This window comes from Schistocerca gregaria, chromosome 6 (genome assembly GCF_023897955.1).
Source record: "Schistocerca gregaria isolate iqSchGreg1 chromosome 6, iqSchGreg1.2, whole genome shotgun sequence".
NCBI lineage: Eukaryota > Metazoa > Arthropoda > Insecta > Orthoptera > Acrididae > Schistocerca > Schistocerca gregaria.
In genome coordinates this window covers 331,663,782-331,807,960 of record NC_064925.1, presented here as the reverse complement: position 1 = coordinate 331,807,960, position 144,179 = coordinate 331,663,782, and positions in this window count along the sequence as shown.

Genomic DNA, 144,179 nt, shown 5'->3' with positions numbered 1-144,179 from the left:
CTGCCTATCCAATTCTGTTACTGATTTTAAGTTTACATAGTAGTATTTGCTCTTTTTGTTTGATCACTCATGCGATGTTTCTTTGTCTTAATGTGATTCACAATGTCGCCTTCCATCATGACCAATAGCAAATTTTGATCTGCACAACGTACATTCTACATGTTCTCCCCTACCAATGCTAAAAGGAAACTCGCTTTTTATATTGCAGATAAAATTTCACTTTCGATTTGGCATAATGAAACAGTGATTGCACAGTGCAAAACATTAACAGTGTGGTGACGAACGCCAGAGAGCAAGTATCACTAGTGTAGAGTATCTCTGGACTGAAAGGACGGATTCAGTGGATTGGTCTAGAAGAGAAGTATCTTCGTTCTTATTCGTAACCTATAGTGCGTTTAAAATTACTTGCGATTTTTGACAGTTCGGTACATGTTTGGGGTATGCTGAAAGTCATCACACGCTTCCTAGCGTAATAATTGCGCAGTTAATAGCAAATCAAACAACCAGTAGCGTAAAATACTCTAGCCAAACGGAATCATAAAAAACGGGACATTTAAGCGTCCCCAAAAAAACTTTCGGGACATTTTGGTAAAAAAACGAGACTGTCCCGGGAAAAGCGGGACGAATGCACACCCTATCCTATATTGACCTCTGATGCAAGTGTGCTGCTGTGCAAGCAGGGGAGGAGTGATCTTGAGGAGCGCCTCTCGTGCATCGTTGCAGATTGCAGCGAGATCTCGCTAACGTCTGTGGTATCGATATGTCGACTTCAGTGCGGCACTGTGATCTCTGGACGACACCACAGTATTCTTCTTACTATAGTGTGTACACTCAATAAATAACATTTAATGATGTTTATGGAATAGTACTTGAAGGAACATAGACATATTAAACACCTGAATACACATGAATGATGTTCCACAACAATATTAATTTAATAGTTGGTTATGAACCAGCTTTGTCTTCCTAGGCCATTGTCAGGTCACTTAATACAACGCAAATGGTCCACACAACCTCAGCGCGAGTTCATAGCTGTACAAAAATATTTTTTCAGGGATATGTGACATTTTACGACTATATATCGATACAAAAATACAAGCGTAATGTAATATCCAAAAAAGCTCTGAAAAATAAATTTTATATCACAACATTCTCAAAAATTATAAGTATACTAATTTATAAGGCAAAAACGTTGTACAAGTAAATGATGGCACTGATTGCTGACATGTGGATAAACGGGTGAAGGTGGTGAAAAGACCGAAGAAAGAGAGGGCAGAGGGGAGACAGAGGGGAGAGAGGAGTCTATGAAATATGCATATGGAACAATTACAACAAGTATACTATCTAATACTTAGAAAAATTTATCGTAGAGCATTCTGGAAAATAAGATTTATTTGTTTGGAGGTTCTTTGGATTGTTCCATTACGCTTGTGTTTTTGTGCTGATATATAGTTGTGAAATCTCACACATCTCTGAAAAACGATTTTTGTACAGCTACGAACTCTCGGTGAAGTTTTGTGGATTATGTGCTTGATATTAAGTTATGTCTTAGGAAGCTGAAAGCCAGTTCATAACGAATTATTAAATAAATCTTTGAACATAGCTGCTAAGGTTCAGTGACCGTGTCTGAATTATATTGGAACAAATAAGCCCTCGGTCACAAATATTAAGTCAAAATTGACCTGGTTTCGACGCTACTATGAGCGTCGTCTTCAGAATTAGACTAACTGTTCTAAAACATATTAGGTATATAGTACATTAATTTTTGCTACGCTTGTTCACAGTACAATCAGCCCTTAGCGGCTCGCCATCTCACAACTCTTCATGACGTCGCCTTTCCGGCTTAGATCTTTTTTAATATGTGACTTGTAAGTACTGCATCTTTTCCAGTCAGTACAAACTTTAATTTTATTAATGTACTATAAACCTAATATGTTTTAGAACAGTTAGTCTAATTCTGAAGACGACGCTCATAGTAGCGACGAAACCAGGTCAATTTTGACTTAATATTTGTGATCGAGGGTTTATTTGTTCCAATATTAAATAAATGTTATTGTGGAACATCAAGTTATTTTCTTTCTCATATTGCAATTTTAATGGCCTACAGCGTAAAATAGTCACTTTGTTGGCAGCTCTGTCACATTTACACGCACGGTTTGGAACAACAACACGCTTCATAGAACCACAGACAATGCAACTAAAGAATCTTATTTGGTCACAGAGTTAAGTTAGAGACTGCAGAGAAGCAGATTCCACACAGAAGACGCAACGCATCCCGTCCGCTTTCAACTTCTCGTCATTGCTGCAGTGGAGGAGGAACTGAAATTAAGTTGCACGTAATTGGACGGATTGGAAAGCTGCAGATCCTGTGAGCGTTACCGTATTCCTCGAATAAGGCGGAAAGATTAAGCTATCCCAGAATAACGTGGGAAGATTATCCCTTGCGGTAAGACGCTCCCTACGGCGATATAAAAATTAATTCCGGCTTAAGATAAAATGAGAAGCAGCCACTGTGTTATACTTGGAAATTAAAAGACGGGCAGTACAAGAAGGCCCCCGCTTTCTTTAAATGTTTCTTCTTCCAGAGTAATATTACGTTTGCCGTGGTATATGATTAAAAGAATACGGGTGTTGGAATCCAGGCTGAACATTGAGTGGAATTCGAAGTCTCTCTCTCTCTCTCTCTCTCTCTCTCTCTCTCTCTCTGTCGCGAGAGTTCGTGAAGTAATCTGCTTAAAGATATTCACCGCTTAGAAGATTGGTTGACTAAGCAGTGGGTAGGTACAGGGTGACAATTATTGAACTACATAAAATAAAATCGTCACAACTTCTGAACGGTTTGGGTTAACACGTTCAAATTTAACGACTACCTTTGTAGAATCTTATCGAAAGACCTCTAAAAAAAACCCTAAGAAATTCTGCTTGTACGTAAAGGTCATCAGTGATACCAAAGTTAAGTCTCCCAACACTCAAGGATTAAACACTAACTAAAACTGAGGGTAGTAAAGGAGAAGCGTGAATAGTGGTTCTGCTTTCAAATGTTTCTTTAGAAATCAAAATGCGGGTTACTGCCCCAGTCTAATTCTCGTACCAATGAAAAGTTAAGTGAAATGGAAATTAATGTCAGTGGCTCTGAGAAACAGCTGAAATTGGTAAAATTCAAGAAAGGTCAAGGGCTCGCTGAAACACTTAATACATTCCGTTCAGAATATGTGGACTATGTTAGCCCTTCTTTTAACCACAATATACCATGGGACTCACCTCGCAACAGGAGGTTCAAATGGTTCAAATGGCTCTGAGCACTATGGGACTAAACTTCTAAGGTCATCAGTCCCCTAGAACTTAGAACTGCTTAAACCTAACTAACCTAAGGACATCACACTCCAATGCCCGAGGCAGGATTCGAACCTGTGACTGTAGCGGTAGCACGGTTCCAAACTGTAGCGCCTAGAACTACTCGCGCACCCCGGCCGACTCGCAACAGGAGGAGCTCATACAGATGGCCCTCTTTGAAAAGACGCTAGTCCAGGACCAAATTTCAGGAGGGTCTATCTAGATCGTGGTGGCCTCATTTTTGTCTGCTAAGGGGTGCATACAGTGGAATGACTCAAGAACAATGTGCCCATAATATCCCCGTGGAAGAATGCAAAGCTGCTGGTCAAGACGGCAGCTGAGCTTCTTAAGACCGCAAAGCTGTCAATATGGGTACCAAAGATCCTTAAGGATGTCTCTCCAAAGACTCTGTTCGAGAAAATGGTGGTCATGAACCCATAAGTCTCGACAGAGGATTGGAGAGTAATCAACCAGGAGGCTGTACCAGAAGGATGAACCCTGGTAGTGGAGGTCAGAGAGAAGTCCCTGAAGGTGATGCATGAGCAAGACGCAGGTTACCGTCAGGGTAATCAAAGACCTCAAAGGCAATGATGGCAGCAAGACGGAGACTGGAGGTACTATAGATTAATCTGCGCAGCGCGGGATTGGCTGAGCGGTCTGAGGCGCTGCAGTCATGGACTGTGCAGCTGGTCCAGGCGGAGGTTCGAGTTCTCCCTCAAGCATGGGTGTGTGTGTTTGTGTGTAAGCTTAGGGACTGATGACCTTTGCAGTTAAGTCCCATAAGATTTCAAACACATTTGAACACTTTTTTGATTAATCTGCAGCACAGTGAAGGGGCCACTGCTGCCCTGAACCACTGCCTGGGGAGACAGGAAGTGGGCGTCACCATGATACAAGAACCCTACTTATATAAAGGGGGCGTATCAGGCATTGATGGCGCTGCTGGTAAGATGATTTATGCTAGAAATCTAAGAAACTTCAGAACATGCATCTATGTGGGATGGAATTCCTTTCATGCCAATGTTCTGGTGAACATCAGAATGCAGCAACGTGAGGAAGGTATCATGAGGGAAATTGTTTTGGCCTCAACATGCCTTCCTTACAAAGACAGCTCTCCTCCTCCTTTGGAGGTGAGGAGACTGGCAGAAGCTTGCCATCGACAAGGTGACCAACTGTTGGTTGGATGTGATGCCAATGCTCACAACCTAGTGAGGGGCAGCAAGCACAGCAATAGTAGAGGTGAGTAACTTCTTGAATATCTCTTGTCTTACAAATTGGAGGTCCTGAATAGGGGTAATGAAACTACATTCAGGAATAGCAGAAGGGAAGAATGACATAGCCTTTGGTTCCATGATGATGGGCAGCTACGTCAAACAACGGCATGTGGCGTTAGAGCCATCCTCATTGGACCACAGGTATATTAAATTCAAGGCTGAAATGGGAATCAGACAGCCTACAGCCTATAGGAATCCCTGGAAAACAGACTGGGAAACATATAGGAGGGACCTTGACTTAAGCTTATGGGAAATTAAAACCTCGATAAGGAATCCCAGTAGAATTTGAGGAAGTAGCAGAGGCTGTCACCTCTGCCATAGTGACCTCATACCAGGAAAACTGCGCAATCACCAAGAAGTGCACAAACAGGAGTGTGCCTTGGTGGAACATTAACTTGGAAACGCAAAGAAAACAGGTACGGTGACTGTTTAACTTGCGAGACGTAAAGGACAATGGGCAAACTATCGTCAGGCCCTTGTCAACTACAATCTTGCAATTAGACAAGCGAAGCAGTCATCCTGGAAGGCATTCTGTGAGGAAGTGGAGTACATGGCTGCTCATGCCAAACTGCACAAAATCCTCACTAGAGTATCAATTAATCCAGGAGGTACGTTGAGGAAGGAGGAGAAAGACAGCACATGCGACACTGGAACTGCTCCTCAAAACTCACTTTCATCAATATTCTTTGGCGGATAACATAGACCAGAATGCGATACCTGAGAGATAATGGTTCTCAGGCACTCGAAGAGAGGACTGGGAATCGGCCAAGGAGTGTGTCGACTTCAATAAAATGCAACGGGTGGTGGGAACATTCCAACCATTCAAGTCACCTAGTCCAAAGGAATCTTTCCAGCTGTCCTACAACAGACAGGAGAGAATCTTATAAGAGTTGTATCCAGGTTCTCCAGGGTTAGCCCAGCAGCAGGAATTATTCTCAATGCCTGGAGGGCAGTGAAGGTTGTTTTTAGTTCAAAGCCAGGGAGAATCAATCATACCAATGCCAAGGATATGAGACCAATCAGTGTGTCCTCTTTCATTCTGAAAACACGGGAAAAACTGGTTAATGTACATGTTGGAGAGAGGAGGCTAACCAGGGCTCCTCTACATTCAAATATCAACCAGGTAAATAATGTGCGACAGTTCTCCATCAACTCATTGGGAGGGCGAAGAAAACACTTCACTTTCAAGAAATAGCACTCTGCATCTTCCTGGACATCAAGGGGTCCTTCAGTAACACCTTCGTTTCTATGGTTAGGGCAACAGACGTGGATGATCTAGGGGCCACTATATGTAGGTGGACTAGGGCCATGCTTAATGGAAGGAAGTAGAGGCCATCTGCAGGTGGTCGCTCATGTCGACACCAATGATGCGGGTCGCTATGGATCGGAGGAAATCCTCTCTGGCTTCCGGCGGCTATCTGATTTGGTGAAGACTGCCAGTCTCGCTAGCGGGATGAAAGCAGAGCTCACCATCTGCAGCATCGTCGACAGGACTGACTGCGGACCTTTGGTACAGAGCCGAGTGGAGGGTCTGAATCAGAGGCTGAGACGGTTCTGCGACTGTGTGGGTTGCAGATTCCTCGACTTGCGCCATAGGGTGGTGGGGTTTCGGGTTCCACTGGATAGGTCAGGAGTCCACTACATGCAGCAAGCGGCTACACAGGTAGCAGGGGTTGTGTGGCGTGGGCTGGGCAGTTTTTTAGGTTAGATGGCCTCGGGCAAGTACAGAAAGGACAACAGCCTCAAAGGGTGCGGGGCAAAGTCAGGACATGCGGGGCCCAAGCAGCAATCGGTATTGTAATTGTAAACTGTCGAAGCTGCATTGGTAAAGTACCGGAACTTCAAGCGCTGATAGAAAGCACCGAAGCTGAAATCGTTATAGGTACAGAAAGCTGGCTGAAGCCAGAGATAAATTCTGCCGAAATTTTTACAAAGGCACAGACGGTGTTTAGAAAGGATAGATTGCATGCAACCGGTGGCGGCGTGTTTGTCGCTGTTAGTAGTAGTTTATCCTGTAGTGAAGTAGAAGTGGATAGTTTCTGTGAATTATTATTGGGTAGAGGTTACACTCAACAACCGAGCTAGGTTAATAATTGGCTTCTTTTACCGATCTCCCAACTCAGCAACATTAGTGGCAGAACAACTGAGAGAAAATTTGGAATACATTTCACATAAATTTTCTCAGCATGTTATAGTCTTAGGTGGAGATTTCAATTTACCAGGTATTGACTGGGATACTCAGATGTTTAGGACGGGTGGTAGGGACAGAGCATCGAGTGACATACTGAGTGCACTACCCGAAAATTACCTTGAGCAATTAAACAGAGAACCGACTCGTGGAGATAACATCTTGGACCTACTGATAACAAACAGACCCTAACTTTTCGACTCTGTAAGTGCAGAACAGGGAATCAGTGATCATAAGGCCGTTGCAGCATCCCTGAATATGGAAGTTAAGAGGAATATAAAAAAGGAGGAAGGTTTATCTGTTTAGCAAGAGTAATAAAAGACAGATTTCAGACTACCTAACAGATCAAAACGAAAATGTCTGTTCTGACACTGACCATGTTGAGTGTTTATGGAAAAAGTTCAAGGCAATTGTAAAAAGCGTTTTAGACTGGTACATGCCGAGTAAAACTGTGAGGAACGGGAAAAACCCACCGTGGTAGAACAACAAAGTTAGGAAACTACTGCGAAAGCAAAGAGAGCACTCCAAGTTTAAACGCAGCCAAAACCTCTCAGACAGAAGCTAAACGATGTCAAAGTTAGCGTAAGGAGGGCTATGCGCGAAGCATTCAGTGAATTCGAAAGTAAAATTCTATGTACCGACTTGACAGAAAATCCTAGGAAGTTCTGGTCTTACGTTAAATCAGTAAGTGGTTCGAAACAGCATATCCAGACACTCCAGGAGGATGATGGCATTGAAACAGAGGATGACACGCGTAAAGCTGAAATACTAAACACCTTTTTCCAAAGCTGTTTCACAGAGGAAGACCGCACTGCAGTTCCTTCTCTAAATCCTCCCACAAACGAATAAATGGATGACATCGAAATAAGTTTCCAAGGAATGGAAAAGCAACTGGAATCACTCTACAGAGGAAAGTCCACTGGACCTGACGGGATACCAATTCGATTCTACACAGAGTACGCGAAAGAACTTGCCCCCCTTCTAACAGCCGTGTACCGCAAGTCTCTAGCGGATCGGAAGGTTCCAAATGATTGGAAAAGAGCACAGGTAGTTCCAGTCTTCAAGAAGGGTCGTCGAGCAGATGCGCAAAACTATAGACCTATATCTCTGACGTCGATCTGTTGTAGAATTCTAGAACATGTTTTTTGCTCGAGTATCATGTCGTTTTAGGAAACCCAGAATCTACTCTGTAGGAATCAACATGGGTTCCGGAAACAGCGATCATGTGAGACCCAACTCGCTTTATTTGTTCATGAGACCCAGAAAATATTAGATACAGGCTCCCAGGTAGATGCTATTTTCCTTGACTTCCGGAAGGCGTTCGATACAGTTCCGCACTGTCACCTGATAAAGAAAGTAAGAGCCTACGGAATATCAGACCAACTGTGTGGCTGGATTGAAGAGTTTTTGGCAAACAGAACACAGCATGTTGTTATCAATTGAGAGACGTCTACAGACGTTAAAGTAACCTCTGGCGTGCCACAGGGGAGTGTTATGGGACCATTGCTTTTCACAATATATGTAAATGACCTCGGAAGTTCCATGCGGCTTTTCGCGGATGATTCTGTAGTATACAGAGAAATTGTAGCATTAGAAAATTGTAGCGAAATGCAGGAAGATCTGCAGCGGATAGGCACTTGGTGCAGGGAGTGGCAACTGACCCTTAACATAGACAAATGTAATGTATTGCGAATACATAGAAAGAAGGATCCTTTATTGTATGATTATATTATAGCGGAACAAACACTGGTAGCAGTTACTTCTGTAAAATATCTGGGTGTATGCGTGTGGAACTATTTGAAGTGGAATGATCATATAAAATTAATTGTTGGTAAGGCGGGTACCAGGTTGAGATTCATTGGGAGAGTCCTTAGAAAATGTAGTCCATCAACAAAGGAGGTGGCTTACAAAACACTCGTTCGACCTATATTTGAGTATTGCTCATCAGTGTGGGATCCGTACCAGGTCGGGTTGACGGAGGAGATGGAGAAGATCCAAAGAAGAGCGGCGCGTTTCGTCACAGGGCTATTTGGTAACCGTGATAGCGTTACGGAGATGTTTAGCAAACTCAAGTCCACTGTTCAAAGTGCCGTCAATGCGAAGAAGAGGTGACCGAGACGTGTAACCAATGGCACCCCATACCATCACTCTGGGTGATACGCCAGTATGGCGATGAGGAAACACGCTTCCAATGTGCGTTCTGCAAGAGAGGCGCTCTGCATCGCGGTGTAGCTTGCTCGCCAGGTTTCGAGAGGGTGCGTTTCTGGATGAGGTATCGAATATATTGCTTCCCCCTACTTATACTTCCCGAGGAGATCACGAATGTAAAATCAGAGAGATTAGAACTTGCACGGAGGCTTTCAGACAGTCATTCTTCCCGCGAACCATACGCGACTGGAACAGAAAAGGGAGGTAATGACAGTGCCATGTGAAGTCCCCTCCGCCACACACCGTTGGGTGGCTTGCGGAGTATAAATGTAAATGTAGATGTAGATGATGAATGAAAAGATGGTAATTAACACCACTAGAGATTGTCCACAAGGAGAAGGTTTGTCCCCTTCATTGTGGAATCTAGTGGTGAACGAACTCATCGAGGAACTAAATTTCAGACAGTGCTTCTGCCAAGGATAAGTGGATGACCTTGTCATAGTAATACTTGGCAAATTTACTGACACAGTTAGGAATATGGCACAAGGTACATTGGACATTGTGCGAGACTGGTGCATTAAAGAGGATCTAAGGGTTAATCCTAAGAAGACTGTTGTGGCACCATTCACGAAGAAACAAATGCACCACTCTAGTTGGAATCTAAAGCTCTTCGATGAAACTCTACCTGTGAAGGGAATAGTGAAATATCTAGGGGTAACCTTGGATGAGAAACTAAAATGGACCCCTGACATTAACAGAATCTGCTCCAGGGCGAAAGGTACCCTAGTGAGTACCAGAAGGGCTTATGGCAAAAACTGGGGTCTAAGCCTCAGAGGTATGCACTGGGTATACATCACAGTGGTTAGACCTAGGATCTCCTACGGGTCCGTAGTGTGGTGGAAGAAGGCACAACAGCAAGTTACAGCTAAGGAGCTTGCTAAGGTGCAGAGACTGGCCTGCTTAGCCACAACAGGGGGAATTAGCAGTACACCAACCGCTGGGGTGGAAGCCATGCTGGCCGGCCACTGTGGGTGAGCGGTTCTAGGAGCTTCATTCTGGAACTGCGCTGCTGCTACAGTCGAAGGTTCGAATTCTGCCTCGGGCATGGATGTGTGTGATGTCCTTAGGTTAGTTAGCTTTAAGTAGTTCTAAGTCGGACTGATGACCTCAGATGTTAAGTCCCATAGTTCTTGGAGATATTTGAACCATTTTGAAGCCATACTGGACATTCCTCCACTACACCTTTGGGTCAGGATGAAGGCAGCAGCTGGGACATACAGACTCAAAACTGTTTCAGTGCGCTGGTCGGGGTGGCCGAGCTGTTCTAGGCGCTACAGTCTGGAACCGCGAGACCGCTACGGTCGCAGGTTTGAATCCTGCCTCGGGCATGGATGTGTGTGATGTCCTTAGGTTAGTTAGCTTTAAGTAGTTCTAAGTCGGACTGATGACCTCAGATGTTAAGTCCCATAGTTCTTGGAGATATTTGAACCATTTTGAAGCCATACTGGACATTCCTCCACTACACCTTTGGGTCAGGATGAAGGCAGCAGCTGGGACATACAGACTCAAAACTGTTTCAGTGCGCTGGCCCTTGGTGGCCGAGCGGTTCTAGGCGCTACAGTCTGGAACCGCGAGACCGCTACGGTCGCAGGTTTGAATCCTGCCTCGGGCATGGATGTGTGTGATGTCTTTAGGTTAGTTAGGTTTAAGTAATTCTAAGTTCTAGGGGACTGATGCTCAGAAGTTAAGTCCCATAGTGCTCAGAGACATTTGAACCATTTTGAACTGTTTCGGTGCTAGTCATGCCCAGAAGGTTTTGCCCCTCCACCAAGACTCTTTCTGCATCTCAAGCAAGTGATGTCAGCCATTATATGGTATTGAACAGCGTACCAGTGGAAGGATGGGATGGAAAAGACTACGTCGATGTAGTGCAATAATGAGCAGCACAGTTGATAGTGCGATCAATTTTAGCAATTTTGTCGTAATTTAAAGACCCAACAATGATGCGGCAGCATGCTTACCTGTTTCTGTATCATCGCTAAACTGCCCCTTCACTACTTTGCGAGATGACTGTGCTGTACGTCCATTCATTGTTAATTCTCGAACATATACACGAAAGTATACCAGACAGTAATTCTCGAACATATTCACGAAAGTATACCAGACAGCGATCTAGATATATCTAGCACTTCGATAATAGCGCGTAGTTTACGGCCTTTCCCAATGAGGATGGAGGTCAAAGAGCATTTTCGCATTCTTAGGATAAAGTTAGAGACTGAAAGATCTTCTCACAATGTCTTTGACCAACCCTCCCTGCAGCACTATCAGCGATTTAATCTGCAATTTACCAGAAGTAGACCGCTACATTCCACGTCTCCTGAAGGAACAGAGTGAACCGAGTCCGTAACTGTTGCTCCATGCTAATTTTGTTCGCAGTACCAATACTAGTGTACAAGATTTCCCCAGATAGCGCATGTCGCGGAGGTTAGCACCCCTTATCGGTCTATAGTAGTAGACGTGAAAGGGTTGTGATGTAACAGCAGACGGCTAAGAAGAAGAAGAAACGAGTGGTTTTTATGCATGTCGGAGCTCCAAGCAGACGGAGTTTGAAGCATTTTACGTAAATCAACTGCGCTAACAATTCTAAATCATTGTTGTAGTGTCTGGGATCAGTACCAGGAAGGTACTGCTAAAAGAGAATACAAACACACGCATTCCTAAAGCTACACGGTTCTGCACTTAAAACACGCTATAATGTTAGAGCAGTGCGGTTTCCGACCTATTAGTCGTGTGGAATGCAACACTGTTAATAATCCAATGTAGGAAATATATTTCAAACGTATGACGTACATTGTCCTAGTAGGTTTCTCTGCGATAAAGTGTGGTGACAAACCGTAAAATCTAAAAACTACTTACATACAACATCGACGCTTTGTGATACATGCACAATTTAGCTTTGCAGAGGTGTATAGCGCCCACTGTTCACGTCCGATTACGGTTCAGAAATCATACTATGCTCGCATAATTCCTATGAAATGATCTTTAGTAACGGAGAATGCCTCTTAAAAAAAAAAAAAACAGACGAGCGCGTAGCAGTGATGTTTCATACGTGAAATTACACGTCATGCGGTCGCTAACTCCGTAAACAGGACATCTGTCAAGCAGATGTATACATGGGGATTGCAGTACATCACTCACAAACACCTGTCGCTAACTAAGACACACATTAGTTTTGAAACTGAAGACTCGATTTTATGCCCAATATACGGCTGGGAAATAGAGTACGTCGAGTAAATCTTCGTTCGACTAGAGGAAAGTGTCGAAAGTGATGTTTCATCATCATTCCATATGAGATGGAAGTCCTCTGATGACTGAGACGTTTGCTGTTAACGAGCGAGAGTAGATAGTGCTCTAAGTCACACACAGGACACGAAGTTGTATACGAGTCGAAGACAGGTTATGCCATATAACTGATGCAACCCAGCAGAACAACGGATAAATAGTTAAATGACATGCAGTAACATCTTCCTCTCTCTCAGTCTACCATTAAATCGTAACTCGTGACAACTCCGTCTCAACCTATCACCCGATCCACTTTCTGTCATCCTTAAAAGTAGTTTAGAGGCAGATGGTTCTGTTTTGTCCAGAAAGCATCGAAGACTGCTCACGTGTATCACTGTTGTTGTTGTTGTTGTGGTCTACAGTCCTGAGACTGGTTTGATGCAGCTCTCCATGCTACTCTATCCTGTGCAAGCTTCTTCATCCCCCAGTACCTTCTGCAGCCTACATCCTTCTGAATCTGCTTAGCGTACTCATCTCTTGGTCTCCCTCTACGATTTTTACCCTCCACGTTGCCCTCCAATACTAAATTGGTGATCCCTCGATGTCTCAGAACGTGTCCTAACAACCGATCCCTTCTTCTAGTCAAGTTGTGCCACAAACTCGTCTTCTCCCCTATTCTATTCAATACCTCCTCATTGGTTATGTGATCTACAATCTAATCTTCAGCATTCTTCTGTAGCACCACATTTCGAAAACTTCTATTCTCGTCTTGTCCAAACTATTTATCGTCCATGTTTCACTTCCATACATGGCTACACTCCATACAAATACTTTCAGAAACGACTTCCTGACACATAAATCTATACTCGATGTTAACAAATTTCTCTTCTTCAGGAACGCTTTCCTAGCCATTGCCAGTCTACATTTTATATCCTCTCTACTTCGACCATCATCAGTTATTTTGCTCCCCAAATAGCAAAACTCATTTACTACTTTAAGTGTCTCATTTCCTAATCTAATTCCCTCAGCATCCCCCGACTTAAATCGACTACATTCCATTATCCTCATTTTCCTTGTGTTGATGTTCATCTTATACCCTCCTTTCGAGACACTGTCCATTCCGTCCAGCTGCTCTACCAAGTCCTTTGCTGTCTCTGACAGAATTACGATGTCATCGGCGAACCTCAAAGTTTTTATTTCTTCTCCATGGATTTTAATACCTACTCCGAACTTTTCTTTTGTTTTCTTTATTGCTTGCTCAATATACAGATTTAATTACATCGGGGATAGGCTACAAGCCTGTCTCACTCCCTTCTCAACCGCTGCTTCCCTTTCATGCCCCTCGACCCTTGTAACTGTCATCTGGTTTCTGTACAAATCGTAAATAGCCTTTCGCACCTTGTATTTTACCGCTGCCTCCTTTAGAATTTGAAAGAGAGTATTCCAGTCAACATCGTCAAATCTTTCTCTAAGTCTACAAATGCTAGAAACGTAGGTTTGCCTTTCCTTAATCTTTCTTCTAAGATAAGTCGTAGGGTCAGTATTGCCTCACGTGTTCCACCATTTCTACGGAATCCAAACTCATCTTCCCCGAGGTCGGCTTCTACCAGTTTTCCCATTCGTCTATAAAGAATTCGCGTTTGTATCTTGCAGCTGTGACTTATTAAACTGATTTTTCGGTAATTTTCACATCTGTCAACACCTGCTTTCTTTGGGATTGGAATTATTATATTCTTCTTGAAGTCTGAGGGTATTTCGCCTGTCTCGTACATCTTGCTCACCAGATGGTAGAGTTTTGTCGGGACTGGCTCTCCCAAGGCTGTCAGTAGTTCTAATGGAATGCTGTCTACTCCGGGGGCCTTGTTTCGACTCAGGTCTTTCAGTGCTCTGTCGAACTCTTCACGCAGTATCTTATCTCCCATTTCGTCTTCATCTACATCCTCTTCCATTTCCATAATATTGTCCACAAGTACATCGCCCTTGTATAGACCCTCTATATACTCTTTAGACCTTTCTGCTTTCCGTTCTTTGCTTAGAACGGGGTTTCCATCGAAGCTCTTGATATTCATGCAAGTGGTTCTCTTTTCTCCAAAGGTCTCTTTAATTTTCCTGTAGGCAACATCTATCTCACCCCTAGTGAGATAAGCCTCTACGTCTACGCTATTACCTGAATAGAAATACAGAAGAATGCTGGCATACAACATCGCAACGTTGTGGCTGGCGGAGAGTACAGAGAACCACATTGTAAATACTGTTTGTTGGTTTTTAAAACACCTAATCTGTCCTGCACATTCTGAAGTTGTATGTTGCAGTTACACCAGCTCCTAATTCATCGCTCTTTAGCTAAGGACACATAGCATCCCGCCCGTTGCCGGCCTGCAACACGCGTCTTTCGCAGGGGCGAGCCTCACAGGTCAATCCGCACAATTGGCCGGGCGGTAATCCTAGGCACATTTCCTGTCTCTCGGGAAATACCTCAGCCTTCCTTCTTTGTTACCACCTGAAGCCGGCAGCAGACCTGAAGCCACTCTGCATTCCCCGTGAACCCTCCACGACACACAGACATACAGAGAACAGGGCAAATGCACTGCAACTGTGTTCGAGTACAGTGCTTTACCATACCGTCCGACGAGAAAAATAATGCATTTACGCTAGGTGCTAATGACTGTACTACCACATTTACAAGCAATTTTAGAATATGTGGCGAGAATTGATGTCATGATGAGATGGACAGAGATGACATAAAATTATGTATAAATTGAGAGAATAAATAACCTAAATGTGGAAGTATTTCCTTGTCTTTCGCTTGGATCAGACCAATTCTTGTATATGGCAGCAAGATGAAAGGTGGGTCTATTGCCGCCTTTCGATGTGATCTTCGCACAGTAAACAGCGAGTGTCAAATGATATTCAGATCAAAGCTACATACACTTCTGGCCATCAAAATTGCTACACCACGAAGATGACGTGCTACGTACGCGAAATTTAACCGACAGGAAGAAGATGCTGTGATATGCAAATAACTAGCTTTTCAGAGCATTCACACAAGATTGGCGCCGGTGGCGACATCTACAACGTGCTGACATGAGGAAAGTTTCCGACCGATTTCTCATACACAAACAGCAGTTGACCGACGTTGCCTGGTGAAACGTTGTTGTGGTGCCTCGTGTAAGGAGGAGAAATGCGTACCATCACGTTTCCCACTTTGATAAAGGTCGGATTGTAGCCTATCGCGATTGCGGTTTATCGTGTCGCGACATTGCTGCTCGCGTTGGTCGAGATCCAATGACTGTTAGCAGAATATGGAATCGGTGGGTTCAGGAGGGTAATATGGCACGCCGTGCTGGATCCCAACGGCTTCGTATCACTAGCAGTCGACATGACAGGCATCTTATCCTCATGGCTGTAACGGATCGTGCAGCCACGTCTCGATCCCTGAGTCAACAGATGGGGACGTTTGCATGACAACAACAATCTGCACGAACAGTTCGACGACGTTTGCAACAGCATGGACTATCGGCTCAGAGACCATGGCTGCGATTACACTTGACGCTGCATCACAGACAGGAGCGCCTGCGATGGTGTACTCAACGACGGACCTGGGTGCACGAATGGCAAAACATTATTTTTTGGGATGAATCCAGGTTCTGTTCACAGCATCATGATTGTTGCATCTGTGTTTGGCGACATCGTGGTGAACGCACATTGGAAGCGTGAGTTGGTCATCGCCATACTGGCGTATCACCAGGCGTGATGGTATGGGGTGCCACTGGTTACACGTCTCGGTCACCTCTTGTTCGCACTGACGGCACTTTGAACAGTGAACATCACATTTTAGATGTGTTACGACCCGTGGCTCTACCCTTCATTCGATCCCTGCGAAACCCTACATTTCGACAGGATAATGCACGACCGCATGTTGCATGTCCTATACGGGCCTTTATGGATACAGAAAATGTTCGACTGCTGCCCTGGCCAGCACATTCTCCAGATCTCTCATCAATTGGAAATTTCTGGTCAATGGCGGCCGAGCAACTGGCTCGTCACAATACGCCAGTCACTACTCTTGAAGAACTGTGGTATCGTGTTGAAGCTGCATGGGCAGCTGTACCTTTACACGCCATCCAAGCTCTGTTTGACTCAATGCTCAGGTATATCAAGGCCGTTATTACGGCGTTCTGGGCACTGATTTCTCAGTATCTATGCACCAAAATTGCGTGAAAATGTCATCACATGTCAAGTTCTAGTATAATATATTTGTTTAATGAATACCCGTTTATCATCTGCATTTCTTCTTGGTGTAGCAATTTTAATGGCCATTAGCGTAGACAAGATAGTTCTCTTTTAATGTGTTGGGTTAGATTCGTGCACAGCACATTAGCTACAGTGCTATACAATATTCAACTGTCAAAGCTGAGTATTTGATTCTGTATAAACTCATTTCATAAATGTTCGTTACTTGTTTTATATTGTGTTGCCCACATTACATGCGTTTTAGATATAACGTCCTGTGAGCGTATCTGTTGTTAGTGTGCAATATTGAGCAAGCTGGAATTTTATGTTGCCCATATTACATGTGTCTTAGATATAACACCGTGTGAGCGTATCTGTTAGTAGTGTGCAAGCCAGCTCCCTTGTACAGTAAGTGGTTTTTCGTTGTAGGTGTTCATTTTCTGCTGACTCGAATGTTGGATACCAGAGCTGTTTTGATGTACACAGCAAAAGAGATAGAAGAAGGTCCAACAAAGAATGGCATGCTTCGTCACCGGATCATTTAGCAAGCGCTAGAGCGTTACGTAGATGCTCATAAAATTCCATTAGCAGACATAACAACAGAAGCGTTGTGCATCACGGAGAGATTTACTGGTGAAATTCTAAGAGTGTACTTTCCGGAAAGAGTCAGGCAACATATTACTTCCTTCCACATACGTCTCGTGAAATTAGAGTTTATAGTGAGGTTTAACGACAGTCATCCTTCCAACATAGTATTCGCGAATGGAATGGAAAGTGGAGACGAGTTAGTGGTGACAGACATGGCTACCATCACACACTGTAGGGTGGCTTGCGGAGTACAGAGGTAAATGTAGATGTAGATTATGGAAGCAAATTGCTGTATAGGGCCCGTTCGCCCCATCAACCAGCAACCTCTCTTACACCTCTGGTATACAAGTTGCCTGTACAGAAAGGGGCCATACCGGTAGAAGACATGGCTGCGAGGATGCACGCTCACCAAGTATTTAGGCCAGAGTAGTGCCGCAACGGTTCAGTAACACACACACACACACACACATACACACACACACACACACACACACACACACACACACACACACACACACACACACACACACACAGAGAGAGAGAGAGAGAGAGAGAGAGAGAGAGAGAGAGAGAGAGAGAGAGATTACATCCTCACCCTCACCGCAATATGATATCCCAGAAATTCCTGTCCCTCTGATACGACCAAGGTTTTCGGGAGGTTTCCCTTCGTTTTAAGGCGTATGCAGTAACTTATAAGCCCCTCCCATTTTTCCCAATTGGGATCCTTCATTTGCCCCGCTATCAGCGGCTGGCTGAATAAAACCGCGGCTCTTAATGGGCCGGATCTCGAATAATGAAAAGAAAAATAAGAAGAAGAAGAAAGAAAGAGCACGCTACTGCCATTCTCTTCAGGAACTTACTTCGGCTCCCGGCCGGTGGCAAAGAACTTCAGCTTCCACGTGGCACTCATTCAACGTGAAATAAAGTGTTATCACTCTATCTTCTTATCAATACTGTTAGACCGGATCCATCGGCGTTGCTGTGCTCCCAACAGTACTTGAAAAAATATAAAAAAAGCTCAAAGCAGACTTATTCTTGAATCACCTGGGCCAGACACCGATAGCACCTGCAGTCCATCATTTGGGTCTCTCGCAGGAAACTATTGGAACCTTCAGCGTCGTGCCATTGACCAATCACTGCTAACCGTGGCAGTTGCCAGTGACTGCCTTAGGCATTGCCGGCATGTGGTCTGTAAACCAGAGACTGCAAGCGACTTTCGTTTTGGCTGTCGCCCTTATCTTAAGTTGTACTGTTATACTTTTAAAGTGAATCGAAGGCTTTGGACTCGTGTGAATTCAGTGTCTATCACGAACTACTAAAACAGTTCCCGTAATTAACTTTCTCATGGACCAGCTTTAGTTCATGTACTTTATAAAAGGTCTGTTGTAGAATGACTCTTCCCTCTGCAGCCGAGTGTGCACTGATATGAAACTTTCTGGAAAATTGAAACTACACTCCTGGAAATGGAAAAAAGAACACATTGACACCGGTGTGTCAGACCCACCATACTTGCTCCGGACACTGCGAGAGGGCTGTACAAGCAATGATCACACGCACGGCACAGCGGACACACCAGGAACCGCGGTGTTGGCCGTCGAATGGCGCTAGCTGCGCAGCATTTGTGCACCGCCGCCGTCAGTGTCAGCTAGTTTGCCGTGGCATACGGAGCTCCATCGCAGTCTTTAACACTGGTAGCATGCCGCGACAGCGTGGACGTGAACCGTATGTGCAGTTGACGGACTTTGAGCGAGGGCGTATAGTGGGCATGCGGGAGGCCGGGTGGACGTACCGCCGAATTGCTCAACACGTGGGGCGTGAGGTCTCCACAGTACATCGATGTTGTCGCCAGTGGTCGGCGGAAGGTGCACGTGCCCGTCGACCTGGGACCGGACCGCAGCGACGCACAGATGCACGCCAAGACCGTAGGATCCTATGCAGTGCCGTAGGGGACCGCACCGCCACTTCCCAGCAAATTAGGGACACTGTTGCTCCTGGGGTATCGGCGAGGACCATTCGCAACCGTCTCCATGAAGCTGGGCTACGGTCCCGCAAACCGTTAGGCCGTCTTCCGCTCACGGCCCAACATCGTGCAGCCCGCCTCCAGTGGTGTCGCGACAGGCGTGAATGGAGGGACGAATGGAGACGTGTCGTCTTCAGCGATGAGAGTCGCTTCTGCCTTGGTGCCAATGATGGTCGTATGCGTGTTTGGCGCCGTGCAGGTGAGCGCCACAATCAGGACTGCATACGACCGAGGCACACAGGGCCAACACCCGGCATCATGGTGTGGGGAGCGATCTCCTACACTGGCCGTACACCTCTGGTGATCGTCGAGGGGACACTGAACAGTGCACGGTACATCCAAACCGTCATCGCACCCATCGTTCTACCATTCCTAGACCGGCAAGGGAACTTGCTGTTCCAACAGGACAATGCACGTCCGCATGTATCCCGTGCCACCCAACGTGCTCTAGAAGGTGTAAGTCAACTACCCTGGCCAGCAAGATCTCCGGATCTGTCCCCCATTGAGCATGTTTGGGACTGGATGAGGCGTCGTCCCACGCGGTCTGCACGTCCAGCACGAACGCTGGTCCAACTGAGGCGCCAGGTGGAAATGGCATGGCAAGCCGTTCCACAGGACTACATCCAGCATCTGTACGATCGTCTCCATGGGAGAATAGCAGCCTGCATTGCTGCGAAAGGTGGATATACACTGTACTAGTGCCGACATTGTGCATGCAATGTTGCCTGTGTCTATGTGCCTGTGGTTCTGTCAGTGTGATCATGTGATGTATCTGACCCCAGGAATGTGTCAATAAAGTTTCTCCTTCCTGGGACAATGAATTCACGGTGATCTTATTTCAATTTCCAGGAGTGTTTTGTCTTCATAGACAGAGAGGTTCATGTGAGCAGAGATGAAACTCAGAGGGAGACAATTACGGGCTGTATTGTGGGTAATCAAACATTTCCAACTGAAAACGATGCTGGACCATTATCATTGCCTCTGCAGAATGCGGCTGAGATTTGTCTTGAAAATCCCAGAGGAGGTTCGAGTCCTCCCTCGGGCATGGGTGTGGGTGTTTGTCCTTAGTATAATTTAGGTTAAGTAGTGTGTAAGCTTAGGGACTGATGACCTTGGCAGTTGAGTCCCATAAGATTTCACACACATCTGAACATTTTTTTCTTGAAGAAGAAAACGCACTACAGTTATGTAATGTTGGCTGCATAGCTTCAGGCGAAATTTCTCACCAGGACCTCGTACTTGGCGGGAGACACTACTGTTCTAGGTATCTTTATGTGCTCCCTGTGTGCTCAGAACTAAAAAGGATGATGTAACGCGATCGACGGGCGTACTAGAGACACTGCACAACACACCTGTGCAAAACTTCATCGGAGTAGTTTCCATTTTGCGACCGATCGTTCCTTACTTTCCGAATAATCCTCGTAACATAAATAGAAGGGAAATCTGTCACCATCAACCCATAAGTTAGTTTGAAGACCACAGTGCTATAACAGGAATGATTCTATTGGAGATGGTATGCCCTTCCTTTCCCCCAGCATTTACTCACTCACCCACCAGCTGTAGGAGGACATTGTTTAATGTGGACTCAGACCATGGTAAAATTTGGCATTTTTCATAGTAACAAACACTGATAGAGGTGAAAGAAGTGATAAGTGACACATAAAAGTTTTAGGTTTGACCAGACCGTAGTTTGGAGGTGAACCACTGAGAACCACATAAGTTTAAGGCAGGGAGCTTTAGGAGTAGGAATTCTTAGGGCATAAGCCCCTGACACTGCAAGTGCTGGCTGTGCAGCTAAACGGCGTCTCAATTTCAAATGAAGGTTCTTTAATACAACCAGTTAACATGCTACTGCCACCTTTGGCTGGTTTATTGATTTGGGGGGAGGGGACCAAACAGTGAGGTCATCGGTCCCATCGGATTAAGGAAGGATTGGGAAGGAATCGGCTGTGCCCTTTCAAAGGAACCGTCCTAGCGTTTTCCTGAAGCGATGTAGGGAAAATGTGGAAAACCTAAATCTGGATGGCCCCATGCAGGTTCGAACGTTCGTCCTCCCGAATGCGAGTCCTGTGTGCTAACCGCTAAGCCACCTCGCTCGTTACACATACCTTTAAGTATCTTATTATCAGAAATATAAAGAATCGTGATTGCACCATACGTGTACACGTATTTATCAACTTGTGCGTTGGTAGAGGGTATCTCATTCTTATCACAGATAAGGCGGCCTTGAGCCGCCTGGGAATTGAGTCAAACAGAGCGTGGATGGTGTGAACAGGTACAGCTGCCCATGCAGCTTCAACACGATACCACAGTTCTTCAAGAGTAGTGACTGGCGTATTGTGACGAGCCAGTTGCTCGGCCACCATTCACCAGAAATTTCCAATTGATGAGAGATCTGGAGAATATGCTGGCCAGGGCAGCAGTCGAACATTTTCTGTACCCAGAAAGGCCCGTACAGGACCGGCAACATGCGGTCGTGCCTTATCCTGCTCAAATGTAGGGTTTCGCAGGGATCGAATGAAGGGTAGAGCCACGGGTCGTAACACATCTGAAATGTAACGTCCACTGTTCAAAGTGCCGTCAATGCGAACAAGAGGTGTCCGAGACGTGTAACCAGTGGTACCCTATACCATCACTCCGGGTGATACGCCAGTATGACGATGACGAATACACACTTTGGGTTCACCACGATGTCGCCAAACACGTATGCTACCATCACAGAACCTGGATTCATCCGAAAGAATGACGTTTTGCCATTCGTGCACCCAGGTTCGTCGTTGAGTACACCATCGCAGGCGATCCTGTCTGTGATGCAGCTTCAAGGGTAACCGAAACCATGGTCTCCGAGCTGATAGTCTATGCTGCAGCAAACGTCGTCGAATTATTCGTGCAGATGGTTGTTGTGTTGCAAACGACCCCATCTATTGACTCAGGGATCGAGACGTGGCTGCACGATCCGTTACAGCCATGAGGATAAGATGCCTGTCATGTCGACTGCTGGTGATACGAAGCCGTTGGGATCCAGCACGGCGTTCCGTATTACCCTCCTGAACCCACCGATTCCATATTCTGCTACGAGTCATTGGATCTCTATCAATGCGAGCAGCAATGTTGCGATACGATAAACCGCAATCGCGATAGGCTACAATCCGACCTTTATCAAAGTGAAAACGTGATGGCACACATTTCTCCTCCTTACACGAGACATCACAACAATGTTTCACCAGGCAACGCCGGTCAACTGCTGTTTGTGTATGAGAAATCGGTTGGAAACTTTCCTCATGTCAGCACGTTGTAGATGTCGCCACCGGCGCCAAGCTTGTGTGAATGCTCTGAAAAGCTAATTATTTGCATATCACAGCATCTTCTTCCTGTCGGTTAAATTTCGCGTCTGTAGCACGTCATCTTCGTGGTGTAGCAATTTTAATGGCCAGTAGTGTATTAGGATTTGAAGAGATAATTTCATAACAATGCAAACGTACAAGTATCAGAGTTGATACAAGACGTTAATGTTCTGAGAAATCCGATCCGGTTAGCTTTATAATGCCCCTTTTTGGTACTATTAAATAATGTAATATTCTCTTGTAATTGACTAAAAACCATGAAGTGATGGATACCACCAATTTTTAAAAGCGTGTTGTTCCACTTCTGGAATGCAGCTCAGCAGTGATTCTGTGCCCCCTGGATTCGACAAGTACTTGATAGGTTCACAGAGGTTTGTGGCACCAGTGCCTACGCGCAGGTCACACACTTTTCGTACTTTGTGAGCGGTTGGTTTGTGGGCGTGCAGCTGGCGCCCGATAGCGTTCCAACTGGGTTTCATCGGATTCAGATAAGCCGAATTTGATGGCCAAGACGTCAAAGTGAGTCCACTATCATGCTCCTCAAACTATTGCATCCCGATTCTGACTTTTTGACACGGACAGTTATCCTGCTCCAAGATGCCATCGCTGTTGAGGAAGACATCAAGCTTTAGGTGGTCCACAGCTGTCTTGGTGCCTTCGATTAGTACCGCAGGTCCCTCGGAGGCCCAGGTGGATGTCCTCGTAAAACAGTACTCCCAACGGCCAGCGTCCGTGGCGCGTTGCATGTTTCGAAGAGCTGTTCACCTGGACGACGGCGTACCTGGACACGACCATTGACCTTGTTTAACAACAAACAGGATTCATCCAACCAGGCGACATGTCTCCACTGATCCACGGTCCAATGTCGATGATCCCATGCCCATTGTGATCATTACTGACGATGTTGTTGGGGACGCCTAGGAGTCCTCAGCTGCAGCACACAATGTTCAACACTGTGCTCTGAACTGTGTGCTCCATAAAATTTGTGCCTGTGCCAGCACTGTACTCTGTCGTCAGATCTGCCACGGTTCACCGCCTATCCTGCTTTAGAGAGCGGGCAAGCCTCCGATCCCTATGTTCGGTGTTAGGTATGGGCGTCCAACTTCTTTTCATCCAGTCGCCGTTTCAGCATTCTTCAACCACTTTCAATAGATGCTCACGACAGTAGCACGCGAACAACAGACCACCTTCACTCTTTCCGAGATGCGCGCTCCCAGGCACTGGGCCACAACAATCTGGCTTAAGTCGGCGATTTCCGCATCTGCGCCACTTATCGTCATTAGAGTGATTGCCTATTCGTCTCTGCTTCAGACATATACTTCTTTTACCGCGTCACGTGCCCTCGGCGCCACCAGCCTCTATACAACCTCACCGGAGGCGGTGGTTATGATGTTTTGGCTCGTGTATACACTCAGGTGACAAAAGTCATGTGATAGCGATATACACAAAAAAAACGAAGATTCAAATGGCTTTGAGCACTATGGGACTTAACTGCTGTGGTCATCAGTCCCCTAGAAGTTAGAACTACTTAAACCTAACTAACCTAAGGACATCACAGACATTCATGCCCGAGGCAGGATTCGAACCTGCGACCGTAACGATATACACATATACAGATGGCGGTAACATCGCGTACATACGGCATAAATGGAGAGTGCATAGGCAAAGCTGTCATTTGTGCTCAGATGAGTCATGTGAAAAGCTTTCCGACGTGTTTCTGGCCGCACGACAGGAATTAATAGACTTTGAACGCGATATGGTCCTTGGAGCTAGCGGCATTGGACATTCCATTTCGGAAACCGTTGCGGAATTCAATATTGCTAGATCCACAGTGTCAAGAGTGTGCGGAGAACACAAAATTTCAGACATTAGCTCTCACAACGGTCAACGCAGTGGCCGACGGCATTCACTTAATAACAGAGAGTAGTAGCGTTTGCACCGAGTTGTCAGTGCTAACAGACAAGCAAAATAATTGCAGAAATCAATGTAAGATGTAAGCTAACGTATGTGGACAGTGAGGCGAAATTTGCCGTTAATGGGCTGCGGTGGCAGACAACCGACGTGACCCTCTCTCCTGGGCTCGGCACCACGTCGGTTGGACCCTAGACGATTGGAAAACCGTGGCCTCGTCAGATGAGTGCCGATATAAGTTGGTAAGAACTGATGGTACGGTTCCAGTATGACAGAGACCCCACGAGGCCATGGACACAAGTTGTCAACAAGGCACTGTGAAAGCCGGTGTTGGCGCCATAAATGGTGTGAGCTGTGTTTACGTGGGGTGGACTGGCTTCCCTGATCCAACTGAAGCGATCATTGAGTGGGAATGGTTATGTTCAGGTACCTGGAGACCATTTTCAGCCATTCATGCACTTTAAGTTCCCAAATAATGATGGAATTTTTATAGATGGCAATGCATCATGTCACTGGGTCACATTTGTTCTCGATTGGTTTGAAGAACGTTCTGGACAGTTCTACCGAATGATTTGGCCATCCAGATGTCCGACATGGATTCAATCAAACATTTATGGGACATGATAAAATTTTCTCGGGCTTCCAGTCGCATCCAGATTACATTAGATTAGATTAGATTAGATTAATACTTGTTCCATAGATCATGAATACGACACTTCGTAATGATGTGGAACGTGTCAGGTTAATAAAAGATGTCTGTACAAGAAATTACATTACACAAAATATTGCATGACACTAATGATTAAGTTTTTTTTTTACTTAGTTTATATCTAAAAATTCAGCCAATGAGTAGAAGGAGTTGTCATCTAGAAATTCTTTTAATTTATTTTTAAATGTTAGTTGGCTATCTGTCAGGCTTTTGATGCTGTTCGGTAGGTGCCCAAAGACTTTTGTGGCAGCATAATTTACCCCTTTCTGTGCCAAAGTCAGATTTAACCCTGCATAGTGAAGATCATCCTTTCTCCTGGTGTTATTAGGTATGCACACTGCTATTACTTTTGAATTGGGTTGGATTATTATCAACAAATTTCATAAGGGAATATATATACTGTGGTTTAAAATCCACGGGCTTTGGGCAAAGTTCTCCTCGGCCAGTGACTAGTGGTGACTGTCGAATGATTGCTGTTGCCGTCCTTATATAGCCGCACTGTCTTGTCACTGGTGCTCGCTCCGACGGAACAATGGTAACGTTTTCATTGCGCGCTTGCCGCGCCCGCTTCGACTTTCCGACGGCCGGGTTCCAAGCTGTTCTTAGCTGCAGGCCGCCCGCCGTCTTTATTGGGGGCGTTGTCAGAAATTTTTAACTCGAACGCTTCTCTTATAATACTGTCCCAAAAAGTAGTAGTCCGAGTAATAACAGATATTACGGCAAATGCAATACGGTGTCCGTTTTCAAAAGCATATTTCGCCACCGCTGACGTCTCAGTATACCGTAGGGGAAAACATCGCTTGTGTTCCACACGGCGCTCTTCAGATAGTACGTACAGTCTGTCCAATGTAGAACTGTCCACATCCATGTCATATCAGCTCGCCGACATGCTGTTCAGAAAGATATGAGCCTCTTCTTTCTCAGGTGGAAACTGGTATGCCCAGGTTTCGTCACCCGTGACAATTGAATCTAGAAATGAACCGTGATTTATTTTCAAAGAATATTCTTAAGAATTTATTTTATTTACTAGCGATTCATCAAGAACATTAACACATTTAATCACACTATGTAAGCATGGAAGTAGTTGCCATGGAGTAACTGATGAAATCATAACCAAATTCCTTTTAACAAATGGGAATTTTATTCACTTTAATAGTGCCTAAAAACATTTTTTTAAGGAAACAGATTTAAAATTATAATCAGAAAGCACCCTCTAAATATCAAAGTTACAATTTATTGAGAGTCAGGAAGAAACAAGTTTTGACTGTATGAGCTTTCGGGCAGAGAACCTTGCCTCTCCCTTTTGACACGGCCGTAGTTACGACCGCTCACAACAGCCTCTGAAAGACTACACTGGTGCAAATCTGACACACACCAGATAACTTTAAACACTAAGAGTTTTAACAATTTTCACAACCTCACAAACTATGCACCCACCGTAGGAGGAATGGAAATGGTACAAAACACTAACAGTTAAAATATTAACCTTACCACCGAATGTGCAAATTGATTCTAACTTCTAAGAAAAGTCTTACGTTGAAAGGGTGGCAACTTTATATACTAAAATGATCATTTAAATAAAAGCCCATGAAATGAAATCTTATATAAAATTCTACAAGGTTGGCCAAACAATAGTTAAGATGCTCTGCAGTACACAGACACCGCCTCTCAAGACCATAGGCAATAATATCAAAGTTTCCAAAGATCAAAACATATTTCAGGTATTAGGCCGTTACACTCCAAACAATAAATTCGTTAACACACCAAATCCGACAAACATGACAGAAGCAGTTACTAACGTGCGGTAAATTGATAGGGAGATTGCCGAACAACCCGAACCGCCCTGACTGCTCAAGGGAAAAACGGACCACGCAATTTATAAACAACCACTTTCCCGCGGGTGGGCAAACGGAGAAGAATGGTGGGACGACCCCAAAGCAAAATGGCTGCTGACCTCACCAAGAAAACAAGTAGAATTTAACAAGAGTAAATCAAATAAGATATCACCAATCACATTTCTAATAAACTGCGATTTCTCGAGTAGACCTGGCGCAGCACCCCCAAATCGCTCTCCCGAACCGTCCTCTGCCAGCCGCTTCAACGTACGCAGGAAGGCGCGCCGATCTCCCGTCTCACGGCGTCGCAGCTCGCACCGGCCAGACTGATGTCGTGGGTTGACTCCTGTTGCTCTCGTGTCGACCGCGAAGTCACTACCACTCGCTATACGCCGGGCCCCACTGGACTCACGGGGCGACCTCACATGCGCCGACGCTCAAGACGGACAAGTCATCTTGTGTCTCAGTGCGCGACCGATCAACCGATCGATCCAACCGCCAATGACCATTGCCTGAGCAAACTCGACCAGACTGGCGGCCTAATGCGCAGACTCAGATGCAGGAACTAAGCCCCGACCGGGCGACCACTCGCTGAGTTCTCTTACTGGCGGAGCGGAAAGACTCTCATTTTGCCGGCTTTAAAGGTTGATCCGAACTATCACTCCGAACGACAGACAGATACTAACTGCCTAACAAATGCGGACGAGAGACAGACTAGCGAGCTGGGGACTAGAGACTGATCCAGACTGACCCACTGGCGAGCTGATAGCGCCACTTAAATGCACGTGAACAGGCAACCTTTCCCCTTTCCCACCAGAGGGAGACACCAAAACTGCGATTGCCATAGCGGCGCCACCGCCAGAAACGGAGGGCGACTGCTTCACACTACGCGCTGCGGCGCGCTCTTCAAAACAGCAATTTTTACCATGGCTCAAGAAAGTTGTCCTGTTCGGCTGCAAGGCGGTGAAGAAATGCGCGGGAAGCATCAACTCGTTGCCGCATGTGGTCCTCAGTCTGCATTCGTGGCACCCATCTTGCTCACACCTTCCGGTAGTTCAATGTTTCCGTTAAAATTCTGTGAGCGGTGCTTCGGGAAACCTCAGGAACCAACGTACAGAGATCATCCGGGGTGATCCACCGATCTTTACGCATGCTTTGCTCAACCTTCAACACTGTCTCCTCAGAAATTGACGGTCTCCCGCTCCTTTGTTCGTCGTGAATTTCGGTCCGACCAGCTGCAAACTCTCTACACCACTTACGAACATTTCTGACATCCATGCCCGACTCACCATACACATCCGTCAATTGGCGATGAATTTCGTTTGCGTTCAAAAACCGAATAACTGCGCGCAACCCGCACTTGACGGTAACATCCAACGGGAGCTCCATTCTCAACGGCTGCCAAGCCAAGACTGCGCGCCTCAGCGCGGTGTGCGCATGTTTACACACAGTGCGTGAAGCACTCTTCATAACAGTGTGACCAACTGCCATACAAACAGAGTTCTGAACTTATAAAAAAATAGCAAACTGTCCTTTTGGGATTACCCTCGTAACTTCGTATGCACAGTCATTCTGCTAGCTGAACTGATAGTAGCACTCGGAACTCACGTGTGACTGCTTTCGCTGACTGTATGCGATTTTTTTACAACACCTTCCGCAATGCTCCACGGTCCTTGTCCCTCAATATATGAAGTCTGCCTACTCTTTCTTTACCTGTGGTTGTTCGTTTTGCGTGCCCGCCTCACAAACAGATCACCAGTAGTTGTATGGGCAGCTTTAGAAGGGTTGAAATGTCCCTGACGCATCTGTTCTTTGAGTGACGTCCAATGACTAGTCCACGTTCTAAGTCACTGAACTCTCCCGGCCAAACCATTCTGGTGTTGGTACTTCTGTACAGACAACACAACACTCCCCGTATCTTTTTATCTGCAGGGCCGTCTCTCATGGCATCGAGTGATCAATTCCGGGTTACAGAGAGGTGTCCGGATACTTTTAATCAGATCATATCTATGTCTGAGGTGAATCTGAAGATGTGGATAGAGGCCTATAAATCGATAATCATCTTCTTCTTCTTCATTTTCTTTTCCTTCTCCCGTTTTTACAGCCTCTTTGGACCACTTCGGTCTTTCACTTTCTGGTCACATTCTTCAACAAGTTTTCTTTCCGAATTGCTTGCTATCCTTTTTGTCGTTCCTCGTCGGTAAATACCTTTTCTGTTTTATGGATATAGACTGAAATGTCGAGTGAAAATTTGTGCCAAGGCCAGGAATCAAAGCCCGGTCTCCTGCTTACTAGGTAAGTTGTTAACATCTAAGCCACTTTGCGCTGAGGTTCACACCACTGCACGGATTACCCTGGCACGCCTTCCTCACTGCCGCCACAGTCTACTGCACATTCCATCTTAGACATGAGCAGGATTGCCGATGCGCTCCATGTTCTGGAACAGCATCTCAGCATCGAACGTAGATAGGGGATCCAGCCCCAAACCTATGTGCAGGTACTTATATAAATAAAAGGACACAACTTCAGAGACTTTACTGGTCTCATACAGAGATACATACAGGTGTGTGAACGAATGTGCCAACTTGGCTTAGTGGCTAACGTATCCACCTAGTAATCAGGAGACCTGGGTTCGATTCTCGGCCTTGGTAAAAGCTTAAAAGCTGCTTCAGCCGATACACTTAAAATCAGATCTTCATGAGACCAGTTAAGTCTCTGTAGTTGTGTCTTTTGTTTTTATTTTATGTAGTTCGTCTATTTGTTTAATCTCATTTTCACATTTCTTCAAACTTTCTGTTTTGCGAATCGTACAGGGTTAATCCAAGTTCTTTCATGTTCTCCCTAATTTCCCTTATTCATCTTATTTGTCGCTTCATGTTCCAAAGTATCTCTTTAACTATTCATGATGATCTGGTTGCTGGTGTCCTCAGATGTAAACAAACAAAAAACAGATCTTTTTCTTTCGTACAGTATCTGCAATGGACTTCAGTTCGCTGCACATATAGTCTAATAATAAATCTGTGAAACTGTCGTATCTAACACCCGAAGTTAATTCACCCCATGACTGTCAATTGTTTTTTTATTCTTTAAAACAGACATGTAACGTCAAACTGGTAAAACTCTTTTAAAAAATATTTACAAAATACAAGGAGGCACACGTTGTATGCTGAATTGATTTGATTTAAATGTTTTCATCTTTTGTACTATTTTTCTCTTTATTTAATCATGGTATGTTAGTTTAGATACAGGTGCATTGTTAATCAGAGCGCTTCAGTATATTAGTTTTGTGTTTTGTTGTATATATAATTAAAATCTGTTTGAAGTGGCACATAGATTAGTATTCTCTACATCCGTAACGGAAAGGCATATCTCACCATGTACCATCTTGCTGACACTTGGCGCCATCTATGAACTATTCAGTAAATAAAAGGAACCACATAACTCATTGCGATGATTAAATAAAGAGAAAAATAGCACAAAAGATAAAAACATTTAAATCAAATCAGTTCTAATAGTCGCGGCATACAGTAAGTGCCTCATTGTTTTTTGTAAATATTTTTTAAAAGAGTTTTACCAGTCTTACGTTACATGTGTGTTTTAAAGAATAACAAAACGATTGACGCACAGAGAGTGAATCTGCAATGTTAAATGTTAAATGTGGCAATAAGTCAGATAGCAACGTGAATAGTTTTACTTGTATTTTATTTTGTGTTATTCCTACGCAAATTTGAAGCTTTCTACTAGGAACCATAGCTGCTTTTCTTTGAGCGTTATATGTTGCGTAGTTTGTATAGAGGGCGCCATACAGCCAACTGATGTGTTCTCTGCAAATCCTACCTTCGTTGTACAGTAGTCTTGAACGAACTGTGACAGAAGCCCTGGGAACTGACGTACTAGGACATGCATTCATACTATGATATAGTGGTATGTACTCTAATGTATAAGCCATATAGGATATGCCACAAGTTGTAGCTTTCTCGACTATCGCCTGACTATGTACATCTTGTATTTTTTAGCATTGATAATGACTGGGCACTGGCTGAAATCTAGATTTCTTGAATAAAACCTGAAAGAAAAGGACAGATGATTGCTGTGCTCTGTTATTTGAAAGTTATATCACAGTCGTTCACTGCATCCACATTACTAATGGAAGGTAACTTGATGAAAAGTTTTATTTATATTTTTTCAAGAAACCTAGGATATTCATGTTTTTTCGGAACAGCACTTGCTTATTTTCCGTATTTTCTTCTTGATTATTAATGTTTTGCTGTGGTTTCGCTTTTACATATTTGAAAACACTTGTTGTAACTAGCTGACATCAAATAATCAACTAATAAACTTAGATAATATTATATAATTCAGTAGTAAACTTCTGGAGTCTGACAGACACCATGATACCACTTACGTTAGAGTCTCGTGTGATAGCAGTTCAGTGTTAATGGCCAGAAAAGTACTTTCATTAGCCGGCCGGTGTGGCCGAGCTGTTCTAGCAGCTTGAGTTTGGAACTGCGCGACCGCTACGGTCGCAAGTTCGAATCCTGCCTCGGGTATGGATGTGTGTGATGTCGTTAGGTTTAAGTAGTTCTAACTTCTAGGGGACTGATGACCCTAGATGTTAAGTCCCATAGTGCTCAGACCCGTTTGAACCATTTTTTAAGTACTTTCATTAAAACTGTACCTGGCCGTTGTCGATAACGTTTGAGTCACATGGATATAGGATAGGGTGGTGGGTGGGGGGGGGGGGGGGGGGGGAGAGAAAATGGCTTCCTCGTGCGCCGGCAGATGCCGCGGGCCCCGCAGCCGTTGCCGGGTCGACCTTAACCCTGCCGTGTCACCGGCAGATCACGGGATAATCCCCGCTCCTAATCGCGCGCTGGTCGGCTCAGCGCTAATCCGCCGCTGTATGGCCGCCCCGGAGTTTCTCGCCCGTCGACCGCGCACAAAGCGGGCGGCCCCGACCTGGATTACGGACGATTGAAACTTCACAGACATCTGCCGGGCCCGCTCACACAGCGGCAAACAGCGGCCCTCCAGCCGCGATATCGGAACCCACCCAGGGGGCGGCGCGCTTTCCTCGCCGCTGCCGCCATGACAGTTCGCTAATTGTCTCTGCTTCTCCAAAGATGGCGACACACGTTTACATCAACACCTTAGACCACAGTCTAGTACAGACCACACCCGCCACTATTGCTGTAGTGTTACAGTTTGAAACTAGAGTTGCGCTCTACCAGATTTACGGTTTAGTAGTTTCGTTGTAGTGTATAAATGACGTAATACGTGGTAGGAATGCCGTCAGTATTGGTGACACCGCTAGGGAAAGAAACATAAATGAACGTGTGAGAGAGAGACAGGGAACTGATCATATTGTTGTTGTGGTCTTCAGTCCTGAGACTGGTTTGATGCAGTTCTCCATGCTACTCTATCCTGTGCAAGCTTCTTCATCTCCCAGTACCTACTGCAGCCTACATCCTTCTGAATCTATGTCCTACCAACCGATCCCTTCTTCCAGTCAAGTTGTGCCACAAGCTTCTCTTCTCCCCAATTCTATCCAATACCTCCTCATTAGTTATGTGATCTACCCATCTAATCTTCAGCATTCTTCTGTAGCACCACATTTTTCTAAAGCTTCCATTCTCTTCTTGTCTAAACTATTTATCGTTCACGTTTCACTTCCATACATGGCTACACTCCATACAAATAATTTCAGAAGCGACTTCCTGACATTTAAATATATACTCGATGTTAACAAATTTTTCTTCTTCAGAAACGATTTCCTTGCCATTGCCATTCTACATTTTATATCCTCTCTACTTCGACCATCATCAGTTATTTTGCTCCCCAAATAGCAAAACTCTTTTGCTACTTTAAGTATCTCATTTCCTAATCTAATTCCCTCAGCATCACCCGACTTAATTCGACTACATTCCATTATCCTCGTTATGCTTTTGTTGATGTTCATCTTATACCCTCCTTTCAAGACACTGTCCATTCCGTTCAGCTGCTCTTCCAAGTCCTTTGCTGTCTGACAGAATTACAATGTCAGAGGTGATCATAGATTATAGATAATATAGACTGCGCATGACGTCATTACACAGAAACAAACATCTATATCACCTGACTCGGGGCAGGAAGCCAAGTTTGTGTTACTACACACTTTGTGAAGCGGAGAGTTACAATTTTTCTCATTTATAGCTGAAATCAAGCACTGATTTTAACAAGAAAACAATTTGCCTTATTGCTGTTACACATGTAGTACTTCAGTTAACCTGATGTCTCCCAAATTCCTAATATTAATCACGTGGTTATCGTCCTTAAATGTTTATTTTATTTAATCGTGTGGCTAGGGCCCCCGTCGGGCAGGCCGTTCGCTTCTTTCTATTTGACGCCACTTCGGCGACCTGTAGTCGATGAGGATGATAGGATGATGACGAGGACAGCACGACACCCAGTCCCTGGGAGGAGAAAATTCCACGACCCAGCCAGGAATCGAACCCCGGGCCAGACTATTGACAGTCCATCACGCTGACCATTCAGCTACCGGGGGCGGATGTTTTTGTATGTGGTCAGGTGAAACGTACTGTTTATAGGCAACAAAATTACAGTTCTTCATTCAATACTTGTTTTTGTCGCACTGTTAATCTTTTCGTCCATGGCTGTTCAAAATGTTCAAATGTGTGTGAAATCTTACGGGACTCAACTGCTAAGGTCATCAGTCGCTAAGCTTACACACTACTTAACCTAAATTATCCTAAGGACAGACACACACACCCATGCCCGAGGGAGGATTCGAAACTCCGCCGGGATCAGCCACACAGTTCATGACTGCAGTGCCCTAGACCGCTCGGCTAATCCCGTGCGGCAGTGCATGGCTGCTTCAGGAGTGGAAGGTAAAATATCAGTTGGCCAGGCAGTATTACTTTTGTGGCGATTTCTCAACAAAAGGTGTGAAATGTTTTGTTGTGCTTTTGTAAGAAGTGAAATAACCATAATGTTCGGTTTTTACGCAAAATAAGCGTTTATATTTTACGACTAATTATCTTCAGATCCGGATAAAACGACTAAAAATAACTGTCACTTACAAGGCAGGTAAGAGGGTTCTTTGTAAAGGTATATGTCAAATACACTACTAGCCATTAAAATTGCTACACCAAGAATAAATGCAGATGATAAACCGGTATTCTTTGGACAAATATATTATACTAGAACTGACATGTGCTTACATTTTCACGCAATTTGTTTGCATAGATCCTGAGAAATCAGTACCCAGAACAACCACGTCTGGCCGTAATAACGGCTTTGATACGCCTGGGCATTGAGTCAAACAGATCTTGGATGGCTTGTACAGGTACAGCTGCCCATGCAGCTTCAACGCGATACCACAGTTCATCAAGAGTAGTGACTGGCGTATTGTGACGAGCCAGTTGCTCGGCCACCATCGACCAGGCGTTTTCAATTGGTGAGGGATGTGGAGAATGTGCTGGCCAGGGCAGCAGTCGAAAATTTTCTGTATCCAGAAAAGCCGTACAGGACCTGCAACATGTGGTCGTGCGTTATCATGCTGAAATGTAGGGTTTCGCAGGGATCGAATGATGGGTAGAGCCACAGGTCGTAACACATCTGAAATGTAACGTCCACTGTTCAAAGTGCCGTCAATGCGAACAAGAGGTCACCGAGACGTGTAACCAATGGCACCCCATACCATCACGCCGGGTCATACACCAGTATGGCGACGACGGATACACGATTCCAATGTGCGTTCACCGTAATGTCACGGAACACGGATGCGACCATCATGATGCTAAAAACAGAACCTGCATTCATCTGAAGAAATAACGTTTTGGCATTCGTGCACCCAGGTTCGTCGTTGAGTACATCGTCGAAGGCGCTCCTGTCTGTGATGCAGCGTCAAGGGTAACCGCAGCCATGGTCCCCGATCTGACAGTCTATGCTGCTGCAAACATTGTCGAACTGTTGGTGCAGATGGTTGTTGTCTTGCAAACGTCCCCATCTGTTGACTCAGGGATAGAGACGTGGCTGCCCGATCCGTTACAGACATGCGGATAAGATGCCTGTCATCTCGACTGCTTAATGATACGAGGCCGTTGGGATCCAGCACGGCGTTCCGTATTACCCTCCAGAACCCACCGATTCCATATTCTGCTAACAGTCATTGGATCCTGACCAACGCGAGCAGCAATGTCGCGATACGACAAATCGCAATGGCGATAGGCTACAATCCGACTTTTATCAAAGTCGGAAACGGAATGGTGCGCATTTCTCCTCTTTACACGAGGCATCACAACAACGTTTCACCAGGCAACGGTGATCAACTGCTGTTTGTGTATGAGAAATCGGTTGGAAACGTTCCTCATATCAGCACGTTGTAGGTGTTACCACCGGCGCCAACCTTGTGTGAATGCTCTGAAATCTATTCATTTGTATATCACAGCATCTTCTTCCTGTCGGTCAAATTTCACGTCTGTAGCACGTCATCTGCGTGGTGTAGCAATTTTAATGGTCAGTAGTGTTGTAAGTTACAGATGCATAATCCTTGCAAGGATATTCCCGTGAGTTGAAAGTTAGTTTGTTATGTTGGTCCTTAGAGGTGAAAACTCGATGTAAGACTAATTATTTTAAGATGACGGATCGTTAATATCCAATTAACTACAGAATTTTTCTGTGTAATAAAAGTTTTCTAGTACATTATGATCTATAGTGTTTCGGTATCTACCTGGATTACGCAAAAGTCACAAAATATAGATGCTTACTTTGCGTAAAAAAGAGATGTTATGGATGTTAAAGGAATTATTTCATTTCTTAAAAAAGCGTAACAAAGTATTTTACGTATATTGTTGAGGATTAGCTCTTTTGTCTTTTACTACTGTGAAAGCAGTGAACTAAAAAACTCACAGTGCAACAAAAATAGGTATTCACTGAAGAATTATAATTCTGTTGCTTGCAAACAGAACTGTCACTATGTTTCACATGACCACATGTAAATTAGATTACCGTCGCATTAATATTAGGAATTTCGGAGAATTCAGGTTAACTGTACTACTGCATTTGTAATAACAATAAGACAGTTCTTTTATGGTTAAAACCAATGATTGACTTCAATCATAAATGAGAAAAACTGTAACTATCAACTCCAATTCACATAGCTCGTAATGATGGGAACTGGGCTACCTGCCCCGAACCTTAATCCGGAAGAGATAGGGGCGTGAGTAGTATATCTAGTTTATGGTCTATGGATTTACCTTTTTTTTGTTTTGCACATAATTAGAACCGCATATAGCTCGGTATTAGTCCACTGTGTATTTTATATCCTTACAAAACATAAATTCCATTTTGTACGTAATAAAAATTACTTGACCACGCAATGTTTGCGCTTTTATGTAACCAAAGCAATTACTTTTAATGCAAGTACAGTTTACATGCACAAACATAAAAATATCTATACTGCATAATTACTGTTGTTATTTTGCGCTCAGTTGAAAGTTCTTCATCGTGATCAAAAGCAAGAGTTTCCTATTGCTATCGATAGGCTAAGTGTGAAAGTTGTTAATGAATAACGGAAACAAGTTTTGTATAAAATCGATGAAGTGCTGATGTGTTTGATATATTTCTGTTTAGCGATTTTTTAAAAATTTTACTTTTTCATGAGGAAATTGCGTTTTCTAGCGCCACTTGACAATCTGTATTTTTTTTTCTACAACATACCTCTGTTTCACGTTAGAAATCAAAAATTTTAGAATAAAACCTGAATTAAACATTGAAATTTTCGTTTTTGCTATAAATAATATTTATTTTTAGGTAATAGACAGGAAGGTACCCATGTAAAACAAAAATGTCTTGATAGTTTAGGCTGCCCTTCATGTATCTTCACCCAGTTTCTAGGTGGTTTTCTGCATCTGGTTTCTAGGGAAATCTTGTAAGACATTGATCGTATATGCAGACAAGGGAACTGAAATAGCGTAACGTCCGGTAGATAGGCAAAACACCTAACATACACGTAACACCATAATAATCTTAACTGATCAAGGCTACTAGGAAAACTATCGTAATCTAGCTTACTTATGACAGTCTGTGGTGCCCTATGGTAGTTTTGAATCTCTATTTGAAACTAGCATTTAAGTCACGTGATAGAGGCTAGGCACTATGCTAAGCGGAACTGACATTTACAGTTTTCTCATTTATACAGGAAATTAAACATGACTTTTAACAACTCAGTGACTTGTTGTAGTAGTATTAAACATACAGTAGTAAAATTAGTCCACTTTCTCCGAAATTTTCGATACTGATGTTGTAGTTATCGTCTCTGCATTTGGCTAGGTAAAAGGATATGGTAACAAAGAATCTGAAATAAACTTTTATTTCTCAAGGATATGTTGTTACCAGAGTTATTTGTACCAAACAGGGAAAAATGGTGGAGTTGTAATTTTTGTCAAAGACAAATCGAAATTCACAAAAGTGGATGTAAGCCAATTTTGTTCCGAATCAGACAGTGAGTTCAGGTGCATAAAGCAGATAGACCAGAATGCAATAGTTCTGGGAATTTATGCGACTGCAGTCGAAATATTCTTCAAAAATTTTGAACTTTGTGAAAAAAATTAAAAAAAACGAAAATATCTCTATCATCGGCGACTTCAATATAGACATGTCAAACTCTGACAATGTTGAAACTACATTTGATAGATCCTTTAGCAAATAACCCTGCTCCTTAAAAAGATTAATTTCAAAGGTAAGACAGAAACAAACTTACCATATCGGTATACTGAAGAACTTGGTAGTATTGGGAAACAAATGCCGTTGCTGCGAAGAGTATACAAAAATAACTATAAGATAGACACTAAACAGACTGACGTAAATTGTGGGACGTACCTGAAATATAAAAAAAATATAAAACTGCGAAAAAGTTGGCCTATGAAAGGTTAAGAGAAACTACACTAAACAAGCGCAAAACGGCATGGCAGATTGTCGCACAAGAACAATTTCTTACCCACACACAAGAAGTGTCGCTTGAGCCAGACCAATTCAAGGTCTTCGGTGAAAGAAACTGGAAACAAGTTCAACTCGGCCAACACATCTGCGGGTGAACTACTTGACAAGTAGCTGCCAATGAAACAGTTTCTCCATTGGAAAATTATCATTCCACTGACATCATAATAGCGGCAAAAACATTCTCCAACTCTAAAACTGTGGATAATTACACTACATTGTCAAGAAAACTATTCATTTGACCTGTGAAACTTTAGCATACATATTTAAGAATTTTTTGAAAGAAATTTCCATTTGACTCTTAACTGTTTATTTACTTTACACAATCATGATTTCGGCTTTATAGCCATTCTTAAGTGCGTGCTGAAATGTTAAATTATCTCTTATAGGCCACAAACGTTTTTTCGGCGATGACACGTTGCAGACAGGTCAAACATACAGTATTTCAATAGCTCAATACGTACTTGAGAATGGCTACGAAGCCGATATCCTGATTGTGTAAAATAAATGGACAATTAATGGTCAAATGGCGGCAATTTCTTTCAATATAATCTATGTGACTTTTTAACGAAGTCTACGGTTTGAGAGTATCAAACTATACAGAAAATAGAACGCTTAAGCTTTTAGGAATCCGTGTGGACTCCAAGCTGACCTGGGGAGAATACATAGGTCATAACTGCAAAAGAATATCAAGGATAACATGATTAATGTGAAAACTGAGAGATTAAGTTACTTTGAAATACTTAAGATTGAAGTATTTTGTACTACTCCAGTCTCACATTTGTTATGGATTGATGGTATGGAGGCACTCTACGCATATAATTGACTTAATGAAGACACAAAAATGTCGTAGGAGAAATGTGAAGGGCTGGATCAAAACATCGTTGTAGACCTCTGTTTAGGAAACTCATTATAACCGTACTTACAATTGCAAATCTGTACATGTATGTCACGTCACCATACATTCAACTGAATGTAAAAGTATTTAAAATACGACCACAGCACAGCACTAGGGGAAAATTAAAATGCATGTTCCAAGACACAAGCTGGTAAAAGCAGCTCACTTTCCCAGAGTCGGCTCCCTAAAAATCATTAACAAATTATCACCCTCAGCGTGGGCCATGTCTTGTAAATTATTTCAAAGAAAACTGTGCAACTGGTTGGCTGAAAATCCATTTCATAATATAATAGAATTTTTTGATGTACAGACTGTGAACATATCTTAAAATATAAAATTTACAACTAAATGCCTGTAATCGTGTATGTAATTAAGGGTACCGCTGTCATCTATCAGAGATGAAGCCTATTCAATTGTACATATGGTGAATGGCGAATAAGGATGAATATAGATGAACGAGTTTGAAGAACTGTATTGACATTTCTTTCTTGTTACGAAGGGCCGAATTAGAGTTCTTCTCTGAATTACTGTTTCTATTAAACTGTGAGGCATTTAGTTCACCGCTTCCACAGGAACAGAAGACAAAATATGTGAAACGTTGATTAAAGAGAAAATTGTTGCAGGGAAGTAGATATAAACAGTCTACTGACTTAAAATCATCGTCACTCATCGAGTTTTAGATCTGAGGCCCAACATACATCCTAATTTTCAAAAAGGTGTTCGCAATTCTTTTTGTATTCTTAAAACTAGTTTACCTACGGAACCAAATATAACTCGCTTTCTCATGTCTTTCTATACAGCCATAGGCTGCACAATATTTCACCAATGTAATAAAGAAACCTTTGCTGACAATTCAAGAATTAAGATAAAGATAAATTGAACAGAATTCCAGAAGTTGTCTGCAAGTGGATGCGCCATTAGTCAGTTGATGGAGATGTTGATTTCCATATAATGGCGACATGCCTGATCGATACCATCTACGGAGTACGCCATGCAAATGCATGTTAACTGCCCCTGTGCTCGCTGAAAGCAATCTAATATCGTGTTTGCGGTCGCCACGAAAACGATAATTAGCAGTTTATAGTAAATTCTGACATTTTCCGATTGATGCTGAATTTTCAAAATTTGTGAGAAATATCTTAATATTAAGCACTACGGACGGCCAACTTCAAAATGCTTCAAATGGCTGTAAGCACTGTGGGACTTAACATCTGAGGTCATCAGTCGCCTATACTTAGAACTACTTAAACCTAACTAACCTATGGACATCACACGCATCCATGACCGAGGCAGGATTCGAGCCTGCGACCGTAGCAGCAGCGCGGTTCCGGACTGAAGCACCTAGAACCGCTCGGCCACAGAGGCCGGCGACGGCCAACTGATTTTCAGAAGTGTCTAGTGAGGTTTACCACATGGGGATCGTGTAAGTCCGTTACTTTTTAACATACACACCAGGGAGATTGGTAAACGATTATGTCATTCGGTCACCTTTCTAGAGCATGCGGAGGGGTTTTTGATAGAGCAAAGTAGAAGGACCTGAACCACACGTTGAATTACATGCAACGAGGTATCATTATTGTGGTAACCTGGTGAGTTGAGACAGGGAAATACGTGGTGCCTGAGAAATGACGAATGGGTGTCTTTACAAGACACAAGAGAATTGCTTCCTGGTGGATAATTAATAACCATGTTTGTTGGGTTGTGGCTAGGTGTTAAACTGACGTGGCAATGATATACCAACGAGCTCCAGCCTAAAGTACATAATATACCATTCTGAAAGCTTTGCCTTGCTTCGTCTGCGTAACTGACTCTAGAACCCTGTGACATCTGTTCAAACAGTTAATTAGGAAGAAGTTGGAATGTCGCTACTTGTTATATGAAGGTTCTCGACCGTACACAATCAGTAGCTTTGTGTATCTGCGGAAGCTATATTAAAACGAGATCCATGAATCATGCAAGTGGATCTGGCTGTTCCCCCCCCCCCTCCCCCCCCCCCCCCCCCCCCACTGGTTAGGATGGAAGTTTTTATGTGGCCGGTACATGTTGAGGGATAGATCCTCTATCATCTATTAATTACAACTGAAATTACGTCAATTACTGGATGTGATACAGACTAATTCATACAGCATGAAGAAACCCAAACCTCTACTACCAATGCCATATAGTATGGTCAAATTTTCGATCATTTGACAGCAGAATGTTAACAGCAGCTTCTTAGAACACATATCGGTCGAGCGATATCTCTTCAAAAATTCTCTCTGTTGTGCATGATGAGAAAATAACTAAAGGATCGGTAGTCCCGAGTAAGCTTAGAGTTTCTACACTGTCAAAATTAGATCGTAATTGGTATGGCTGGTACACATTGTACACGGATAGTCGAAAAATCTGTGTCTCTGCATGAGCTTGCGGCGTTTGCTACCTCTGAGATCAATAAAACTTAAATTCAGAGTCCCCATCTAACTGACGCCACAAATGAGACTTACGGATTTCATTTACAACAAATGAGACTGGCAGCAGTTCATTCAGTGAGTTTTGCCCAGAGTTGATTCGTGTTAGGTAAAAATAAATAAATGAGAACATAGTATTCATAGTGCGATGTTTATTTCGCATGTGATATTTATTTCGGAAGCACAGTTCACAATATTTAGTTCGTAAGCACAGTTAATAATACGAGTTTACAGTAGCAGCATCATCGGCCATGATTCTCCACTGGTGCGAAGCTACTTTTGCAGTACATTCACAGAAATACAGGTATCGATCACAACGACCTGCCTCAACATCAACTCTCAAAAATGTGTATATAGACTTATCTCTCCACACCATATGAAATGACGTGAGGTCACGAAAATCAAGTGTAAAAATGTTGTTCACGGTTGAATTAAACCGCCTGATCACGATTACTATTTTGATCTATACTAGTTTTAACACAAAAGAGTTTTTCCTTTGTATATTAAATTAATCGTAATGTCTATTAATGTACTAACGACCATATTTGAGTCAATTCCGTAACCCGTTCTGGCATCACAACAAAACAAAATAAAAGTCATTTCTACTAAATTTAAAATGACTGTGAAACGATGTGTAAAATTTCTCATTTTAATGGAATTTTTTTCGCTGATTCCAAAACTGGCTTAGACTTTGGGTGTCTGTAGTATTCCCGAAGTTACGGGGAATGTAATATTATGATTTTTACTTTATTGATATTAGTTCAGCTGATGCACTAGAGTTTTAGCTCTATATGTAACACATGATCTTTTCTCCTCTAGCATTAGGTGAATGAGCGGTACTTTTGAAATCAGTCGTTTAATTGAATTGCAATATGCGTCGTAATTTGTTCCGTTGATACCTGTCACAATCCTAGAATTAGCGAAATGATTGAGTCCTCCATGAAAACAGTTCCTCCATGAAAATTATTACCCTATTATGACATTTAGTTGTTGTAGATCCTAAATTCATGATAAAAATACTGGGTATTTAATTTAACTGGTCCGAACATTAGAAATATTGATTTCCTACACGTGTCCTAAAATACAGTTTCAGAAGGCTTGTATGGTACCTACGGAATCAGTAGGTAACCAGCAATGTTGTTTTGCAGTTTTAAAAACGTCTTATGTTAAAAAAATAGAATCTGTGTAATATCAGTTTATGTTAGGGTCAAACGGTCTGTTATTATGTGTCCGACTGTGCTTCAATAACCGATAATAGATCCTGAAAGTAAACAAGAAGCTGCATTTTTTATGACCAAAGGGAGTGGGGAGTTAAACATCAGAATACAGTATTATAATGAGTTGTTCCATATTGATAATATATAATTGACAAGATGGATTTCTGGTACAACTGGATGGATATGAAGATGATGGACCTTATCGAAGCTAGCCATATGATAAAAAAATAAATGTGAATCTGAGCAAAATAGACAATAAATTTTAAAGGTTTGCAGTTTTCTGTGGGGAATTAGTGGGACATCCGTCATGTTTGTGCCATCATGTTGGTGACACGTACATTGCCTTACGTCCATTAGCATGTCTTCCAATAATTGTTGCAGCATATCTGATAGGAAATTCAGATACTCGTGACTACTTCGAGTCCCATCGGTAAGACTGGCACCAATGATGCGAGTCTTCAGCCTGCGCCACACGTTGACATACCAGGGTCGTTGTTTATCCACTTCTCTCAACCAGCGTGGATTTTCACCTCACCAGTAGTTGTACGTATTGCGGAGATGCATTTTCCCTGTGGTTTGTAAACGATGATTCATCCACAAACAAAATTTTGCATAGAACAGTCCTATCGCTTTCCAGTTTTCGAAGTCCCCTGTCGGAGAACTCTACCCGATTTAGGAAGCCATTGCTATGAAACTGTTGACAGAGCGAAATTTAGAAAGGATGAAATGAGTAGGAGCGCAGAGCTCGCAGAGTACTCGTTTGGGTGATCCTACTCGCATTTTCTGGTTGTCTCGTAATGATACGCTAATGTCTATTACCGTTGTTAAAACGTTAATAGCTTTTCTCTCGTCAGCTGCTATTCTCTTTCGTTGGAGTACCTTGTTCTTAACACTTCCAGTTTATTATTTCTAAAACTAATAATTGCAAAGACGGATGGTTAGGACTAGACACAATCTGAATAACTTTCAACATACAACCGCACAGATGCTACTGACATTTCCCATAAATCAAAACAATATCCACCTTTTCGACATTCGTATACGTCGTGTATGTCTGAGTAGTGTCACAGGAAGGTTGTCTGATCACTACAAAAGCAGAGCGCAGACTGATATGCTTCAAGAACACAGGTAGAGATACTATCCGTACCTGAGTTACGTGTATGCTTGCCTTTCGTAGAGTAAGGAAGGGCAGACGTTTATAGAAGCTCTGACGGCGGGACTGTGGTTTGCGGCGCTGTTATCTTGCCACATTTTTATCAAGCTCCACACATTATATGTCGCTGAAGTCTTCTGCGAAGAATATTTCCATCAGAACAGACAAAATTACATTGGTCTACTAATTAAAAAAAACAAAGTCATTACCATTATTGGACAGCTATAAAACGTTAAAAGTTACTCGCATACGTCGGAAAATTAGGTGCAATGTTCGCTATAACACATCATAAATGGTGCCGCTGTGTTTTCCCGTTCTGGATGCATTTGGGATAATGTGTCTTAACTTGGCTGGGTTTGGCCGGTTTTCCATTTCCTGATTGGCTGGCTTCCACTCTTTCTCAAAGATTTTGTACCTCCGTTAGGAGTGTATCAGCTGTCTTTGGCATTGTGTTTCTAAGAATTCTTGATTACAGCTTGATAGAAGCCTTTAGGTGGTTTATTCTTTTACAGTTGCTATAAGCATTTCCTGTTCCTGTTTTGTAGAGCGAAATCAATACCGCTATCAGGTAACGAAAACGTTTACACAAACACAGTGTGTTTCAGTTCCGTTGTGGCTATGAAAAATAAGTCATAGATTTTGTTCACAAAATCACGTTATTTATTCAAAATAGCTACTCCTGAATCACAGCACAGCTGAAATCGCTTTAAGTGTGTTTTTTAAACAGTCACTGTAGTCGTTTTATTCGAGATGCATTTGGAACTGCAGTATAGTTTTCTTGGACGTTTTTAATAGCGTCATAGTGGTGTCCTTTCATTGCCTCCTTCAGTTCGGCGAAGAACCAGAAGTCGTCTGGGGCTAAATCCGGCCAATACGGTGGGAGTTCCAGGACTGCGATCCATTTGCTGGCGAAAAACTCGTGCACCATATTCACTTTGAGGACAGGGGTGTATTCATGGAGGAGCAACCAGGAACCAGGAACCTGCCACTCGATATTCTATTCTAATTCGACGAATTCTCGCCCCAAACGCAGGAGGACTAAAAAAACTTGATATGGCCTCACTGCTCCGCTGGCATTTTCCGACACGCACTGAACGGAGATTATGCCGAAAACCAGGATTTCGTAGCCAGTAGAGTGGGGAATAATATGATGTATTGGTATCGTAAAAATAACTACGTGTTTTCAGAAAAAAATGAGTAGCATAAGTTATAGCGCCCCTTGTTATTCGATGTGACAATGCGGAACGGATGATGAAGTCTGCCTGTTCTGACACAACTGTCCTCCAGTGGTGCACTCTACAACATCGCCACGGCGCGTGTTACGAATAGACGCTTGGAGAGATCCTCTGTCCACTGATATGTGTCATTTTTCTGCATGTCTTGCACTTTTCATGCAGGCATCTTCTGAAAGCTCATGTGTACTGATGTATAATCTTGTACCAGAGTAACTAACTTGACAGCTGCACACCAGTGAACGTTCTGATTATGGTACTTGGTACTTAAATTGTGGGCACTTACTACGCACTAATTCAACCCACGATTCCAAGAATATCGTGGTATAATAAGGTACAAAATCGAGGAGCTTCACGTCAGTTATAACACGGGTGAAATTTAATCGTTGGAAGTCCAACAAACACCTCTGTCGGAGCAACCTAAGTGCCACCCCTCTACGTATTTGCGGAGCTGAAGAAGAACCGAATCATATATTTCTACAATGTTCTCAGAAGACGCACCATATAAACGTCCTTGCTAGTAATCTTCCGGCTCTTGGTCATCAGTTTCCAAGCAGCCTCCAAACCTTGTTTGCATCCAGCGGTGTTCTAACGTATAAGCTACTGTACGAGTTCGTCAATACAGCCAACATCATAGTTCCTTCGCTGCTAATCTAATGCTCCTGATACTTAGAATACCAGTGGAAGGCGAAAGCTCAATCAAGCGACGATATCCCTACGTGTTACTCTACAGACTATGAAACGCTCAGTCTGTCATTACGTACACTGGTGTAACTGTGTGTGTGGCGTTATTAACAAAGCTGGTGCTTGTAAACTGTTCTCTTGTTTTGTCCAGATGGTAGCTATAAACCTACATAAATATTCAGTTGTCTATTTACTTTTGGAACTTTCTCACAGGACCTACAAATAACATTTTATTGTTAAACAAGGTTCTTTGTGTGGCCATCCTCCGCAGCAAGCATATAAATACTTGTTTTGTAAATATAACTGCCTTTTCTTGCCTCTAGTTACTTTATTTATCCTACATGCGTTTCGCCTTCTTCTGTTCTAAGGCATCATCCGTGGGATCTATAACGACACAGTTTTGTTATCTTTAGATTATTAAACAGTTCACTTCGCGATATGTTTGTATAAAAAAGTAATTACTTAACGATTTGCTGATCTGCGTTTCCTCACATCTGGTCTCGAGGTCGCACTACCACTTTTCTCACTGTCATATCATCACATCTTTGTTTTCTCGCCTTCCACACACTGTTCACCATGTTTCTCACACATTTTTGTGGTGGAGTGGTGGACTATAGTTCATTTGTCACTCGATACAACTATTTCGTCTACACTGTTTTTCACAACGTAAATAATGCGACTCCATTACGTGTTTCATCTTCTTTGGTATGCTTTACCTATTTGTTCCCAACCTAACGAACTATAAGTTCGAGACTATCTTGTGTTTATGACGTTTATACAGTATTGTGTTTGAGTGAGAGAGAGGGGGATAGAGCCGACGAGTATTTTTTTTTTTTTTTTTTTTTTTGGGGGGGGGGGGGGGGTCTGGTGTACTAGCTGTTAGCGAATGGTTGTGAAAGTGTACGACGAAATAGTTGTATCGAATGACGAAAGAACAATAGTCTACCACAAAAAAGAGTGAGAAACATGGTGACCAGTGTGTGGAAGGCGAGAATACAAAGATGTGATTATATGGCAGTGATAAAAGTGGTAGTGCGGCCTTCAGACCAGATGTGAGGAAACGCAGATCAGCAAATCGTAAGTAATCACTTTTTTTACAAAAAAATCGGGAAGTGAACTGTTTAATAACCTAAAACTAACAAAACTGAATCGTTATAGATCTCACTGATGATGCTTTGGAACAGGGGAAAGCGAAACACGTATGGGATACATAAAGTAACCAGCAGCAAGAAAAGGCAGATTTATTTACAAAACAAGCATTTTATTGTTGTTAGTTTAGACATACTGTCATTAACGTTGACCTAGTTCGAAATATCCCAAATGTGTACCAACGGCGATTTATCATTTCTTATTGTCTTTATAGAAGGATTTTTATAGTATACTAACAGTGTGCCCTGTGTTCCTTGTTCGTCTTGTTCATTCGTTTTCGTATACTCTGATTGTGAACTTTGTTTGGCATACGTCAAACCAATCCTATGTTACATCGTATCAGCATACAACTTAATGTCTACCACATGATCTGTAACAGCCAATTGTAATATGACATTTCCTGTGATTAGCTGAGTATGTGGACAAGTTCCGAAAGCCAGTAAACTGAAAAAAGAAATGTTGAGACTCGAGTGAGACAGGGGTTGTAGCCCATCCTCAATGTTATTCAGTCTGTAGACTGAGCAAACACTAGAGAAAAAAAAGAAGAATTTTGGAAAGGAGATTAATATTCAGCAATACAGAATAAAAATTTTGAGGTCTACCCATGACTTTTAATTCTATCAGAGCCGCAAAGGATTTGAAAGACTAGTTAAGCGGACGTGATAGTGTTTTGAAAAGAGGTTCAAGGACGAACATCAGTAAAAGAAAAACAAGGGCACTTGTTCCTTACTGTTAGCGGCATAGGAAGTCGATACTGACTCAACACAATGTGTATAACCAACAAAACAATCATAGCTGATGTACATCTGGCGAACTCCAAAAATATTCAAACCTGCTGGGAGCCAACTTCATACACCAAATTACTAAAATTTATCAGAATTGAAGCACTAAGAATCTAGCGCAGAAGTCCGGTGGTATAGCTAATTTTTATGTAAATTCATTTAAACGACGACGTATTATGCATGCTTCACAACTGATACATCGCTGCGCAATAATCACAATAATCACGTATTTCACGTCAAAGAAATTCATTCTTATCCACCACATTACACGTCAATGGTGGAATTAACCACAAAAGTATGTGCCAAAGGTTTTACTGGTTTTTATGTTTACCAGTGGAAGTGTATAAAATATCAGTTTCTGGGTTGCTTTTAATTACAGTAAGCATACTATAGAAATTGACTACACATTATTTACATGCACGGCAGTGTTTTAGGTGCGTAATAATGGATCAAGCAAAGTTTCGAGACGAATTGCTAGTGCTCATATCTGCCACATCAGAATTGCAGAATTACAAGTGAACTATTTTTCCTTTGACAACATTGCATTTAAGGAGTTTATACGTGTGTCATGAGCATGATATGATAATTTAGTCTATAACCAACATTTCCATGAATTCTACGTATAGTCTTAATCACGACAACAAACAGCTATCATATACAACTCTTTCTTGTGCCTATTCCGCAAACGTGCCTGTCAAGTCTGTTTTCAATAAATTATGTTGCTAACAATCATGTCAGCTTAAATATGGTTCTATAAACTTGATATTAGGTATTTTGTAAATCTTCCAAAACTGCGCCTCCAGAACAGAATGTGCTTAAGTAGAATACTGTTTTCTGATGACGAAGTTACTATCCAACATACTGAGGAGAACCTTCAGAAACATTCGTATTATATTCAGTAGATGTACTTGAGGTACAACATGAAAATCTCTGGACAGAAACCAAGACTATGGGTGGTAGAGGCAAATATCCAGCCCGAAGTAAAATAATAGACCTAGCGAAGAAGCATCTCACTTTCAACTTCTTGGCTAAGACATATAACTTACGATACTGATCATAACATCGACCATAAATTGAATAAATGGGAGGCCAAGAGTTGAACAATCGGAAGAACGCTATCTTGGGAAACGACAACAAAAGACAATAATGAAATTTTATAAAGAGATGGTCGTGCTACCTCTACTGCGCCGCTCAGAGACATTGAGGAGAAATGCTGAACACAATCTAAGACAGATAAAGAAACCGACAGACACCACGTACGAATTATGCGAATTGGACGGAAATCAGTAAATGTATTGTGAATGTACAGACAAACAAATGATTACAATGTCAGGAAAACTGGATGATATATGCAAGAGAAAGAGTTTCACAAATTGATTGGATTGGGTTGTTTTGGGGGAAGAAAGCAGACGGCGAGGTCATCGGTCTCATCGGATTAGGGAAGGAAGTCGGCCGTGCCCCTTCAAAGGAACCATCCCGCCATTTACCTGGAACTATTTCGGGAAATCACGGAAAACCTAAATCAGGATGGTCGGACGCGGGATTAAACCGTCGTCCTCCCGAATGCGAGTCCAGTGTGCTAACCACTGCGCCACTTCGCTCGGTCACAAATTGAGAAAGTCAGTTGGTCCACCTCTGCCCTTTATGAAAGCAGTTATTGGGCTTGACACTGACTGATTGAGTCATGGGTGTCCTCTTGAGAGGCATCGCGCGAAATTCTGCCCAATTGGCGCGTTAGATCGACAAAAGCTCGAGCTGGTTGCGGATAGACTGCGTGACAAACTTTGAGTAAAACTTACATTCCTCTTATAGCCATGTTAAAATTTGCTTCTTTTGCCAAAACACTGCGTACTTTGCACAATGTCACTGTCATGTTGTGCAGATGCAACTGCGCTAGAATTATGAAAGAGTGGTTCACTAACTTTATTAAGTGAGAAACCGAGTAATGGTAAGGTCAATAGATTATGGAAAAGCACATCCACGTGTAATGTCTTCACTTACGTTGTTCCAAAAACCAACAGGATTTCTCGTTTCACGAGCTACTGATGGCCCTTAAAAATTACATTCTTTCATCTAAAAACTCAGTAGTTAGTGGAAGTTTCGCATAATAACCATATGGTAAAATACTATCGTCTTTGCGTGCTATCATTTGCTAAAATCTCATTTCGATATCTAAACTGTTTATAAAATATGAGGAATTTTGTCTTTGTCACTGGCGGCCGTGAACGCAAATGAGTGTATTACAAATTTTCTTCAGACTGGTGACAGATAGAGACCGTCGCCCAAATCTGAAGAAAAATTCAGTATATTAACTAAATTTCATATGTGGTAACAATTATGTGATATGTACGAAACGCAAAATCATTGCACCTCCTATTTTTAATTGCAAACTTTTTCGAATTTTGCACTGTCTTACTTCACTACAAATGTCGCAATAACTATAATCACTAACGACATAATGGGCACGTCATCTTGAAGTTGACATAAAGCTGTAAGTAATGCAAAAATGATTTTTTTAGCGTATGGTTTCTGCAGTATCGTTTGAGAAGGATTGCGGGGCGTGCGCCTGGATTCTGTCATCGCAGTGTGAAGCCGAAAGGTAGAAAGCTGGTGTTGCCAACGCCACCTAAACGACAAGGCCTCACAAATCAACTATGGCGTCACGAAACCCAGGCGAGGCACTTAGTGTCAACCCTGCCTTTTACCAAATCGCTACGCTAAAACGGATATATATAAGACAGTAAAAGACGATTGAGCTTGATTGTAAATGAAATTACTCCTAGTTGATTTGTTATCTCGGGGAAAAAAGCAGAAACATTTTCTGTTTTCTGCTGTGTCGGATATAGAATCATGAAATTTTTTTGTGCTTAACACAACTTTGGATGCTGAAAAATTCCTGGCATTAAAAGCCGACCAGCTGTAAGGTTCTGGCTCTGAGCACTATGGGACTTAACATATGAGGTCATCAGCCCCCTAGAACTTAGAACTACTTAAACCTAACTAACCTAAGGACATCACACACGTCCATGCCCGAGGCAGGATTCGAACCTGCGACCGTAGCGGTCGCGCGGTTCCAGACTGAAGTGCCTAGAACCGCTCGGCCACAATGGCCGGCCGAGCTGTAATAAATGACATTACTGAGACTTGAAGCATTTTCTTTTTATTCTAAGGTATGTTAGGTGTAAAATAACATACGACACTGAAGCAGACGGCGGAAGAAAGTGCTAATTAACAACAGCATATTTTGAGTTATTTGTATTGTATTTAACTCTCACTAAACCTATGAGCATAACCAAAACATACAGAACTATCTATGAATTGCATGAAACAGCCCTGCATTACTCTAACAATGAAAGCATTCATTTTACATTGCACGTATGGAAACATTGCGCTGAGTAACAAAGTAGCTGTCCTCATGAATGTCACTTTGTTTTCATTTGCAATGTTCGTTTCACAGACCTAATGACTGATGCCACAGCCTTTTAAAAGTTCACGTAAGGATAGTTGGTAATAATTACTCAAACTATATCACATTTGCATTTATAGATAGCAAAGTTTCTTCTGCAAAACAACTTAAATATTAGTGTGGTTCTCGATTATTGCGCTAATGGGCACAGCAAAATATGTAGGGAAGATAATAGATTTATGTTTTCAAATTGGAGATCACATTCCACTAACAGATTTCTACACAAAAATAACTTTCACACAAATAGAGGCAGAAAAACAAGACAATCGAAAAAGTAAATACAAACATGACACCCTTGTCCAACCACAATTAACTTTCAAAGCAGGATCAACATAGCACATGGTCAAAGACATGCAAATACTTCTCACCAAACTTTACAAAATGGCAATGTGGCAAAGAATGCTGTACAGATAATAAGCAACATAAATGAGAGCCATCTTGGAGACAGTAAAGTTGTTATCTTTGCATCTTGAATGTGAAACAAGAGTGTGATGCTTTCAGTGGAAAACTACGAGCAGATTGTTGGAGGGATGAAACAGCTTTTTTTTAAATTAATAAGGTATGCTATGTAACAGAAAAAGACCTATCTAAATATTAGGGTGAGTACAAATAGTAAGTAACATACTTGGAAAACACACGATGCACTACAGAAAAGGCAACAGAACTAAGAAAAACTATGTATTAAACACTAGGAATCCAGGAATTTACTAGTTTAAATATAAAAATGAAAATTGGTTCATGTCACCAGCAGAATACTTCACAGGAAAGCAGACAACATCTCAGGCCACAAGTGTGGAACAGCTCATTTCACATTTGCATGGCAGAATACACCTAAAAATCTTCAACATGTAGCCAAATGTACAAATTAATTTGCAATGTGAATTTAAAGTGGCTCATTCCAAATCATTATCGTTAATAAGCAAAATTATCCATGGAAAATGAAACTAACTAACACTGTACCACTTCACATCAGGGACAAGAACCAAAGGTATGGCAATAACAAGTGCCAGCAAAACCTGCTGGATATCAGAAACCAAATATTCCACAGTGACAACAATAGGGGGCGGAAGACAGATGCACTTATCCGCCACTCCTCTTACCACCTAACAACTCACTCACACCATCCCACACCCACACTATCTGACATTTGCGTACTATGAGAAACCACATCACCTCACATCTAGGATAAGAGTCAAAGGAATTGGATAAAAAAGTGTCAGCAATAGCACAAACCTCATTCTTAAGGAAAGCAGCACTCAAAGAACAATAGAAATTAGAAAACTCTTAAATGACCTGTTGGATATCAGAAACCAAATATTTTCAAAACACATTAAAAATGATAGGAGGAACAGGGGAAGCAATTGTCACTAACGACACTTACCTCCCGCTTCTTTTAACACCTAACTGCGCAGTCACACCATCCTGCATCCACACTAAGTATTTGACATTTGCATAGTATCAAAATTGTTAATATCTTACATAAGAGACATGAGTCACAGGTATGGGAATAACAAGTGCCGAGGAACATGACAAACTGTTGTGACTACATACTCTTATCAGTCCTTCCTCTTAACACCTAACATAGTAGACACAAAGCATAGTCTCTTTATATTGAAAATGGTGAAAGTTTGGTAACATCTGAGCTGAAAAAATAAATATGTGTAGGGAGAACTTACATGTACTATAGTTAGTATCGAAAACGTGCTTAGTGAAGTTAATAAAGTGGATAAATACCAATGAAAATTATGTACATTTCTTTTTACTTTCTTTATTAGAATATGTCATTCCACCACAATTTTCAGTTTCCTTTTGTTTAATTACCTATGCACCTTGTCATTTCCCATTTTACAATAGTATTAAGCAAAATATTGGCACCTGTACAAACAACAGATTTACACAATTCCTGTGCTGAATGTTTGTCACAGACATGTACTGCAAAATCATCATTGGCCAAGACACAATCAAGAATTAATTTACATGCTGTTTGTCATTGGTTTTGAAGTCTGAGAAAGGAATCACAATGTTCAATTGGCTCTGAGCACTATGGGACTTAACTGCTGATGCCATCAGTCCCCTAGAACTTAGAACTACTTAAACCTAACTAACCTAAGGACATCGCATACATCCATGCCCGAGGGAGGATTCGAACCTGCAACCGTAGCGGTAGCGCGGCTCCAGACTGTAGCGCCTAGAACCGCTCGGCCACTCTGGCCGGCCACAATGTTCATCTGATAATAGTTTCCCTACTCTGCGCTCATAGGTAGCACACCTTAACTAGTACACGTCCACCGTGGCGCTCGGGGGCCACAGCACAGTTGCGACACCTGATGATGGCCTTGTAAGAGCCCGAAACCGGTCGTGAAAATAAAAGAAACTTACAACTCAAGCGGTATTTTCAAGCTCTGTTATACCGTATAGATTGAAAGGTAAAAGAAGCATTAGAAGACTAAGGAAACGTTGACACAACTTCATCTGTGACTGGAACAGTCGAATCGGCTACTCCTTGAAGGGAAAAGATGAACTGGAAGAATGGAATTTAGTTATCGGCAAAGCGTTGGACAAAGGAAACTGACATATTTGGAAAATTAAACCCATTTTTGACTAAAAACGGTCTTTCCGTGGTGCGTGAGACATTTTCACCTTGCTCTCATAAGGATAAGGAATCGCATCGATTACGCAGAAAACCTGCGTCTTCGAGGTTGCTACCGCGAAGAGCTGAGCGTAATTACGCGCGATGAGAGAAAGGGGGGGGGGGGGCGTGAGGAGGCAGCCGAGACGACGGGGAGTCCCCGCAGCGACGAGAAGCCCCGCGGAACAACCGGCTGCTCCGAAAGAAACTCCGTGATGAAAGTCTCTAATTAAGCTAATTAAGCTCGTTACATGTAGCAGCGGAGATTCCTTATTAGCTTTTAAACTCCGGAGCTGTCGATTTCGCAAGAGAAGGGCAGAGCAGGGGAGGGCAGGGGAGGCGCGATGACGCGAGACTGCTACGCCTCTCCTTAGGCGGGATTCTTTTGAGAGCGGAGGAGTCCGCTGGCAGATAAACAACGGCCGCGCCGCCCGTTCAGTTTGACGAAACTTTTTAACGAGGCAGGCGGGCGGACGGGATATTAAGGCGGGCTATTAGCCGCGCCCCGCTGCTCGGCGCCAGATTTCATAAGGCGGGAGCGAGCCTCGGGGTCCGTCGTCCCTGCAGAATCTAAACTTGTCGCCCGTCGCTGTTAAGCGACGGGGTGGCGCATCTTCTGTTCTTGGACTGCGGGAGGTGTGTTCTACTCGTCAGACCCCATGACCGAAGTGTAGGAAGAATCCCACCTCCGGTCCAGTCAAAAAGGGAGCCAGCATTCAGTAGATTCTTGACACAGCAATCCCTCCGATCATCATTTGCTGACCTGTCTGCTGGGTCAGAAATCTGTGGATACCAGTCAGTGAATATTGGACCCTATTTTGACTACTTCAGAGATCGAATTCTTCCTACATGTCTGTCAGGAGGCATGTAGATGGCGTAATCTAGCGCTATAACTAAAAAAATAGAAGCTAAACTAAACTCTGCCCGAATGGGCTATGAAGGTACCGACCGACCACATTGTCATCCTCAGCCCATAGCCGTGTTTGCAGCAGACACAGTGGCTGCGCCAAAGACTGAGACGGCGTGGAGTTTTACAATTATTTATTGAACTTTCTTTACAATTTCTCCCTCGTCGCTGCCCAGCCCTGCGGATCCCTCCACCTGGCCGCTGATCCCATTCGGGAGCTTCAGGCCACCAGTGCTCAAATGGTTCAAATGGCTCTGAGCACTATGGGACTTAACTTCTGAGGTCATGAGTCCCCTAGAACTTAGAACTACTTAAACCTAACTAACCTAAGGACATCAAACACATCCATGCCCGAGGCAGGATTCGAACCTGCGACCATAGCGGTCGCGCGGTTCCGGACTGAAGCGCCTAGAACCGCTCGGCCACACCGGCCGGCGCTACCAGTGCTCCGCAAGGCTATCTATGTGCGCTTACTTCGTAACGCCTCGGTCTCCAGCATGCCTGTGTTTTGCCATTCTCCACTGCGCAAAGCAACGCTTGCTACATGTGGGCGCAACAGGCGCCACTGGCTGCGGATGTGGAAGAGTATGTGCTCAGCAATCGCTATCCTGCTCGTATATCGCTAAAACTGGTTGCTCAAATAGAATAAGAACTGGAAATTTAGGTGGCTGAAGGTGTTTTGGTGCCGCGCAGGCTTAGCCGAGAACTCTCAGGCACTGCAGTCGTGGACTGTGCGGCTGATCCCGGCGGATGTTCGAGTCCTCCCTCGGGCATGGATGTGTGTGTTTGTCCTTAGGATAATTTAGGTTATGTAGTGTGTAAGCTTAGGGACTGATGACCTTAGCAGTTAAGTCCTCAAAGATTTCACACACATTTGAACATATTTTGGTGTTTTGGTTCGACATTTTGTACTGAAGAACCGAAAAATGGTTCAGATGGCTCTGAGCACTAAGGGGCTTAACATCTGAGGTCACCAGACCCTTAGAACTACTTAAACCTAACTAGCCTAAGGACATCACACACATCCATGTCCGAGGCAGGATTGGAACCTGCGACCGTAGCAGTCGCACGGTTCCAGACTCAAGCGCCTGAAGAACCGAGTTTCCGCAACGAACTGTATAACTTTGTACTCTCAAGGTATAACTTTGGACTTACAAGGCAAGAGGTTCATTTTCACCTGTTAAAAAGCATTAAAGAACAAAAAAGTCTTTACTTTGATAACGTGCAGCGAAGAGAAGTGTTACATTCAGTGCATTTAATTTTCTACACTCTTATTCTTCTGTCACGAATCTCAGCATGAGACACACGATATTCTGATACTCAGAAATGCTTTAATGGGATTGCTTTGATCCCAAAAATTTGCAACGATATTAACAACGTTGACCAGTGTCAACTGCAAGCAGTTATCATAATGAGATCTACTATAGTTCAACATCTCTATATTACGAGGGCCCTTCGATAAGTAATGCAACACATTTTTTTCTCAGCCTATTTAAATTCAGAAAAAAGGCGAAATTTGTGGTGGGACATCTTGAGGTATCTCCTCTTCAGCCCAAATAGTTCCATAAAGCTACGACATGCGGCGACGCTAAACTTTGCATATGAATCCGCAGCTGTTATACGTTATATGTAAACTGAAGGTAGAGAGAGGAAGAAAGGAAAGGAAAAAGGAAGATTACTGCTGTCAGCTGCATTGGGACATTTCGCAGAATCGGCGGTGACGTAACAAAATGTGTACGGGACCGGTATTCGAAACCGGGATCTTTCGCGTACTAGGCAGGTGCTGTAGCCACTGCGCCGTCCGGGACACAGTGTTATCGCAACTGCACGGACTATTTGGGCTCGCGTCACGGCCGATTCACACTCCCGTTGCCTTACCGTGCTGTGACCACCCCGACAGTTGCATCATCGTATTAAGGCGACCAAGGCTGAACAACATTAAAAATTATCGTATGAGGACAGGGAGTAAAGTAAACAATACAGATGAATAATGTAAATATTAATATTAAAATAACTTCATACGACTACACATTTTATTCCATCCTTTCACTAAGACGGAAGAGAGAGTGCAAAAAGCGTCGAGACACTAGCATTTGTCCTAAAAACAAAATCGGAGCGAATAAAGGCATAGGACCATCTCTGAGATCGGGAAGCCGGGATGATGATAGTAAATTGTGGGATTACATCTGGAAGGAAAGTTGTTCCATTCAGTCACGGTACTTGCTGTTTCCAGTTATACTAACCACTTCATTGTTACTTGTTAGCCTTCAACATTGCTTTCCGTACAGCTCGGTTTTGACCAGCTTACTCCTAATAGTCAAGATTGCGTTCAGTATTTAGCGGATATCCACTGTCTCTCGTGTTGTAAAAGATTGAAACAGAGTCTTCCTGCCACGACACATTAACTGCATCTAAATTTGCTAACGTCGTAAGTTGTCTCGTACATAATGTTACATGGAGTTGCTTGCGGAGGATTACGTCGAGTAAACTTCGAGAGAAATCCTGTCAACCTACACTCGATATTTCATTAACTGTTCTAGAAAAGGATGGCTTACCTCATATCTTGTAAAGCTGTGCCGTTGTCCCCACTGGAATTCTTCTCCTTAGAATGTGGCTGGTAACATTGTTCTTTTTTTTCTTTCATGACTAAAGACTCCAGCATGTTCACATTGGTTTTTTAAATCATGTATTAAATATTATGACTGGGAGGGCTACGAAGTCTTCCGTAATGAAATCCTTGGATACAAAGTTCTCGGTTAACTTTGTAAGCTCCACGTCTAGTTTAGAAAACAGAATGCTTATAAAAGCAAGTCCGCCGGCCTCTGTGGAGGAGCGGTTCTAAGCGCTTCAATCCGAAACCGCACTGCTGCTGTGGTTCGAATCCCGCCTCGGGCATGGATGTGAGTGATGTCCTTAGATTAGTTAGGTTTAAGTAGTTCTAGGGGACTGATGACCTCATATGTTAAGTCCCATAGTGCTTAGAGCGATTTGAAAGTAGGTCCGAAATATGCCCCGAATTGAAACAAGGTTTAGACCGAAGAATTTATATAGTAAAGCTATCTGCCTGCAGTATTAAAGAAGCAGAACCAAGAACAGAAAAGATTTACATAGTGTTATGTATTTATGATGAGCTAGCAAATAGTTAATTGATCTCTGTGAACCTAATAAGTCTTAGCAACAAAGACGCTTATAGCTCCTTTTTTTGTAATGGGCATAGTGTACCCAGACGGTACGCGTAAGTCACAAATGCAAGATGTAATATAATTATGAACTGCAGCTCCGCCATATCCGCCATTTGCCTTCTGTTCTCAAACGCATACGTAGATAAGTGATGCGTTGTTTTAACCATGTGGTGCTGGAAATAAAACAATTTAAGAGAAAAAACTGTCACTGGTGATAATAAAGTCCACTCTGTGTCGAATGCTATTGTGTTAGCTGGGAAGAGCAACACAGAGTTAATTCGACTAAACAGGAAAATGCTGGAAGAAAATTCAGTTGTCTGTGAAAATGCTTCAGTAGAAAAGCACATAATTACTTCCAAAATATGACACACACAAAGGTAGTGCGCGTAACATGTGGTGCAAGACGTTACAACGTGTAAAAACTTGAAACAAAAGAAAATCTAGACATCTCGGAAAATATCACATGAAGTCCATTGGCTGGGAATGGGACGAATCTAAATGCTCTATTATTTGGATCGATTAATAGCAAATCGATTCTGTATCGCGCATCGAATACTGCCCTCTCCACAAAGCTAAATAACTAACATCTCCACAGGGAAGATGCACTTTAACATCATAAAAAATTATCTGAAGTCCTTCAGTTTTGCAATAGGAACAAGAAAAATCGTTAGGCATTAACCACACGGTATCCGCGAACTACTCCTGAAGGACTGATTACTCGCGAACGACTCGCGAATGTGATTCGGATTGCAAAAGTGCTGAACGTATACTCAGCCATGCAGTATCTTACCATGGGCGTAGCGCCCAGTCACCGATTGGCGCAAGCGGCGCACCAGAGTACCCACTATACTATATATTTTCAATCACGCCATTCGCCATGAAGCGCTCTTGATTGGCTCGTGTAAATGGAACTCATAGAGCGCCTTCCGACCACTTTACTGACTGTACCAAAGGCCGTTATGCTTGCAGAAATCTGTAGCTGGTACAGGATTTATGTTTGCAGCAAATCTGCGAGTTAACAAAACATAAAATAATCCACTAGTGCAAGCTGCAAACGTGACAGACAACATTCAACTTGTCAAATTGACCATGACTTCGATTGCAATAGATCAATTTTCATCAGAATAAAAAGTTACAGGGAATACATGTAATCACACCGTGGTTGAAAATGTCCGAGCTAAAGTGCTCTCGTCAAACAGAAATGTCATAGGAATACAATCTAAAATGTAAAAGTATGATATCATTGTCAACTAGATAAAATACTACAGGGTATATAAAGAGAACTGCAAGATAGCTTTGGACTAAAAGCGGCATAACACAGTGGCTACCGTCAGACCGTCTTTAATCTGACGGTAGCGGCTGTGTTATGCCGTTTTTGGCCCTAAGGTGTGATTACATGTATTCCATCCAACTTTTTATTCTGATCAAGATTTCCGTAGAGCAATCGAAACCGTGATCAATTTGACAAAAATTTTATGCAACCGAAGGGGCTGTATATATGTCCTGTAATACTGCATAGTTGCTGAATCACAGCCAATCAAAATGCTAAAAATTTCACAATTCTGCTTTTTGTATGTTAGACGGAAGATTGTTTACATACATGAGGAACAATAGTGGACTTAAACTCAGCCCTGGGAAACTATATACGTGATTTCTCCCCCGTCAAAATTGCGTCTCCACACCATATCGGTTGAATAACTAGGCTCAAGTTTCTACATTCTTTTTGGTTAGATATGACATTATCAACTGGTTAGCTACGCCATCACAGTATTCTCTTGCACACCATATGAATCACTGTTTTCTCGTAGATAAACTGGAGTTTTATGGGACTGGTGATATAGTCAATTAATCGATAATGTCATATGTAACCAGAAGATTCAGAAAGTTGTGGTTAGTAATTCAACCAATACAGTCCACAGACATAATTTTGACTGGGGAGAAATCACGTATATGGTTCCCCATGGTTCAGTTCTAGGTCCACTGTTATTCCTCACATATGTAAACTATCGTCCATCTAGTATACAACAAGCAAAATTAGTTCTTTTTGCAGATTACACTGGTGTTGTGATGAACCCAAGCATACATACAGAAACAGAAGGAGTGGTAAACAACATTCTTGAAAGTATGAGATTTTCACCCTGCAGCTGACTGTACGTTGATATGAGACTTCCTGGCAGATTAGCACTGAGTGCGAGATCGAGACTCGAACTCGGGACCTTTGCCTTTCGCGGGCAAGTGCTCTACCGTCTGAACTACCCAATAATGACTCACGTTCCGTCCTTACAGCTTCAATAGAGCACTTGCCCGCGAAAGGCAAACGCCCCGAGTTCGAACCTCGCTCTGGCACACAGTTTTAATCTGCCAGGAAGTTTCATTCTTAAAAGTATCATGGACTGGTTTTCTGCGAATTGTCTCATCCTCAATTTTAAAAAATACAACATATTCAGTTCTAGGGGTACTACACTAATTATAAGTGTAATACATGGTGAGGAAATATTAAATAGGATGGAAACTTCAGTATCATTAGGTCTTCATATCAATGAGAATTTAAACTGGAAAAAGCACGTTTAGGAACTCCAAAGAAAACTTAATTGAACCATATTAGGAGAAACAAATCAGTAAGTGAAATATTTTGCCTATCTTCATTCAATAATATCATTTGGAATAATGCTCCAGGGTAATTCTTACTCAGAAAGAAAGTCTTCCTTGCTCAAGAACGTTCTGGAAGAACAATATGTGATGTAAAACGCGATAATATCATAAACAACTGTTTAAGTAGCTGGGCATTCCGACTACTACTTCATAATATATTTATTCCTTCGTGAAGTTTGTTGTAAATAATTCACTACAGTTCAAAAGGAATGATGATGTACATAATTACAATAGCAGAAGGAAAAATGACATTCATTACTCCAAGTTAAGGTTGTCTTTAGCAGAAAAAAAGGGTGCAACAAAATTTTACCTACTGGTATAAGCGGTCTGACAGAAAGCAAAGTAAAAGTTGAAAACAAACTGAAAAAGTTCCTTCTTGACAACCCCTTCTGTGCTGTTACGTCAATTCATCCTGATAGATTGTGATGCGGATATAAAATAACCCATTGCATATCATTACGATTAATCGCACAAAATGATCCACGGAACGTGAAACTAATTAACTCACAATGTTTGACTGACAGGCTGTGTGTCGGAATAAGGCGGTACTCAACTGTAGTGGCGGACCGAGGGAGCTGTACTGCGGGTCTGCTGGTTACCAGGGGCACAGGCGATGCTCTGGCTGCCTGGCTGCTGGGCGACGTCAGCGCTGGCAGTTTGTGGTTGGCTGTAGCAGGCGACAGTGTATGTCTCCAAAATGAACCATTCACTCTGCAGCGGAGTGGGCGCTGTTATGAAACATCCTGGTGGATTAAAACTGTGTGCTACACCGGGACTTCAACCTGGAACCTCGACTATGTTGTTCAATGCTTTTACGTAGTGACCTATCCAGGCAACACTCACTCGATGAGAGTCCTGCTTGTGAAAGGATAGTTTCCGCGTTTGAGTCCCGGTCGGGCGCACAGTTTTAATGCGTAACCAACATCCAGAACAACCCATCTACACTTACGCTCATAAATTAAGGATAATTGCAGAATGTGGTGCCATACAACATGGCACTACACAAAACTAGCACTAATAACCTGGGCACATATTGAACACACACTACACAGATCAACGGTATTGGTGATAAGTTGAGAAAAACGTCCCGAAACACAGGTGCTACAAAACGCCACTGTTTCCTGCTCATGTACCCCGACATCAATATGGAGTATGATCACCACGTACATAGGCCCCACAACGGGTTGGCATACTCTGGATCAGGTGGTCGAGCAGCTGGGGTATAGCCTCCCATTCTTGCACCAGTGCCTGTCGGAACTCCTGAAGTGTCCTAGGTGTTTGAAGACGTGAAGCGATACGTCGACTGAGAGCATCCCGGACGTGCTAGATGGGGTATAGGTCTAGAGAACAGGCAGGCCACTCCATTCGCCTGATATCTTCTGTTTCAAGGTACTTTTCCACGATGGCAGTTCTGTGGGGCCGTGCTTATCATCCATCAAGAGGTAGGTGGGACCCACTGCACCCCTGAAAAAACGGATGTACTGGCGCAAAATGACGTCCCGATACACCTGACCTGTTGCAGTTCCTCTGTCAAAGACATGCAGGGGTGTACGTGCATCAATCATAATCCCACCCCACACCATCAAATCACGAGTTCCAAACAGGTCTCTTTCAAGGATATAAAGGGGTTGGTATCTGGTTCCTGGTTCACACTAGATGAAAACCCGGCGAGAATCACTGTTCAGACTATACCTGGACTCGTCCGTGAACATAACCTGGGACCACTGTTCCAATGACAATGTGCTGCGTTCTTGACACCAGGGGTCAGTGGAACGCACCTTGCAGGTCTCCGGGCGAATAAACCATGTCTGTTTAGTCATCTGCAGACTGTGTGTCTGGAGACAAGTGTTCCAGTGGCTGCGGTAATGTCCCGAGTAAGGCTAGCTGAAGTAATCTGTGGCCGTCTGCAGGCACTGATGGTGAGATATCGGTCTTCTTGTGGTGTTATAGACTGTGGAGGTCCCGTACTGTAGCGCCTGGACACGTTTCGTGTCTGCTGGAATCGTTGCCATAATCTTGAGATCACACTTTGTGGCACACGGAGCGCCCTTGCTATGACCTGCTGTGTTTGACCAGCCTCCAGTTGCCCTAGTACTCTACCCTTCATAACGTCATCAATATGTGTTATTTGAGCCATTTTCAACACACAGTCACTATTAGCACACCTGAAAACGACTGCAAACTTACTCGCGGCTCCGTACTCTGACATACACCAACACACCTCTGCGTATGTGGACTGCTGCCAGCGCCACCGTGCGACGATCGCATGTCAGATGCCCAGTATGGTCATACCCCGGGGTGATATGAACCCGCAGACCGCCGACCAGAGAGCTGTTTTCACCATGTATCAGCATTATCCTCAATTTATGAGTATGAGTGTAGTTGTAACAGTTCGATCAGCTCTTTGGTTGAGGCTTTCGGAGGTACGGTTACAACATGATGGTGCTGCGTAATAAAACATGTATTGGGTTATTAGGCCTAGATGTAAGACCCTTGTTAAAATTTACCCCTTTCTTCTCATCTTATGTTCCTCTTTTCTTGTGGCACATAAGCGCAAAATGGGCTATTTCTTCCTCAATGCATATTTTCGTAAACCTGTTCTTATGCCACCGACTTACTTCATTTTGCTAATCATTTTCAGAAACATGGACCAGGTACTTTGTTTCAACATACGGTACGTTTGGTTTAGTTAGAATCGAAATCTCGTTTCCATTCTCAAAAGCGGTGTGAACAATGTTTCAAAATGTTTATAATCCGATTCTAACCTACTTTTATTGGGCTATGGTTAACGTTAAGTTTTTCTATGTCATTTTTTGTGTTTCATCTAGACAAGATGTTTTACAACCCAAGTGACTGAAATTGTTAACTTTCTCCACTGTTTTAGCACTTAGTAGATTATAACAATATTAATCAAATTTATTAGATTAGAACAATAAGACTAGAAGACCAAGAACGAAGTGCTCTAAGGAAAATGGATGTAAGACTGTTTAGTCTATACGTGGGAGAAGTTATAATGGAAATAAAAGAAAGTTTCAAGAGTGGGATTAAAATTCAGATTGGAAGGTTATCAATGAAAAGATTTGCTGGTGATATTACTATTCTCATAGAAAAGTTACAGGATCTGTTGAACAGACTGAATAGTCTAGTGAGTACAGAATCTGGATTGAGAAAAAGCCGAAAACAGACAAAACTAATGAGAAGTAGCGGAAACGACATTAGCGGCGAGCTTAACATCAAAATTGATGATCAAGAAGCAGACGAAGTTAAGCAATTCTGCTACCTTGGAAGCAAAATAACCCATGAAGCACGAAACAAAGGACAAGAGGACATGAAAAGCAGGCAGAGAGGGCATTCCTGACCAAGAGAAGTCTGCTAGTATCAAACATAGGACTTAATTTTAGGAAGAAATTTCTGAGATGTACGTTTGGAGCACAGCATTTTATGGTAGTGAAACGTTGACTGTGGGAAAGCCGGAACAAAGGAGAACTGAAACATTTGAGATGTGGTACAACAGAAGAATCTCCAAAATTAGACGGACTGATGAGAGATAAGCAATGAGGAGGTTTTCCGCAGAATCGGCGAAGACAGTAAAGTATGGAAAACAGCGACAAGAAGAAGGGACAGGATGACAGTATGTGTTAAGTCACGAGGAAATAACTTCCACTGTACCAGAGGGAGCTGTGTAGGTTAAGAACTGAAGGGCAAGACAGAGATTGGAATACTGCGACAAATAAAACATCTTCCACTTCTTAACGGGATTGCTACTGCAGCCAGTGCGTATGATACGGAAAAACAAGCAGTCTTGGTTGCAGTGTTAAAATGTTTTTATTATTTCCCAATGGCGTGCTTCATCTTTATTTAGGCATCTTAGGAATGGCCTACGAAAAAAATACAAAATTCCTTAACAGTGGCATGACCGCATTTAGTAAGATTTGATTGCCACGAAAACATTAAATACCTTACTGACATTTGGTAGTGATAGGTATGTATTCACACATCATCATGCCACCCTTGGCAACATAATTCCAGTTTTTTTTAAAGAAATGAGTGACCTCTTTCTAGAGTTGCCTCCCGGTGACTGATCCATCAAGGCATAACTTAACACCTCAAATACATTGCTGTTAAGAACGGCTACAGTGCTGCCATTGTAAACAAACTCCATGAAGTAAAAATATATAAAGATCATGTTAGCTCTCCTAATAGCCCGTCTGACGCACCCATTAATTATATACGCGTGCTCTTTTTAGGCAACTTTTCATAAGATCTGGATAGACCGTTCTGGGGGGGATATACGTTCGAGCAGTTTTCTCTAGAAGTACCAGTACTCAGTATAAGTGCGTATGAAACGAGCAGCCGATCAGAGGTACCTAAGTTCAGGTGTGTACATGGGGAAAAGGGAAAAAAATCTTAACATCCCGAAAGAAATGGAAATATTTAAGCAAATAAGGAAAACAGACAGGCGTATTCTAAAAGATTAGCTGGCTGAAAAGAACCAAGTGTATTCTGACACTACGATATCATTGTTTAATGTTAATAGTTAAGCTATGTAATGGAACCCTGCCTCCTACTACATTTTTATTTTTAAATTTCTAATTTTTAAAGTTTACTGACTTTTATTTTTTAGTTTTTACACTCAAGGGTTGCAGCTAATAGCCGCCACTGGCGCTCTTAGCAAAAATTCCAATTACGTTTTGGGGAATGAATTTTTTTTTAAAAGTTTACTGATTCTTACTATGCACCGTGTGACGTATAACTGCCACTGCCACTCTTGTGCTAGTTTAACTCTATGTTTCCAACAAGGAGGCTCATTAGTGTCTTGAAGTGGGACACTTAAGATTGATTCTTGCTATCAGCTTTTTCACTGACAGACATGTGTTTTATATGGGATGCCATACAGCTAACACGGGCAGTTTTTAACGTTGATGCGACTATACATTATATTTTATATTTGTATTTGCATTTATCAGCACTCTACTAAAGCGTATTTTACGACTTAGATGTGGCACTTGTTTGGCATCCGGACACAGTGTTGATACAGTTACTAGTGACATGGCCCGATCTCGTGTGTCGGGAGGGGGAGTGGAGGGGGAGGGGCATAGATTCTGATTTGAGGGAGATTCGGCTATGCACAATGTTGTTGGTTATAATTACTACTTGGGACACTCAAAATTGTTATTTGGAGCTCCGCTGTGTTCTTTCACGCAATCCCGTTATAGCAATGTATTTTTAATATACTTTAGTTTTTAATTTTTATTCACCCTGACCATCCTGGGCATTAATGTGAGCATTTCATCAGCAGTTTTTAGAACACAAGTCTTCTATAATAATTTTCATTGTTTGTTGTTATGACAAGAAATAGCAACTGAATACTATCGTAGAGTACAGCCTGCAGGCCCCATCTACCGAAAGCTGCCTGCATTAGCCTTAGGGGCCTTCTATGTTTTCATATCCAGTGTGATGTGTGCTACCAGAATAAGCACTACACTTCCGGCATGTTTATGATGTAATGTTTTACTGTAGGTCTGATCTTGTTTTGTTTGCATTGGGCTGCACCACGTGCCGTAATAAGGTAATCTGATGCTTCCTTCTTATTTCCAGTGTGGGCTGTCAATTTAGGGACAGATCAGGTTAAATATTTTTTAAAAATTACTTTCAGTCATCTTCTGTTTTGTTCTATGTTATACGACAGTGAAGTGTTTATAAAGATCTGACAAGGGGCATTTACCTGCTGGGATTTTTTTATGAGCAGTATCCAATATGCCCATCACTACCAAATTTCAGGAAATTGTTTAATTACACTAAATAGGTCAAATCACTATTACAGAATTTTTATGCCTTCCGTAGGCCATTCTGAAGATATCTAAATAAAGGGGAAACACGTCATCGGGAAATATTTAAAAAAATATCAGTGTAACCGAGACTACTTGTGTCTTCATAACCAATAAATCATTTAGGTCTGTAAGGTGGCAGCTTAAATGAATGTCAATTTCTTACATGACATGAGATTTTTTATATTGTAACAAGTAGACGGATATGTCACCTGATATACTTCGGTCATAGTGAACAGATTTGCCTATGAAAATGTACAATATGTAATGCAAAGGGATGACACTCGATTCGATGGTTTTAACACACCGAACCCAAATCCTGCATGTCAATGAGCAAAAGGTCAAACAAGCTGCTGGAAGAAACATTTTAGTTTGCGGTCAGACGCGTGTTGCATCGTCATGGCCCGCGTACAGCAGATGGATTCTAACAAGCGTTGGTGACATAACAAATGTGTCAGGCGATACAGCAAGGGGAGCAGGTAGCGGCCCAGCGCTGTTTGTGAATGAGAAATTCTTTAGAAAACTGGATCGGGGAATTTCCACATGGATACAAACAGACTAGCGATGCAGCTGATCACGTGAAAGACCAGTGGTATGCTCCTGATGTACACGTGTAACTTTTAGGCATGTGGAGCGGGCACAAAATGTCCGATTCGCTGAAATAGGAAAGAGAAAGAGGGGCGATGTTGCGACGCAGTTTGAAGGTAGGCCCTTTGCGATTGGCAGGGGTAGTTTTTACAAGATGAAAGGAACGCTCCCATTTGTCTGAAAAAGCTGTGACGTGAAGCACGAAAGGACACAGGTGGGGGGCAGTTTGCTACGAAAAGCACAATACCGAAAACTTCAGAAACTCTCTTGTGAACCAGCATCAAGTGTAGAACAGGGCGCATCACGCTCTGTGCGACGCGAAAAGAGGAATTTTTGTGTGAACACTGCGTTCACTTTGGCTGACATTCAGCTAGAAATTAGCTGAAGAGTCGTTGAGCTCCGAAAGCGGAGAAACGAAACAGCCACGTAGTTAATAGTTCTTGCGAGAACTGAGAGGGCACTGAAGTATACACACTGGTCCATCTATGCACTTGTATATCGCCATATTTTCTGGACTAGGGATGAGTGCATGTTTTCTCACCGAACGAGAAACACAGGACAGTTTCAGCTGATAAAATCAGCAAAGATTTTGATTAGCTTCCTACAGGATTTTCAGAGGGTGAGAGGAGCCATGCAGCCGACAGCACGTTGCAGCTGAAGGTAAATGCCGCTGGCAGAGGCGTAAAATTGTTGGATCACCAGCTTGCGTTCATTGTGAAAATGAGCAACCCTGAGTAATCTTTTGCTCATCTTGTCACAAAAACTAAGTATCGTCCATAGACTTGATTGTCGTCCTAAATAGTACTCAAGTTAGAACCTGAATCGGATGATTTGTCATAATATTGGCCAAGTTCACCGACTGGAAGTAAGAAAAATCTTGTACGGAACCTTCTATTTAAATCTGATGCTGTTTTGTTCAATGTTATTTCCGCTAATCAGGACGTAATACGTTAGCTTGACAACTGTCCTGAAATTGTCATGTCACAATCTATGTGCTTCTTTGACAACCGTCAAGAAATTAAATAAATTGGGTACATTTAAACACCAATGTGGTCTGTCATAGAATAAGGGTCCACTCCTAACCCCAAAATTTTCTTCTACTGACGCTAACGCACTCACAGGGTGTTTTTGCTGATGGCTGACGAATTTGAAAAGGAGTGGAGTGTCAGAGATCATCGGGTGCAAGTGCTACTTTGAGAGGAAGGGGTTCGCGCAGGAGTGAATTCGTGGCAGGACATTGAAACCAGTCAGGAGATGACGCGAAAAAAATCTGTAGGTGGTGGATAGGTAGTTTCATCTTTACGTATGCGCCCGCACATCACAAATGGTACAGCATTTGCAGAGGGCGCGGATTTCGATAAAGGACGCTCCAGTGACGGACGGCAATGCACATACATCTCCGCGCCAATTTTTCTATTGAGTTGGCACCGTGATCTAGCAGTCTCCAGTTGCGGAGACTCAGCTGAGAACAGCTGGACGGTTGGCAGGCGAAATACTGTGGCAAGAAGTCAAGATGCTTCGACTGCAATGCCGAATCCTCATAGAATATGTGTACTCTTACCAAGTGACAAAAAATGTAAATGTTGGGGCAAGCCGATACAAACAAAGAGATAACACAAGGCTGAAGACCCCAATACTTCCACACTCACGGATTAGATGTCAGGCCAGTTCCGACTGGCCGACTGCTGCGTATAAGGCAATACGACGAGCGATGTGTGACAGAGGGGCATGCTATCAGCATATTGCCGATCCTTGCAGCCGTTACCGAGCGGTTCTAGGCTCTACAGTCTAGAACCGCGCGACCGCTACGGTCGCAGGTTCGAATCCTGCCTCGGGCATGGATGTGTGTGATGTCCTTAGGTTAGTTAAGTTTAAGTAGTTCTAAGTTCTGGGGGACTGATGACCTTAGAAGTTAAGTCCCATAGTGCTCAGAGCCATTTGAACCAGTCTGCCTCGGGCATGGATGTGTGTGATGTCCTTAGGTTAGTTAGGTTTAAGTAGTTCTAAGTTCTAGGCGAATGATGACCTGAGATGTTAAGTCCCATAGTGCTCAGAGCCATTTGAACCATTTTTTTTGTGAACCTGTCGCTAATTTTCGATTCCCGCTGGAGGTGCATTTACACTGACTGTTGTTGATTCGTGACCTATCGAGGTGTATTAATTATAAGAATGTGTAGTCTTTGATTTTTCGGACGTGAACACTCGATCGGCTATGAGTCCACAACCATAATTCATATTTATGTTCAACATCCAGTGGGAATCTAAAATTAGGGAGCGTGAAGGACATGGATGGGGGATTGTGGATAAGTGGTGACTCCAGATGAGAAAGAGGGGTGGGCGGGATACGAACAAAGATGGTCCGTTGAATGTGCGTTTGGTACTGTGTCCGGGTGGCACAGTGATTAACACAGCTGTCCAGTAAGCGGGAGAACATGGATTTGAATCCTCGTTGGGCACACAATTTCACACGTCACTGCTGATTCTGCATAATTTCCCGATGCGGCTGTTACTACCAGATCGTTCCCTTTCGTTTCCTTTCTCGCGTCTCCACCTTAAATTTATGTAATGTCTACTTAGCTTGCATTTATTGCGAATCTCTTGCCCAGCGTAAAGTCCCGAGCGACTGGAAAAAACCGCAGGTGACGCCAGTATATAAGAAGGGTAGAAGGACGGACCAATATCCATAACATCGGTTTGTTGCAGGATTCTCGTACATATTCTCAGTTCGAATATAATGAATTTCCTTGAGACAGACAAGTTGCTGTCCATGTATCACCACGGCTTTAGAAAGCATCGCTCCTGCGAAACGCAACTTGCCATTTTTTCACATGATATCTTGCGAACCGTGGATGAAGGGTATCAGACGGATGCCATATTCTTTGACTTCCGGAAAGCGTTTGACTCGGTGCCCCATTGCAGACTCCTAACTAAGGTACGAGCATATGGGATTGGTCCCCAAGTATGTGAGTGACTCGAAGACTTCTTAAGTAATAGAACCCAGTACGTTGTCGTCGATGGTGAGTGTTCATCGGACGTGAGGGTATCATCTGGAGTACCCCAGGGAAGTGTGGTAGGTCCGCTGTTGTTTTCTATCTACATAAATGATCTTTTGGATAGGGTGGATAGCAATGTGCGGCTGTTTGCTGATGATGCTGTGGTGTACGGGAAGCTGTCGTCGTTGAGTGACTGTAGGAGGATGCAAGATGATTTGGACAGGATTTGTGATTGGTGTAAAGAATGACAGCTAACTCTAAATATAGATAAATGTAAATTAATGCAGATGAATAGGAAAAAGAATCCTGTAATGTTGGAATACTCCATTAGTAGTGTAGCGCTTGACACAGTCGCGTCGATTAAATATTTGGGCGTAACATTGCAGCATGTAATGGCAGTTGCCGGGAAGGCGGATAGTCGTCTTTGGTTCACTGGCGAATTTTGGGAAGATGTGGTTCATCTGTAAAGGAGATCGCTTATAAAACACTAATACGACCTATTCTTGAGTACTGCTCGAGCGTTTGGGATCCCTATCAGGTCGGATTGAGAGAGGACATAGAAGCAATTCAGAGACGGGCTGCAGGATTTGTTACTGGTAGGTTTAATCATCACGCGAGTGTTACGGAAATGCTTCAGGAACTCGGGTGGGAGTCGCTAGAGGAAAGGAGGCGTTCTTTTCGTGAATCGTTACTGAGGAAATTTAGAGAACCAACATTTGAGGCTGACTGCAGTACAATTTTACTGCCGCCAACTTACATTTCGCGGAAAGACCACAAAGATAAGATAAGAGAGATTAGGGCTCGTACAGAGGCACATAGGCAGTTATTTTTCCCTTGTTCTGTTTGGGAGTGGAACAGGGAGAGAAGATGCTAGTTGTTGTACGAGGTACTCTCCGCCACGCACTGTATGGTGGATTGCGGAGTATGTATGTAGATGTAGGTGTATGCAGCATATACTGTATTTAAGCACTCGTACGTAATAAATTATTATGCAAACATTTACAAAGACCTCTTGCTTCTGCTTAAGATATCAGTTTTTAATTTCGACGATCTCGTACAACTTTACGTTGTGGAACCCTTTCTGTAGTCGATACAGCATAGGAAGTTAAAATTATTGCTACAAAAGCATTGTTGACATCCATTTTCCGACTGAGGACAGTTTTATTTTTGAAGAGACGTGATCACAACCGTAGCTCCAGTGTAACGGTACGTGTTGCGACGGTGGAAGCGACAGCGGCTAGTTAGCGGTGTTGTGGCACCCCTGAGACAAACACAGGGGAGAGTAGACGTGGCCGCCTTTGTGGTGGCGCCCCTGGGAAGGAAGGAAGCCCGACCAGTACCGGCGCGGCGAGGGCGCCCGCCGAGGAATATTCAGTAGCGGCGCTGACTCGGGCCCTGCGCGACAATAGCGCCGCTGTTTGCGGCGGCGGCCGCAGCGGGGAAGCCCCCAGCCACGTCAATGGCTGTCCGCCGCGATCACCTCAGCGCTCCGGCGGCGGCCGGCTTCCGCAAACACGCGCTTCTCTCTGGCTCCGCCTGATTACGCCGATCATGAATCGATCCGGCGGCGGCGGCCCTTGTGGAAGCCGCAGCTGCGCAGCCCGCGCTCGCTTAGCGGTCGCGCTCGGCTGAACACGCGCTTCCGCTCGCCCGACGGCGAATTCAGCCTCGCGTCGTAGAAGAGGTTACAGCCGTCTTACGCGACTGTTTCTTGTTTGCCCTGTGTACAGAGGGACAAAAAAGAATAGAGGTAGGTAACTTAAATGGCTGAACGATTTTGTATTCCATCTGCAGAAAGTAAGAGAAAACCGTGTAGGATGAAGAGCAGACACGGGACCGAGGTTCGGTTCTGGGGGCAAGGGGGAATCAGAGTTTGTTACTGTCTGTCTCCTCCCCCACCAATATTACTTGTTGGCACCCACTATTATAACAATAATAACATTTAAAAATATATATTTGTTTACATCAGTACTTACTGCAACGCTTTGGCACTGTAATGGTACTTGAATTACGTAACCATTACGGAACCTCACCTCAACCTCTCGATACCAGCAATATTCTACTGTGCTTCTGTAAAGTAGTTAACATATTTCTGAGACATTCAGATTTGATTTCATTAATGTAGAGGCACTTTGATACATCGATAGGTTTATGTTGCAATGATATTATTGATTAATAAAATTCTTTTCCGGGCTATTATGCCGTGGTCTGATGGATTTCGCATTGTAACCCAACGTTTCGTCCCCATCTACGGAGGACATCTTCAAGGGGGTTCGTGGCTTCTGTTAACTTCCGAAACACACACTGTCTCACTACTGTGTGTGTTTCGGAAGTTAACAGAAGCCACGAACCCCCTTGAAGATGTCCTCCGTAGATGGGGACGAAACGTTGGGTTACAATGCGAAATCCATCAGACCACGGCATAATAGCCCGGAAAAGAATTTTATTAATCATGACAGTTCCGGCCGTGAAAGTTTACATTTTACAATGATATTATTCTTATGTGTATTTCTTTTGTCACTATGATCTTTGTCGTATTTGTAACTCTGATTTTTGGGCGCGTTAGCGGTTATTAGAGAGTCAAGTCTTGGTCGTCATATTGAGAAGACGCAAACTGTAGTCAGTTTATAAAATGTGAACTTTAACAGTGAGGAAGATATTTTCAAGTATGTTTTCTATTGTGAAGTGATGTTTTGTGAGTTACGTGATATTGCAACAAAAATAATAAGAAAAGAATTGTAGCTTAAATTCGGAGTGCTCGTTACTTTTTTTACATCATTATTGTGCTAACTTGCAAAAGTTTGATCTTCAAGAATGGTTTATGAAACACATCTATAAAACTCTTGAATATCGCAGAATAACACCTATGCCTCTTTGCATCCGAGCTTGGAATCATCACCTCCTAGATTTTCGACGATTGAGCCATGAGTTCACAACGAGAACAGCGTGGGACACATGAAAAGATGAGTGCCTAGTTTATCCATTATTTCATGAAATCAGTTTATTAACTGTGCTCTAATGACACCTGCCACATAATATAACTTTGTTGTTGCCCGAAAATGCAATATTTAGCAGCGTGAGCAACACTACAAATCATAATTAATTTTTGACCTTTGTTGTGGTAGGGTTGTTAGAGCACTTAACATCCAAGAAATTACAGTCAAGAAATTGAATATCAGGGAAATGTACGAGGGTGAGTCAAATAAAAACCTTAAATATTTTTTAAAATATTATTTACTGCGCAGAAGTCGTATAAAGCTGTATCGCTTTTCGACATAATCTCCCTCATGCTCAAAGCAAGTCCTCCAGTGCTTACAAAGTACTTAAATTCCTTTGGCAAAAAAATTCTTGTGGTAGTCCGCGCAACCACTCATGCACTCCCATTGCGTCTTTGAGTAGTCAAAACATATGGAAATAACTTGGCGCAACGTCTGGTGAGTATGGTGGATGAGGAAGACACTCAAACGTGAGGTCTGTGATTGTTGCAGCTGTTGTACAGGCAGTGTGGGGCCTTGCATTGTCATGTTCCAAAAGGACACCTGCTGACAGCAATCCTCGTCGCTTTGATTTGATTGCAGGCCGCAGATGATTTTTTAGGAGATCTGTTTATGATGCACTGGAGACAGTCGTCCCTCTAGGGATGTAATGGTCCAAAATGACGCCTCTTTCGTCCCAAAAGTGAGTCAGCATAGCCTTCCCTGCTGATGGTTCTGTTCGAAGCTCCTTTGGTTTTGGTGACGAGGAAAGGCGCCATTCCTTGGTCGCTCTCTTCGTTTCCGGTTGGTGGAAGTGAACCCAGGTTTCGTCCCCAGTAACGGTTCTTGCAAGGAAGCCATCACCTTCTCATTCAAAGCGCCGAAGAAGTTCTTCACAAGCATCGACACGTCGTTCTCTCATTTCAGGAGTCAGCTGCCGTGGCACCCATCTTGCAGACACTTTGTGAAACTGTGGTACATCATGCACAATGTGGTGTGATGACCCATGACTAATCTGTAAACATGCTGCAATGTCATTCAGTGTCACTCGGCGGTTTTCCTTCACTATGGCTTCAACTGCTGCAATGTTCTGTGGAGACACAACTCGTTGTGCCTAACCTGGACGAGGAGCATCTTTCACTGAAGTCACACCATTTGCGAACTTCCTACTCCATTCGTAGACTTGCTGCTGTGACAAACATGCATGACCGTACTGAACCTTCATTCGTCGATGAATTTCAATAGGTGTCACACCTTCACTACGCAAAAACTGAATAACAGAACGCTGTTCTTACCTGGTGCAAGTCACAAGTGGGGCGGGCATCTTTATGCTGATAATGCGACGGTATGTGTGCATCTGTACTATGCTGCCACCTACAGACCATTCTGCACGCTGTTTGTAGCACGCTTACCAACTTACAGGATAACGGCGTGAAATTTCGATTTGTTATTACAAATTTAAGGTTTTCATTTGACTCACCCTCGTACTACCTGAAAAGCATTCATATAAAAATTTAAAAAAGAGCTTGTGTCATGTAATTAATCTGAGAACTACATGGCCCAGTCGCATTAATGTGACCACCGCCTATGTTCGACGTCAACGTGCAATAACCAATCAATGACTGCAGGTGGCGTCGCTAGCAGTGGAGGGTAAATAAAGCGTGTCTGTGGGACGCAGTCAACAGTGCAGTCGTTGACGAAATGTGGAAACGGAGTGCTTTATCTGACGTCCAAAAGTGTATGATCATTGGCTTGCAGGCTAAGGATGGAAGCGTTTCCGAAATCGGTACGTCAATAAACTGTTCGTGTGACGTAGCGGTTAAAGAATACTCAGCAAGGCAAAATGTAAATACCCAAAACGGGCACCGAGACAACCGTGATGCACGACAGACCTTGTATGACAAGGGTGAACGATGGATGCAGAGATGTGTACGCGCGAATGGACGTGAACTCCTATGGTTCAAATGGCTCAGCACTATGGGACTTAACATATGAGGTCATCAGTCCCCTAGAACGTAGAACTACTTAAACCTAACTAACCTAAGGACATAACACACAACTATGCCTGAGGCAGGATTCAAACCTGCGACCGTAGCGGTCGCCCGGTTTCACACTGAAGCGCCCAGAACCGCTCGGCCACAGCGGCCGGAACCTGTTAAGCAACTGACCGCTGAGGTGAGTCAAGGGACTACCAACAATGTTCCCTTAACGACTATTCAGTGGACGTTTCTGCAGCAGGCGCCTGGTTCATGCACCCATCCTGCCTGCTGTTCATCAGCGATGAAGGCTGGAATGTGCACGCCCATACCGCAATTGGTCGTGCACTGTGTGGCGACAGCTGGCCTTTCCAGGCCAGAGGACGGAGCATTGTGGTTTGGGAAACGTTTTCGTGGTATTCCCTGGATGATCTCGTCCTTTGGAAGGTACAATGGATGAAGTACGCATATGACCCTGGGGATGATCTGCACCCCAGCAGGTTTCTTTTTCCCTCGACATCCACAGTTCGCAGTATACGTGCATAGTTCAAAGAGCACCAGTATGGGATTACTGAAATGTCTGGGCTAGCAGGACAGAGTGGATTAGGTTGTGGAAAGCGGCCAAAATATTTTCTGTCAGTTGCACTCAACATACAAACATTATTTGTCCAGATACCATATTACACAAGAATGCAAAACACTCAAAACCTTAATCGACCTCCTTTAACTAACTTTAGATCGGCTGAAAGCGACACTCAAAATGCAAGACGCAAGGCCTAAGGAAAAAATTAAAATACAACGTTCTTCTGGAGCTTTGACCTAAATTATTTTAAAATTTTTTAATCTGAATAGGCTGAAGGCCTTAACACCTTAATTTAAGCGGAACTCGGCTGGAGACCGCATGTTGAGCAATAAGAAGTGTTTCAGTCAAATGGCAGAAGGCCTTATCTTAAAACATTTCAAGCAAATGCGGCTGAAGGCCCTATAGCAAAACATCACAATCTTAGGAACATCACTTTAAGAGATATTAAACTCGGCTGAAGGCCATACATCAACACAATAATTTAACGGCTTAAAGCCTTAAAAGATTTCATGTAAAATGCGGGAGAAAGCCCCATATAAAGAAAATAACAATCTTATGCCTTAAGGGAGAGACAAGAACATTAATTCAGGATATATTAAAACTCGGCTGAAGACCACACATTAACCAAAATACTAAAACTCAAACAGGGAAGTTACTATGTAACATGTTGTGGTTGGCAGGAGAGCCAACCGTATGGTTAAAGGAGGCCGAAATGCACGCGTCTCAGCTCACGCAGGCTGGCGTGAGGTCTGGAGCATGACAAGGCAATTAGAATTGAAAAAAACGGACGTAGCTGGTAGAAAAGTTTAATCCATTCATGGAGAACGTCGCTCTTTATGGTACATGATTCACAACATCAATAGTACGGATACTGGCGCCTTGCTAGGTCGTAGCAAATAACGTAGCTGAAGGCTATGCTAACTATCGTCTCGGCAAATGAGAGCTTAGAAGTCAGTGAACCATGGCTAGCAAAGTCGGCTGTACAACTGGGCGAGTGCTAGGAAGTCTCTCTAGACCTGCCGTGAGGCGGCGCTCGGGCTGCAATCACTGATAGTGGCGACACGCGGGTCCGACGTATACTACCGGACCGCGGCCGATTTAAAGGCTACAACCCAGCAAGTGTGGTGTCTGGCGGTGACACCACATAACACACATGGGACGGCGCTCAGAAGTTTCCAATGGTCGGCCTGAAATAGTAACACTAACGCCCGTTTAGGCGAGACAGGCAGCCTGACCAACAATCTCTTAATCGGAAGGAAACCCAAACGACAGATAGCAGACGAACCAGCCAACTACCTGATTTCGGTCACCAGACCAAAAACACTACAACCAGAATGCCAGCGAGGCGAAGAGACCAGTAACACTCGTCTTCAAATATTGGTGTGTTGCTTAGCCAAGGCACAATAACTACTGACATGCATGAACATCGCAACGGCTGTGGAACTACACGCCGTGGCGGACAGCATCAACACGGTAAGAAAACACTTACTCGCTGCTATGTCGCAACAGACCAACTGGCTACTGCAGTACGCAGACAGCATTGCAGCATTTAAAGCGTTGCTCACTCGAACTGACACAGGGTACACAGTGTTGCACGAAACACTGCCACAAGAAGCTCGAACACTCGTAAAACGAATCACTGATGAACAACTAGAACATCACCGGCAGACGCACACACAAACCCTAAGGACGATCGGTGGCGAAACACACGTCGTCTGACCAGACGACTGAACAACCAATCAATCTCGTCACTCAATACATGTGCGTCCGCTGTCCGTAGGGAACTGGGAAACACGGCGATCCGGACACACTGGCTCGGACCCAAACATGCAGAGGTAACTCTTACCCATTGGCCACGACGTTTCCGCACAAGAAGGAACCGAGCCACGTCCAGTGGCGAGGCCGAGAAACGGTCAAAAGACCAAACACACGTCGCCCAAAGAGGCGACCAACTGAACGTCCGACCAACGGTCGGTCCCGCCGCCATCTCCGTCCGTCGGACATTGCATCCTGTGTCGCGAGTGGTCGGCGAGTACCGACTGTCCGGGCCTCCCTAGCGCTCCGTCCCCGACTGCTGCTACGTGCCGACTACACTTCTCCCGCGTTCCAACTCAAAGATAATACGGCAGGACAAATATCGATACGTGCTGCTGCTGCCACTCACGGGCAGGCAAGACAGTAATTCAGTGACACCAGTAATTGAACTTTAAAATGACGAGGGGACCGTACGGTAAAACAAGACGTTACATAATACATTCCTGGAAATGGAAAAAAGAACACATTGACACCGGTGTGTCAGACCCACCATACTTGCTCCGGACACTGCGAGAGGGCTGTACAAGCAATGACCACACGCACGGCACAGCGGACACACCAGGAACCGCGGTGTTGGCCGTCGAATGGCGCTAGCTGCGCAGCAATTGTGCACCGCCGCCGTCAGTGTCAGCCAGTTTGCCGTGGCATACGGAGCTCCATCGCAGTCTTTAACACTGGTAGCATGCCGCGACGGCGTGGACGTGAACCGTATGTGCAGTTGACGGACTTTGAGCGAGGGCGTATAGTGGGCATGCGGGAGGCCGGGTGGACGTACCGCCGAATTGCTCAACACGTGGGGCGTGAGGTCTCCACAGTACATCGATGTTGTCGCCAGTGGTCGGCGGAAGGTGCACGTGCCCGTCGACCTGGGACCGGACCGCAGCGACGCACGGATGCACGCCAAGACCGTAGGATCCTACGCAGTGCCGTAGGGGACCGCACCGCCACTTCCCAGCATATTAGGGACACTGTTGCTCCTGGGGTATCGGCGAGGACCATTCGCAACCGTCTCCATGAAGCTGGGCTACGTTCCCGCACACCGTTAGGCCGTCTTCCGCTCACGCCCCAACATCGTGCAGCCCGCCTCCAGTGGTGTCGCGACAGGCGTGAATGGAGGGACGAATGGAGACGCGTCGTCTTCAGCGATGAGAGTCGCTTCTGCCTTGGTGCCAATCATGGTCGTATGCGTGTTTGGCGCCGTGCAGGTGAGCGCCAGAATCAGGACTGCATACGACCGAGGCACACAGGGCCAACACATCGGCATCATGGTGTGGGGAGCGATCTCCTACACTGGCCGTACACCTCTGGTGATCGTCGAGGGGACACTGAATAGTGCACGGTACATCCAAACCGTCATCGAACCCATCGTTCTACCATTCCTAGACCGGCAAGGGAACTTGCTGTTCCAACAGGACAATGCACGTCCGCATGTATCCCGTGCCACCCAACGTGCTCTAGAAGGTGTACGTCAACTACCCTGGCCAGCAAGATCTCCGGATCTGTCCTCCATTGAGCATGTTTGGGACTGGATGAAGCGTCGTCTCACGCGGTCTGCACGTCCAGCACGAACGCTGGTCCAACTGAGGCGCCAGGTGGAAATGGCATGGCAAGCCGTTCCACAGGACTACATCCAGCATCTCTACGATCGTCTCCATGGGAGAATAGCAGCCTGCATTGCTGCGAAAGGTGGATATACACTGTACTAGTGCCGACATTGTGCATGCTCTGTTGCCTGTGTCTATGTGCCTGTGGTTCTGCCAGTGTGATCATGTGATGTATCTGACCCCAGGAATGCGTCAATAAAGTTTCCCCTTCCTGGGACAATGAATTCACGGTGTTCTTATTTCAATTTCCAGGAGTGCAGATGGCACGAACATGAGCCACACACGGCTCTATTACCATTCTCCCCTGTCCACCAAACCCCAGATTTAAACCTAATCGAGACTTAGTGGGACTAACTCGATCGGGCTGTTCGCGCCATGGATCCTCAACCAAGAAACCCAGCGCAGCTGGACACAGTACTGGAGTGGCCATGCCTCCACATACCTGTTGGCTCCTTGCAGATGCTCAGCGACTCTTTTCCCATATGTCTCGCAATAGTCTGTAGTGCCAAAGGTGGTGATTCAGGCTTTTGACAGATGGTCACTTTAATGTCACTTGGCGGTGGATAATACGTAGAGATCTGAGAAAGTAAGTTACGCGACTCGTCTTACAGAAAACAATACTGTTGCATTGTCAGAAAGAGAGTGCATCTTCTGGGTTTCCTCCAGATAGAGTTCTTCTGCAGCACAGTACTGGTAATAGGTGCATCACAGCAAAGCAAAGCTTCACGTTATGGTGCGTGCGGACCGATCATAACCGACCGGACGCCGTGCCATCCTCTGGCAATCGCGTCATTTGGATGCGGCATGGAGGAGCATGGGACCGGATAACGCTGTCGTGGTCGTCGCCAGTTTTCTTGACCTTGGAGTTGCTACTTCTCAATAAAGAAGTCGACGGACTGCATCAAATCAGCCAGAAGAACACATTGCTTGAAACAGACAGGTTATTCTTCCAAGTTCCCAGTTTCTTCTGAACTTGTAGTGAAACGAACTGTGCAGGAACAGCAACAGATTGTTGAAATGATACAGCATACTACGACTACCACCTCACGGCGACTTTCTGCACGTATTCGGGAACACACATCTGGCAGACATTATGTGCGGAAACTTGTACCCATTTCACAATAGCGACAATGTCACGTGACACGAATTTTGTCACTGGTTAAATGAAAATCGCCATTTACTTCCACAAATACTATTCGCTGATAAAGCTACTTTTACACCGAACGGAGTCAACTATGCACATAATACTCATCGATGATCGGAGAAAAATCCGCATGCCGTAGTGGAAGCCATTTTCAAGTTCAACAAGTTTGTTTGCGCGGTCATCCTCCGCATCAAGCGTAGAAATACTTGTTTTACAAATAAAACCGCCTTTTCCCGCTGCCACTTAATTTATTTATCCCAGACGCGTTTCGGCTTTTTCTTCTTCTAAGGCAAAACTTAAATTAGTGCGATCTACAACGATACAGTTTTGTTAGTTTTAGATTGTAACCAGTTCACGTTGCAATTTTTTATGTAAAAGTGTAATTACTTACCTTTTTATGATCTTCGTTTCTTCTCATCTGGTATGGAGGTCGCACTACTACTTTATTACTGACCTTCTTCACACGGTTCGCCATGTTTCTCTTTCTTTTTGTGGTGTACTATTGTCCTTTTGTCACTCGATATAACTATTTCAACGCGCACTGCTTTTCACAACGTTAATATTGCAACTCCATTACCTGTTTCCTCCACTTTGGTATGTTTACCTGCTTGTTGCCAACCTAGTGAGGTATATGTTCGAAATGGCTCAAATGACCGGCCGCGGTGGTCTAGCGGTTCTAGGCGCGCCACCTGGAACCGCGCGACTGCTACGGTCGCAGGTTCGAATCCTGCCTCGGGCATGGATGTGTGTGATGTCCTTAGGTTACTTAGGTTTAAGTGGTTCTAAGTTCTAGGGGACAGATGACCACAGAAGTTGAGTCCCATAGTGCTCAGAGCCATTTGAACCTTTTTTTTTTTTTTTGGTGCCAATGGCTCTGATCACTATGGGACTCAACATCTGAGGTCATCAGTCCCCTAGAACTTAGAACTACTTAAACCTAACCAACCTAAGGACATCACACACATCCATGCCCGAGGCTGGATTCGAACATGCTACCGTAGCAGTCACGTGGTTCCTGATTGAAGCGTCTAGAACCGCTCGGCCACCCCGGCCGGCAAAGGTATATGTTCAACATTAACTTATGCAACTGCGTATTACCATGATTTCTGGAAGACTTTTGATCCCGTTCCTCAGAAGCAGCTTCTGGTCAAATTACGTGCCTGTGGAACATGGTCTCAGTGCGGATGGATTCGTGATTTCCTACCAGATAGGTCACAGTTTGTAATAGTTGACGGGAAGTCATCGAGTAAAACAGTAATAAGATCTGCCGTTCCCCAAGGAAGTTTTATAGGCCCTGTGTTGTTCCTAGGCTATATAAACTATTGGTTGGCGCCTCTAAGAACGTACGCTCTCGAAACCTTAGCAGTAAACCACAGTGAGCTGCAGAACGTCGCTCTTGCAGCGTCTGCCACTAGAGTTGGGTGTAACAGAACGTGCTGCTCTTCTTCAGATCTGCTCCATTTGCTCTATCAGTCTTTTCTGATACAGATGCCGAGTTGACGATCAGTATTCAAGCATTGGTCGAACGAGTGTTTTGTAAGGTCTCTGCTTCGTTGATGGACTATATTTCCCGTCAATTCTCAATCTAGTATAAGCCTTACCCGCGATAATTTTGTGGTCGTTCCACTTTAAATCGTCCCGTACACATACTCCTAGTAACTGCTTCGAGTGATTGTTCTACAATCTAGTAATCAAACAATAAGGGGTCTTTCTATCTACGTATACGTACTACGTTATATTTATTTACGTTGAGAGAGAAATACCACTCCCTGCACTGAGCGTCGAGCCTGTGCCGATCTTCGTGCATTTCGTTACAGTTTTCTAGCGTTGCTGCTTTCCTGGGTACAATAGCATCATCCACGAAACGCTTAATGGAGCACCCGATCTCATCTACCAGTAGTTTATTATACACCGTGAAAAATAAAATTTCTGTAACATTCTCTTGGAGCGCACCAGAAGTTTCTATTATGTCTTAAGACTTCTCTCCGTTGGCAATGGCATGCTGTGTTGTCTCTCCTGGGAACTTTTCAGACCAATCATATTGTTGATCTGATATTCTACACGTTCATATTTCGCTCATTAGGTGGCGTTGCAGAACTGTGTCAAACGTCTTCCGGAAGTCAAGTAGTATGGCGTCCACCTAGGTGCCTGTGTGTACTGTTTTTTGAGTCTCGTGCATATCAGTGAGAGCTGGGTTCACGATCTTTGATTCATGCAGAGGAGATTTTCGATTTGTAGAAATGTCATAATACGGGGGAACAGAACATATTCCAAAATTCTACAACAAACCGACGTCATAAATATACTTGGAGGTCACAAAAGTCATGGGATAGTGATATGCACAAATACAGATAGCGGTAGTTACGGCGTACAGAAGATATACAGGGTGTTACAAAAAGGTACGGCCAAACTTTCAGGAAACATTCCTCACACACCAAGAAAGAAAATATGTTATGTGGACATGTGTCCGGAAATGCTTACTTTCCATGTTAGAGCTCAATTTATTACTTCTTTTCAAATCACATTAATCATGGAATGGAAACACACAGCAACAGAACGTACCAGCGGGACTTCAAACTCTTTGTTACAGGAAATGTTCAAAATGTCCTCCGTTAGCGAAGATATATGCATCCACCCTCCGTCGCATGGAATCCCTGATGCGCTGATGCAGCCCTGGAGAATGGCGTATTGTATCACAGCCGTCCACAATACGAGCACGAAGAGTCTCTGCATTTGGTACCGGGGTTGCGTAGACAAGAGCTTTCAAATGCCCCCATAAATGAAAGTCAAGAGGGTTGAGGTCAGGAGAGCGTGGAGCCCATGGAAATGGTCCGCCTCTACCAATCCATCGGTCACCGAATCTGTTGTTGAGAAGCGTACGAACACTTCGACTGAAATGTGCAGGAGCTCCATCGTGCATAAACCACATGTTGTGTCGTACTTGTAAAAGCACATGTTCTAGCAGCACAGGTAGAGTATCCCGTATGTAATCATGATAACGTGCTCCATTGAGCGTAGGTGGAAGAACATGGGGCCCAATCAAGACATCACCAACAATGCCTGCCCAAAAGTTCACAGAAAATCTGTGTTGATGACGTGATTGAACAATTGCGTGCGGATTCTCGTCAGCCCACACATGTTGATTGTTAAAATTTACAATTTGATCACGTACAGGACATATTGACGAAACTAAAATGAGCTCTAACATGGAAATGAAGCGTTTCCGGACACATGTCCACATAACATCTTTTCTTTATTTGTGTGTGAGGAATGTTTCCTGAAAGTTTGGCCGTACCTTTTTGTAACACCCTGTAGAAGACCAGTGCATTGGCGGAGCTGCTACTTCTACTCGGGTGAGTCTTCTCAAGAGGCTGCACATCGAGTATTAACAAACATCGAGAATTAACAAACTTTAAATGCGGAGTGGTAACTGGAACACCGGCCGGTGTGGCCGAGCGGTTCTAGGCGCTTCAGCCTGGAACCGCGCTGCTGCTACGGTCGCAGGTTCGAATCCTGCCTCGGACATGGATGTGCGTCCTGTCTTTACGTTAGTTAGGTTTAAGCAGGGGACTGATGACCTCAGATGTTAAGTCCCATAATGCTTAGACCCATTTGAACCATTTGAATTTGTTAAGGGACATTTCGGAAATCATTAGGGAATTCAATATTCCGATATCCACAGTGCCAAGAGTGTGCCGAGGATACCATATTTCAGGCATTACCCATGACCACGAACAACCAGTAGCTGACGGCCTTCATTTAATAACTGAGAGCAACGGCTTTTGCGTAGAGTTGTCAGCGCTAGCAGCAAGTAACACTGCGTGAAGAAGCCGCAGAAATTAATGTGAGACATATGTCGAACGTATCCGTTAGGTCAGTTCGACGAAATTTGGCGTTGGTAGGCTACGGCAGCAGACGACCTCACGCGGGTGCCCTTTCTAGCAGCGTGACATCGCCCGCAGCACCTCTCCATAGTTCCTGACGAGATCGATTGGAACTTGGACTACTGGAAAACCGTGGCCTGGCCAGTTGAATCCCGATTTCAATTGGTAAGAGCTGATGACGGGGTTCGAGCGGAAGGCAAACCTCACGAAACTCTGGACTCAAGCTGTCAACAACGCACCGTGCAGGCTGTTCGTGGCTTCTTAAGGGGAGGTTTACTAACTTTTGGTTCAAAAAATAGATGTATTTAATTGAATTTTTGGATTCACAAAAGCGTTTAGAATCCATCCCTGAAACGGTTTTTCCGGTTACGGAAAGGAAATGTTTGTTATTCACTGTTGAACGAAAAAAATGCACCTGCCTGAAGTCGGCCTTTTTCACGCACCAGCTTTTTTTTTTGCAGGACGAGTTATTGTACCGGTGCTTGGGAGGAAACACATAAAATTAAAATGAAAGTTTGAACGCATGTGTTTACAGTTAGCCTCCAACATTTGCATTCTGGTGCAAAGACTGCGGAGATTGAGACTTTCCTGGCAGTGAGCACCTTCAGCGAAGGGTATTCAGCAATTCTGAAGACCTTGGCAACGATGGACTTCAGCCTGGGACTCTATCCGATGCAGTTCGCCAAACATTCGGTCGACTACCGGATTCAAGCGGCGGAAAACCGCTTGTCACCGGCCGTAAAAGCGGCTCTGGAGCAGCGCAGGATGGCCCAGATCGAGCAGAACGTCCTCTATGAGGAAGAGGAGGGACTAGTTTATGGACCCAGAATAGCAGATTGAACGTAAGTTGCATAATATTGCATTTATATGTTGTGAAACCTTCAAACGCCTTTTTCTTGAAATGATATTTTTTTATCTTGCGGTATGGTAACTTCATATATACTGAACCACTTAGCATGTTTCTTTGTTTCCGACGAAGCTAACTAAATTGTCTAGGAGTTGTACCACTTTTATTCCGATCCATCAACTATAAATATTTTTACTTGGCTGACGAATTCGAAAAAGCCCTATTTTTTCAAATGACCCGCATTTTGTTTCCTATGGTCCAAATAACTTAAACGAGGTACAACTCCTAAAGAATCTTATATACTTCGCTAATGTCAACTCAGTTTTGATTTCAGTCTAGTCGACTGACCTGTGACATACCGCGCTTGGAGGTCTACAACGAAATTTTGTTTCGTTCCGAAGGCACTTTCGCCTTTGTTCTTCGACATTTCCGGTCAAAAAAATTTCATTTTGTAGAGGAAATATCAATAAACAGTTTGACCAAATTTGACATAGATATCTGTAACAAATCCCGAGAAAAAAATTCTCGAAGGACATGCTTTTTTCGGGCCAAAGATTGCAAACCTCCACTTGATTGTGTGGACTGTGTTTACATGGAATGGACTTGGTCCTGTGGTGTAACTTGGTAGATCATTGACTGAAAATGGTTGTGTTTGGCTATTTGGAGCCCATTTGCAGTCAATCATGGACCTCATGTTCCAGACAACGATGGAATATTTATGGATGACAAAGAGCCATGTCACCGGGCCACAGTTGTTCGCATCTGGTTTGGAGAACATTCTGTACAATTTGAGTGAACGACTTGGCCACTCAGGTCACCCGAAGTGAATCCCATCGAACAATTATGGAACATAATCTAGAGTTCAGTTCGTGCACAAAATAATGCACCGGCAACACTTTCTCAATTATGGACTGCTGTAGAGGCGTCATGGCTCAATACATGTATAGGGGACCTCCAGCGACTTCTTGAATCCATGCCAAGTCGCGTTGCTGCACTACAGCGGGCAAAAGGAGGTCAGGCGTGACATTAGGAGGTATGCCAAGATTCTTATTACCTCAGTGCATATTACAAGTTATATAGGTCATAATCATCTACGTGTGGCTTCAGCTGGCTGTGGCATACCTCGAGAAACTTCGTCGGTTAATTGGGCCCATTGTGAGGACTAGAGCTTAGCGTGTGTCTCTCCGTTGTGTTTCGCAGGGGGACACGGAACAAGTGACCTTCGAGGAGCTGTCACTGCGGCTCACGGGTTCGGCCAGCAGCGCTGAAAGAGGGAGGAAGCGGCGGGCGGCACAAAGCGAGGTGTGGCGAGGCGGCGGCCACCGGGGCGGCAGCGCGCCTCACGGAGCCGCCGAGGGCGCCGCAGAAAGCGCCAACTGAGCCGGCCGCGATTCCCGCTAATCGCGCCCGCCGCACGAGAAAGCCGGCCGCCGGCGGCTCATCCCGCTCCGGTGGGCCGCACTCGGCCGTGAAATGCGGCCCGCAGCTGCCGGTGGTCCCGGGCTGGGGGTCCGACACGTGTAACTTACACCGACCCGCCACCTTCCCAACAGCTACAACATCTTACCAGGCAAAGGTGAGTACTTCTTGGCCTGCTCCCGTTTTCCTTTTAAGTCGTCAGTCTTTCGAATGACTTCTTCCGGGTGGCGTAACCCACCCTCGATCTACAGGGAGGGCCGAAAGTCACTCATTCAGAACATTAAGGCAATGTTTTTTGTTTGTGATAAGTATAGATACAAACATCAGAGTGCCCTTTTATACTTTTCAGATAATTATTGATACAAACACTAGAGTACACAGCTAATAAATCAAACATCTCTGACATTCATCGTTGATTCTATCCTCTTATCAAGAACTTTTGTAACAAAGAAAGTGCTTTTGCTTTAAAAACGTGGTAAAGATGGGTATATGGGACACAGAAATACACATACACATCTATACAGAACATATTCCAAAATTCTACAACAAACCGACGTCATAAAAATACATGGAGGTCACAAAACCCATGGGATAGTGATATGCACAAATCCAGATAGCAGTAGTTACGGCGTACAGAAGATATACAGGATGTTACAAAAAGGTACGGCCAAACTTTCAGGAAACATTCCTCTCATACAAAGAGAGAAAATATGTTATGTGGACATGTGTCCGGAAACGCTTAATTTCCATCTTAGAGCTCATTTTATTACTTCTTTTCAAATCACATTAATCATGGAAGGGAAACACACAGCAACAGAACGTACCAGCGTGACTTCAAACTCTTTGTTACAGGAAATGTTCAAAATGTCCTCCGTTAACGAGGATATGTGCATCCACCCTCCGTCGCATGGAATCCCTGATGCGCTGATGCAGCCCTGGAGAATGGCGTATTGTATCACAGCTGTCCACAATAGAGCACGAAGAGTCTCTGCATTTGGTACCGGCGTTGCGTAGACAAGAGCTTTCAAATGCAACCATAAATGAAAGTCAAGAGGGTTGAGGTCAGGAGAGCGTGGAGGCCATGGAATTGGTCCGCCTCTACCAGTCCATCGGTCACCGAATCTGTTGTTGAGAAGCGTACGAACACTTCGACTGAAATGTGCAGGAGCTCCATTGTGCATGAACCACATGTTGTGTCGTAGTTGTAAAAGCACATGTTCTAGCAACATAGGTAGAGTATCCTGTATGAAATCATGATAACGTGCTCTATTGAGCGTAGGTGGAAGAACATGGGGCCCAATCAAGACATCACCAACAATGCCTGCCCAAACGTTCACAGAAAATCTGTGTTGATGACGTGATTGAACAATTGCGTGCGCATTCTCATCAACCCACACATGTTGATTGTGAAAATATACAATTTGATCACGTTGGAATGAAGCCTCATCCGTAAAGAGAACGTTTGCACTGAACTGGGGGTTGACACATTGTTGGATGAACCATTCGCAGAAGTGTACCCGTGGAGGCCAATCAGCTGCTGATAGTGCCTGCACACGCTGTACATGGTACGGAAACAACTGGTTCTCCCGTAGCACTCTCCATACAGTGACGTGGACAACGTTACCTTGTACAGCAGCAACTTCTCTGACGCTGACATTAGGGTTATCGTCAACTGCACGAAAAATTGCCTCGTCCATTGCAGGTGTCCTCGTCGTTCTAGGTCTTCCCCAGTCGCGAGTCATAGGCTGGAATGTTCCGTGCTCCCTAAGGCGCCCATCAATTGCTTCGAACGTCTTCCTGTCGGGACACGTTCGTGTTGGAAATCTGTCTCGATACAAACGTACCGCGCTACGGCTATTGCCCCGTGCTAATCCATACATCAAATGGGCATCTGCCAACTCCGCATTTGTAAACATTGCACTGACTGCAAAGCCACGTTCGTGATGAACACTAACCTGTTGATGCTACGTACTGATGTGCTTGATGCTAGTACTGTAGAGCAATGAGTCGCATGTCAACACAAGCACCCAAGTCAACATTACCTTCCTTCAATTGGGCCAACTGGCGGTGAATCGAGGAAGTACAGTACATACTGACGAAACTAAAATGAGCTCTGACATGGAAATTAAGCGTTTCCGGACACATGTCCACATAACATCTTTTCTTTATTTGTGTGTGAGGAATGTTTCCTGAAAGTTTGGCCGTACCTTTTTGGTCCATTGATCCTGACCGGGCCAAATATCTCTCGAAATAAGCGTCATTCGAAAAAACTACAAAGAACGAAACTTGTCTAGCTTGAAGGGATAAGCCAGATGGCGCTATGGTTGGCCCCCTAGATGGCGCTGCCAAGGGTCAAACGGATATCAACTGCGTTTTTTTAAAATAGGAACCCCCATTTTTATTACATATTCGTGTAGTACGTAAATAAATATGAATGTTTTAGTTGGACCACTTTTTTCGCTTTGTGATAGATGCCGCTGTAATTGTCACAAACATATGACTCACAATTTTAGACTAACAGTTGGTAACAGGTAGGTTTTTTAAATTAAAATACAGAACGTAGGCACATTTGACATTTTATTTCGGTTGTTCCAATGTGATACATGTACCTTTATCAACTTATCATTTCTGAGAAGGCATGGTGTTACGGCGTGATTACCTGTAAATACCACATTAACGCAATAAATGCTCAAAATGATGTCCGTCAACCTCAATGCAATACGTGTAACGACATTCCTTTCAACAGGGAGTAGTTCGCCTTCCGTAATGTTCGCACATGCATTGAGAATGCGCTGACGCATGTTGTCAGGCGTTGTCGGTGGATCACGATAGCAAATATCCTTCAACTTTCTCCATAGAAAGAAATCCGGGGACGTCAGATCCACTGAACGTGCTTCGACGACCAATCCACCTGTCATGAAATGTGCTAGTCAATACCGCTTGAACCTCACGGGCTATGTGCCGGGCATCTATCATGTTGGAAGTGCATCACCATTCTGTCATGCAGTGAAACATCTTATAGTAACATCGGTAGAATATTGCGTAGGAAATCAGCATACATTGCACCAATTAGATTGCCATCGATAAAATGGGGGCCAATTATCCTTCCTCCGATAATGCCGCACCATACATTAACCCGCCAAGGTCTCTGATGTTCCACTTGTCGCAGCCATCGTGGATTTTCCGTTGCCCAATAGTGCATATCATTCCGGTTTCCGTTACCGCTGTTGGTGAATGACGCTTCGGCTAAATAGAACGAGTGCAAAAATTCTGTCATCGTCCCGTAATTTCTCTTGTGCCCAGTGGCAGAACTGTACACGACGTTCAAAGTCGTCGCCATGCAATTCCTGGTTCATAGAAATATGGTACGGGTGCAATCGATGTTGATGTAGCATTCTCCGACGTTTTTGAGATTCCCGATTCTCGCACAATTTGTGTGCTACTGATGCGCGAATTAGCCGCGACAGCAGCTAAAACACCTACTTGGGCATCATAATTTGTTGCAGGTCGTGGTTGACGTTTCACACGTGGCTGAACACTTCCTGTTTCCTTAAATAACGTAACTATTCGGTGAACGGTCCCGACAGTCGTCTAGGATACCAAGGAGCATACATAGCACACGCCCGTTGGGCATGTTTATCACAATAGCCATACATCAACACGATATCGACCTTTTCCGAAATTGGTAAACGGTCCATTTCAACACGGGTAATGTATCACGAAGCAAATACCGCCCGCACTGGCGGAATGTTAAGTGATACCACGTACTTATACGTTTGTGACTATTACAGCGCCATTTATCACAAAGCGAAAAAAGTGGCCCAACTAAAACATTCATATTTATTTACGTACTACACGAATATGTAATAAAAATGGGGGTTCATATTTAAAAAACGCAGCTGATGTCAGTTTGACCTATGGCAGAGCCATCTAGCGGGCCAACAATAGCGCCATCTGGTTTCCCCTTTTCGTTCTTTGTAATTTTTTCGTTTCACGTTTATTTCGTGAGATATTTGGCCCGGTCACGATTAATGGACCACCCTGTATATGGAGGGATTTGAACCAAACTTGATACACATGTCCTCTACTGCCAGGTGACAATCGCTGTGGGCGTAAGGACCACATATCCTCCACAGTTCAGGAGATACGCCCCCATACGACGTCATAAGCAATACGATGCGTAAGAGGAACTGCCGCATCAGTCGTGACGTTTACATGTATTACTTCTGTCCTACGAACTGTATTCGCAAAATCATTCGCACACAGTATCAACATACCCTGCTAACCGCACGTACAGAAGTATATCATGATACCACGCATATTTTAGAAGATATGACGCCATAAAGAGTGAGATGGGTGAAAAACTTCCGCACTGTACATGACGTTTAAATTTATTACTTCTTTACTACTTAGTCTATTCGTAACATACACTCCTGGAAATGGAAAAAAGAACACATTGACACCGGAGTGTCAGACCCACCATACTTGCTCCGGACACTGCGAGAGGGCTGTACAAGCAATGACCACACGCACGGCATAGCGGACACACCAGGAACCGCGGTGTTGGCCGTCGAATGGCGCTAGCTGCGCAGCATTTGTGCACCGCCGCCGTCAGTGTCAGCCAGTTTGCCGTGGCATACGGAGCTCCATCGCAGTCTTTAACACTGGTAGCATGCCGCGATAGCGTGGACGTGAACCGTATGTGCAGTTGACGGACTTTGAGCGAGGGCGTATAGTGGGCATGCGGGAGGCCGGGTGGACGTACCGCCGAATTGCTCAACACGTGGGGCGTGAGGTCTCCACAGTACATCGATGTTGTCGCCAGTGGTCGGCGGAAGGTGCACGTGCCCGTCGACCTGGGACCGGACCGCAGCGACGCACGGATGCACGCCAAGACCGTAGGATCCTACGCAGTGCCGTAGGAGACCGCACCGCCACTTCCCAGCAAATTAGGGACACTGTTGCTCCTGGGGTATCGGCGAGGACCATTCACAACCGTCTCCATGAAGCTGGGCTACGATCCCGCACACCGTTAGGCCGTCTTCCGCTCACGCCCCAACATCGTGCAGCCCGCCTCCAGTGGTGTCGCGACAGGCGTGAATGGAGGGACGAATGGAGACGTGTCGTCTTCAGCGATGAGAGTCGCTTCTGCCTTGGTGCCAATGACGGTCGTATGCGTGTTTGGCGCCGTGCAGGTGAGCGCCACAATCAGGACTGCATACGACCGAGGCACACAGGGCCAACACCCGGCATCATGGTGTGGGGAGCGATCTCCTACACTGGCCGTACACCTCTGGTGATCGTCGAGGGGACACTGAATAGTGCACGGTACATCCAAACCATCATCGAACCCATCGTTCTACCATTCCTAGACCGGCGAGGGAACTTGCTGTTCCAACAGGACAATGCACGTCCGCATGTATCTCGTGCCACCCAACGTGCTCTAGAAGGTGTAAGTCAACTACCCTGGCCAGCAAGATCTCCGGATCTGTCCCCCATTGAGCATGTTTGGGACTGGATGAAGCGTCGTCTCACGCGGTCTGCAACGTCCAGCACGAACGCTGGTCCAACTGAGGCGCCAGGTGGAAATGGCATGGCAAGCCGTTCCACAGGACTACATCCAGCATCTCTACGATCGTCTCCATGGGAGAATAGCAGCCTGCATTGCTGCGAAAGGTGGATATACACTGTACTAGTGCCGACATTGTGCATACTCTGTTACCTGTGTCTATGTGCCTGTGGTTCTGTCAGTGTGATCATGTGATGTATCTGACCCCAGGAATGTGTCAATAAAGTTTCCCCTTCCTGGGACAATGAATTCACGGTGTTCTTATTTCAATTTCCAGGAGTGTATTTTGCAGTCAGTATCCACAAATTCGCTGAATGTAACTACAAAACTATATCACTCTATGATCCAAAATAGGAGATATGACATCATAAACATTGAGATGCGTGAAAAATTGTTGTTTCATGCATGAAATTTTAATACATTTATTCTTCTAGGACACTCATACAGTCGAGTCAAAGTAAGAAAATCCTCGACAGCTGAAACGCTTTTGACAGCGTTTAATGGCGAAACGCAAACGGCTGTAAGCGAAAACAATAGCCGCCTGTAGAGCTACAAAGAGGCGTTGCCGTAGAGAAGTTTACAAAATCGAGTTGTAGCCACACGAAGCAGCTGCGCCCAAGACACAGAAACTGTCCGGGATGCTGTTTCTTGATTTGGGTATGTACTTGTACAGTTGTACGTTATGCATATTTCTTACTAAGACTCGTTCATACCTTCAGAAGTGTTTTTAAGAATACACGGAATTAAATTTTTTTCGACGCTTCATTACAAACACAGTTTGTTTCTGATAGAAAATTGGCAAAGTGAATACCTGGACAATGCCGGGTTTGTCAGCTAATTAATAATAAACGAATCGAATAATAATTTCAACACTGTTCCACCTACAAGGAAGGCTGTCTAAAATTCAGCAAAATGTTTTGAAAAAAATTGAGCTGCACTTGTTTCCCACGGATCAATGGCCATTAACAAAGGATGAAACTAAGCTTAAAGTTTTACAATCGGTTATCCAGAGCCGTAGAAAGTCAACTCGTAGGCTATCTTTCGAACAGGATACTTCTAGAAAGTCTGCGCGGAGAATTTTACATAAGGCCAAATGGTTCAAATGGCTCTGAGCACTATGGGACTTAACTTCTGAGATCATCAGTCCCCTAGAACTTAGAACTACTTAAACCTAACTAACCTAAGGGCATCACACACATCCATGCCCGAGACAGGATTCAAACCTGCGACAGTAGCGGTCGCGCGGTTCCAGACTGTAGCGTCTAGAACCGCTCCGCCACTTCGGCCGTTCCAAATTCATGCACTGCATACCTCGTCTCATAAATGACCTACTAGAAGACGATGCTGATTGTAAGCTTTAGTTTTATGAGACAATGTTAAATGAATTGAGAGAAAGTGATTATGAAATGTTTTATAAGATAATTTTGGTTATGAGGCAACTTCCAAATTATCAGGCCATGACAGCAGACAAAACTGTACCTATTGCTATACAGAGAACCGTAGAATTTTTCCACAAAATTTCGGGAGAACTATCTGACGTCTGCAACTTTCTGCCACGACAGTTCAGCACAGTCTTCTGGCCACCTTCAGGTGAATACTGTACTTACCTGAAGCGTTTAGTTTAAAGACTGTTTGATCGTTGTGTTTAGCAACAAAGTATTCGCTGCCCTTTACTGTTAACCTTGAATTATCGTTTTGATAATTTGTTTTCTACTTGAACATGGCGACTGCACTCACAACTGGACCAAGAACCGTGTGTAAACTCATCTTGCGAGATTTCTCCTTCTATTCGCCACACGCGGTCACCAGATTAAAAAGAAGGTAAATCTGTTCATTCAACTTGAAATAGTTATTTAAGTTCTGTTTTAATGAAGTTAAAACTTTCATTTTAGAACCAGAACGAAACCTGTAATATATTTATCTACTTCCTTTCATTAATTCTAATCTTTTCAGAAAACATTTAGAATTAATACTTGTCATCTGAATAAAATTAAAATACTCTTGAAAAGTTAACAATTTGTCCTTAGCAAGTAAATTTTACTCATGCGCTACAACAATGCAATCCATAAAAAACATGTAATACACTCTCTCATTAAATTGACTACAGCATTACAGTCATACTGTTACTCCTGTTAGACCCCAGCATTGATAAATCTCAATACAGGACTTAAATAAAATTAAATGACTGAATATTATAATGTTGATAAATTAGAAGGAGCGATCTATATTTAACTTGGTTCTCAGACTGTACAGACGTATACAGGTTCAAATGGCTCTGAGCACTATGGGACTTAACTTCTGAGATCATCAGTCCACTAGAACTTAGAACTACTTAAACCTAACTAACCTAAGGCCATCACACACAACCATGCCCGAGGCAGGATTCGAACCTGCGACCATAGCGGTCGCGCGGTTCCAGACTGTAGCGCCTAGAACCGCTCGGCCACCTAGGCAGGCGCGTGTACAGATATGGGCATGAGCACAACGTGCTTTTCAACTAAAAGTCTTATTTATGACAAACCTTTGTGTAATGTGCTGTATTTTATTCACCAGAATGGCAACATCTAGCTTTGTCATGAGCAGCGCAGTTGAAGATATGGTGTCAATGCAGTGGAATCGTTGCAACACCATAATTTAGCCTGCGAAGTCTTGCAACCACGACTAATAATTACTTCAGATGACTTCTTAATGTAGATGCATTAATAAACGTTGTTTGATGTGGTCTTCAGTCCGAAGACTGGTTTGATGCAGCTCTCCATCCTATCCTGTGCAGGTTTCTTCTTCACCTGGTAACTAGGTTGAAACTTACATCCTTCTGAATCTGCTTAGTGTATTCATCTCTTGGTCTCCCAATGCTATTTTTACCCTCCACGCTGCCCTGCAGTACGAAATTGGTGACCCCTTGACATTTCAGATTATGCCCTACCAGCCGATCCCTTCTTCTAGTCAGGTTGTGCCACAAATTTCTTTGCTTCCAAATTCTGTTCAATACTTCTTCAGTAGTTACGTAATCTGTCCACTAATACTCCGCATTCTTCTCTAGCACCATATTTAAAAGATTCTGTTCTCTTTTTGTCTTAACTGTTTATCGTCCATGTTTCACTGCCGTATGTGGCTACACTATATGCAAGTACTTTCAGAAAATACTTCCTGGCAGATCTATACTTTTAAGTCGACAAATTTCTCATACAGTTCATGTCCTCTCTACTTCGGCCTTCATCAGTTATTTTGCTTCTCAAATAGCAACACTCACTACTTTAAGTGTCTCGTTCCCTAGTGTAATTCCCCCGGCATCACCTGATGTAATTGGACTACATTCAGTATTATTGTTTTGCTTTCGTTGGTGTTCATCTTATATCCTCCTTTCCAGTACCTGACCATCCCGTTCCACTGCTCTTCCAAGTCCTTTGCTATGTCTCACATAATAACAATGTCGTCGGCAAACCTCAAAGTTTTTATTTCTCCTCTCTGGGCCTCCTCCCTGGGGTTTTCTTCTCTCTCGGCTTTAATTCCTACTCCAAATTTTCCTTTTATTTCCTTTACTGCCTGTACAATGTCTTACTCCCTTCTCAACCACTGATTCCCTTTCATATCCCTCACTCTAACAACTGCCGTCTGGTATCCGTATAAGTTGTAAATAACCTTTCGCTCCCTGTATTTTAGCCCGACTACCTACAGAATTTCAAAGAGAGTATTCCAGTCATCATCGTCAAAAGTTTTCTCTATGTCTACAAATGGTACAAAGGTAGGTTTGCCTTTTCTCTATGGCAGTGTTGCCTCGCGTGTCCCTGCGTTTCTCCGGAATCCAGACTGATCTTCCCCGCGGTCGGATTCTACCAGTTTTTCCATTATTCTGTAAAGAATTGGTGTTAGTATTTTGCAACAATGACTTATTAAAGTAAATAGTACGGTAATATCCACATCTGGAGCATCTACTTTCTTTGGAATTAGAACTATTATGCTCTTTTTGAATTTGAGGGTATTTCGCCTGTTTCATACGTCTTGCTCACCGGATGGAAGAGTTTTGTCATGGCTGGCTCTGCTATGACTATCACCAGTTCTAACGGAATATCATCTATTGCCGGGGCATTGTTTCGACTTACGCCTTTCAGTATTCTGTGAAATTTTTCTCGCAGTATCATATCTCCTATCTCATCTTCATCTATGTCCTCTTCCACTTCTGTAATACTGCCTTCAAATACACCTTGTACAGACTTTCTGTGAACTCCTTCCACCTTTTACCTTCCCCTTCTTTGCTTAGGACTGGTATTTCATCTGTGGACATGGCATTTATACAGGTTCTTCTCTTTTCTCCAAAGGCCTCCTCAATTTTTCTGTAGACTGCAGCTATCTTTCCCCTAGTGATATGTGGTGCTAAATTTCTGCATCATAAACGTAATCCTCCTATATTATGTTAGCACGGCTAGTTATGTCTTATGGAGCACATCAATAAACGCCGTCTCACTGCTGACTTGCTATTTCTCACGGCTCAGTCTCTCTGTGGTAAACGCTTTTCCTTAAGAAAGGCGTGCCCCAAAAAGGAACGTAGCATGGCTCCCTGTTATCCCTACCTCAGCGCTGTCCGCCACAGGAAGATGCATTTTGCGGCATAATGATCATCTACACCTAAAGTTTAAGCAGCCACTTAACAGAGTGGAATGTAGCACGTAGGATATCTACGTATTCCACTTCCCCACATGTCCGGCCTAGCGTGTCCTCATTAACGTAGGCAATTGCTGCTCTGATGCGAGCTCGCATTTCCTGTGGGTCCCGCGCCTGGGTCTGGTAGACAGCTTCCTTCACAAAGGGTGCCCGCCCCAATCCCAAAAAAATCTAATGAGGTTATTTCGCAAGCGATTAAGCTTATATTTGATTTTCATTAAATCCACCTCCGATTTCAGTGTGCTTTCCAATTCTTGTTACAACATCATGTTTAGCTCTTCTGGTGTCATTGTGCGTTATTTTATGACGGCACCACTGTTCATACTGCTCATGATCCGATGCGTCAATTCAGCTCTGGTCTTTACTTTCTGAAGATGATGTGTCAAGCGTTCTGAAACGTCATCATGGAAAGATAAACTGTCTGCAGTGAATTGATTATAATTACTTTCAGTTTCATCAGTTGCAGTGTTCTAACATGTCCACAATGGTCAATTATTATTTACTAATTTTAATGAGAGGAAGAATAGAAAAACTAAATATGGCAATGAGATAGACAGTCCCATTCGACGAGCAATTAGAAGTAACTTGACGATTTTTAGCTACAGACTTTTCACTGGAGTTTTTGAAACATCCACAAATACTATTGCAAGCACGTCTTAAATATTTCTCCAGAAATACTGTTGATGACTGATCGCAGAAGCACGTGTTGTTTCTTTGTTCTCATTAAAATGTTTAAAAGTCTAAACAGCTTGAACTTAACATATATTGGCTGTATTATATGGAAGCCAAACTGGAAAATGTGAATAACAGAACGGCGAAAATCCGAAAATGCGTCATTGACGGTGTACAATGTGAGCACCTTCTCTCTCTCCCAAGAATTTCTTCCACGGACAGGACTGAAACCAATCACGGGCTGCATCCCGATCGCGGGCCGACGGTTGCGCATCCGTGGTTTACGGTGAGGTGACAAAAGTCATGGGATAACTTCTAATATCGTGCCGAACCTTCTTTTTCCCGGCGTGCGCTTCAACTCGACGTTGCATGCACTCAACGAGTCGCTGGGAATCACCTGCAGAAATACTGAGCCTTGTTGCCTCTATAGTCGCCTATAACTGGGAAAGAGTTGCCTGTGCACGATTTTACGTAAGAACTGACCTCTCCATTATGTACCATAAATGTTCCATGGAGTTCATGTGGGGTGACCTGGGTGGCCAATTCGCTCGGATTTTCCAGAATATTCTTCAAGGCAATCGGAAACAATTGTGGCCCGGTGACATGCCCCATTGTCATCCATAAACATTGTGTCGTTGTTTGGAAACATGAAATCTATGAATAGCTAAAAATGGTCTCAAAGTAGCCGAACATAACCGTTTCTAATCTCTGTCGGTCCATTACGGCCAGGAGACATCGGCTGGTACGTACTTTTCAATTCAATAAACTTTACCAACAGCCGTACACTTTAAGATATTTTATTTTATTTTGACAGCAGCCAGTTTCGGCAATTCATTTTGCCATCGTCAGGCCCCATACGATTTTTTGGAATCAACGAACTTATCGTACAGCGCCATAAAACTGGATATCGTGAATCCCAATCGTTGTGCAGCTGATTCATACGCTGATTGCTGCGCTCTATAATTTATGAATCATACCACAGTCGCTGAGTGCACCCACTTTCCTAATGGAACGTAACCTGATAGCGACTTGTTCTTCGAAGGAATACATAATTCACATTCGCTTAATTCTACAATACTAGTCTTACTGCTCCACTTAGTGTTACACAGCGTAACCATCGAATGGTTTTTACATGTCAATGGCACATTAGATGGATATGCCGTATTCGGTGAATATTTAATATTTCCACGGCATACCAGAGAGAATTGTCCGAGCATGTGCTTCGGTAAGTGCTGAAGTGATAAGGAATACCACTCAATCCATGATAACAAGATTGCAGCACTGCACTGATACTAATGGTCAACACTTCGAACATCTCCTGTAAATGGACGTTCATGCCACCTTTTTGACTTTCGTTGACGTTCAAAGACCTTACTGTTACATATCAGTGGATTCATCTCGATAGCCGCTATCAGGCAAACCACAGCATCGAATTAAAAAAAAAAGTTGACATTAATATCTGTGAGGCGATCCCATCTAGCAACAAAAAACCAACGTCATTATGGCCCCCATTATCCCATTCAACTTTTCAGCTACTGTCGTACTTTCAGAGCTATTCTAGGTCTCAATAGTTAGTGAGTAACCGTGCATAATTATATTCGTGATGACGTATATTAAGACTACTGAACTTAGGATTTTTGCTTCCACGATCTAAGCTGTTTGATACTGTGTGGAAAGTTTTGAAGCAATTCCTTTTTGAAATGAAACACAGGAGCACGTGACAAGCCTTGCGCTTTACGAACTCATGACTGGAGCAGCCATAATATATCTAGCGTAAAGTGCTGGCAACCTAAATCTTTTGCACAGCGTAAACTATTGGAAACCTGGATCTTTTGCTTGCTGGGGGGATGGCTTATTGGTTTAAGGTTCTTTGCTTCCTGTCTTTCCCTTCCATACAGTGGACCAACTGCTCATCTGACGTGACCCAGAACGCGCACTGTCTGACGATCGGGAATTGCCCGCAGCGTTGCCTCCCATAGCAACAGTGATTTCATCAACCACCTGTGGTGCAACCAGTCGTCGGCGTCTTCTTGGAGCGACGCCCAGTCCTCCAGTTGATTCGAACTTCTTCATCATGCTCCACTCAGCAGGTGGAGGAAGAAGATCCTTCCGTTATCCTTTCAGCCGGCGATATCCTCCAGTTGCAGCTGCAGCATTACTATTGACTTGATTATAGAGCTTCGCCAATAATGCCGTGCTCCTTTTGTTCCAGCTCATGTTGATACGTCAACACGTGCACTGCGACCGGCCAGGTGCGTGAGACTATGAACCACGATGACTGATCATGCCACCTGGTGGCCATAGCTGGAACTGGCTGGTCATGGAAGTCATGCAGCACATGCTACCAAGTTTGGTGCTCGTACAGTAATTACTTTCCTGTTTTAACGTGCTAAATAGGGAAAGTTTAATTATAACCACCCGGTACATTTGATCAGATAGTGTACCGTCGACCAGCAGTTTCGCCGCTCAAAACGACTAAGATAACCAGCTCCCTGCATTCACGTGAATTAAGAATAACTTTCGTCAGTGCCGCGCGGCTGACGTAAGGTTGTAGCGCTCTCAAATCACGTGTTACTCGTGAAACTTGCCCCACGCAGAGAGAATGCGCCGCGGAAGACATGAGTGAGCCCCCGGGGCTCTCGGATACGCACGTTAAACTGAAGAGCCCCTAAACTCAATTACATTTGCTAGGAAAACTGCAAAAATAAATAAATGTAGGAGGCGGCGAGGGCAAAGGCGCTCGCCGCGTTGCGACAAAACGCGTCTCGGAAAAAGCGCACGCCGCACTCTGTATCATCAAAAGGCACTCATAATTAATGTAATTAATTCAATATTTGAATAATGAACAGAACTTCCGCTAAACTGGGCATCCCTTTGTTCGCCGCTATCGGTCCCGTTCAGGCCGGCGCCGCTCTCCCGTCGGCGAAAATAATTCTCGGAGTTCGCCGGGGCCCCACGCTCGCGAAAATATTTCACTCGTCGTTAATTTGTCAACGTTACGCCGAGCTGATTTTGTGTACGTCGTGGTAGAGCTGTATTACCGTGAGATGTAGCATTATGAAAAACTGGTTGCTACGAGAGCAATGTCGCGAACGCGTGGAATTTCATCTGTGTGTCAACTCTATTGCGAGTTTCCCAGAAATGGTGTTTGTTATTTCCACCACCCAGAGCACCAGAGGCTACTCTTTGGCTTGAGCCTTAAAAAAAAAAAAAATACGATACGCTGCCGTTAGACACGAATCCGAGGTAAAGGCTACTACACGATTTCGTCAGTATCAAATTCTTGCCACCATTGTCCCTGTATCTAAATCGTAGCGACATCTGTTGCTAGCAACGATTACAGTTTTTATCGTTGCCAACTTAAGTACACGAATTGTCTCGTTACCAGAACATAAACTATCTGGTCCGGACACCCCTGTCTAATGCAGAATCGACCACTACACTTCCCGAGAGGCGGATCCTCTGGCATAAAACGAGAGTATTGTGTCGTCAGTAGAGAAAGAGTAAGACGTCGGTCATGAAAGCTCAGTCAATTCGAAAGTGGACTAGTCACTGTATGTCACCTGAGTAACAAATCAATGAGAGACATTTCAACTTTTCTGCAGCTGCCCAAGTCAACTACTGGTGATGTGACTATGAAGTGTGAACGCGAACAAACAACCACAGCTAAAGCACAACGAGGCAGACCCATGTATTGACGGAGAGGGGGGAGGGGGGGGGGGGTGATCAGAAGAAATCTGTGGAAGGATTCGCTCTTGAGTTCCAACGTGCTACTAGCACTCCGCTAGCACAATGTGCGTAGGGAGTTAAAAAGATGTGATACAACTGTCGAGCAGCTCCACGTAAGCCGCACTTTTGTGTAGACTCTAGCGTCTCCACGAATCAAATATGATACAGTCAGACTATATTTTTTTTCACAATCCTAAACAGTGTTTTGAGTTGGTAGTCGTATGTATCACCTAGTATAGAGTCGGCGCTTCACGCTCGTCGTTTTTTAAAGTTTCTCGTAGTCAAAAGGAGGGGCAACACCATTTCGACGCTGGTACGAAGATGTAAGGGTAAGGAGTTAATGTATGACTGACAGATGTACATTTGTATCTAGCCTGCTAGTGCATATGCGCTATCGATGAGGAAATGGACAGATTTGTTGCCTCTAGACGGTATATTTAAGAATTTCACAGTGCTTGTGCACGTGGGTCTTAAGCTTGATGGATTCAGAAATTATGCACCTATTGGAGCACATTGACCCAAGCACTTCGGATATCACTGACAGAAAGGATAACGGAAGGGTCCTCTTTCTCCACCTGGTGTATGGAGCTTGATGAAGTAGTTCGAATCAACTGGAGATCTATACATCGCTCCAGGAAGACGCCGACGACTCGTTGCACCACAGGTGTCGATGAAATCGCTATTACTATGGCAGACAATGCTGCGCGCAATTTCCGATCGACAGGCAGTGCGCTTTCTGGGTCACGCCAGTTGAACGTCCCGTGGACCAAAGACATGCAGTGTGTCTGGCCAACGATACTGTGATATGCTTTGACAGCATGCCATGCCCGCCCTACAGGAGAGAGACGCATTGAACTCAACAGTTTTCATGCATGATAGGGCCCCACCGCACATCGCTAGTGAAGTTCACCTGCTTCTCCGAAACACTTTTGGAAACGATCGAATTATCAGCCGACCGTTTCAAAATGCTTGGCCGGCACCATCACCTGATCTGATTCCTATTGATTTCTGGTTGTTGGGCTACCTGAAGGACATGGTTTACCAAGGGGACATTCACACATGTGCTGATATGAAGAGCAGCAAATCAAGAGAGGTAGACAGCATACCTACGGGCACGCTTTGTTCTGCTGTGCGGAATGCTATCCTGTGTTTTCAGACTCTTCTGGACACTGATGGCCGTCATACTGAGTCGTTTTGTAGCAGTAATGGTAGCAGTATATAATAGTATGATGCATCGTAGCAGCACATGTTTCAGCACGTGTTTCAATTGAATTGATTCTGCATTATTTCAATTCCTCATCTCCTTCACATTAATGCGGTAATTAGTTTCCGTCATACAATATGTTAAATAGGGAAAATTTAATTATAACCGCCCGATATATAATGGTGAGTTGACCACTAGCTGGCATGAGAGGCGGAGCCCACTAGTACAAAAGGAGGCGGTAAGTATTCTGTTGTCAGTACAGTTGTAAAATACCGTAAGCGTACACTGTGGTAGGTTTCCTGGTAGCTTTGGTCAGTTAAAATCGTATTCGCGTTACGTGTGTTGCATACCTGAAGGGCGCTATCTCATATCGATCCCTTACCTTACCTGTTCGAACAGTGTCTTGCTAGATTGCCCTAGAAATCTGAAGTGGCGAACAGCCTAGAAACTGAGTGAGGCTATATAAATGACCGCTTAACTGACGGAAAATTTTTGTCCTACGTATCATTCTGTCTGTTACGTGAAAACAAACAGTATTTACAGAGAAATTGAGATTGTCAGCCGGCCGGAGTGGCCGTGCGGTTCTAGGCGCTACAGTCTGGAACCGAGCGACTGCTACGGTCGCAGCTTCGAATCCTGCCTCGGGCATGGATGTGTGTGATGTCCTTAGGTCAGTTAGGTTTCATTAGTTCTACGTTCTAGGGGACTGATGACCTCAGATGTTAAGTCCAGTAGTGCTCAGAGCCATTTTTTTTTTGTTGAGATTGTCAATGTTTAAATCGGGTTTTATTCGAAAGTTATTGATTTGTAACGGTAAACTGTGGGATGTTGTAGTAAAATAAGGAAAATAATTACACTTTTTTTCGTACAGCGCTATAAAACTCAATTTCCTCTAAAGAAAAAAGTAAAATAAAGTAACCGAAAAACAGAAATAGACAATATATCTAACATCGCCCCAATATTTCGTCAAACTTATGTAAAACATGGTTATGTTATTCATAAACAACTTTCACATTTATGAATAATGACAGGAAGCTCTTTTGCCTTCGATCATGATGAAGAACGTTGTATTGAGAACAAATGAACAATAATTTATATATGTTTTTCATGTTTGAGTATGTAAATTGTACTTGCATCAAAATTAATTGCATTTATTATATAAAGGCCCAGAGGTTACATGATGAACTAGTTTTTATTACTTATAAGACGCAATTTACATTCTGTAACGAAATACAACACACGGTGGCCAAACATTGAATAATGTCCTGTTCTTATTATTGGTAACGATCCACACGGTCAAAGAACAAAGAAAAATAGTCAGGTCCCTTATGCATTCATTTATGTTTTTACGTATCAATGCTGCCAGTATCACAGGTAATCCTAGCATTTACTATGTAATTTATGCACTGTACCTAAACTACCGAACCACAGTTTTGGTAGAGCTGAATTCTAGTTGTCAGTAGAGAAGCACTTACAGCAGGATGGCTCGGTGACGGGAGCTCTGTGACTTGGGATGTGGACCAGTTATTGGCTGTCACCTGAGTAACAAATCCATTACGGACCCTTCTAAAGCCGCCCCATTCGACGGTTTATGTGGTACATTTATCACCTGTCTAAATGGTAAATTCGTCAAATCTGTCATTGTGAGAGAGAGAGTCAAGGTTGTAAATTATTTGTGGTACATTGGGCTGACAATGTAATTGCAGCAGGAATACTGATTGCGTAATGGAAAAGTATAGGAACAACTACGACTAAACGAAGACCATGTAGGCGTTATGTAGTGACGTCAAGCGTTGCGGAGGGGGGTTAACATCGCATGAAGTCAGATTTTTTTTTTTTTTTTTTTTTTTTTTTTTTTTTTTTTTTTTTTTTTGGTCGTCAGTCTGCTGACTGGTTTGATGCGACCCGCCACGAATTCCTTTCCTGTGCTAACCTCTTCATCTCAGAGTAGCACTTGCAACCTACGTCCTCAATTATTTGCTTGACGTATTCCAATCTCTGTCTTCCTCTACAGTTTTTGCCCTCTACAGCTCCCTCTAGTACCATGGAAGGCATTCCCTCATGTCTTAGCAGATGTCCTATCATCCTGTCCCTTCTCCTTATCAGTGTTTTCCACATATTCCTTTCCTCTCCGATTCTGCGTAGAACCTCCTCATTCCTTACCTTATCAGTCCTCCTAATTTTTAACATTCGTCTATAGCACCACATCTCAAATGCTTCGATTCTCTTCTGTTCCGGTTTTCCCACAGCCCATGTTTCACTACCATACAATGCTGTACTCCAGACGTACATCCTCAAAAATTTCTTCCTCAAATTAAGGCCGGTATTTGATATTAATAGACTTCTCTAGGCCAGAAATGCCTTTATTGCCATAGAAAGTCTGCTTTTGATGTCCTCCTTGCTCCGTCCGTCATTGGTTATTTTACTGCCTAGGTAGCAGAATTTCTTAATTTCATCGACTTCTTGACCATCAATCCTGATGTTAAGTTTCTCGCTGTTCTCATTTCTACTACTTCTCATTACCTTCGTCTTTCTCCGATTTACTCTAAAACCATACTGTGTACTCTTTAGACTGTTCATTCCGTTCAGCAGATCATTCAATTCTTCTTCACTTTCACTCAGGATAGCAATGTCATCAGCGAATCGTATCATTGATATCCTTTCACCTTGTATTTTAATTCCACTCCTGAATCTTTCTTTTATTTCCATCATTGCTTCCTCGATGTACAGATTGAAGAGTAGGGGCAAAAGGCTACAGCCTTGTCTTACTCCCTTCTTAATACGAGCACTTCGTTCTTGATCGTCCACTCTTATTATTCCCTCTTGGTTGTTGTACATATTGTATATTACCCGTCTCTCCCTATAGCTTACCCCTACTTTTTTCAGAATCTTGAACAGCTTGCACCATTTTATACTGTCGAACGCTTTTTCCAGGTCGACAAATCCTATGAACGTGTCTTGATTTTTCTTTAGCCTTGCTTCCATTATTAGCCGTAATATCAGAATTGCCTCTCTCGTGCCTTTGTTGTTGTTGTTGTTGTTGTCTTCAGTCCTGAGACTGGTTTGATGCAGCTCTCCATGCTACTCTATCCTGTGCAAGCTGCTTCATCTCCCAGTACCTCCCGCAACCTACATCCTTCTGAATCTGCTTAGTGTACTCATCTCTCGGTCTCCCTCTACGATTTTTACCCTCCACGCTGCCCTCCAATGCTAAATTTGTGATCCCTTGATGCCTCAAAACATGTCCTACCAACCGATCCCTTCTTCTAGTCAAGTTGTGCCACAAACTTCTCTTCTCCCCAATCCTATTCAATACCTCCTCATTAGTTACGTGATCTATCCACCTTATCTTCAGTATTCTTCTGTAGCACCACATTTCGAAAGCTTCTATTCTCTTCTTGTCCAAACTAGTTATCGTCCATGTTTCACTTCCATACATGGCTACACTCCAAACAAATACTTTCAGAAACGACTTCCTGATACATAAATCTATATTCGATGTTAACAAATTTCTCTTCTTCAGAAACGCTTTCCTTGCCATTGCCAGTCTACATTTTATATCTTCTCTACTTCGACCATCATCAGTTATTTTACTTCCTAAATAGCAAAACTCCTTTACTACTTTAAGTGTCTCATTTCCTAATCTAATTCCCTCAGCATCACCCAATTTAATTTGACTACATTCCATTATCCTCGTTTTGCTTTTGTTAATGTTCATCTTATATCCTCCTTTCAAGACACTGTCCATTCCGTTCAACTGCTCTTCCAAGTCCTTTGACGTCTCTGACAGAATTACAATGTCATCGGCGAACCTCAAAGTTTTTACTTCGTCTCCATGAATTTTAATACCTACTCCAAATTTTTCTTTTGTTTCCTTTACTGCTTGCTCAATATACAGATTGAATAACATCGGGGAGAGGCTACAACCCTGTCTCACTCCTTTCCCAACCACTGCTTCCCTTTCATGCCCCTCGACTTTTATGACTGCCATCTGGTTTCTGTACAAATTATAAATAGCCTTTCGCTCCCTGTATTTTACCCCTGCCACCTTTAGAATTTGAAAAAGAGTATTCCAGTCAACATTGTCAAAAGCTTTCTCTAAGTCTACAAATGCTAGAAACGTAGGTTTGCCTTTTCTTAATCTTTCTTCTAAGATAAGTCGTAAGGTCAGTATTGCCTCACGTGTTCCAACATTTCGACGGAATCCAAACTGATCCTCCCCGAGGTCTGCATCTACTAGTTTTTCCATTCGTCTGTAAAGAATTCGCGTTAGTATTTTGCAGCCGTGGCTTATTAAACTGATAGTTCGGTAATTTTCACATCTGTCAACACTTGCTTTCTTTGGGATTGGAATTATTATATTCTTCTTGAAGTCTGAGGGTGTTTCACCTGTCTCGTACATCTTGCTCACCAGATGGAATAGTTTTGTCAGGACTGGCTCTCCCAAGGCCGTCAGTAGTTCCAATGGAATGTTGTCTACTCCGGGTGCCTTGTTTCGACTCAGATCTTTCAGTGCTCTGTCAAACTCTTCACGCAGTATCGTATCTCCCATTTCGTCTTCATCTACATCCTCTTCCATTTCCATAATATTGTCCTCAAGTACATCGCCCTTGTATAAACCTTCTATATACTCCTTCCACCTTTCTGCCTTCCCTTCTTTGCTTAGAACTGGGCTGCCATCTGAGCTCTTGATATTCATACACGTGGTTCTCTTGTCTCCAAAGGTCTCTTTAATTTTCCTGTAGGCAGTATCTATCTTACCCCTAGTGAGATAAGCTTCTACATCCTTACATTTGTCCTCTAGCCATCCCTGTTTAGCCATTTTGCACTTCCTGTCGATCTCATTTTTGAGACGTTTGTATTCCTTTTTGCCTGCTTCATTTACTGCATTTTTATATTTTCTCCTTTCATCAATTAAATTCAATATTTCTTCTGTTACCCAAGGATTTCTAGCAGCCCTCGTCTTTGTACCTACTTTATCCTCTGCTGCCTTCACTACTACATCCCTCAGAGCTACCCATTCTTCTTCTACTGTATTTCTTTCCCCTATTCCTGTCAATTGTTCCCTTATGCTCTCCCTGAAACTCCGTACAACCTCTGGTTCTTTCAGTTTATCCACGTCCCATCTCCTTAATTTCCCACATTTTTGCAGTTTCTTACTTTTCCTAAAGCCAAACTGATCGTCACCTAGCGCATTCTCAATTTTCTTTTCCATTCTTCTGTATATTATTCTTGTAAGCAGCTTCGATGCATGAGCTGTTAAGCTGATTGTACGATAATTCTCGCACTTGTCAGCTCTTGTCGTCTTCGGAATTGTGTGGATGATGCTTTTCCTAAAGTCAGATGGTATGTCGCCAGACTCATATATTCTTCACACCAACGTGAATAGTCGTTTTGTTGCCACTTCCCCTAATGATTTTAGTAATTCTGATGGAATGGTATCGATCCCTTCTGCCTTATTTGACCGTAAGTCCTCCAAAGCTCTTTTAAATTCCGATTCTAATACTGGATCCCCTATCTCTTCTAAATCGACTCCAGTTTCTTATTCTATCACATCAGACAAATCTTCCCCCTCATAGAGGCTTTCAATGTATTCTTTCCACCTATTTGCTATCTCCTCTGCATTTAACAGTGGAATTCCCGTTGCACTCTTAATGTTACCTCCGTTGCTTTTAATGTCACCAAAGGTTGTTTTGACTTTCCTGTATGCTGAGTCTGTCCTTCCGACAATCATATCTTTTTCGACGTCTTCACATTTTCCCTGCAGCCATTTTGTCTTAGCTTCCCTGCACTTCCTATTTGTTTCATTCCTCAGCGACTTGTATTTCTGTATTCCTGATTTTCCCAGAACATGTTTGTACTTCCTCCTTTCATCAATCAACTGAAATATTTCCTCTGTTACCCATGGTTTCTTTGCAGCTACCTTCTTTGTACCTATGTTTTCCTTCCCAACTTCTGTGATGGCCCTTTTTAGAGACGTCCATTCCTCTTCAACTGTGTTGCCTACTGCGCTATTCCTTATTGCTATATCTATAGCGTTAGAGAACTTCAAACGTATCTCGTCATTCCTTAGAACTTCCGTATCCCACTTCTTCGCGTATTGATTCTTCCTGACTAATGTCTTGAACTTCAGCTTACTCTTCATCACTACTATATTGTGATCTGAGTCTATATCTGCTCCTGGGTACGCCTTACAATCCAGTATCTGATTTCGGAATCTCTGTCTGACCGTGATGTAATCTAATTGAAATCTTCCCGTATCTCCCGGTCTTTTCCAAGTATACCTCCTCCTCTTGTGATTCTAGAACAGGGTATTCGCTATTACTAGCTGAAACTTGTTACAGAACTCAATTAGTCTTTCTCCTCTTTCATTCCTTGTCCCAAGCCCATATTCTCCTGTAGCCTTTTCTTCTACTGCTTCCCCTACAACTGCATTCCAGTCGCCCATGACTATTAGATTTTCGTCCCCCTTTACATACTGCATTACCCTTTCGATATCCTCATACACTTTCTCTATCTGTTCATCTTCAGCTTGCGACGTCGGCATGTATACCTGAACTATCGCTGTCGGTGTTGGTCTGCTGTCGATTCTGATTAGAACAACCCGGTCACTGAACTGTTCACAGTAACACACCCTCTGCCCTACCTTCCTATTCATAACGAATCCTACACCCGTTATACCATTTTCTGCTGCTGATATTACCCGATACTCATCTGACCAGAAATCCTTGTCTTCTTTCCACTTCACTTCACTGACTCCTACTATATCTAGATTGAGCCTTTGCATTTCCCTTTTCAGATTTTCTAGTTTCCCTACCACGTTCAAGCTTCTGACATTCCACGCCCCGACTCGTAGAACATTATCCTTTCGTTGATTATTCAATCTTTTTCTCATGGTAACTTCCCCTTTGGCAGTCCCCTCCCGGATATCCGAATGGGGGACTATTCCGGAATCTTTTGCCAATGGAGAGATCATCATGACACTTGTTCAACTACAGGCCACATGTCCTGTGGATACACCTTACGTGTCTTTAATGCAGTGGTTTCCATTGCCTTCTGCATCCTCATGTCGTTGATCATTGCTGATTCTTCCGCCTTTAGGGGCAGTTTCCCACCCCTAGGACAATAGAGTGCCCTGAACCTCTATCCGCTCCTCCGCCCTCTTTGACAAGGCCGTTGGCAGAATGAGGCTGACTTCTTATTCCGGAAGTCTTCGGCCGCCAATGCTGATTATTTATCAAAATTTAGGCAGTGGCGGGGATCGAACCCGGGACCGAAGACGTTTTTTATTATGAATCAAAAACGCTACCCCTCGACCAGACACCTGGCTGCTGAAGTGCTACCAGCAGTTTAACTAGAGCAATGACTGTGCGTATGAAGTTCAGAAGAGTGTGGTACACGGGTCGAGCAGCTCTTCTTGCCCATAAGCCACACATTTCTGCAGTCAGCACTAAACGACGCTAGAGGTGGTGCCAAGAGTGACCACGCTGGACAGCGGATGCCTGGAAACGAGTGATCTGGAGTGATGACTCGTAGCTGAGGAGTTGGCCCACCCGATACCTGACCATCTCTACTTGCTCCAGCGGCGGGACAAGCAGGTGTCATTTTTCTGGGTGCCAGGTCATGTCCTAATATAGGGCAATGAAAAGTCCGAGTGGGCTACCAAGGAGGCCTGCAGAGAGCAGGATGTGGCACAGTGTCCTATTCCCTTGCAGTCTGTCATTTCTGCACTCCACAGGAAGCGCATGCTATTGTGGGAGGAAGAATGACTGGCGATGACGGCCAATAAGCTGCGATTGCGATTGCGTTCCTCCTGCCAGTTGCTCAGGCGGGATAAAGTGACCCTCACGGGTCTTCGGATGCGGCACTGTCATCTGACACATAGCTTACGGCGGGAGTATCCCCCGTTTTGTGATGCTTGTGGTGTGCACATCTCTGTCCGCCACATTTTAACAGAATGCATTTTATTCCGTGATGCAAGGGTAGAAGCAAAAATTAGTGGAGATATGCCCTCTATTTTAGCTGGTGACGAGACGAGCGTAACTAGGGTTTTAAAGTTTTGCGATGTGTCTGGACTCTGACCTAAACTTTTAGGCTGGAGATTTCAATGTATTTCAGAGTGGCTGGCTCCTCCCCTTTTTTCCTTGCGGTCAGCCGGCCACTACCATCTGCTATATTGTTTTAGCTCCTTTTACCAGTTTCTTTCTGTGTTTTACTGTTGATGCCATGTTTCGTCCCACGCTTCGGTGTGCGTACGTACATGTTTTTCCAACCTTTGTTACCTGTGTTTTACGTTCTGTTTTATCGTAATATTCTGGGTATTTTCTTGACACCTATCTCAATCTGTTTTTGAGCAGGCGCTGAAGACCTTGCTGTCGTGCGCCCATACAAACCTCTCGCTGTATCCTGTGACAGTCAGACAGAAGGGTTTGGCATTCGTAAATGGTTGAGGAAAAGTATATGCAGTCATGTGTAGTGCCAGAAGTGAAGTACGGAGGAGGTTGTGTTATGGTATGGGAGTGTTTTTCGTGCTTATGATGTTGTCTCCTTTTTGCTCTTAAAAAAATGCTAACTGCGCAAGTGTACTGCGTACAGCAGAGGAACATTTAGGAGACGATCATCTTTTGTATCGACATGACAATGCACCCATCCATAAAGGATCATCTGGGAGGCAATGGCCGGCCAGTGTGGGCGAGTGGCATCCTCTACGGTCGCAGGTTCGAATCCTGCCTTGGGCATTGATGTGTGTGTTGTCCTTAGGTTAGTTAGGTTTAAGTAGTTTTAAGTTCTAGGGGACTAATGACCTCAGATGTTAAGACCCATAGTGCTCAGAGCCATTTGAAACATTTATGAGGCAATGGTTTATGAACAACAACATTTCTGAAATGGTCTTGCCTGTCCAAAGTTTCGACATGAAGCCAATGGAACATCTTTTGGGTGAGTTAGAAATCGACTTCACTCCATATGTCACGTCTTACAGCTATACCTACTCTGGTTTGGGTTTCCAAGGAAGAGTGGGTTGTCATCCCTCCACAGACATTCATTCATACACCTCATTTAAAGTGTCCCCAGCAGGGTTCAGGCAATCATAAAGGCGAAGGGTGAGAGTATCCATATTAATGTGTCCTAATAGGTGTCCGAATGATTTCGGCCAGATAATGTATACTGTGACACCACAAGATTCCGATTAGTAACTTTTTAAAAAGTAACCTGTCATTCTAAAACGTTTTATCGTGTCTCCACATTTGCCTGTACTGGAGGAAATGGAGGACACCCTGATAATGAAGTCATCGAAAAGTAGGGAAGCAAAACGTGCCAAATAACTGTTGATTGGAAATGCGTAATTCTAGTGAATGTAACGACATGTGGCTATCCTAGATTTCGTCACGATCCATAATATCTATAAAATTCTGTCACTCTAAGTCTGCATGACACGAATTTACTAAATTCCAGCCGTGTTTACAAAAACGAGCGGAAACATTTACACCAAATTAGTAAAAAAGTAACGAGAATCATTTGAGACGCGCAGAAACGTATGTCTGTCACAATTATTGTAGAAAATTATCTTCGCTATTAAGAAGCGAGCTCAGGAAAATATATATTACGCACAAACATAAATATTTTCACGACATAAATCCACATTAACCGAATTAACGTCTAAAAATAACTGAAAGATCAAGTAAGAACATCTACAACGTTAGGAACCTGCAGTACGAAAGGTCCCTGACACTAAACTGAAATTTCCGCAGCTGTCTAAGAATCCCTCTTAAACTATGGCCTCGCGGAGTGGCCGCGTGGTTCGAGGCGCCATGTTACGGATTGTGCGGCTAATCCCGCCGGAGGTTCGAGCCCTCCCTCGGGTATGGGTGTGTGTTGTTCTTAGCATAAATTGCACTCCTGGAAATGGAAAAAAGAACACATTGACACCGGTGTGTCAGACCCACCACACTTGCTCCGGACACTGCGAGAGGGCTGTACAAGCAATGATCACACGCACGGCACAGCGGACACACCAGGAACCGCGGTGTTGGCCGTCGAATGGCGCTAGCTGCGCAGCATTTGTGCACCGCCGCCGTCAGTGTCAGCCAGTTTGCCGTGGCATACGGAGCTCCATCGCAGTCTTTAACACTGGTAGAATGCTGCGGCAGTGTAGACATGAACGGTATGTGCAGTTGACGGACTTTGAGCGAGGGCGTATAGTGGGCATGCGGGAGGCCAGGTGGACGTACCGCCGAATTGCTCTACACGTGGGGCGTGAGGTCTCCACAGTACATCGATGTTGTCGCCAGTGGTCGGCGGAAGGTGCACGTGCCCGTCGACCTGGGACCGGACCGCAGCGACGCACGGATGCACGCCAAGACCGTAGGATCCTACGCAGTGCCGTAGGGGACCGCACCGCCACTTCCCAGCAAATTGGGGACACTGTTGCTCCTGGGGTATCGGCGAGGACCATTCGCAACCGTCTCCATGAAGCTGGGCTACGGTCCCGCTCACCGTTAGGCCGTCTTCCGCTCACGCCCCAACATCGTGCAGCCCGGCTCCAGTGGTGTCGCGACAGGCGTGAATGGAGGGACGAATGGAGACGTGTCGTCTTCAGCGATGAGAGTCGCTTCTGCCTTGGTGCCAATGATGGTCGTATGCGTGTTTGGCACCGTGCAGGTGAGCGCCACAATCAGGACTGCATACGACCGAGGCACACAGGGCCAACAACCGGCATCATGGTGTGGGGAGCGATCTCCTACACTGGCCGTACACCTCTGGTGATCGTCGAGGGGACACTGAATAGTGCACGGTACATCCAAACCGTCATCGAACCCATCGTTCTACCATTCCTAGACAGGCAAGGGAACTTGCTGTTCTAACAGGACAATGCACGTCCGCATGTATCCCGTGCCACCCAACGTGCTCTAGAAGGTGTAAGTCAACTACCCTGGCCAGCAAGATCTCCGGATCTGTCCCCCATTGAGCATGTTTGGGACTGGATGAAGCGTCGTCTCACGCGGTCTGCACGTCCAGCACGAACGCTGGTCCAACTGAGGCGCCAGGTGGAAATGGCATGGCAAGCCGTTCCACAGGACTACATCCAGCATCTCTACGATCGTCTCCATGGGAGAATAGCCGCCTGCATTGCTGCGAAAGGTGGATATACACTCTACTAGTGCCGAAATTTTGCATGCTCTGTTGCCTGTGTCTATGTGCCTGTGGTTCTGCCAGTGTGATCATGTGATGTATCTGACCCCAGGAATGTGTCAATAAAGTTTCCCCTTCCTGGGACAATGAATTCACGGTGTTCTTATTTCAATTTCCAGGAGTGTAGATGGCACGAACATGAGCCACGCATGGCTCTATTACCATTCTCCCCTGTCCACCAAACCCCAGATTAAAACCTAATCGAGACTTAGTGGGACTAACTCGATCGGGCTGTTCGCGCCATGGATCCTCAACCAAGAAACCCAGCGCAGCTGGACACAGTACTGGAGTGGCCATGCCTCCACATCCCTGTTGGCTCCTTGCAGATGCTCAGCGACTCTTTTCCCATATGTTTCTCGGAAACAGGATGGTCTCAAAGGTAAATGACAGTGTTATGAAAAGGACAAACGAAAATGGATCAACGGATATACCAAAATAGCAACCTAGAATGTCAAAGGCATTTCTCAAAAGAAGATAGAGCTAGCAAGTATACTAAAGCACATGAATATCGATACTGTAGCAATAACTGAAACGAATATGAAAATGAGACGTAATAAATATGTAGGAAATTACATAATATTCCATAGTGGAGTCGAACAAAACGAAAGAGGAGGCAAAGGTGGTGGCACTATTCCTGTGTAAGAGAGAGGAAAAGATATCAAAGATTGCAATTAATATGGTATATTGTACTAATTTAGAAAATAAAAACATTTTTTTCTGTACATCCATATTTACTTTTTATTAATCCTTAAAACTGCTTAGTCAGTTCTGCCGCACCCAGTGCATAAATGGAAGAATATTCACAGTCGGACTGAAACCAAGAAGGGCAATGCTACCATTATAGGTGTATACGCAACAGACGAAGGTGAAAGGGAAGAGTCTAGAACCTTCTATGAAGAACTACCTACTGATCAGATTAGTAAGACAGGGGAATTCAATGTCAGAACATGAAATATTGCAGTAACGACTATTATAGGGCCTTTTGGAGAACCAGTATGTAATGAAAAGGGAAAAATAGCAAGAGACTTTGCAACTTAACAATAATTTAAAAATAATAAAATCACTTTTTACTAAAAAAGATATACATAAGTATACTTGGGTCAGTAGAAGTCTTAGCTCAAAATTGACTACAATAAATTAACTGGTCAATTAAGGGATACGACAGCTACAGAGGTCAAGATATAGGATCAGATCATTTTATAGTAATCTCCAAAATAGAGCTCTTTGCGAAATGGAAGAAAATGACAAAAGTAATAGCTACTCAAGAAGATGAAGGCATTTGTAAAGTGTACTTGCTTGATGACATCGTCAAATATCTTCCACACAGCAGCTTAAATAAAACGCTAGCAAACTTGCAAACTGAGGGTAATATAAAATAAGAATGTCAAAATCTAAAGAATGATATAATGAAAGCTATTAAAGAAAACAAGGGTACATATATAAAGCAACTAAACAATACCACAGCTTAAAAAAACAATACTATAAGGAGAGAAGAAATATCGTTTTGTGTGTAGTGAGAAAAGCACATAAAGAATATTGGGACAGATTTATTTCCAATATCGAGAATGATGTCCACGCGAGACAGCACAGGGCCTATAAGATGTAGAAAAAAAAACAGGATTTGAAGACGCAAACAATTCATATTGAATAAGAACAACTGGTAAATTATTTCAAAGGATTATGGTGTGATCGTACAAGACACAGAAATTGAACCAGTAGATGACAAGGGATTAAATTAAATACAGTCTGACGAAACAGGATCTGTTTTAACATCACTTAAGAACAGAAAGGTGACAGAAAGAGATGGCATTAATCTTGAACTGATAAAATATGGAGGAATGATGTTGTATCTACGACTGCTACATCTCTTAAACGAGTGTTAGAAGCGCTGGAGTATCCTCAAGGACTGGAAGATTGCTAGAGTGATATCAGTTTTTAAAAAAGGAGATGAAAGTCTGTGCAATAACTACAGAGGAATAAGTTTACTGGACTCAGCTTACAAGATATATGCTAAGATTCTGAATAAAAGACTTAGAAACATAACGGAAGTAGTCATGCGTGAGAGACAATATTGGCTTTAGGAAAGGACGCTCTATGATAGACGCAATTTTTATTTTACGGCAGGTAATACAAGAACGCAAAGAATACAATAAAGAAAAACAATTTGCTTTTATCGATTTTAAGAAAGCTTTTGACGATGACAACAGACAGAAACTTTGGAAGAAAATCACGAATCGCGGATATTCGAAGCATCTAATAATTACTGCATTACCGGCCATTGAAATTGCTACACCACGAAGATGACCTGCTACAGACGCGAAATATACCCGACAGGAAGAAGATGCGATGATATGCAGATGATTAGCTTTCCAGAGTATTCACACAAGGTTGGCGCCGGTGGCGACACCTACAAAATGCTGACATGAGGAAAGTTTCCAACCGATTTCTCATACACAAACTGCAGTTGACCAAAGTTGCCTGATGAAACGTTGTTGTGATGCGTCGTGTAAGGAGGAGAAATGTGTTCCATCACGTTTCCGACTTTGATAAAGGTCGGATTATAGCCTATCGCAATTGCGCTTTATCGTATCGCTACATTGCTGCTCGCGTTGGTCGAGATCCAATGACTGTTAGCGGTATATGGAATCCGTGGGTTCAGGAGGGTAATACGGAGCGCCGTGCTGGATTCCAACGGCCTCGTATCACTAGCAGTCGAGATGACAGGCATCTTATCCACATAGCTGTAACGGATCGTGCAGCCACGTCTCGATCCCTGGGTCAACAGATAGGGACGTTTTCAAGACAACAACCATCTGCACGAACAATTCGACGACGTTTGCAGCAGCATGTACTATCAGCTGGGAGACCATGGCTGCGGTTAGCCTCGACGCTGCACCACAGCCAGGAGCGCATGCGATGGTGTACTCAACGACGAACTTAGGTACACGAATGGCAAAACGTCATTTTTTCGGGTCAATCCAGGTTCTGTTTACTGCATCACGATGGTCGCATCCGTGTTTGGCGACATCCCGGTGAACGCACATTGGAAGCGTGTATTCGTCATCGCCATACTGGTATATCACCCGGCGTGATGGTATGATGTGCCATTGGTTACACGTCTCGGTCACTTCTTGTTCGCATTGACGGCACTTTGAACAGTGGTCGTTACATTTCAGATGTGTTACGACCCGTGGCTCTGCCGTTCATTCGATCCCTGCGAAACCCTACATTTCAGCATGATAACGCAGGATCGCATGTTGCAGGTCCTGTACGGGCTTATCTGGATACAGAAAATGTTCGACTGCTGCCCTGGCCAGCACATTCTCCAGATATCTCACCAATTGAAAACGTCTGGTCAATGGTGGCCGAGCAACTGGCTCATCACAATACGCCAGTCACTACTCTTGATGAGTTGTGGTATCCAGTTGAAGCCACTTGGGTACCTGTACACGCCATCCAAGCTCTGTTTGTCTCAATGCCCATGCGTATTAAGGCCGTTATTACGGCCAGAGGTGGTTGTTCTGGGTACTGACTTCTCAGGATCTATGCACCCAAATTACGTAAAAATGTCAATTCTAGTATAATATATTTGTCCAATGAATACCCGTTTATCATCTCCATTTCTTCATGGTGTAGCAATTTTAATGGTCAGTAGTGTATTAAGAGTTTGTATCAGAACATGACTATGACACTAGCTCTTATCGGGAAAGTGACTAATGAGGTAACAACTAATAAACTTTGTTTAAGAGTTACATACGTGAAATAATGCATATATATGCGAAATATAATTTCAGAAAGGTATATACCTAGACAGAAGGACTATTTTAGACAATTTACTGTTTGCTGATGATGCGGTGATCCTAGTAGATAAAGGAGAGGCCCTTCAGAAAAGAATTTATTTACTGCAACAAATAAGTGTGAAATTTGACATGGGGATCTCAACAGGAAAATCTAAAATTAATGTCTCCATGAGGAAGTAACACATTAGAACCAAAATAGTGGTAGTTCAGAAGATTGTAGAGCAAAGAAACAACTTCACTTACCTAGGATGTGAGGTGACATATGACTACAGCAAATACATAGAAATTAAGCGTAATTTCAGCCGGGACGTGGAACAATAAACAAGAAAAATACTCAAATTAGATTCTACAAAACAGCTGCAATCACCACACAGCGAGTGCTGTGTAATTAGCAAAAAACAGGAAAGCCACTGTTAGGCACAATATATGAAATTCCAGAGACGTCAGACAGACTAAGAAATCAAGATTTTAGAGAAGAAGAAAAATCTTTTAGTCTAAATCACAATATTGTAGAGTGTAGGAGAAAATGGAAAGAAAACCTAGAAAGAAACTCCCTTTAAAGGCAAGAAATTATAAGTGTCAGTGAAGAAGAGATAGACAAAGACCCCAGCATAGATGAGTACCGTAACCGGCAACTTCGCCTAGTACCTGGAGAGAAGAAGAAAAACCATGTATTTAAATATGACTAAAAAGTAGAGGCTAAAATACTTGATACTAGCACCATACAAATTCTGAACTCCATACAGATAGCCTTGAAAATTTGGATTGACGATTATTAATAGCTGTGAAACTACCTGTAAGATTTAAAACGAAGAACATGGGGTATATGCAGTAGATAATTGTAAGCAGTTGAATTACTCATGCATCGACTATGTATTTTATGCGCCCCACGTTCTTCGTTTAAATCTTACAAGATTTTTTATAGCTATTATAAATTATGAATCACAAATTTTCAGGGCTTTATAGAATACGGGGTTTGGAATCTGTGTGGAGTTAGGATAAATTATTTTATACTTTTTAGTACAATTTAAAAATATTGCATGTTAAAAATTAATTTTTATTTAGATAACTATTTTCAGCTTTGTAGCCTGATAAGTGTCAATTTTTTCCATGGATTTAGAATATCTTGATGAGATTACAACACAGATAAGTAAATTTCACGTTTATTTCAATTACTCTTCACTTGACTCGACCATTGTGTTGCTACCTCCTATGTATATCTTGCGACAAAGATGTGAAAGTAAAAATTAGAGCGAGTCGAGCCCACATATGATACACAAAATACACTCCACACTCCTGGGCAAGAAAGCGAGTTAACATTAGATTCTCATCCATCTCCATCTACATGATTACTCTGCAATTCACATTTAAGTGCTTGACAGAGGGTTCATCGAACCACAATCATACTATCTCTCTACCATTCCACTCCCGAACAACGCGCGGGAAAAACGAACACCTAAACCTTTCTGTTCGAGCTCTGATTTCTCTTATTTTATTTTGATAATCATTCCTACCTATGTAGGTTGGGCTCAATAAAATATTTTCGCATTCGGAAGAGAAAGTTGGTGACTGAAATTTCGTAAATAGATCTCGCCGCGACGAACGTCTTTGCTTTAATGACTTGCATCCCAACTGGAGTATCATATCTGCCACACTCTCTCCCCTATTACGTGATAATACAAAACGAGCTGCCCTTTTTTGCACCCTTTAGATGTCCTCCGTCAATCCCACCTGGTAAGGATCCCACACCGCTCAGCAATATTCTAACAGAGGACGAACGAGTGTAGTGTAAGCAGTCTGTTTAGTGGACTTGTTGCATTTTCTAAGTGTCCTGCCAATGAAACGCAACCTATGGCTCGCCTTCCCCACAATATTATCTATGTGGTCTTTCCAACTGAAGGTGTTCGTAATTTTAAGACCCAGGTCCTTAGTTGAATTGACAGCCTTGAGAATTGTACTATTTATCGAGTAATCGAATTCCAACGGATTTCTTTTGGAACTCATGTGGATCACCTCACACTTTTCGTTATTTAGCGTCAACTGCCACCTGCCACACCATACAGCAATCTTTTCTAAATCGCTTTGCAACTGATACTGGTCTTCGGATGACGTTACTAGACGGTAATTTACAGAATCATCTGCGAACAACCTAAGAGAACTTATCAGATTGTCACCCGGGTCATTTATATAGATCAGGAACAGCAGAGGTCCCAGGACGCTCCATGGAGAACACCTGATATCACTTTAGTTTTACTCGATGATTTGCCGTCTATTACTACGAACTGCGACCTTCCTGACAGGAAATCACGAATCTAATCGCACAACTGAGACGATACCCCAGAGGCCCGCAGCTTAATTAGAAGTCGCTTGTGAGGAACGGTGTCAAAAGCTTTCCGGAAATCTAGAAATACGGAATCAACTTGAGATCCCCTGTTGATAGCGGCCATTACTTAGTGCGAATAAAGAGCTAGCTGCGTTGCACAAGAACGATGTTTTCTGAAACCATGATGATTACTTATCAATAGATCGTTCCCTTCGAAGTGATTCATAATGTTTGAATACAGTATATGTTCCAAAACCCTACTGCAAACTGACGTCAATGTTATAGGTCTGTAGTTCGATGGATTACTCCTACTACCCTTCTTAAACACTGATGCGACCTGCGCAATTTTCCAATCTGTAGGTACAGATCTGTCGGTGAGCGAGAGGTTGTATATGATTGCTAAGTAGGGAGCTATTGTATCAGCGTAACTAGTTCATCAGGAAACGACGGTGGTAAACGAAGTACCCTCGCCCACACACCAGACGTGAAAGCGAATTACTATTGTATTGTCATACATTTCTGAGCTATGCTAAAAATTTCATGCCTTTAGTTCTTTGGGAAGTTAGTTTAAAATCACTTGCAAAATTTGTTCTGAACAGCCAGACAAACAAAAAAGCGATATCCATCCCATCTTTCCTCCTCCACTGCATAGCCATGTCCATCAGCTCGTATGCACAACACGCCGATACCGTGGGGCAGCCAAAATGTCAGGCATTACCAACCTTTTCCACTCTCACCCTTCCCATGTTAAAAATGGTACAAAACCTGACCACATGTAGCTAACATAAAAATGTATGACTTTATCTCTACTTTTACATTTACGTACGTCGTCGGCAAACCATTGCGAAGTGCATGGTAGAGGGTACTTCGTATAGTACAATATGTTGAGGTTTCTTCTATTTCCAGTCGCATATGGGGTGTGGGAGACAGTAATCTGTATGTGTGTGCTGTAATTAGTCTAATCATCTGTTCAATACCGTCAAGGAAATGGTACATAGGGGATTTATAATTTCTCTAGATTCTTCTCTTAATGCAGATTTTCGAATCTTTTTCCTTTGCCTTTCATTTGATAGTTGGCGTCTTTCTTTAAGCGTCCGCGAATTTAGGTGTTTCAACATTTCTGCGACATTCTTCTGCAAATCAGACAAAGGTGTTATCATTTATACCGCCCTCCTTCGTATACATTCAATATATCCTGTTGCTCCTATTTGGTACAGGCACCACATATTTGAGTAGTACTCTAAGACGGAATGCACAAGCGATTTGTAAGCAGTCTCCTTTGTAGACTGATTGTATTTTTCCAGTCCCTTGCCCATAAACCGAAGCTTTCCACCTGTTTTACGTACGAATAAGCCTAAATGGTCGCCATTTCATCTCCCACAAATGATTAAAAACAGTTTCTTGTGCTAGTCAACTGACTGCAGTTGTGGCTTTTATATGCTCATCATAGTACATTTCTTTTACAAATTCCGTGAAGCGCACAGTTTTACGTTTCTGAACATGTATAACAAGTTGCCAATCTTTGCACCACTCTGAAGTATTATCACTATCTAACTGATATTCGTGCAGCTTTTTTCATTTAGTACTTTATTACAGGTAAGCACATAATTTGCAAAAGAAGTCTGAGGTTACTATCAGTATTGTCTACCAGGACAGTAATATACAACACGAACAATAAGGAAAGCAACAGACTTCTATGAGGCACTCCTGAAATTACTTCCATATCCGTCGATTATTCCGCGTCCAAGATTAAATGCTGCTTTCTTCCCTCCAAGAAATAATCGTCATTAATGATTTTCATATATCTTGTGTCACACGCTTTTTCAAAGGTCGAAAGATGCTGGACTCACCTCATTGCCTTGACCCATGCCTTTCAGGATGTCATGTGACAAAAGCGCAAGCTGGTTTCGCGTGATCGACGTTTTCAGAATGCATGACAGTTGGCATGGAAAAGGTAATTCCGTTCGAGATCATTAGATTCATCATGTTTAAGCTCAGGATACGTAATTCGGTTCTACAATAGATGGATGTCCATGACATGGGACGATAGTTTTGAAAGTCGGTTTCGTTACCCTTTTTGGATACAGATGTGACCCACGTTTTCTTCCAGTCAGTGCGTGCAATTTTTTGTTTGAAGAATCTACGGCGTATTGTGATTAAAATGGGAGCTAATTCAGCGACACAGAATCCGTCGGGGATTTCATAGGTGCCTGGAATATTGTTAGCGATTTTGGTTGTTTCTCGTCGTTACTGACACCTTGCTCACTCATCTTCGTAGAGGCACGGGGATTAAATTGGAAGAATACTGCTCCATCTTCCTTTGTAAAGGAACATTTGAATTCGGAATTCAGCATTTATGCGTTTGCTTTGCTACCCTCAGTTCAGTTGTCTGGACACTAACCTTGGTGCCACTGACAGCCTCTGCGTATCACCAAAACGTCTTTGGGTTTTGTGAGAGATCTGCCATAAAATTCTGATACGGTACTCACTGAAGCCCTTACGATTGCTGTCTTGGCAGCCAATCGCGTTTCATTCAGTATTCACATATAGTCCTATTTTTTTGTTTTACACCTATCGTGCAGTAGTCGCCGTTTCTCTCGAAGTTTACATACGGTGACCATACCACATCATCAGGGACAAGCGTATCGTCAGAAATGCCACAAGGAAGTACGAGAGAATCGCTATTTTTCTTCATATACGTAAAGGATCTAACGGCCAGGGAGAGCAGTAAACTGCGGGTGTTTGCTGATGATGCTGTTGTGTCGTTGTTGAGTGACTGTAGCAGGATACATGATGACTTATGTTAGACAAGATTTCTAATTCGTTTCATGAATGTCAGCTAAATGTAGAAAAATGTAAGTTATGCAGAAGAGTAGGAGAACTAATCGAATGATGCTCGAATGCTATATTCGCAGTGTACTGCTTGACACAGTCACATAGATTAAACATCTAGGCGTAACGTTGCAAAGTGACATCAGATGGAACAAGTATCTACGGACGGCAATAGGAAAGGCGAATGATCAACTTTTATTGGGAGAATTTTAGCATAGTGTGGTTCATCTTTAAAGGAGACGGCACATAGAACACTAATCTGACCCATTCTTGACTACTGTGCGAGTGTTTGGTATTCCCAAATGATCGGGTTAAAGGAAGACGTCGAAAGAGTTCAGAGGCTGGCTGCTACATTTGTTATCGGTAGAATAGAGTGGCACATAAGATTCTTCGGGAACTCAAATGGGAATCCCTGAAAAGAAAACGACGTTGTTTTCGAGGAGCAGTACAGAGAACTGTAGTGTAAAAATATAAAAACAGTGATATGTAAAAAATAGGGGGCAGTCTGACAATGTTTTCGTATTCTTAATGACTCAATAGTAGCGGTTGAAAACACTTTCCTGCAAATGACTCAAAAGAATGTTCTTAATAGTGCTATATCTTTTAAGTTACCCCGACACAGATCAGTAATTAATAAACCAGCTGCCGCGCGGGATTAGTCGAGCGTTCTGAGGCGCTGAAGTCATGGACTTTGTGGCTGGTCCCGGCGGAGGTTCGAGTCCTCCCTCGGGCATGGGTGTGTGTGTTTGTCCTTAGGATAATTTAGGTTAAGCAGTATTTAAGCTTAGTTACTGATGACCTTAGCAGTTAAGTCCCATAAGATTTAACACACATAAAAAAAATAAACCAGCCCAGTTGTCAGGGTAGTTACGTAATCGTCGATAATTAATTGTCCTTTCCTTCTTTACCCAACACCACAGATATTACTTTGGGCTCGTGAGAAGACGTGTGCTTATTGCATCAGAGGATATTTCACAAATCTGTTCGGTGTAAACTACTGCAATATGTAACTCACTATCGTGGTTTCGTCTCGATTACCTAATATAAGATAACAAGAGTAGCATCTACAAATGAAATCCTATAATGGAACTCGAATCCAGTGACCAGACCATTTCTGCCTGAGATGTTATCTCGTTACATAAATAAAAGCTGTGAGAGAAAATTGTTAAATTATTATCAGCAGCCGTCGCGCTCGTAGGATCTGAAAGAAAGTTAATTGCCCAAACCGACGGCACGTCTCGTAGATGAGCTAAAAGAAAAATGTTAAAGATTTTCTAAGATGGTGCCTAAAAATTAAAAGTGTTTGTCAAGGCCCATATCTACTCAGGACAATCCAGGTATCAGATTACAAATTGATTGACTGCATACATAAATTATTTTGCCAAAATAACTATTATATTTCTCTGGTTTTAAGTACAACTTACATTATTAGCTGGTACAGGAAGATGAGCTTTACACAAGAACGTCCTCTTAGGTCCGAATCCAAGCAGATAATATAAGTGAATGACAAAGGAAACACAGTTCATGCATAGAAGCGCAAGAGTCCATGGAATAACATGTCCATTGCAGTTCGATCTCTTCTTCCTTGGTATAACTTGTCGATTCTTTATAAAATTTATCGTAATACACTCCTGGAAATGGAAAAAAGAACACATTGACACCGGTGTGTCAGACCCACCATACTTGCTCCGGACACTGCGAGAGGGCTGTACAAGCAATGATCACACGCACGGCACAGCGGACACACCAGGAACCGCGGTGTTGGCCGTCGAATGGCGCTAGCTGCGCAGCATTTGTGCACCGCCGCCGTCAGTGTCAGCCAGTTTGCCGTGGCATACGGAGCTCCATCGCAGTCTTTAACACTGGTAGCATGCTGCGGCAGTGTAGACATGAACGGTATGTGCAGTTGACGGACTTTGAGCGAGGGCGTATAGTGGGCATGCGGGAGGCCGGGTGGACGTACCGCCGAATTGCTCAACACGTGGGGCGTGAGGTCTCCACAGTACATCGATGTTGTCGCCAGTGGTCGGCGGAAGGTGCACGTGCCCGTCGACCTGGGACCGGACCGCAGCGACGCACGGATGCACGCCAAGACCGTAGGATCCTACGCAGTGCCGTAGGGGACTGCACCGCCACTTCCCAGCAAATTAGGGACACTGTTGCTCCTGGGGTATCGGCGAGGACCATTCGCAACCGTCTCCATGAAGCTGGGCTACGGTCCCGCACACCGTTAGGCCGTCTTCCGCTCACGCCCCAACATCGTGCAGCTCGCCTCCAGTGGTGTCGCGATAGGCGTGAATGGAGGGACGAATGGAGACGTGTCGTCTTCAGCGATGAGAGTCGCTTCTGCCTTGGTGCCAATGATGGTCGGATGCGTGTTTGGCGCCGAGCAGGTGAGCGCCACAATCAGGACTGCATACTACCGAAGCACACAGGGCCAACACCCGGCATTATGGTGTGGGGAGCGATCTCCAACACTGGCCGTACACCTCTGGTGATCGTCGAGGGGGACACTGAATAGTGCACGGTACATCCAAACCGTCATCCAACCCATCGTTCTACCATTCCTAGACCGGCAAGGGAACTTGCTGTTCCAACAGGACAATGCACGTCCGCATGTATCCCGTGCCACCCAACGTGCTCTAGAAGGTGTAAGTCAACTACCCTGGCCATCAAGATCTCCGGATCTGTCCCCCATTGAGCATGTTTGGGACTGGATGAAGCGTCGTCTCACGAGGTCTGCACGTCCAGCACGAACGCTGGTCCAACTGAGGCGCCAGGTGGAAATGGCATGGCAAGCCGTTCCACAGAACTACATCCAGCATCTCTACGATCGTCTCCATGGGAGAATAGCAGCCTGCATTGCTGCGAAAGGTGGATATACACTGTACTAGTGCCGACATTGTGCATGCTCTGTTGCCTGTGTCTATGTGCCTGTGGTTCTGTCAGTGTGATCATGTGATGTATCTGACCCCAGGAATGTGTCAATAAAGTTTCTCCTTCCTGGAACAATGAATTCACGGTGTTCTTATTTCAATTTCCAGGAGTGTATTTAGTTTCTGTACTGTCTGCCATCGGGTTCCCCTAAATGGGTGGCAGCACCGCATGACAGCCACGCTATGAGGGAAACAAACTAACAGCCAAACAGGCGAAGACATCAGGTAAACACGCCGAAGATTCCAGTCGATTAATAGGAACCTTTCCTTGCACAGGTCGCCGCTACATATCCAGCCACGGATTCCTGCTCCGTGTTTCTATTGGCTCCAGCTCACTTTATAGGCACGGCCCGTCGAAGGCAGACCAGTCTTCGTCCGCTGCTAATGGCAACTGCTATGGCAGAGTCTCCGAGAAGATATCACCGAAGCCACTGTACTGCACCGCCGATCGAAGTACCAGCCGACCTAGAGGAACCACATCTCCGGCTAGATCGACGGACGTCTACATCTATTGTATAGCCAGCTATTGTATTGTAGAAGAAGTTATTTTCAATAGACTGTTGGAGAATACAACAGTTCAATTTTTTTTAACCCAAGACCAGCCAGGAGAAACAGTTCAAAACCGGAATTTGAAGCTGATTGGAGAACGATTCTACTGACACCATCTTTAGTTTCGCGTAAGGAGTACGAAGATGAGATAAGTGGAACTGGGATGTCATGCAAACAGTTGTTCTTCCCTCGCTCTGTCTGCCAGTGGAACGGGAAAGGAAATAACTATTAGTGGTACGAGGTGTGGTCACCAAGCACACTACCATGGCTTGCGGAGTACGTACGTAGATCTAGGCGTAGATATGAAAGGCTTCTCCCATCATGAAATGTTCTACTAGGAACTCATCTATCCAGTGCATGGTCAATAGTTCAGTAAACTTGAGCCACAATCCTTTCTCCATGCGATCTAGGCCGCCTTGTCACGGTTCGCGTGGCTCTCCCCGTCGGAGGTTCGAGTCCTGCCTCGGGCATGGGTGTGTGTGTTGTCCTTAGCTTAAGTTAGTTTAAGTTAGACTGAGTAGTGCGTAAGCTTAGGGACCGATAACATCAGCAGTGCCGGCCGCAGTGAGCGAGCGGTTCTAGGCGCTTCAGTCTGGAACCGCACGACCGCTACGATCGCAGGTTCGAATACTGCCTCGGGCATGGATGTATGTGGTGTCCTTAGGTTAGTTAGGTTTAAGTAGTTCTAAGTTCTTGGGGACTGATGACCTCAGATGTTAAGTCCCATAGCGCTCAGAGCCGTTTGAACCATTTCAATCTCATCAATTTGGTTCCATAAGACCTTACCACAAATTTCCAATTTCCACAATCATTCTACAAACTCCAGATGTAAATGATATGAGTCCCTGTTTGAGACGTGACACAACTATTTTTTTTCAGTTTTGTGAATAAGTTCGTAAAATTTTTGTTTTTCGTTATGGTAATCCGGTTGCTATGGGTTTATTTATCGATTGCCATTTTTTATTTGAAGTTCACTATTGCTGTTTCAGTTTACATATTGTCGTTTTGTCACTTGGAGGTCGTGAGCATAGCTGTGGACGTTAGAAGAGTAGGAAATCGAAACGTATCTGACATTTACTTCTATTTGAGTTCAGTAGAGGGGTGACTGTAGCGGAGGTACCCATAAACATTTGTTCCATGTACGAGGATAAGAAGATAGTTTTTTTAGTTTTAGTGAGGATGGTTTTGATATTAGTAGCTTCCAAGTTCAGAAAGACCTTGTGGGTTTGATAAATATCGTTTAAACGCATTAATACACAATGACCCACATCAGTGTACTCGATAACTAGCAAATATGATAAACTGTGATCATTCCACCATCGTGCTACATTTGCGTGCAGCGGAGAAGGTTCAAAAATCGGGTGTATGGGTACCACGTGGTCTAAGCCAAAATCACGAAAATCAGCAGGTGGTCGTTTGTGCATCTCTGCCTGCTCGTCATCAATTGGTTCGTGAACAACACCGACCGAAACTATCCCGTGTCGTTGCTGGTAACGAGGAATGGTGTCTTAATGCTAATACAGGGTGTTTCAAAAATGACCGGTATATTTGAAACGGCAATAAAAACTAAACGAGCAGCGATAGAAATAAACCGTTTGTTGTAATATGCTTGGGACAACAGTACATTTTCAGGCGGACAAACTTTCGAAATTACAGTACTTACAATTTTCAACAACAGATGGCGCTGCAAGTGATGTGAAAGATATAGAAGACAACGCAGTCTGTGGGTGCGCCATTCTGTACGTCGTCTTTCTGCTGTAAGCGTGTGCTGTTCACAACGTGCAAGTGTGCTGTGGACAACATGGTTTATTCCCTAGAACAGAAGATTTTTCTGGTGTTGGAATTCCACCGCCTAGAACACAGTATTGTTGCAACAAGACGAAGTTTTCAACGGAGGTTTAATGTAACCAAAGGACCGAAATGCGATACAATAAAGGATCTGTTTGAAAAATTTCAACGGACTGGGAACGTGACGGATGAACGTGCTGGAAAGGTAGGGCGACCGCATTCGGCAACCACAGAGGGCAACGCGCAGCTAGTGCACCAGGTGATGCAACAGCGGCCTCGGGTTTCCGTTCGCCGTGTTGCAGCTGCGGTCCAAATGACGCCAACGTCCACGTATCGTCTCATGCGCCAGAGTTTACACCTCTATCCATACAAAATTCAAACGCGGCAACCCCTCAGCGCCGCTACCATTGCTGCACGAGAGACATTCGCTATCGATATAGTGCACAGGATTGATGACGGCGATATGCATGTGGGCAGCATTTGGTTTACTGACGAAGCTTATTTTTACCTGGACGGCTTCGTCAATAAACAGAACTGGCGCATATGGGGAACCAAAAGCCCCATGTTGCAGTCCCATCGTCCCTGCATCCTCAAAAAGTACTGGTCTGGGCCGCCATTTCTTCCAAAGGAATCATTGGCCCATTTTTCAGATCCGAAACGATTACTGCATCACGCTATCTGGACATTCTTCGTGAATTTGTGGCGGTACAAACTGCCTTAGACGACACTGCGAACACCTCGTGGTTTATGCAAGATGGTGCCCGGCCACATCGCACGGCCGACGTCTTTAATTTCCTGAATGAATATTTAGATGATCGTGTGATTGCTTTGGGCTATCCGAAGCATACAGGAGGCGGCGTGGATTGGCCTCCCTATTCGCCAGACATGAACCCCTGTGACTTCTTTCTGTGCGGACACTTGAAAGACCAGGTGTACCGCCAGAATCCAGAAACAATTGAACAGCTGAAGCAGTATATCTCATCTGCATGTGAAGCCATTCCGCCAGGCACGTTGTCAAAGGTTTCGGGTAATTTCATTCAGAGACTACGCCATATTATTGCTACGCATGGTGGATATGTGGAAAATATCGTACTATAGAGTTTCCCAGGCCGCAGCGCCATCTGTTGTTGACAATTGTAACTACTGCAATTTCGAAAGTTTGTCTGCCTGAAAATGTACTGTTGTCCCAAGCATATTGCAACAAACGGTGTATTTCTATTGCTGCTCGTTTAGTTTGTATTGCCGTTTCAAATATACCGGTCATTTTTGAAACACCCTGTATAAGGAAAATAAAGGAATGGTTTAGCCCAAACAAACCAGCAACTCTCCCTACAAAGACCTGCGCACATCTAGAAAAATACTATGCATCTGGTGGAACAGCAACGGTGTGGTGCACTACGAATTGCTTCTCCGAGGTGTAAACATCACTGCTGACGTATATTGTCAACAACTGAGAGGTCTTGCAGACGCAGTCCAAGAACAGCGACCAGGAAGACTACGAGAAGTGACACTACTGCACGAAAACACACGCACGTGTTCTGCTAGACTGACCAAAAACACTTTACAAGGGATTTGGAATTCTAGCTTACCCTGAAATTTCCTGCCCAGGGAGCGCCCTTCGTGTTGTTTTGGAGTTGACAGGGTTTGCGAGTGCGGCATACAGTATTGCAATGATTTTTACAGCTGTTGTTCTCTTATTTTTCGTCACAACCTCCTTCAATGACCGTCTGCTACGATCACTTAACGTACCCTTTCGTCCGCGTTGTGACCTTGCGCATGACGTTTTTACACTTTCCCTGTGTGCGGTACAAATGTTCGACTCGATGCCTCTTAGAGCACCAAATGCTTCGTCTAAACTTAGTTATGGAAGCCACCCTCCATTCGAGCACCGACAATACGCTCACGTCCGAATCCACTAGTTCCGAAATAACGCACTCACGAAGACACAGCTTTAGCTAATAATCCCCTTCCTGAAACTTCCTGGCAGATTAAAACTGTGTGCCCGACCGAGACTCGAACTCGGGACCTTTGCCTTTCGCGGGCAAGTGCTCTACCAACTGAGCTACCGAAGCACGCCTCACGCCCGGTACTCACAGCTTTACTTCTGCCAGTATCCGTCTCCTACCTTCCAAACTTTACAGAAGCTCTTCTGCGAAACATGCAGAACTAGCACTCCTGAAAGAAAGGATATTGTGGAGACATGGCTTATCCACAGCCTGGGGGATGTTTCCAGAATGAGATTTTCACTCTGCAGCGGAGTGTGCGCTGATATGAAACTTCCTGGCAGATTAAAACTGTGTGCCCGACCGGGACTCGAACTCGGGACCTTTGCCTTTCGCGGGCAAGTGCTCTACCAACTGAGATACCGAAGCACGACTCCCGCCCGGTACTCACAGCTTTACTTCTGCCAGTATCCGTCTCCTACCTTCCAAACTTTACAGAAGCTCTTCTGCGAAACATGCAGAACTAGCACTCCTGAAAGAAAGGATACTGTGGAGACATGGCTTAGCCACAGCCTGGGGGATGTGTCCAGAATGAGATTTTCACTCTGCAGCGGAGTGTGCGCTGATATGAAACTTCCTGGCAGATTAAAACTGTGTGCCCGACCGAGACTCGAACTCGGGAGTGCTAGTTCTGCATGTTTCGCAGAAGAGCTTCTGTAAAGTTTGGAAGGTAGGAGACGGATACTGGCAGAAGTAAAGCTGCGAGTAGCGGGCGTGAGTCGTGCTTCGGTAGCTCAGTTGGTAGAGCACTTGCCCGCGAAAGGCAAAGGTCCCGAGTTCGAGTCTCGGTCGGGCACACAGTTTTAATCTGCCAGGAAGTTTCATATCAGTGTACACTCCGCTGCAGAGTGAAAATCTCATTCTGGAATCCCCTTCCTCTCCATTAGCGTGGGAATACTTCTCTTACTATCCAATTACGATGGCCCGCCAACGGTAGCCACAAGATTTTTATCCAATAATTGCACTTCTCCACCACAAGCGCACAAAGACTCTCCCTTATAGGAGAGGGCGATGCTGGTTTCTGACAGCGCCCAATCTACATTGGACACCAGAAGGCAGCAGTAGAAGGGTCGAAACGTCAATAGTTTGAAGAAATATATACGAGGCCTATCGACGCACAGGTGTCGTCCGTGATCAAATACAACAGCTCAGCTTGCAGGCCTGGCTAGCATCTCCATTTATATTCAAGCATGAATTTCTCGCTGTTTCCCATGTTTTAGTCAAAGCCTTTTACATATGCACGTAGATGAGCTGTGTGGTTTTCGCGGCAGGCTAATGCTGAAAGTTATCCCGCTGTCGCTCACAGAGCATCGTATGGACAAAACTGCTGATCTGCGAGAGTTGCCCAGAAAGTAATACACCGCATTTTTGTCTCAGCCGAAAACAATGCAACGAAAGCGAAACGTCACGTTTGTATTATTTGAAGTCTCCTGAGTGATCGTGTCTAGTTTCCGTCACTTTCAACAGATAGCGTAGCTGCAGGACAGTTTCAAAATGGCGTCTGTAGATGCCGCCATTGGATTTCTCAGTTCAGAGAAAGAAACTGGGAATATAGTAGATGGAGCATCTGCTGTCGACCGAACTACAGTTAGTCGCTGGGCACGGAGAGTGTGAACATCAGAAGGCGGTTCCGCGGAGCTCCACGATTTAGGGCCGTCGGGGAGACATCCACGGCTGTCACACCTGACAGCCCTGCCCTAGCCCCCTCGGGCTTCCGCTTGTTTGGGCCATTAAGGGATGCCATTCGTGGAAGAAATTTTGAGGACGATGAGGAGTTGATTCAACCAGTGAAGCACGGGCTCCGTCACCAGGACAAGGGTTGGTACCGACAGGGCATGCATGCCCTTGTTTCGCGCTGGAGGAAGACAATAGAATGGGATGGAGATTTCGTGGAAAAGTAGGGTGTGTAGATAAAACATAATTCTTTCGTGTGTGTAATTCTCATTATGTTTAATAAAGAATTGTTGAAGAAAAAAATACTGTGCATTACTTCCTGGCCAACCCTCGAACGTGTTTACTGGGCCAGGCCGCTCCATTGTTGAGATTGGCTTTCGCACTGTGCTAGTTATTTCACGCGCGCTAGTTATTTCCATCATTCGTGCTGGTTGCGTTTGGTGCTATTCTCTGTACCGGTCTCTACTCGGTCTTCGCAATCTCTGCTTCACCACGGACTGACCCACAATTCGAGATTTTCCTCTTTCAGGCTCCAAGTCTCCGCCCCCAGGTTGCTCACACGAGGTCGACTAGAGTGGTGACATTTGTACCGACAGGACGGCTTCGTGTGGTCGTGAAGCCTTTGCAGGAAAAAAAAAAAGAAAGAAAAACAGATGGTACCGCAGTCGCGAAAGTGACTGTTACAACAGACGTTGTCAAAAGACTAAGCACAGCCTCAGAAGTCTGCTAGCTTACTAATCAGATTTACGTAAAGTTTAATATTCAGCTTCAGACTAGTCCATCTTGCACTCATCCTGTGAAGAGGCTGAAAGTTTAGCGTAAAACTTCTAAAATCTTTTTTGTTAGTGTCGAATTGGTATCTGAAAAATATGCAAAACTTCTTTTGATATTGAAGTGAGTAAATTTCGGTGCAGGGCAACAGAACTATGTGAAAATTTAATTTTGAACGGAAGCATATGGAGCACACACTATGCTATGCGAGATCCGGGTTAGCCAGTACATCAAACAATTCGTTTGCGAGAAAGCAATCCGTTTTCACTGAAATACGATATCTGACTGCAATGATTCCTATGCTCGCCCTGAATATCAGAACTTCTATCGTAATTATATAGCAAATAAACGTAAAAATTAACGCATCTGACTTTCTAATAAAACTGCTAGAGAATTCACAAGGTAGCAAAAAAATGGTTCAAATGGCTCTGAGCGCTATGGGACTCAACTGCTGCGGTCATCAGTCCCCTAGAACTTAGAACTACTTAAACCTAACTAACCTAAGGACATCACACACATCCATGCCCGAGGCAGGATTCGAACCTGCGACCGTAGCAGTCGCACCACAAGGTAGCACTTTACTGAAATCTTTTACTGGTATTAAGCGTCAGAACTGATATCATTTGCACAAATACACTCTGACGCTCACTGTACCTCACAGTGGACATGAGTTTTGATGATAATTAAATTTATTGGCCTGCCTGTGTGCACGGAACGCTGGTCTGCTCTGCAACCTCTCACCATTAGGATTATTGATCTAACTGTGCAAAACCAAATTTCATTTGCCCTACTTGCGATGTGCAATGCAAGACGGTATCTTACCGATTTGCACAAAAATGTCTCTCAGTAAACAATTCGCGATGTGTAATGCGAGTATGCAAACGAATTCATCAAAATAAATGAAGATAAGAAATTAATCTGAAGGACAGATAAATGAAAATAAGATTCCAAGTTTAACTATGCTTCATTAAGCCATTACAACGATACACCTTTTCAAGAAGTTCTCTCATCTAGGCAAATTAGCAAAATATTTCTTAATACCTTTGCTGTGTACATTTACCATCCTTGACACTTGTTTCAACTATAAGACAAAATCATATGTTGCGTTATTGGATTTCTACAGTAAACTTCAACCATAGGCAATATTTTAAAAATAATAATCCATACAGTTACAAAAGTCTAAGAAGGTTGAATTACCATAAAATTGCCTTTTGTCATTCTTCCATTCATATCATATCATTTCCTCAAAAACTTTGCCTCAGAACATATTATTAAAAAATTCTTTTTAAATAATGCCACCTCAACTACATAGCAGGCGAGATTCCATCCTTTTCAAGACTGTCGAACAAACACTGCCGCTCTATTCAAGAGAAGGAAGTTCTCTGACCAAAGAATATAATATTACAGAGGTTGAGTACATTTATCAAATTCGCAACTTCATTCACGTTTATAGTAAAAATTCCATGAAACTCGACATGGCAAATAGGATATTCCCCTTTCAAGGTTAACTTGAAGTAGTTGTCGAAACGTCGGTTTGTTTTACTATCTTCTTCTACTTCACTAGCCTTTGTGCCGTATTGTTACAGGAACGATATGTTAATTTGGATTTGGTGTTGGTTGTGACAGAGTGCCATTCCCGTTGCCTCCTTCTTCCCGCGAGGTAAATTGAGTACCCGATCTGTTTGCGTCTAGTTTTACCCATGTGAAACTGTGGGAACGTTTTCGAAATGTTTGCGAATCGTGTAACTGACGCGAGACGTGGCTACCAGCCCAGTATTCAGCTAGTCACCTACGGGGGAAAACGCCAAAAAACCGCATTCATGCTGGTGGACAAACCGGCCCTTGTCGTTAAGCCGCCAGCCTGATTCGATGCGTGCACGGCGCAGCTTCCCGAATCTCGCGCTAACACGAACTAGTTTCCGCATGGCTCACGGTTCGTTTTACAGTGAGATGCAGGAAATGATTCAGACAGCGAAAGCCTGCGAACATTCCTGTATCTTCTACATGAATGGAGATAGAAACCTGAGATAAATTTTAACTTTTGTGTTGAAAAAAAGGTTCATTCTGATGTCAAATGTGAATCGGCGGCTACAAAAGCATTTTATGTTCTCTATTACAAGGTGACGTAGCATCATCACACTGGCATCACTAAACAAAGAGCTGCGTGATCGACTTCGGATCTCGCACGCTCCGTAGGCCTCTTTTCTTGTGACCTTGTGAACTGCTCGGTCTGTGTGTGTACCCTGTCAACAACCTTAGGAGAACTGTGTGCTGCATGGCAACAACAATGAATGCAGTAACATGCTCGCAAAAGTATGGGAGGAGTTTCACAACGGCATGTGTTTGCCAAGCTTCAAGTGGAGGGAAAGGCAAAAAGTTGCGAAAGGTTGATAGGACACACCCTGAAGAATCAAGGAATCGTCAGTTTGATGAAGAAATTGAGTGTTTGTGTGTGTGGAGTTGGGTGGGAGGGGCGAGGGGTTAAAACAGTAGAGGGAGAGGCAGGCTTCAAAACAGTATGGAGGTTCACATGAATGTAGATTGTGGCAGTTATACAGAGATGAAAAGACTTTGCGCAGTATAAACTAGCGTTGAGAGCTGCATCAAACCAGTCTTCGGATTGAAGACAACAAGTGGAAACTTTTATCCAAAACGTAATTATAAAATGTACCGTTAAATTGACTGGAATACTCTCTTTCAAATTCTAAAGGTGACAGGGGTAATATTACAGGGAGCGAAAGGCTATTTACAATTTGTACAGAAACCAGATGGGAGTTATAAGAGTCGAGGGGCATGAAAGGGAAGCAGTGGTTGGGAAGGGAGTGAGACAGTGTTGTAGCCTCTCCCCGATGTTATTCAATCTGTATATTGATCAAGCTGTAAAGGAAACAAAAGAAAAATTCGGAGCAGGTATTAAAATCCATGGGGATGAAATAAAAGCTTTGAGATTCGCCGATGACATTGTAATTCTGTCAGAGACAGCAAATGACTTGGAAGAGCAGTTGAACAGAATGGACAGTGTCTTGAAAGGAGGATATAAGATGAACATCAACAAAAGCAAAACGAGCATAATGGAATGTAGTCGAATTAAGTCCGGTGATGCTGAGGAAATTAGATTAGGAAATGAGACACTTAAAGTAGTAAATGAGTTTTGCTATTTGGGGAGCAAAATGATGATGACCGAAGTAGAGAAGATATAAAATGTAGACTGGAAATGGCAAGGAAAGCGTTTTTGAAGAAGAGAATTTGTTAACATCGAGTTTAGATTTAAGTGTCAGCAAGTCGTTTCTGAAAGTATTTGTATGGAGTGTTGCCATGTATGGAAGTGAAACGTGGGCGATAAATAGTTTGGACAGGAAGAGAATAGAAGCTTTCGAAATGTGGTGCTACAGAAAAATGCTGAAGATTAGATGGGTAGATCACATAACTAATGAGGAGGTATTGAGTAGAATTGGGGAGAAGAGGAGTTTGTGCCACAACATGACAAGAAGAAGGGACCGGTTGGTAGGACATGTTGTGAGGCATCAAGGGATCACAAATTTAACATTGGAGGGCAGCGTGGAGGGTAAAAATCGTGGAGGGAGACCAGGAGATGAACACACTAAGCAGATTCAGAAGGATGTAGGTTGCAGTAAGTACTGGGAGATGAAGAAGGTGGCACAGGATAGGGTAGCATGGAGAGCTGCATCAAACCAGTCTCAGGACTGAAGACCACAACAAAAACACCGTTAAATTACACTGGGGTGACAAAAGTCATAGGATACGTCCATATATCATGTCGGACCTCTTTCTCCCGGCGTTGTGCACCAATTCGAAGTGGCATGTCTCCGCAGTATCCTTTCTTTCAGGAGTGCTAGTTCTGCAAGGTTCGCAGAAGAGCTTCTGTAAAGTTTGGAAGGTAGGAGACGGATACTGGCAGAAGTAAAGCTGTGAGTACCGGACGTGAGTCGTGCTTCGGTAGCTCAGTTGGTAGAGCACTTGCCCGCGAAAGGCAAAGGTCCCGAGTTCGAGTCTCGGTCGGGCACACAGTTTTAATCTGCCAGGAAGTTTCATATCAGCGCACACTCCGCTGCAGAGTGAAAATCTCATTGTGGAAACATCCCCCAGGCTGTGGCTAAGCCATGTCTCCGCAGTATCCTTTCTTTCAGGAGTGCTAGTTCTGCAAGGTTCGCAGAAGAGCTTCTGTAAAGTTTGGAAGGTAGGAGACGGATACTGGCAGAAGTAAAGCTGTGAGTACCGGACGTGAGTCGTGCTTCGGTAGCTCAGTTGGTAGAGCACTTGCCCGCGAAAGGCATAGGTCCCGAGTTCGAGTCTCGGTCGGGCACACAGTTTTAATCTGCCAGGAAGTTTCATATCAGCGCACACTCCGCTGCAGAGTGAAAATCTCATTCTGGAAACATCCCCCAGGCTGTGGCTAAGCCATGTCTCCGCAGTATCCTTTCTTTCAGGAGTGCTAGTTCTGCAAGGTTCGCAGAAGAGCTTCTGTAAAGTTTGGAAGGTAGGAGACGGATACTGGCAGAAGTAAAGCTGTGAGTACCGGACGTGAGTCGTGCTTCGGTAGCTCAGTTGGTAGAGCACTTGCCCGCGAAAGGCAAAGGTCCCGAGTTCGAGTCTTGGTCGGGCACACAGTTTTAATCTGCCAGGAAGTTTCATATCAGCGCACACTCCGCTGCAGAGTGAAAATCTCATTCTGGAAACATCCCCCAGGATGTGGCTAAGCCATGTCTCCGCAGTATCCTTTCTTTCAGGAGTGCTAGTTCTGCAAGGTTCGCAGAAGAGCTTCTGTAAAGTTTGGAAGGTAGGAGACGGATACTGGCAGAAGTAAAGCTGTGAGTACCGGACGTGAGTCGTGCTTCGGTAGCTCAGTTGGTAGAGCACTTGCCCGCGAAAGGCAAAGGTCCCGAGTTCGAGTCTCGGTCGGGCACACAGTTTTAATCTGCCAGGAAGTTTCATATCAGCGCACACTCCGCTGCAGAGTGAAAATCTCATTCTGGAAACATCCCCCAGGCTGTGGCTAAGCCATGTCTCCGCAGTATCCTTTCTTTCAGGAGTGCTAGTTCTGCAAGGTTCGCAGAAGAGCTTCTGTAAAGTTTGGAAGGTAAGAGACGGATACTGGCAGAAGTAAAGCTGTGAGTACCGGACGTGAGTCATGCTTCGGTAGCTCAGTTGGTAGAGCACTTGCCCGCGAAAGGCAAAGGTCCCGAGTTCGAGTCTCGGTCGGGCACACAGTTTTAATCTGCCAGGAAGTTTTAACATACTACCTTCTGCATAATCTCATGGATTATTCATATTCATACCGTACTTCGTATACTGCAAAGTGTCTCTCTTAGTTGTAGTTTCTAACCCTTTACAATTACATGAAATATTTTAATTTATTTATTTTAGCCATGTTTGCCTCTTATTGGTACTCAGACTTTTGTTTTGCCATTCACTAGGTAGATCCTTACTAAGAATACTTAAAACCTAATAGCATATATACAACATGAAGACATATGTGATTCTTACCTGTTATGATAGACCAGAAGAAGGGAATGAAACTTGAAAAGGAAATAAAGTTTCACCCAGCTGGGACTGCACGGTATGCCAAACCGTGTATCCGCCAAAGAGTGGCAGACTCCCTACAGTAATTAATTACTGTTAATTTTAAATTCCTTTAGATCCACAATATTTCTTAGACCTAGTTCTCTCTTACTCTTTGGATATTCCAAACGATAGGCATTTGCATGAGGTTTACTTACTATTCTAAATGGTCCATGATATACATGCATAAACTTTTTAGTTTCTGCAGAAATTTTCTTTGATTTTTCTTTTGTTTTGACCAGCACTAGCTCACCAATTTTAAAACTAGTGGGGGAAGCCCTTGCATCATGCCTCTTTTTCCTATCTAAAGCTCTTTTGCGTATATTTGCCCTGGCCTGTGCTTTCTTCTCATCCAATGTACTCAGACTTAGAACTGGAAAGTCAATCATACTCGGAATGATATTATGTGGTTCCTGATTGAACATCAGCTCACATGGAGCAAAACCTGTGGCATCGTGTTTCAGATTATTAATTATCTCTTCAAAATACTTAATATGATCAGCCCATGTTGAATGCTTCCTAGCACAGTAGGTTCTACATAGTCTATTCAGTTCTCGCATAACCCTTTCACTCATATTTCCTTGCGGAAAGTATGCTGAAATCCTTATATGCCGAGTTCCGCTCCTTTCAAGACACAACTTAAATTTTTCTGATACAAATAAAGGACCATTATCTGACAATAGGTTCTTTGGCTTGCCAATTTTCACAAAATAATCTTTCTCCAATTTATCTACAAGTGTTTTGGCATTGGCTCTCTTAATCGGATACAGTTTAACATATTTACTAAACCCATCAATCACCACAGAAACTTGCGTACATCCTCCTTTAGATGTCGGGAGAGGTCCAAAAAGATCAACTGCACATAACTCTAAGGGTTCACTTGGGTCTACGTGATGCATATCCCCTTGCACTATTTTATTTACTGCTCTTACCTTTTGACAAATAACACAGGATGCTAACCTTTCTGCAACTCTACGATGCATGTTATCAAAGATGACTTTCTCATTTAGTTTAGCAATGCACTTTTTTGTACCATAATGACCATACCTTAGATGTACATAATCTATTAGCAGATCTACGTGCTGTGAAGGAAAACACACTTTCCATTCTGCTAAAGTTACCTTCCTCCTACGGAACAAAATTCCTTGGTGTAGACAGTAATATTGTGCTACCTTTGGATAATTAGGGTCCCCTAAATAGCTTTTAACTAGCTTCAATTGATCATCCTCATTCTGTTCTCGTCTTAAATTCTTAAATACTTTCTTTAAGGAACTCTCCTCTCTGAGCTCATGTACTGTCAACATACTTACCTCATTCCTTTCTGCCAAAGGAAGTTCTGATTCATTCCATAATTCAGCACTTCTTGATAGCCCATCTGCTACCAAATTGCTCTTTCCCTGTATATAATTAATTTCAAGATCAAACTGCTGAAGGTACATGGCCCACCTTGTCAACCTTGGATGCCTTAGTTTACAAGTCTTCAAAAATGTAAGTGCTTTGTGATCACTATAGATAATTACCTTCTGTCCTAACAAATAGTGCTCAAACTTCTGCATACCAAATACTATGGCTAGTGCCTCTAATTCTGAGATAGCATAATTTCGCTCAGCAGATTGTAATGAACGACTTGCAAAAGCAATAGTTTTATGAACCTCCTGGTCGCCTTCTGTTTCTAGCTGAAACAATTCTACAGCAATCCCATAACCACTTGCATCCACTGACATGCAAAAGGGTCTTGTAAAATCGGGATGGTGCAAGAGCGGACTATTAATCAAACAATCTTTTAATCCCTCAAAAGCAGACTGGCATTCTGGAGTCCAAACCCATGGGGTATTCTTTTTTAGCAGGTTGAGTAAACATGGATCATTAAATAAATGATCTTTAACAAAACGTCGGTAGAATCCAAACAAACCGAACATTGACCTGAGTTGCTTTTTATTTCGGGGCGCTTCAAACTTTTCAATACATGATAATTTGGATGGATCAGGTAATATACCCTCTCTGCTAATTTCATGGCCCAGGAATTTTATTCTGTCCTTTACACATTCAGTCTTTTCTAACTTTAATTTCATACCTCCATTTTCAAGAGCTTCTAGTACCCTGTCCAACAGACTGATATGTTCTTCCCATGTGGGAGTTGCCAACAGAATATCGTCTACGTAAATGGTTACTTGATCTAATAATTCCTGTCCTAATACATGAGCCATAACTCTTACAAAGGCACACACTGAAATATTCAATCCGAACGGAACTACTTTATACTGGTAGCATACTCCTTCATACAAAAATGCTGTATACTTACGTGATTCCTTAGCCAGCGGCAAATTCCAGTAACCACATGTTATGTCCATGGAAGTAAAGTACTTAACCCCTCGGAACTTTTGAATTAACTCATCCATATCTTGAGGACGATCACTTTCTCTGATGACAATTTCATTTAACCAGCGTGCATCCAATACTAATCTAACACTTCCATCACGCTTAGGCACTACAACAAGAGGACTATTGTATTCACTAATTGCTTGCTCTATGACACCCCATGCCAACATACGTTTAATTTCATTTCGCACTGCTTGTTTCCTTGCAACATGTATTGGATAAGGCTTCTTAAAAAATACCTTCCCAGGCTTGATATTCAAATGGCATTCATAACCTTTAACTTCACCAGGTGCGTTTGAGAATACATTACTATGCTTAGTTAACACACTCTTTAACTCTGATCTTTGTTCGTCAGCAATTTGCTTTGTTGATTGTACCTTTTCCTCTATTTCCTTTAGGATGTGTCTCTCTTCAACCTTAGCACTTTCCTCATTCTCACTGAAAACCAAATTTTCCTGCAAGTATCCTTTATTCTTTATTACTCTAATAGGCAGTTCCCAAGTTTCATTACTACCGCCTATATGACTTCCTATAAAAGACTCTCTTATCACTTTAGAGTCAGGTAAAGTTAAAATTAAGTTGTTCTGATCAAAATTGATCTTTCCCTGGTACTTTGATAAGAAATCAGTACCAATCAACATATCAACACTTAAGCCTAGCACAATCAAACAAGGATGATCTATTACTACGTCATTTATACCAATGGGTATCAAAGCTTCGTGTTGAACTGGTCTAGAGACTTTTCCAGTAGCACCTATAATCTTTAAGCCACTTACTTTCATAACTGTTAACTTCTCTTTATTGGGTATGGTGTCAAAAAATGTTTGTGATAAAGCACTTGCTTCACTGCCACTGTCAAGCAGACAACGCACAGTGACTCCTGATATGTTTACTTTGATAACAGGGTGAGTTATTTTACATTGAACAGGTTGCTCACACACCTCGTCTAATAAATCTCGTTCTATGTTCTTCCAGCTACAGTAATTCTGATCAGTTGCAATTACATTTACATTTACATCCTGGGGCTCATCATGCTCTATAATCTTAGCTGCTTTCTCTAATCTGTCCACTAACTTTAAATCGAAGCATCTGACGACTTTTTCTACTTTTGTTTGCTGCACATCAGCCAAACTATCCTCTACCTCTGAGCAACTGCGTCCCTGCGCAATATTGCTGTTCATAAGAATGTCGTCACCTTCAACCATTTGTGGCACGTTTACACAGCTACTAGATTCTTTCACCTCGTTCCTATTTCTACCCCCTTCATTCATCATTTCCTCCTCTCTAAAGTTTTGCAGTACTGATTCTACTTCTGCTACTTCTACTTCAGCTTTTAGATTGCCATTTTCATCGAAGATGTAAGCTTTTACTTCATCATTATTCCCATCAGACTCAAACCCATTATCTATTTCTTCCACATTATCTACCTTGAGTTCCTGTTCTTCCTTGACCCATTTTTCTAGTGTATCCAAAATACTATCCACTATTTTGTGAGAGTGGCTTAACACATCACTGGTATTATCTGTATTTATTTCGTCATCCATGTTGTCTGTCTGTGTATGTTGGCTGATTGTCTGTGTTTCCGTTACTGGCTGTGTTACTGTTACCGCCTGGTGAGCGCCAGTTTCCTCATAGACGGGATTTAGTTTCCCACACGCGGCCTGTTGTGTTCATCTGTGACACCACTAGATATAGTAGCATCATGACTCCCTTCTTGTCTTAATGGCATAGTATTTACTTCTCCACTTTCGTCATAGTAGTTGTTACGAAAGCGTGGTGAGTATCTACCCCCTCTTCCTCTGCCACGGCTTTGGTTTCGATAGTTTGTTTTGGTGTGCCTAACTTCCATATTTCTAACGTTCACGTTTCCATTATTTTGTACGTGATTGTTAGAAGATTTGTTATTCTGCTGCACCTGCTCCTCAGCAGCAGCTACTCTTTCCACTCTTTCCAGATATTCAATAAATTTGTCTATATTATCTCTAGGGGCGGAAATGATCCTCTTCTGCCAGTACCACGGCAGCTTACCTTCTAAACCCATAATGATCATATCTGGCTTCATCTTTTCTGTCAAATTTGACAGTCTTGAAACCCACTTCCTAGCGAAATCCTTTACTGATTCACGCCCTGGGAAAAACTTCTTACCACTCCAGAATTCCCTTAACACATCATTTTGTTTGTTATGTGACCAGTATTCGTTGAGAAATGCAGACTTAAATTCAGATAAAGTTTTACATTTGATCATTACATCCGCTGACCATCGCAAAGCATCACCTGACAAATGACTTCTTATAAATGAAATTTTTTCTCTTTCTGACCAAGTGTTGGGGAGAACATCCTCAAAGTCATTCCAAAATTCAAGAGGGTGAATGTACTTATCAGGATCAAAGCGCAAAAACTGTCGACACCCTATAAAAGCGGCGTCAACTGAAGTCACATGCTGTACAGTAGAATGACTAGAATTAACAGAGGTTACTCTATTTTCTAGGTTAGCAATGTTAGTATTTAATTCCTCTACTTGTGACTCTACTGCTTCTATCCTGGCAGAACATCTTTGTTCCACTGCACCACGAATTTCGGTACAGGTTTCTTTTACTTTCTCAATGTTTTTCTGACAAGTATCTACTTTAATTTGTACCTCTTTAACTTTGTCAGAGCAAAGTTTGGACTCGTTGCTCAATCTTTCGGACAACCTCACTTCCAAAAGTTCATCTGCCTCTTGATAATTTTTTTGAATTTGATCTATTTCACATTTGAAAGTACTATGCATTTTAGTTAACTGTTGCCCTACTTTTACTTGAATGTCATGATGAATAGCATCTATCTTATAATTCAAACTATTCCATTTTGATTGCAGTTCTTCTTTTAGTTCTTTATTACTATTTTCAATTTTAGCCTCAATTTTATTCTCCAACTCTTTATTACTATTTTCAATTTTAGCCTCAATTTTATTTTGGTTTGATTCGAGTTTGGCAAACAGTATTTGCATCCAATCCGGAGCTTCTACCTTGATACTTTGTATCTCTTGACTTGACTGAGCTGGAGATATATTGAGCTCAGTTTCACTACCTGACAAAGTTAGCAACTCTACTGGCTCCCTTTTGACTTCTATTTCACTTATTGATTGCATCCCTGCACTCTCATTTAAATTAAAGTCATAATTTACTGGTGACAAATTACGTTCTAGTTCAATATTTGAGGGATTAATGGAACCATCCTCATTAAACTCAATTCCTGATCCTGAGGATTCTTGGTCAGAGACCGGTTCCCTTCTGAAATGTACACTACTTTCCATATCTTTTAGTTTTTTAGCAGCAGTTAATAAATATTTTAAAAGTCTTTGACTTAACTTAAATGCTTGATTTCGACGAATGATGTCGTCGCGGTGTACCAGCAATCGTGATGCGATGCGTCGCGACGTATTGAAGGCAGCAGCAGCAGCTGTAGCGTCGAGTACCGCCACAGGAATCGCCTACTGCAATAGCTCCAGGGGGGGCAGCAAGGCACCGTTGACCGCTCGGCGCAGCCGGCAGCTGTCTCGCAGATCAGCGCAGCTCCGCGATGACGCACCGTCTTCCTTTAGTCTCAGCGCCGTCGGCAGCCGCGATCCAGCATCGTCGCCTTCCTCACCATCGTCACTAACCAACGTACAGCGGTAGACACTTATTGTTTATACACTACACCCGCCTTTACTGGTAACACTGTTCCCACACTAGTTCAATTCAGTGTCCTGTTATTGCCTACCGAGTTCGTTAATTTATACCAATCGCTTTCACACATCGAGCACTTTTATTTGCTTTTAATTCAGTTTTCCCGGCCGATAAGCACCATATGTGGGGCGGCGAAGAAGTTGTCGAATGAGTTGTTTGAATGTTCATTTCACGTAACAGACTATTGCCGATGCAACATATGTGGGACGGCGAAGAAGTCGTTGTTTAATGTTGAATGAAAGTTGAACATTGCCACCTTAAATCACGCGAGCCTGGCAACTAATTTGGTGGCCAGTCAGAAAGCGAAGGGAAACTTACTGACCTTAGTTCCCAGTCTGCACGGCCACATTCCTGTACAGCCCAGCTAAACGAAAAATATCCATAGTTCTTCACTGGATTAGGGCTGCTTCAATAAAATTTAAAGTTCCAAACAAGATTTTTTTATCTTAAAGGCTCACACAAATTACTCGAAACTTCTGAAAATGCTAAAGACATTAAATATTGTTAATTCAGCCAATCGTTTAATAGTTCAGAGGCGACTTCTACAGCAAGTTCCTCCCGAATAGTTCATTACTCTAACTAACGGTGCTCTATTAATAGTTCGCAATAATGTTAAAAAAAAAATTAATGCTCGCCTTAAAAGTGGAGTTAGTCACCACTTGCCACGCGGAATTATACTTCACACGGACGGCACAATAACAGTTTGTTACCGAAGTCTAAACGATCCAGGACGGTGTACAGTCCTCGCGATTTTCAATGTCCGTTTACATTGCCAAGTACGCGCATGTCACAGCCCGCTATGACGTCACCCGAGGCGAGGCGCGATCGGACGTTAAGCTCGCGTGGACTAGGCGTTGGTCTAATGCGGAGTGAGCTCACTACTGCCTCTGC